The 143,699-nt window shown below is 46.8% G+C and overlaps 3 protein-coding genes, 1 long non-coding RNA gene and 2 pseudogenes across 15 annotated transcripts; 4 read left to right on the top strand and 2 right to left on the bottom strand.

Moving 5' to 3' along the window:
• The window catches only part of LOC125407491 (septin-7-like), a 4,288-nt pseudogene extending 138 nt beyond the window's left edge, over positions 1-4,150 (top strand).
• Positions 4,151-12,961: 8,811 nt separating this feature from the next.
• LOC125407187 (small nuclear ribonucleoprotein G pseudogene) lies at positions 12,962-13,189 on the top strand (annotated as a pseudogene).
• A 35,251-nt stretch (positions 13,190-48,440) lies between these two features.
• Positions 48,441-58,364, top strand: Rabl2b (RAB, member of RAS oncogene family like 2B). Of its 2 annotated transcripts, none has more exons than XM_048444814.2 (9): positions 48,441-48,581; positions 50,165-50,318; positions 52,414-52,443; positions 53,702-53,781; positions 54,568-54,647; positions 56,482-56,593; positions 56,887-56,984; positions 57,259-57,342; positions 57,510-58,364. In XM_048444814.2, exons 2-9 carry the CDS (start codon positions 50,212-50,214, stop codon positions 57,588-57,590), a joined length of 672 nt encoding a protein of 223 aa, XP_048300771.1. In that variant the 5' UTR covers positions 48,441-48,581; positions 50,165-50,211; the 3' UTR covers positions 57,591-58,364. The 2 variants fall into 2 exon arrangements, with proteins under 2 accessions (XP_048300771.1, XP_048300772.1); XM_048444815.2 differs by having other exon boundaries at positions 48,466-48,581; positions 56,890-56,984.
• A 7,837-nt stretch (positions 58,365-66,201) lies between these two features.
• Acr (acrosin) lies at positions 66,202-75,755 on the bottom strand. 5 transcript variants are annotated; one of them, XM_048444819.3, is made up of 5 exons: positions 72,072-75,755; positions 71,001-71,267; positions 70,530-70,813; positions 67,331-67,476; positions 66,202-66,834 (listed from the first exon to the last, which is right to left on the bottom strand). In XM_048444819.3, exons 2-5 carry the CDS (start codon positions 71,114-71,116, stop codon positions 66,238-66,240), a joined length of 1,143 nt encoding a protein of 380 aa, XP_048300776.1. In that variant the 5' UTR covers positions 71,117-71,267; positions 72,072-75,755; the 3' UTR covers positions 66,202-66,237. The 5 variants fall into 5 exon arrangements, with proteins under 5 accessions (XP_048300776.1, XP_048300774.1, XP_048300777.1 ...); XM_048444817.3 differs by having other exon boundaries at positions 71,001-71,207; XM_048444820.3 differs by having other exon boundaries at positions 71,001-71,207; positions 72,076-75,755.
• Positions 75,756-79,183: 3,428 nt separating this feature from the next.
• On the bottom strand, positions 79,184-138,332 carry Shank3 (SH3 and multiple ankyrin repeat domains 3). Of its 7 annotated transcripts, none has more exons than XM_087899188.1 (23): positions 138,026-138,330; positions 137,528-137,731; positions 136,432-136,503; positions 134,734-134,842; positions 134,476-134,627; positions 134,217-134,384; positions 134,023-134,139; positions 133,357-133,434; positions 131,708-131,774; positions 116,407-116,680; positions 113,475-113,668; positions 112,419-112,532; positions 106,970-107,045; positions 106,662-106,744; positions 106,141-106,265; positions 105,884-106,016; positions 104,861-104,941; positions 100,222-100,245; positions 95,979-96,109; positions 95,342-95,426; positions 89,363-91,622; positions 82,578-82,605; positions 81,478-81,640 (listed from the first exon to the last, which is right to left on the bottom strand). In XM_087899188.1, the coding sequence occupies exons 1-23, from the start codon at positions 138,311-138,313 to the stop codon at positions 81,620-81,622; spliced, it is 4,884 nt and encodes a 1,627-aa protein (XP_087755314.1). In that variant the 5' UTR covers positions 138,314-138,330; the 3' UTR covers positions 81,478-81,619. The 7 variants fall into 7 exon arrangements, with proteins under 7 accessions (XP_087755308.1, XP_087755309.1, XP_087755313.1 ...); XM_087899186.1 differs by lacking the exon at positions 82,578-82,605 and adding an exon at positions 84,185-84,301 and having other exon boundaries at positions 81,504-81,640; positions 138,026-138,331; XM_087899182.1 differs by lacking the exon at positions 82,578-82,605 and having other exon boundaries at positions 79,184-81,640; positions 138,026-138,332.
• On the top strand, positions 116,062-128,791 carry LOC146891038 (uncharacterized). The gene is made up of 3 exons (XR_015735681.1): positions 116,062-116,313; positions 124,912-125,014; positions 125,801-128,791. It is a non-coding gene; the product is annotated as an uncharacterized LOC146891038 (long non-coding RNA).
• Positions 138,333-143,699: the final 5,367 nt, after the last annotated feature.

Genomic DNA, 143,699 nt, shown 5'->3' with positions numbered 1-143,699 from the left:
AGCCTCGATGTTGGTGCTGGTAATTGAACCAGGATCTTCTGGAAGAATGGTGTTGATTGCTGAGCCATCTCTCCCATAGCTGAGTTTTAAAGGTACAGCCAGCATGTTCTCCAGAAGACTTACCAGTGAGAAGTCACTTCTCATTCTTAGCTAAGTTGAGTTCATGTTGGAATAACTTGTGAGACTACAATCAATTTATTCTCAAAATCCTTTTCATGTGAATCAGTGCTGGGCCATGACTCCTTAAACATGAACATTGAAGTTTATTTTTTGATTTGCTTTTATCCCACATAACTTTCATCTTCTTAGCTTACTTTCAATCATCCCTGTCTTATTAATTTCTAAATTAATCATTATTTGGTGTTTCTATATATGTAATAACCTAGGGCTGGTATTAGTTTAAAACAAATAGCATACTTATCTTGAGCACAGACTCTGAAGGACACAAAAAAAAAAAAACACTCAGGAATCAAAACAATGACATTTCAATGCAATAATTTAAAATTTAAAAATCAATGCAAATTAAATCCATAGTAAACAAAATTATCAAAATTGTAAATGTAACCTTTCTTTGCTTGTTTCATGGGCTGATACTATCATGCCATGGAAGAGTTGTTTCTAAGCAGCCCAAGCTAGGCCTGTCAGTCTCCTGGACATGTCTCAGAGTCTATTGGACTAACAATGACAAGGGCCTATGGACAGAGCAGTGTTTTACAACACTGCCGTGATTTCTGTTACCAGTTTTTTGTTCCTTTTTCCATTTGGTCCATAATATAGGAGGATATTTTGGTATGTGTATGAGGAGCGCATGTTTTCCCTTTTGCTTAGCACGTCAATAAGGTACCTTATGATACTAAAATAACCCATTTTCCACAATCTCGGATTCATTATTTGCAAACTAACACCCACAACAAATGCTGGCGAGGATGCAAGGAGAAAACCCTCAGTTACTCCTGGGATTGCAACCTGGTGTGGCCACTGTGCCAGTCAGTGTGAAGAATTCGCAAAAGGCTTAAATAAATCTACCACAAGACCTAACTATATTACTCCTTAGCATATGCCCAAGGGACTCAACACCCTACTCCACAGACACCGGCTCAGCATTGTTCTTTGTGGCTCTATTCACAATAGCTGGGAAATGGAAACAGCTAAATGTCCTTCAACCGACAACTGGATAATGAAAATGGGGTACACACAAACCTGGGATACTAGTCAGCTGTAAAGAAGGGTGAAATCATGAAATTTTCAGGTAAACGGGAAGAACTGGAAAGTATTATACTAAGTGAAGTCAGTCCAACACAGAGAGACAAATGCTTTCTCTGATTCATCCTCTTCCATTGGTTGTCATGTTTTCTTATTTATGGTTCCTAGCTTGAAATCTTCAGATGTGAGAATGTAACCTGGAGTAACTACAGAAGTCGGGAGATTTTTTAAAAAATGGGTGAAGAAGGAACTCAAGATAGGGGAATAGCAGGATATAGGTGATATAAAGGGGAAAGGGGGGGTAGTTTGAGAGATAGAGGAAAACATTACAGGACGAAAAGGAGGAGGGAATTACAGAAGGAAAAGCGGGTAAAGGGTAAGCAGCACTAAGGAGGCTCAAAATAGACACAGGGAAATATTTTATACAGACCTAAAATTACATATAATACATGTAAGCATATGCATACGTATATATGAAGTTGCACTATCTGCATGAGAAATCTCCTTTTGATTTGCTAGTCAGAGTAGTCCAAGAAATATAGGATATTACCATTGCCCTTGGTTGCCCCAAAGAAGATGAAGGTAAGTTTCTATTGCTAAATATACCACATACTTTAGACACAGAACTTGGAGTAATTGATTTTGATCTGGTCCATAAGCATCCTCCCAATGACTAGTTTCTATAGAACAAGAAGATGCTACCCAGCTATAACACCTACAAACCACCTCAATGGCCAGTATGATAAGCTATCACTAGAGATGCAATAGTCACATTCAAATATTGGTGGAAGCCAACAGCCCTCTAACTGGACTTAGGACTCAATAAACAGAAGGGAAACAATGTCTAGTACTGGAAACCTAGCCAATTACTGAGGACTAGTGAGGCTATGGCTCATAGAGAACATACTACTGCCACTTCACTAGACCATAAGTCCTAACTGCATGTAAAAACATATCCTTATACCCTCAAGTATACTCCCCCCTCTCATCAAAGAAGCTCTTTTTGCGGAAAACAGAGACGATTACAGAAAATCACAACTGGTCATGGGATGCCCAACTCCAAGGATCCATCTATAGTAACTCCTACACTGAAGTCCTAAGAAAAATTTCAAAAGAATGGAAAGGTTGCAAAAGAAGGAGGAAGACCAGAAAGTCTCCTGCAAACTTGTGCCCCCTAGAAATGAGCAGGAAGCTCCATCCATAAAACCTCAGCTGAAGGTATGGATGGCTCTGAAACAAAATCTGAACAATGGCAACAGCAGGAGACTTGCTGTGGTGATTTGAATGAGAATGGCCTCTGTAAGGGTGTATATTTGAATGCTTGGTCCCAAGTTGGTGGAACTGTTTGGGAAGGATTAGGAGGTGTGGTCATAATGGAGGAGTTGTGTCACTGGGAGTGAGCTTTGAAGCTTTAAAAGGCCACACCATTCTACTTAGCTCTCATTCTCTGCCTCGTGCCTGTGGATCAAATGTAAACTCTCAGCTACTGTCCCAGTACCATGTCTGTCTGCTACCATGACCCCCTCTGTGATGATCATGGACTTAACTCACCCTCGGAAACTGTAAGCAAGCTTCAATTAAATGCTTTCTTTTACAAGTGCCTTGGTCATGGTGTCTCTTCACAGCAATAGAAAAGCAACTAAGAGTAATAAAAGTAGGACAGCTAATCGTAGAGGTCATGTTGAAGAAATATACAAAACACCCTACAGCAATAGAAGTACCCAAAATCGGCCAGTGTAGACATGGAGGTTAATGACATGCAGGAAATCTGTGTCAGTGCCAATGAAGATCATGCTGCATGTAGCTCAACCAAAAAACCTGAAAGGCTAGGTAGGACATGCCAATCTTCCAAACCAAGTGTACAAAAAAAAAAATCCGTGAAAAGGGAAATTTAAATTCACATTTAAGGTAGAAGGTGAATCTGGACTGGGACAGTCTACATCAATTAGTTCATTGTTCCTTACAGGTTTGCATTCCCCAAAGTATCCAGGCCCTTCTCCTAGAGTAAAAAAGACTGTACAAGTGAAGCAATCCAAAGTTTCAATCAAAGTAGGGGGTGTTTGGTTGCTGTTGACCACAGTTGATACCCCAGGGTTTGGAGTTGCAGTGGGTAATAGTAATTGATGGAAGCCTGTTATCAATGCCTGATCGCCAGGTGCAGTGCTGGTTATACTTCATTGCTCCTTCAGGACATGGACCTAAACCATTGGATGCTGAGTTTATGAAACACACATGAAAAAGTGAATATCATCCCATTAATTGCCAAGGTGTTTAGACACACTCACACCAGAGGAATGCCAACAGTTTAAAAAATAAATAATAAAAGAAACCAAGGATATTATATTAAAATATAAAAATTTCTAGAAACACATGGTGAAAAAGAAGATAAGCTGTCTAGGAAAGTCAGGCGCCATCTACCTCCTACTCTGGTAGGCAGTGATATCATCAAAGCTAATGCCTGAAGAGTCAGGGGGTGTGTCTGAAGTAAACAAGTGGTGAAGATTGCCATTTTACAATTCTAAGAAACATGTTGATAAGAACACACATGCAGGATGTTACTAATAGTATACACTATAAGAACAACAGGAGTGAAAAACTAGCAGTGGTGACTTCAAATGGAGCAGATAACAAGAATAAAGGGCAACTTAGAAGAGCCCTCTGGCACAGATGGGAGAAGAAAGAAGGAACCATGCAGCCAAAATGAAGAAGATGGAGATGAAACAGGTGTTTGAGATGACAGCCGAAGAAAAAGTTCAAAACCTGAAGGGCTCAGAAAAAGAATTCCAGAAACAAGTGAGAAGGAATTTAGAAGTACAAAGAATTAGAGGGAGGACATCATCAGTTTAAAGACAAAAAAGCAAACTGGGGTGTTCAACAATGCATTTTAGAGCAACAGAGCTCTTCAAGAATGTTGGGAAAGGACAAGAAGAAAGGCAAGATCTTTTAAGCTCTATTGACCAGTTATGTGCTAGTTGCCAATATGCCAGCTCAATGAATTAACATTTGATGAATCCATTTGATCAGTTCACACCAGTTTAATGATGGATTTAACGGCATGACAAAAATTAATTTTTGTTGTTGTTCTTAAAGGAGATTAAAATGCCTTGAATTGTCTCAGGTGTTGTATATTTAGAGACTAACAGTTCTGAGTACCTTTCTACATTTTCTTTTTTTAATTAAAAAGGTATCTTAAGTTTAATATAAGAAAACATTTTACTGTTGTATAATCATACACCGTTAATTCAATTGTTTGTAGAATATTCTAAAATAAAAGGATTCTGGAAGGTTTTTGCTGATATATTGCATAATATGGTGCAAACTATACTTCTCCATGATAGTTATAATACACAGGTTCCATTCGATACAGGTTATATAATAATGTATTTAGTCTAACACAGTGGATCCTCTTTTTGACACTTCTATTATGTTGTAAAAGGCGCCAATCTGTTGCAAAAGGACTCTGTAGAAGGAGCAACGGCGGGCTGCGCTCCCGCCGCCCCTGCTAGCTTTACCCAAAATAATTACATGGAAACTGTATTCATTTTAAACACTGCTTGGCCCATTAGTTTCAGCCTCTTATTGGCTAATTCTCACATCTTGCTTTAACCCATATTTAGCAATCTGTGTAGCACCGCGAGGTAGTGGCTTACCGGGAAAAATCCTAACCTGTGTCTGTCTCGGAGCGGAGTGTCATGGCGACTGCCTCACTGCCTTCTTCCTCCCAGCATTCTGTTCTGTCTTTCCCACCTACCTATGCTCTGACCTATCAGGCCAGGCAGTTTTCTTTATTAATTAACCAATGAAAGCAACAGATAGATAGAAGACTCTCCTACATCATTACCTTTTGCAACACTATTGTTTAAAAGTACACATGCAAAAAACTTACACACTTACTGTGTAGTTAGGGTTCTTTATAACAGCTAGTCTTACTGTTTTTCTGCTTTGGGTTCTTTAAATATATATAAAGTTTAGTGCCCTTTTAGCCAGAATCTCATTACTGCTTCATTTTTTATTAATTAAATTTATTCATTTATTTTGCATCCTGATCAGTTTCCCCTCCTTCCTCTCCTCTCTGCTCTCATCTCCTCCCCAACCCCTAAAGCCTCCCCATACCCCCAAATCCACTCCTCCTCTGTTTCTGTTTGGAAAGGGGTTGACCTCCCATGCTGTCATCATAACATGGCATATCAAGTTGAAGTAGGACTAAGCTCCTCCCCTCGTGTAAAGAATTGGTAAGGCAACCCTGTCTGAGGAATAGGTTTCCAAAAGCCTGTGGAATAGTCAGGGACAGGCCCTCCTATCACTGTTAGGAATTCCACAAGTAGACCAAGCTACACAATTGTCACACATATGTCAAGGGCCTAGGTAGGTCCCATGTGGGCTCCTTAGCTGTTGGTTCAGTGTCTATGAGCTCCTAAGAACCCAGATTAGTTGTCCCTGTGAGTTCCCTTGTGATGATTTTTGATCCCACTGGCTTATATCATTCTTCCTTCCTCTCTTCAACAGGATTCCTGAAGCTCATCCCAGTGCTTTGCTGTGGATCTCTGCATCTGCTTCCATCAGCTATTGGATAAAGGCTCTCTGATGACAATTAGGGCTGTCACCAATCTGATTACAGGAGACAGCCCATTCAGGCTACCTGTCCACTACTGCTAGGAGTCTTAGCTGAGGTCATCCTTGTAGATTCGGGCAAGTTTCCCTTGCACCAGGTTTCTACCTAACCCTGAAATGCCCCCCATCAAGATATTTCTTTCATTACTTTCTCCCTCTGTCCCACCCCAACCTGAGACCTCATGTTCCCATCTCACCTACCCCCAACTTACCTAGGAGATCTCTTCTATTTCCCCTCTCCAGGGAAATCCATGCATACTGCCCTGGGCCCTCCTTGTTATCTAGTGTCTCTGGGGCTGTTGGTTATAGTGTGGTTATCCTTTGCTTTACAGCTAATATCCACTTATAAATTAGTACACACCATGTTTCTATTTCTAGGTCTGGATTACTTCTCCCAGAATGATCTTTTTCTAGTTCCATCCATTCATATTCAACTTTCCTGATGTCATTGTTTCTGACACCTGAGTAATGTTTCATTGTGTAAATATACCACATTTTCTTTATTCATTGGTTGAAGGATATCTAAGCTGTTTCCAGTTTCTAGCTATTACAAATAATGTGGCTATGAACACATTTGAGCAAGTGAGTATCCTTGTGGTATGACTGAGCATCCTTTGGGTGTATGTCCAAGATTGGTATAGCCGGGTCTTGAAGCAGATTGATTCCCAACTTTCTGCAAATCAAAACCAACTCTGAGAGTCCATCTTACACCTGTCAAACTGGCTAAGACTAAGAACACTAATGTCAACATACACTGGAAAGTATGTGGAGAAAGAGGAACAAATACTCTTCCACTGCTGGTTGGAATGGAAACCAATACTGCTTGATTTTTGTAATAGCATTTAATTTAGATATCTTCATAAATTAACTCTGCTAAAGTAGAATCATATTTCATTAGCAGTAAAAATGAGAAAACTTCCCTTTCACTCAGTTTTTTACACTCTGTGCTAAGTGGCAGGAGGAGAAATGCATTTGTGGATCATTTCTAGGCAAACTGTGAAGCTAACAACAAACCTGCTACTATACTCAGTCTCTTTGTTTTACTAGAAGTTGGAACCATGGCCTCTTGAAGAGAAAAGGGCCATCATTCTGCCTTTAGCTGTACCTATATATTGTATACCTGTATTTTTTGTTTGTATTGTAAAAAAATCCATATAACAATGTTGTGACATAAGAGAAGAAAAGAGAGAAAAGAAAAGCAAGTAACTAAGACACTTGCCAATGTGAAAAAGGGAAACCTGTAGTCAGAGTTCCTGTCCCACCCAGTCCCAAAGAAACACACAGAGGCTTATATTAATTATAAAGTGTCTGACCTATTAGCTCAGGCTTATTACTAGCTAGCTCTTACAACTTAAAGTAACCCATAATTCTTGTCTATGTTTAGCCATATGGCTTTGTACCTTTTCTCAGTAAGGCATTCTCATCTTGCTTTCCTCTGCATCTGGCTTGTGACAGCATCTCTCTGCCTTCCTTCTTCCCAGAATTCTCTTAGCCCCACCTATACTTCCTTCCTAGCTACTGGCCAATCAGCATTTTGTTAAACTAATACGAGTGACAAATCCTTACAGTGTATAAGAACATTATCCCATAGCACCTATCCCTAGATACAGAGCTATCAGCAATTAAAGACTGCTGAGAGAGGAAGAATTAGTCTTTCCCATAGATATGAGCCTCCTAAACTGTTATCCAACTCCAACTGGTTGGTCCTAAAAGCATATACATATAAGCAACACTAAACATACTCAAAAGGTTGCATTTATATATTTATTCATATATATGTGTATATATATGCATATATATAACAATAATTAAAGAATGAGAGACCATAAATGAATTTGAGAAGGAATAGGAGTGGGTGTCATGAGAAGAGTTGGAGATAGGAAGGAAGAGGGAAATAATGCAATTATATTACAATTAAATAAAAATATTTTAAAATTTCAAAACATATATTGGCCCAAGAAATTCAAGTATAAAACTTAGTTCTGTTATTGAAAGAGTTTGCTTCAGGCAGAAAAGTCTGCATGCTCTGGGGATGCTGAACCTCAGTCAGCAGAGTGCTTGCCTAGCACACAGAGGTCCTGGGTTTGATCCTCAGCACTTCATAAACTGTGAATGGTGCATTCTTGTATGCCCAGACCTCAGGAAGCTGAGGCAGGGGGATCAGAAATTCATATTCCCCCTTAATTACCCAGGAGATTCAAGGCTAACCTGGGACTCAAGAGATGTTGCCTCAAACAAAGAAAAATGAAATGAGAAAATTAAATCCACTTCTACATGGCCACTTATATCACTCCTTCTTTTGTATGTAGGAGACACTCAGTATTTATTAAATTAAATTATATACTTCTAACCTTATAACTTTTGTTGTGATAACTCACTTCACATACAGGATAAATACTAGAAAGAGGCAGCATTCTGTTGTTTGTATTGTCTCTATACTTTTTAACAACACAGAGAGAAGAAGTGCTAGTGGTTTTATTTATTTCCTTACAGAAATGCCTTTACAAGAAGTTTTTTCTCCAGAGTGCCACACAGAATCCTGATGCGAAAGTTAAGGGGCATCACACTTTTTAGAGAGACAAAAAAGAATTTTCTATCGACTGCAGGCGGTCAGACTCAAGGATGAGTCACTGATTTCTCTATAACAAGGAACACCTAAGGAAAAGACTGTACCACTTCAGTGGCATAGGCTAGCCGAAACTCTAAAGAATAAGAGAAGTTAAAGTCGGCTAAACTGGCAAGTCGTATGAGAAATGTGTGTTAAAACAATACAGAATTAGAAGGGGAGAGCATCCGAGGAACCTGTGTTCTGCTGCCCTGGAAGTCTTCCCAGCTCCAGAACACTATGTAAGCTGAGTCATAAATTTCCATAGAGTAAAATCAGTGGCCCTTTCAGTTTGTTTCTGTTTGTTACCTTGAGCAAATAAAGACATTTAGGGAAAAAATCTACTTGTTTTCATGATTTCTAATCCCACAGTTGGAATGGTTCCAGCTTCTTTCTAAACAAGCCCACACACATCTTATTGTCTACCCTGCAGAATTCACTCTTTCTGCCTACAACACCTTTTAAACTGTAAATTACATGAATTGACTATATACAGGTAAAGTAAAATATCATGTTATTCTATTTGTTCCAAGACTGTTTATTTCTTACCACAGAGGAAAAATTAAAATTCATTTTTGTCTCCATAATTCATTGAACAAATTGAATTTAAAGACAACAATAAAATATTGATAAACCCTACAGAAAAAGATATTTACAGAGACCCAAGGAGAGTCAACTAAAAACAGGTATTGGAGCTTTTCCCAAGTGATCTTTGGCTCTTGGAGAGAGAATTTTCAGCTCAGATGAGAAAAGTTCACTTAAATTATATTTATACACAGAATTATATATGTATTATAGGTTTTGTAGTCTGATTTTCTCACTGTTATTTTATACTCTTCCTCCTTCTTCTGCACTCACATCCTCCTCCCCTTCCTCAAGAGTCTCTCTTTCCAGTGTCCCCAGTCCGATCATTTATGCCCTGTCATTCCCTTCTCTACTGTCTCCCGATTCCCCTAATCTGATACAGTCCCTTTTTCCTTGTCCGGTTTCTGCACTTACTCCAGGATATGTATTCACATCTGAGTATCTGGAGCTAGGAGCCTCCGATGAAAGAACATGTGACATTTGTCTCCTAGATCTGAATTATCTTACTCAATACGTGCTTTCCTAGTTCCGCCTGTTTACCTGCCGATTTCATGGCTTCATTTTTCTCTTTACAGCTGAGTAACACATTTTCTTTCCTTATCCATTTGTTGGTTGAAGGACATTTAATTTGCTTACATTTCCTGGTTATTATGAGCAGCAATGAACAGGACTGAGTGTATCTCTGAAGTAGGCTGTCAGCTTTGCTATATGCCAAGAATAGGATAGCTGGGTCATATGGGAGATCTATTTTTAGCTTTTTGAGAACTCTCTACATTGATTTTCATAGTAACTGTATCAGTTTAATGTCCCAGGACACTGGATGAGGCTTTCTCTTCCCTGCATCCCCTCCCGTATTTGTTGTGAGTTGTTTTGTTGATCTTGGCCATTCTATCCGGGGTAAAATAAAATCTCTAAGTTGTTTTGACTTCAATTTTCCTGATTACTACTAAGAGTGAAAAGTTTTGTATATTTCTTAGCCATTCTTCCTTCTCCTGAGAACTCTTATTCAAGTCCCATTTTCAAATGGATTATTTGCAGTTTTTTTGATTTTTTATTCTTTGTTTTCTGAGTTCTTTATATATTCTGTATATTAATCCTCTATCACATGTATAACTGACAAAGAGTTTTTCCCACCCTCTGGGGTTTCTTTTCACCCAGTCAATTGTTTCTTTAACTGTCCACAAACTTTTTAGTTTTATAAAGTTCCACTTGTTAATTGTTGATCTTAATTCTTGAGAAAATAAAGTCCTATCCAGAAAGTTTTTTCTATCATATAGGGTACTGTATCATATAGGATACTATATTGTATAGGTCACTGTATCGTATAGGACACTGTATCGTATAGGGTACTGTATCATATAGGACACTGTATCATATAGGGTACTGTATTGATAGGGTACTTTATCATATAGGGTACTATATCATATAGGGTACTATATTGTGAAGGGTACTATCTGTAGGGTACTGTATCATATAGGGTACTGTATCTATAGAGTACTGTGTCGTATAGGGTATTATCTATGCTTTCTTTAGCAGTTTCAGTGCTTCGACTTTCATGTTTAGGTCTTTCATCCTTTTGAAGATCGTTTTAGTGTAAGGTGCTGTACATAAGTAACTGAGCAGGTTATATTTAGTCATCTGTATGTGTGTACATACATATATGCATGTCACAATGAAAAGAGAGGTCATTAATTTAAAAAGAAGAGCAAGAAGTGGAATATGGGAGTGTTTGGAGGGAGGGGGAAAGGGAAAGGAGAAATGAGGTAATTGTACTGTAATCTTAAAAACAAAGAAAAAAAGAGAGAGTACTCAAACATTTAAGTGGTTGCTGCTATTTAGTATCAGTTGCCTTGCCTACTGACTATGATTAAAGCAGGGATAGGGCTCTTCAATCCCTGGGTTGATTTCTTCTTCAAGATTATTTTCCAAGATACATTTAACATAAATTTTACCTTTTATTATAATGGAGAATCACAACAGTGTTTTTTGGAAGTGATGTAAGTTTGTAAGGGTGGGGGCTAAGTGTTTAGCAAGTTGATCTGTCTTTAGGACATGTCTATTGTTTTAGAGTTAAGAGTCTGGTGGATATAATTATGAGGAAGTTCATAGCATGGAGTCTATTTGCAGAATGGGGTATTGTAAAGATTATCTGGAAACACCAGTCCCTGGGAGCTATCGCTCCACCTTATTGACTTTCCCGAATTAAGGAGACTACTTATAACATAATCATGCCATGTCTCTCCATGAGAACCTACTTGGCACCCTGTCTACATACTCCCAGATTGCTGATCCAACCAACTTTAGAATATCATACTTAAAATTAAGCTTTTGAATTAAATTCTCAAGTGAAGTAAGGAGACAGGAACAGAACAACCCTACCCTATTTCTGTGGTGTGACTGGAGCAGTAGTTGTGAGATTGTTTTCTGCCTCAAATCCAAGACAAAGATTTCCATGCTCATCATTGATCACTCTTCATCTGACTAGGCTTTTCCAAAAGTCTCAATTCTGTCCTCTATCCTTGTCATCACTAAAGAGGCTTTGGCCATTCGCACCCAATGCCACAATTCCTTTAGCCTTGCAAAGGCTCTTTGGCCCCGGACCTATGCTGACACATATACATACTTCATATATTTCATAAACACTTCATATGTTTCTGAGATGAGTTCGCTCTGTGGCTCACTTTATTTAAAATACTTCAGAGATTCTAAAAATTGCCCCTAGCAATGGTTCCTCAAGTGAGACTGCCAGTTTGCTGGAAACATTTGCTATTTGATTTGATGGCTCCATAAGAAAGTTTTGCTTTAGGAAGTCAGGACCGTGAGGGGTGCGCCCACCCACTGAAATGGTGGGGCTGATCTAATGGGAACTCACCAAGGCCAGCTGGACTTGGGACTGAAAAAGCATAGGATCAAACCGGACTCTCTGAACGTGGCGGACAATGAGGGCTGACTGAGAAGCCAAGGACAATGGCACTGGGTTTTGATCCTACTGCATGTACTGGCTTTGTGGGAGCCTAATCTGTTTGGTTGTGCACCTTCCTGGACCTGGATGGAGGAGGGAGGACCTTGGACTTTCCACAGGGCAGGGAACCCTGACTGCTCTTTGGACTGGAGAGGGAGGGGGAGGGGAGTGGGAGGAGGGGAAAGGAAATGGGAGGTAGGGAGGAGGTGGAAATTTTTAATAATAATAAAAAAATAAAATAAAAAAGAAACTTTTACCTTAATCATTTTTGAAGAAAACTATTGGAAGATATATTGGTTTCCCTACCAAGTTAATTGGACCACAGACCTTCTTAACTTGATGAATTAAAACTATGATCTTAAGCATAACTTATTATCCTCAATCTTAAGACTATTTAAGACTACAGGGGGTAAGGAAGAGGAATTATGGGAGCCAAAGACATTGAGGATACTGGGAGACCGTGGCCTGCAGAATCAGCTAAGCAGAGCTCATGATGAGTGGGGGCAGCTAGCAGAGATTGAAGTGGCAATTGTGGAACCTGCATAGGTCAGTACTAGGTCCTCTGCATATATGTTATAGCCCTTGGCTTGGTGTTTGGGGAGGACTTCTGGCAGTGGGAGTGGGCGGGGATCTGATTCCTTGGCCTGCTCTGGGATCCTTTTTTTCCTACTGGGTTGTATTGTCTGTCCAGCCTTTATGTGAGGGTTTGTGCCGAGTCACATTGTAACTTGTGCTGTATTTGATTGATTTCCCTGGGAGGCCTGCTGTTTTATAAAGGAAAAGAGGTGGTGTGTGAGTAGAAGGGAATGGAGGGAAGGGAAACTGTAGTCAGGCTATATTGTATGAGATAAGAATAAATAAAACGAAAAAAGAAAGTTATGCTTTCTTCACAAGTAAAAGAAACAGTTGCTTTAATATTAAAGTGATATATGAAATCATCGGGTATGTGGGCACCCGCCCCTTTGCCATCACGCCGAGCCTGCTGAAGGGTTGTCATGAGCAAGGCCCACCCTCCCCAACTGAAGAAATTTATGAACCAGAAGTTATCATTGAAGTTAAAAGGTGGCAGACATGGATAAGGAATACCACAAGGCTTTGCTCCCTTTATGAATCTTGTGATTGGTGAGTGTGTGGAGATGGCCAATAGTAGGCCACAGAATAACACTGGAGTGCTGGTCATAAGAGACAGCATCATCATATTAGAAGCCTTGGAAAGAGTCTAAGCCAGGGCTGTTCAGCCGAGGAGTCCATGACCCTCCTCCAAAGGGCCTGTTTCACTATGGTGGAGAACTGGGTCATGAACATTTTCATATGAAACTTTTTGATAAACTTTTGTGGTACTCAAAAAAATAAGATGTGCAATAAATAACTCTTTGGAAATTAAAGACAAAAGTCAAGGAGACTAAGTTGTAGAGCTCCTGAACTTAGACATTTTCCTTCACTACATTTTGAAATAAAAGAGAAAAAAAAGGAGCAAAAGCAGGGCCGAAACTATCAATCAGTGGTAAAGCCCTTGCATAGCGTGTGCAAGGCTCTAGCTTCCATGAGAATGACTCCATACTAGTCCCTGGGACAGAATGGCAGAGTTGACTTCCAGAAGATTGTCTTGCTTCCTCTAAAGAAATAAAAAATGTTTTCAATGCTTCCTTTCACAATCAAGCTAGAAATAAAATATTCTGACTCAAAATACAACACTCGCAACCTTTCAGCTATAAAGCACGGTTGAGAAGAGAGTTCACTCTAGTGTAGGAAGGATCATGTCACGGTCATGCTGTCTGGCTTCAGAGTGATCACACCAAGCAATACAATCTGTTTGTTAGTCATGACAAACAATGGTTTAAAAAAATCTTTTGTATGTTTAATGGTCTTCATTTTAAGGACTCAGTTACCATTTGATTGTTGGACTTCTTAAAACCAAATGTGTATAGGGAGGAGCTGTAAAAAGGTACCTCTGTATTGATATTTTGTTTGTGTTTTATCAAATAAAGCTTGCCTGAAAGTCATAGTGCAGCGTTAAGCCACTGGAATTTGGGAGGCAGAGGCAGAAGAATCTCTGTTAGTTCAAAGCCACTCTGGTCTACACGGGATTGATCCAGCATAAAAGAGAAACAGAGCAAGTCCAGAGAATACAGGAGGTTAGTAGAGTCTGTAGTCTGAGATTTGGGGGAAACAGTTGCAGTCTGAGGAGGCCATCTGTCATCAGTAGAGGTAAAAGGTCTCTCTAGTGGCTGTCTATTCTGCTTCTCTGATCTCTCATTTTTCACCCCCTAATATCTGACTCTGTGTTTTTATTAAGAACAATTAGAATCGGTGCTACATCCCTCTAAACCCAGTGCTAAGAAGTTGAGGCAGTGGGTAGCACACTAGAGCTGACCCTGTTGACAGGGGCGAAGGTGAGCCGGCCCTGAGGGTGTGAGAGCATTTGGTGCCCATTTGGTGGCATGGGTGAGGAAAAGATGGCCCCCATCGCGACCCTTGCCACCTGTGATAGGCGGGAGAACTGGCCTCGGGGGCATAAGAGCAGGAGAGCTGATCCTGCCCCTCACCAACTGGAGCACTCGGAAATGAGGCCTCTGTACCTCAACTGGGAAAAAAATAGAGCTGGTCCTGATGGTGTGGGTGCAGGTGAGCCAGACAGGGCAGTGCTGGAGAGCTCGCTGGGTGAGGACAAAAAGGGAAAGCTGGCGGGCTGACCAACCCAGCTACGGCCCAGGCCCAGAACCAGGACTACAAGGTAACCCACCCCAACACCCACCTCATCTGTGAACTCCTGGAGCATATCAAGGGACAGAACCTGCAAATCCAAAGCCACAGGATCTCCACGACACAGGACGACAACAGGATATATAAGAGGAGCCCAGCGAAGGCCCAGTATCGGTAGTGCAGCAGAAGCCAGAGGCCTCGAAACAAAGATGCACGGACTTAAGGGTGTACTGTGTGACTCACTGGGCCACGCTACAGCTTCCACGCTGAGATTTGAGGTGGGGTGGGGTGGAGGGAGTTTTGTTTGGCTTTGGTTTTGGTTTATTTGCTTTTTGTTTGCTTTGGTTTTTCTTTTAAATTGTATTTATTTGGGGGGGAAGGTTGCAAGGGCAGAGAGAGAGTGGATACGATGGGATGGTGAAATGAATGACGTGAACTACACAAAGAATCAATAAAAAGCTCAAAAGAGCTGGACAGTGGTGGTGCAGGTCTTTAATCCTAGCACTCAGGAGGCAGAGGAAGGCAGATCTCTCTGAGTTTGAGGCTAGCCTTGTCTACAAAAGCTAGTTCCAGGACAGGCTCCAAAGCTATAGAGAAACCCTGTCTCGAAATGAAAAAAAAAAATCCAAAAGAAAAAAAGCTGAAGCAGGACAGTCATGAGTTCAAAGCCAGCCTATTCTACATAATAAGAGTCTGCCTATATGACAATCGATCTGAAAGTCCAACAATGGTAGAATGGTTAAAATAGACAATGAATGGAAATTGCAGATATACTCAAACAGTCTAATACAATTGTCCAAAAGTGTTTGGGTTTCACTATAGTATTAATGCTATAACCCCCACTGTCATTAAAACATATTTATAAACCAAATATAAGCATACATTAGCCTTTAAGTTTATATGATCTTCCACATATAGGTACACACAGGTTCATTTATGAATAGATATGAATTGTATTATACTTATACATCTACATGATTTTCCATGTGTTTGTTTTATATCTTGGAGCTGAAATTACTGGTGCTTTTTGCATTTTTGTTCCAATTTTAAATATAGTTTTTATTTTTTGTACGTTGTACGGTAAATATTATGTTAGTTGTTTAAGTACCTAAAGGATTTTATAAACTCATATAGCTTGAAGCTTTCTCCCATTTTTCTCATGTGGCACACCCGATACAGGAACCTGCCAGCACAGATTATTTTGTTATATTAATCAAAAGCGAGAGTGACAATACAGTGAGTCAAGAGTGCTTTTAGGCACAGTCTAAATTACATGCACAAGTTCTGAGTGTTCATTATCTAAAATGTCAAAGATCAGAAGGCTCTCAGACTTCAGAGTTTTATCAGAATCTGAAATATTTGCATCTATACAGGGAGGTAACTAGGGAATGGAACCCAAGTCTAAACATGACACTCTCATTTGTATATATATTTTATACCCATAGCCTCAAGGAAATTCTATGTAATATTTTCAGTAATTTTGTACATGAATCTAAGTTTCATGATGTACGATTTTTCCACTGGGATCATTACTCTGGAACCCAGAAAGTTTCAAGTTTGGGAGCATTTTGAATTTTAGGTTTGCATTTAGGGATCCTCCACTTGTATCAGGTCTACGATCAAATCCAAGATACTAATGGATCTGAGGGAAGAGAGGAGAACATTATTGAGCTCAAAGTCAAATGGACCCGCTTGAAGTCTTAGTCTACTGCTTAGTTCTTCCATGTTTGCCTGTGACCAAAGTGTATCAAACAATCCAGTGTGCTCTCCCCCTCTGAATTCTTCAGATGTTTGTGTAGCACATTTAGAACTCAATCCAGTATTTGCCTTTTGTTTTCCATATTGTTAGACCACCTTTTCTGAAGATTACATAAACAAAGCAAGGTCTAGATAACATTAGGCATGAGCTGCCAAGACAATGCTGTGCGCAGAGCTGGCCAGTTCCATTGGTACAAGCGTGAGAAGACAGTACTTTCACAATGGAGTTTATTCAGTTAATTGTTATGCTCAAATCTGCGAAGTCCCCCCCCCAAAAGCAAATAAGGAGACCGAGTCCCATATGTAAAAGCAGAGAGCCTTTATTTTATGCAAGTTTGCAAACTCAGTCTTCTTTGCATGTCCAACATATTGGAATAAATGGAGAGCCCCGAGCTCAGTTTGAGTTGGATTTTTAATAGTAGTAGAGGTGGGGGTGAGGGGTTTCTAAAGCTCAGGACCCCTGATTGGCTGACATTTGTCTAGGGGTGCCCTGGTGAGTATGTGCCAGCAGGTAATTCTATCTACAGTGGTTGGAACGCTAGGCATTTCCTTTGGGTGGTGCTCAGGTATTCTTAGTTTATGGTCCTTTCTGCAACCAGGTACTGCTTCAGGGTAAAGTACTGAGACTCAGGCCTCCATTTAAACTTATCAATGTCTGAGTCCTACTCTGGCAGGTAATCTGTTTCTATGGAGTTTATCGTGGCTGGCTCCTACATTAATCATGGGAGATTCAACTTCCTCACCTGAATCAATTTTTTCAATCATCTGTCACAGCATGTTTGACAGTGATTGTGATGTGCATAATCCATTGCTTTTTACAAAATTTATTGAAGGGCTCTAGCAAGTCGAAGTATGCCAAACATGGTGCCGGCAGATTTGGCCCTTTCTTTCTTCCTTGTAAACCACTATATTACATTCTAAAGCTAACCAAGGTCTCTTCCCTTAATTTGTCACTTTGTGCCTGATTCATTACTGAGACTGATTGTTAAGGTTTTTTGTTTGTTTGTTTTGGTTTTGGTTTTGGGTTTTGGGTTTTGGGTTTTTCTTTCCCAACAAGCCTTTCCCCAGATACAATAACCCAAATCAGACCAAATCAAACGGAATTAGAAAAGGCCCAGGTTTAATGGGTGTCAGCACCTCCAGGAAAACACGGAGATGAGGAAAGAGAACTGGAACAACCCCGTGTTCGGTCTGGGGCGGGGGGGGGGGGGGGGGGGCCAGTTTAAATAGGCTATGGGAGTGGTCTTGAACCTCCCTGGGGAGGGGTCACCATTTGGCGGGCTTTCTTGGAGGTGGAGTCTGGATTGCAGCAACTCCCAGCAGAGGGAGCTTGGAACATTCCACCAAACATTTCAGACTGTTTGTATATATGAGGGAGCTGGGGTGAGCCTTCCAAGCAAACAACACTGATCACCAAGGTTCAGCAATCAAAATTATTTTAACTAACCTAATTAAAATACCCAAGTCAGATTACCAACACATCCTAGCTCATTCTTTTTTTATATATTTACTTATTTATTTATTTATAAAAATTTCCACTTTCTCTGCTCCTCCCAATACCCTCCCATTCCCCCCACTCCCTCTCCTCCTCCCTCTCCAGTCCTAAGAGCAGTCAGGGTTTCCTCCCAATACCCTCCCATTCCCCCACTCCCTCCCCGCTCCCTCCAGGTCTAGGAAGGTGAGCATCCAAACAGACTAGAATCCCAAAAATCCAGTACATGCAGACAAAACAAGACCCAGTGCCATTGTCAATGGCTTCTCAGTCAGTCCCCATGTCAGCCACATTCAGAGAATCCGGTTTGATCACATGCTCGTTCAGTCCCAGTCCAACTGGCCTTGGTGAACTCTCATTCGATCAGTCCCCATGTATCAGTGGGTGAACGCACTCCTCGCGGTCCTGACATCCTTTTTCATGTTCTCCCTCCTTCTGCTCCTCATTTGGACCTTGGGGGCTCAGTCCAGTGCTCCAGTGTGGGTCTTCGTCTCTATCTCCATCCATCAACGGGTGAAGGCTCCCTCTGATCCTGCCTTCCTTGCTCACGTTCTCCCTCCATCTGCTTCTCATTTGGACCTAGGGAGTTAAGTCCAGTGTTCCAATGTGTGTCTCTGTCTCTATCTCCATCCATCGCCAGATGAAGGTTCTATGGTAATATGCAAAATATTCATCAGTATGGTTATGGACCAAGGCCAGTTCGGGCACCCTCTCCTCTGCTGTCCAGGGAACAATCTGGGAACCTCTCCTTGGGCCTGGGAACCCCTCCAGAATCAAGTCTCATGCAAACCCTAAAATGGCTCCCTTAGTTGAGATATATACCTCCCTGCTCCCATAACCATCCTTCCTCCCTCCCCCCCAATCCCATTCCCCCAAGCTATCCCCAATCCTCCCCCTCTCCCTTTTCTCATCATTGGGGTGAGTTTGCTCTGACCCGAGCTCATTCTTACATGGACCTTTTTTCCCCTATAAAATTAACACCTTGCAAAGCTATTTGCTGCTGTTTCTGCCCGATTCTGGTTCATTCACCTTGTCTCTTTACCTTTCTTAATAAAGAATCTCTTTGTATTTGATTTGTAGTTGGAAATTTGTAGTTGGTGTTTGAGTCTGGTCTGTACCCAATCCAGGGTCCAGAAGGGAATACCACACCATGCATGGGTCTCTCCAATTATGTTTTATCTGATTGTGTGCACATTGTTTAATTAAGCATGGGATGTTTTATTTAAAGAGTGTATATGAAAATCAAAGCTACTGACTTCCAAAATATACAAAAAACTCAAGAAATTGGTCATCAAAAGAACAAATAATCCTATTTTAAAAAATGGGATACAGACCTAAACAGAGAACTCTCAACAGAGGAATCTGAAATGGCTGAAAGACACTTAAGAAAATGCTCAACATCCTTAGCCATAACAAATCAAATCAAAACAACTTAGCAAATCAAAATAACTCTGAGATTCCATCTTACACCTGTCAGAATGGCCAAGATCAAAAACACTGATGACACCCAGACCCAAAAAGACAATTATCACATGTACTCAGTCAAAGTGGTTTCTAAACATAAAGCAAAGAAAATCAGCACACAAATCACAATCCCAGAGAACCTAGACAACAATGCGGACACTAAGAGAGACATAGATCTAATCTACATGGGAAGTAGAAAAAGACAAGATCTCCTGAGTAAATTGGGAGCATGGGGACCTTGGAAGAGGGCTGAAGGGGAGGGGGGATGCAAGGAGGGGAGCAGAAAAAAATGTAGAGCTCAATAAAAATCAATTAAAAAAAAACACTGATGACAACTTATGCTGAAGAGAATGTGGGATAAAGGGAACACATTGCTGGTGGGAGGCAAACTGGTATAGCCCCTCTGGGTATTAGTTTGGCAATTTCTCAGAAAATTATGAAACAACCTACCTCAAGACCCAGCAATACCACTTTTGGGTATATACCCAAAGGATACTCAATCATACCACAAGGACATGTGCTCAACTATGTTCATAGCAGCATTGTTTGTAATAGCCAGAACCTGGAAGCCAAAGAATGGATAAGGAAAATGTGATACATTTACACAATAAAGTACTACACAGCAGTAAAAAAAATGACATCTTGAAATTTGCAGGCAAATGGATGAATCTAGAAAACATCAAATTGAGTGAGGTAACCCAGACCCAGAAAGACAGGGTAAAAGAGGAGGGGAGGGGAGAAAAATATATATCTCAATAAAAACAAAAAATTTTAAAAAAAGAAAATCAGAATTAAAAAATAAATTTAGAACAGGTTTTCTTGAGATTTGTTTTGAATAATATGGGGTCATTAAAATATTCTGTTTTAAAAAACAAGGAGGATTGGGAGATCGAGTGCTGTGTGAAGCCCAGTTGTGATACTAGGTTCAATTACCAATATCACAAAAAGGGGTGGGGTGGAATAGTTCCATGGCTAAAAGCACCTGTCTAACAAGCCCAATGACATGAATTTGATCCCCAGAAATCACATAGTAGAAAGAAAGAATCAACTCATGAAAGTTGGCCTTTGACCACTATGTGTATATACTCATGTGCACATTCATGGTGCATGTCTTTGCATGCACACACCTATAAAATTAATTTTTAAAGAAGGTGATGATGATGATGATTTCCATGGTAAAATAAGAGTAAAAATTGTTGATCAGCAATTCTTGGGGATGCTCATTGAAACACTGAGTAAATGAGCTGAATCTTGACTAGTGCAGCATTAGCCAACAAAATTACTTTATTGTGTAACATTTACTCTCACCTATCAAATTTGCTTTAGGGAATGCAGATTACGAAACTCATAATTCCATCCCCTCTTTCTTAAAAATCATACCAAGTCTTACACTTTGTTATCAAGTTACTACCTTATGGTTTAGGGTTCATTAAAGCAAATTAACATCCTAAATTTGTTGTGTCTACAGTTCTCCTTTGAGGTTGGTTGTGCAAGTCTTCCTAACCTTCAGCATCTAGAGAACCAACTATGCAATTTATATCTCTTGAAGTTCTTAACCAAGAGTCATTTCATTTGCCAGAATTTTGGCTGGCAGCCTTGCGTTGACTCATGTGTTTCTCAGATGTATGTTGCTTTTCTCGGGCTCAACTTTAGAATGGTAATACTTAAAATAATCTACCCAAGAACTCAAAAGGATGCTGTAAATTACCTAGTGATACTGCTCACGCACAAAAAAAGAGAGAGAGCAATGGAAAAGAACATCTATTTTGATAAAGAACAAAACCTCCTGGCCAAACTTAAAACATTAAAATCTGATTTGCAGCTGCTTCTATTGCTCTGCGAAAAAAACCAGAAAGACAGTAAAAGCATAGAGCTGGAATAAGGTTCTGGATGCCATAGCAACGGCATATTCCGTGATGGCATTATGTACCACCTGGCATGCTCCTGACTAAAGTGTAATATTTTGTCTCAGGATTAACCAAAATGGGACAAAACATAGACATAAAGCAACAATCACATTAAAGCAACCTAGCAGTTGGAACATGAGGCATCAATCACTTTTATTTTCCTAATAATGTCTTTTGTGCTACCAGATGTTAGCACCATATCAAGATTGATGAGTAGAGCCAACTTTGAAGTGTTCAAAGAGTAAAAAAAAAAAAAGTGCATTATAAACCTGCTAAGATGTTACTGAAATGTATCTCAGTAAGAAATTCTAGCTAAACCTGCAGTTTATGTAATCAACAGAAGGCTGGAATAGAGGAAACATAAAGGAAGACTGGCTATGATCTTGAACAATATGTCACTGCTCTCCTACCTTCAAACACAATGCTTTTGTGACAGAGGTACATGGCATTTCACAGTTAGTACTGAACCAATCACAAATAAAGGTCTTGGAAATTTCTATCTGCATATCAACAATAGCTTTGGACAATCTACCCAAGTAGAGAAGTGTAGGCGTAAATTCAACCCCGAAAATATTGGTATGTATTCAATAAGCATCTAGTCACTGAGAATGTGTTCCATATAGAACACTACAAACGTTGTGGGGCATATACACATTGTCTGTCCCCAGCCATCTCTGGCTTTCTCCTTTAAGAATACACGGAGTTCACACTGCCTGATTATTTTGAAATTAAGCACAGACATGTGAGGGTGAGTAACAGGAAAGTGTGTCACTGTCAGGCAGACGTCACGAGAGCCAAAGTCTCATCTGCCAAGTGGCTTCTCTACCGCTTCCGTGATTGGGGAAGCACATGTGGAAATAAGCTGTATCCATGAGTGCCCATGAGTCACTCCCTGAGGACTCCAAGCGCTGCTAGTCAATGTAAGACCTGAAATCCAAAAGGAAAACTCCTGGTACGTTCCAAAGAGTTGAGCTGTTGGTTATCACAGCATAATTTAGCCTCTCTTTTCTGGTTAGAAAAAAATGATAACCCCTTTTTAAAGCACAAAGTACATACCATAGAAATTGTTATTCCACCTTTGCTTCAGCACAATCCCACCATCAAAATGTCTTTCATTTCCATTAACAAGGAAGAAAACTGTGTGTCAGAGAGGTAAAGTAACTTGCCCAAGAGGGAGCAGATGGAACATGGCTACGTCACAATGCCAAACCAGGTTCTGAATCATGCTTCCCACCGTCCAGACAGCCTGTTCTTGAGGAGGACTCTAGCCAGATTAAATTTTTAAAATATGTAACATAAAATTGTGATGAAGCAGTTGTGTAATTTCTACCAAAAAAAGAATTCAGTTTAAAAAAAATCTTCCCATAAACGCAAATAGGAAAGCAATTTCGTAGTTGTCTGTGGCCTTTTGTGGTCCCACATGAGCTCTTGGTTGGGTTTTCTAGATCTGTGTAAAATGTCATCAGAATTTTGAGGAGTATTTTATGGAATGTCTAGGTTGAATTTGGTAGTATAGTAATTTTCACAATATTAATTCTGCTAATCCGGGAGCATGGAAGGTCTTTCCATAGCCTTGTGTCTCTTTCAATGTCATCTTACAATGTCCTAAAGTTTGTGTTGTAGAAGTCTTTCACTTCTTTGGGTTGATTTATTCTTTGTTGCCTTTTATATTTGTTGGAGCTATTATTAATGATATATCTTTCCTAATTTCTTTTTCTGAGAGCTCACTGGTGATACGTAGGAAGATTGCTTTTTACATTGATTTTATATCCAGAAACTTCACTATTAGTTACTAGATGGGAGAGTTTTTTAAGAAGAAAGAACACAGCTGAAGATACAATAGTACCTGGCCTTAAGTTTTACTACAAATCTATAATCACAAAGACAATATGGTAACAACATAGAAATAGATCAGTAAAGAATAATAATAATAATAATAATAATAATAATCCAGAAATAAACTGACAAACCTGTGACCACCTAATTTTTGATAAGGATGCAAAAACATGCAGCAGAATAAGACATGCAGGGTTGGTAAAACTGAAAACTGAGCTATCTATCCACCTACAGAAGAATCAGATTAGATCCATGTCTTTCCCCCTATACAAAATCAACTCAAAGAAGATCGAAAGACCTTATTCTAAACCCTGAAACATTCAAACTTCTACATGGAATATTTCTCAAGATGTTGGGGTAGGAAAACACCCTGAAAAGAATCCAGGAGTCACCATGTTTGTGAGGTACTCCCCCCACCATTGTTCTTCTGCTCCCATCTCTACAACCACAAGCCTAGCTCCAAAGCCATGGTTTTGGAGACTTCTTTGCCTGTTCCAGTTAAATAGCTCGCTCACCAGCTTTACCTGAACTTGCTCTAGTCATGCAGCGCCTCCACTGGCCCAGTCTATGGATGGACAGACAGGTGCTCATACCAGACACACGACCAACGAATAAAGTCAACATTCCCAGGCCATGTTATAAAAGCAAAAATAGTATGAATAATGAAGCCTGGATGTCTTCTATCAAATTGTTCCCTAATGAGAACTACCAAGATGAACCCTAGGACACAGAATTTATAAGAAAAATCATTAAATTTATCAAAGAATTCAAAGAATTTAAGGGGACGTGGACAAACACTTTAATTCCAAGAGAATAACAAAGAAAACACAAATGCACGGCCAAGTTAAATGACATTTGAAAAACAAATTCAATAAATAGACAAAAAAAAAACATTTAAGACAACACAAGCTAAACGAAAGCTGAACTGAAGAAATCAGTATCCCAGTTAGAAACTAAGTTAAATGAATCAAGCAGAAGAAACAATATGAGGGCTGGAAGACAAAGACAGAAGATATAAACCAAATGAGCAGAGGGTGTAAGAGAGAGAGAGAGAGAGAGAGAGAGAGAGAGAGAGAGAGAGAGAGAGAGAGGCACACAAAAAGAGCATTTAAGAAATATGCGACACCATCAAACAATCAAATCTTGGCAATTTCAGAGCCATAAAGTCTCCCCAACATGACTGCCTAAACATGAGGTAAATAAGAATAACAAAGACGTGCCAAAGTGGACAGAGGAAAACAAGGAGACCTCGTCCCTACACACAGTGAGCTACAAGAAACTAAGGCGCACTGAGAGTGGAAGAAATGGTACGTTCCCCAGGGAAGTGCACGCCAACTGGTTATCCACTACCAAATGGTCATCGACGAAAGCACACATGCAAGTAACCTTATACAGACTGAGCGGGCTAGACTCAGGAACATAGATGTGTACAAATATTGTACAATATGTGCAATATTGCAGTTACACATGTAACATGCAATAGCATGCATAACTGTTAAAACATGTGTAACATGCATAACATGTAACAGTAACATGCGTAACTGCAATAATGAAAAAAGAGGCCAATAATCTGAAAGGAAGGAGGAGTTTATGGGAAAGTTTGGGTGGAGGAAAGGGAAGAAGGAAATGGTGTAATTATACTATTATCTTAAAAATAAAGAAAAAATCAAGTCTTTGAGTTAGAGACAGAGAAGAAGGACAAGATCTCAGGACAATGGCAGCAAGATCATAGAAAAAAACTTCCCCAATCTAAAGAAAGAATCGCCCATACAGATACAAGAGCACACAGAACCCTGACTTGACAAGATCAGAAAAAGGTCTCCCCAACCTATCATAGCTAAAACACTAAATATACAGAATATATATTGATAGCTGCAAGGGAAAAATATGTCAAACACGTCACAGTACAAGAGGCAGACCCTCCCAAGGGTTTCCTTCTGACCTACACATACATCATGATGCACACCATGCCACACACATGACCATATTCACCCCCTCACACACACACACACACACACACACACACACACACACACACATCTTGGAAGCCTGCCATCACCTCAGTACAGCGTGTGTTCAAGAGGCACCTGTATTTTGAGTCAATGGACAAGTAAGAAAATGTCCGCCATTCTCACTTTGAATCTGTGGCCTTCAACTCGGAATGCAGTCTCTGCACAACTAAGGACACCGGTTTCCAGAGTCGCCAACCTTCACCATACAGACCGTCCTTATCACAGTGCAGATGGTCACCACAGCCTCACCTGTTAGCTTCCGCACTTTTCTGTGGATACCCAGGCCTAATCCAGGAGCGCACTTTCCTGAACCAGGGCCACGAGAATGGACGACTGTCCTAAGGGTTTAAGCAGACAAAGACACAAGAGACTTGCTTGCTTGCCAGAGAGTAAAAAAGTCGCTGTTTATGAGACTCAGGTCGGGTATATATACCGGAGGCAAGAGGGTTCAACAGGGCATGGCCCCCTCCCATCAGGAGCAGTAGAATAAATTGATACATTCCCAGAGCCTCAGGCAGGATTAGCTATGGGGGAGGCAGGCGTGGGAGGCGCGTATGGCCCGCAGCTGCAACCTTGTTTACAGGTGGAATTACCATAACAAAAACAGCCTTGTTCTTTCTAAGCTACCCTCAAGCCAGTGCAGAATCTCCAGGGGCCAGAGGTCAAACAGCCCTGCGAAATGCCAAGGAAGAAAAGGGAAAAAGACCTGGGTACCTACACTCACCCTTGCTCTGCAGTGGTATCTCTCAATAGTTTTGTTTCATGATGCTTTGTTTGGGCTTTTTTTTACATTAATGATTTGATTATATACTACGGTTTCTGATTTTATATGTTTATGACATGCGTGCATATGTGTGTGTGTGTGTTTTTCTGGTGCTTTTTCTTTGATTTCTTTGATTTTTATTGTTTTTATTTTATTCTTGCCTTTTATTATTTGCCTGTTTGTGTTCTAAAGAGAGAAAAAAGTGTGATATTGGATGGGTAGTGATGGGTGGGGTGGGGGATCGGGGATTAGATGAGAAAAGGGAAACTATTCAGAATATACTGCGTGGGGAAAAAAAATATAGAACCAAGAACCATTCCTATTTAGCTTGAAACCCACACCAGGGCACAGGACAGAGTACTGCTGGTTGCTAGTGTCAAAAAAAAAAAAAAGCCCCCTTCCCGCTCCCCCCATGTCCAGTGTCATCAGGCTAAGCAGCACACTGTAGAGACCTGGAAGCGCTTCCTCCTATGAAAGTGATCCTTCTCTGCCCTCTTGTGGCAAAGAGCCACATCACACGTACTGTTAAAGCAGAGGCAAAGAAGGCTATTCTGAGATGATAGTCAAGGGGCAGAGTGATGCTCACACTGTCATTGTGGAGAAAGGCTAGGATGTACGTAGTGGAAGCTCTGCTTGGGTCTGTGACATGATGAAGGAAATCCTAGGAAGACACCAAAATAACCCATGAAGCAGGGAAGGGTACAACAGAAATGCATGGTGAGCAAGGGATTATTTCCAGAGCATATATTTTAGAATTTAGAATTATGGAGTTGGAGAGATGGATGATTGGTTTAGGAGCACTTGCTGCTCTTGCAGAGGACCTGGGCTCGGTTCCCAGCCACTACATGGTGGTGCACAGTCATCTGTAACTCTGGTTCCAGGGAAGCCAACACAAAAATAATTTTAATTCAAATCTAGAATTACACACACAATTAAAAAATTCTACTTAATGTTACGTTCACCAATGTCAACTTGAAGCAACTTCTCCATTTGGAAATAGAATGGCTCAGTGGACAGTCCATGCCTGAGCCACTGGGAACAATACCTTGTAATAACAGAGTTCTGTGCGCAGGTGGCAGTATGTTTTAAGAATAAGATTACATGGTACTTGTATTCACTTGCATCATGGGTGCAAACACACACACACACACACACACACAAATGTGCACACGGAGAAAGCGATGATAAATACAAATTTTAAAAATAAAATGCATGCTATCATACCAAATGTAGATAAAAATGATTTACCTCTTTGGCTCTTAAATTCTATATTAGGAAGTATTAGCTAAAGATGTCAATGCAACATTGTATGATAGACTAGGGTCTCCACACCAATTTCTAATTAACGCTTAGTTCCAGGCCTAAGATGTCACCTTCCTGACCACAGCTCTCTGTTGTGTATAAAAACAGTCCCCACACAACTGGTAGGGGACTGGAGGGTAGTGTTTCTGTGCCCTCTTCTGGCAAAAGGTATTCATGTGCTTGTCCTGGGGAATAAACCAAGGAAAGCCAAGCAGTGACACATTCTGAAAGTAAGAATTTAGGGTATCTGAACACACGCCAACAGTGGCAGGCCAGTGAGAATCCCCCTCAACACAAGCACATTTATTCTCTCAAAAAGAACGTCAATCCCCATCAAGAAGGAAAGGTGCGCTCACTCACCAGTGAGATCCGTGTTCACCCCTCAACCTAGAAGTCTGAAGGTCTTCCAGACCCCTGACATGGCTAGGGACTCCAAGGGCACTGATGTCACTGGAAAACTCATGCAAGTGTCTTCTGTCTAATCTAATGGGACACTGACCTCCAAATTCCTCACTAAAAGTTCTCATTCTACAAGCCATGTCATAGAATTCAGTCGTTATCCTGAATTCCATAAACAAATGGCATTTTTCATAATGAGATAATAGGAACTTAATCATGTGTGGTTGCAGGGTCCTAAGAAGAAATCATCTGGCATGGTAGTCCATGCCTTTAGTCTCAACACTCAAGGAGGGGATCAGGCATAGTCATATTTCCGGAGTTTGAGGTCAGCCAGGTCTACATAAATTGCTCCAGACAAGCCATAGTGAGACCTCTTCTCAAAAACAGAAACAGAAAGAAACTAGTTTTTTTTTTTCAGTAAGTGGAAACCCCACAAGAAATTAAAAAGTGCTGTGTCTCTTCTGTGCGCAAAGTGTAAAATCTGACTTTGGCATGCCAGAAAAACCCTAAAGACAAATTCAGAAACCTACTAACCAGTGAACGTACTGCAGACAGAAACAGAAGGGAATATAACATTAGCATAATAAAGCCCACAAAAACTAATAGTTTTATGGACAATACTTTAAAAGCCATATTAAATGAATTTAAAATAATATTAGTAGAAATGAGTAGTTAGGAAATTCTCATGCATTTTGATTAATAAATTAACCTTTTTGACCTCCACTGGAGCAGGCCCAAGCCAACAACCTCCACAGGACCAGGACCAGGCCAGCGACCTCTATGGGAGCACGCTGGAACCAGCAACCTTCATGGGACCAGGCTCAAGTCAGCAACCTCCACGGGGCCAGGTCCAAGCCATCAACCTCCACGGGGCCAGGCCCAGGCCAGTGACCTCCATGAGAGCAGGGCCAGCCAAGGACATACGCAGGAGCAGGAATGAGACAGCAATATCCGCAGAAGAAGGCAAAGGCAAGCAACTTCCATGGGAGCAGGTATGAATGACCTCCAGGATTGCGGAGCTAACTCCAGGAGCACCAAACGAACTCTAGGAATGCCAGTGACCTTCGGGGTGACTGGAACCATGACCCAAACTCTACCATAAGGAACAACCATCTGAGCCTTGGATTCACAAGCACCTAGAAGACTGATCATCAGACACAGCCCCAGCTACATCAATCAGAAGAAAAGATGGGTAGACAAGGGAAGAACACACTCAACACCACAAAGAGCAACATGATACCAACAAAAACTACTGGCTCAGAAACAGCAAGACTTGAACACTCAATACATATGAAGCAGAATATAATGACCTAAAAAATAATTTTAGGAAAATATTTGAGGGCCTTAAAGAGGAAATGAAACATTCTCTCAAAGAAACGGAGGAAAAAAACAAACAAAAAATTGAAAAAACTCAACAAATACCTTAAATAAAACCAAGAAAAAGAAATCAAACAGATAAAAGAAATGATTCAAGACTTGAAAACCGAAATAGAGACAATAAATAAAATACAAACTGAGAGATTTCTGGAAATGGAAAATATAGGGAAATGATCACAAACCACAAATGCAAGCATAAACAACAGAATACCAGAGATAGAAGAAAGACTCTCAGATGTTGAAGATACAGTAGAGGAAATAGACTCATCAGTTAAAGAAACATTAAATCTAACAAAAGCTTAACACAAAATATCCAGGAAATATGAAACACTATGAAAAGACCAAGCCTAAGAATAATAGGGATAGAAGAAGGAGAAAAACTCCAGCTCAAAGACATAGAAAATATATTCAACAAATTCAAAGAAGAAAATTTTCTCAAATTTCTCAAAAAAAATATCTAAAGAAAGATATGCAGATACAAGAAGCTTACAGAACACCAAATACTGGATCAAAAAAAGTCCCCTCACCACATAATAATCAAAACACTAAACATAGAATAAAGAAAGAATATTAAGAACTGCAAAGGAAAAAAGCCAAGTAATATATAAAGACAAACCTATCAGAATTACACCAGACTTCTCAATGTAAACAATGAAAACCAGAAGGTCCTGGTCAAGCTTTATGCAGACATTAAAAAACATAGATGCCAGCCCAGACTACTATATCTAGCAAAACTTTCAATAACCATAGAAAGACAAAATAAGATATTCCATGACAGAACCAAATTTAACCAATACCTAGTCAAAAATCCAGCCCTATACAAAGTACTAGAAGGAAAACTCCAACATAAGGAAATTAACTATATCCTCAAAAACACAGACAATAGATGATGTCAGAGCAGCACATTCCAAAGAAGGGAAAACACATACACAGTAACATCACCAACACTGAAAACTAAAATAACAGGAACTAGCAATCACTGATCATTAATATCCCTTAATATAAATGAACTCAACTCACCTATAAAAAGACACAGGCTAACAGACTGGATACAAAAACAGAATCTATCCTTCTGCTGCACACAAGAAACACACCTCAACCTCAAAGACAGACATCACCTCAGAGTAAAGGGTTGGGAAAAAAATTCCCAATCAAATGGACCTAAGAAACAAGCTGGCGTAGTTATCCTAATATCTAACAAAATAGACTTCAAACTAAAATCAACCAAAAGAGACAAAGAAAGATATTTCATATTAGTCACAGGAAAAACCTATCAGGAGGAAATCTCAATAGTGAATGTCTATGCTCCAAATACAAGGGCACCCTCAATAAAACACTTCTAAAGCTGAAACTACACATTAAACCCCACATGCTAACAATGGAATAATTCAATATGCCACTCTCACCACTGGACGAGTCTGTCAGACAGAAACTTAACAGAGAAATAAGCAAACTAATAGATATTATGACTCAAATGGACTTGACAGACATCTATAGAACATTCCATTCAAACATAAAAGAATATACCTTCTGCTCAGCACCTTATGGAACCTTCTCAAAAATTAACCACACACTAGTTAACAAAGCAACCTCAACAGAAACAAAAAAAATGGAATAACCCAATGTATCTTATCAGATCACCATGTCTTAAATTAGAATTCAACAACAACACTAATTTCAGAAAGCCCACAAACACATGGAAATTAAACAATGTTCACCTGAATCACCAATGGGTCAAGGAAGAAATAAAGGAAGAAATTAAAGACTTTCTAAAATTCAATGAAAATGACTACACAACATACCCAAATTTATGGGACACAATGAAAGCAGTGTTAAGACAAAAGTTCACAGTGTTAAATGCCTACAGATAGAAACTGGAAAAATCCCACACTAGTGAGTCAACAGAACACCTGAAAACTCTAGAACAAAAAGAAACAAACTTACCCAGGAGAACTAGAGGGCAGGAAAAAAATGGAATTGAAAGCAACAAAATAGAAACAAAGAAAACAATACAAAGAATCAATGAGGCAAAGAGTTGGTTCTTTGAGAAAATCAACAAAATAGACAAACTTTTATCAAAACTAACCAAAAAACAGAGAGAATATCCAAATTCACAAAATCAGAAAGGAAAGGGGGGACATAACAACAGACATGGAGGAAATACGGAGAATCATCAGGTCATACATAGAAAACCTGTACTCCCCAAAATTGGAAAACTTAAAGGAAATTGACAACTTTTTGGATAAATATCACTTACCAGAATTAAATCAAGACCAGATAAGCAAACTAAATAGTCCTATAACTGTTAAAGAAATAGAAACAGTCATTAAAGATCTCCCAACCAAAAAAAGCCCAGGACCAGATGGTTTCAGCTCAGAATCTTGTAGACAAGATTCTCAAAGAAGAACTAATACCAATACTCAAATTGTTTCACACAATAGGAATGGAAGGAACATTGCCAAACTCTTTTTATGAGGCTACAATTACCCTGACACACAAAACACACAAAGACATTACTTAGAAAGAGAATTAAAGGCCAATCTCACTCATAAACATCAATGCAAAAATACTCAATAAAATATTGGCAACATGAATTAAAGAACACATCAGAAAAATCATCCACCATGACCAAGTAGACTTCATTCCAGAGATGTAGGGATGGTTCAACATACAAAAATCTGTCAACATAATCCACCATACAAACAAACTGAAAAAAAACACATGATCATCTCAGGAACTGTTGAAAAAGCTTTTGACAAAATACAACATCTCATTATGATAAATCTCTTGGAGAGAGCAGGAATACAAGGAATATACCTAACCATAATAAAGGCAATATACAGCAAGCCAACAGCTAACATCAAACTAAATAGAGAGAAACTCAAAGCAATCCCACTGAAATCAGGAACAAGACAAAGTTGTCCACTCTCTCAACATCTTTTCAATATAGTACTTGAAGTCTTAGTTAGAGCAGTAAGACAACAAAAGGAGATCAAAAGGATACAAATTTGAAAAGAAGAAGTCAAATTTTCACTATTTGTGATGATATGATAGTTTACATAAATAACCCCAAAAATTCTACCGAGGAACTTCTACAACTCATAAATACCTTCAGTAACATAGCAGAATACAGGATTAAGTCAAAAAAATTCACGTGATAAGTGGGCTGAGAAAGGAATCAGAGAAGCATCATCCTTCACAATAACTACAAGTAATATAAAATATCTTGTAGTAACTCTAACCAAACAAGAGGAAGACCTGTATGACAAGAACTTTAATTCCTTGAAAAAGAAATTGAAGAAGATGCCAGAAAATGGAAAGAGCTTCTAAGCTCTTGGGTAGGTAGAATTAACATAGTAAATAAAAATAGGAATCTTACTAAAAGCAATCTACAGATTCAATGCAATGTCCATCAAAATCCCAGCAAAATTCTTCACAGACCTCAAAAGAACAATACTCAACTTCATATGGAAAAACAAAAAACCCAAGATAGACAAAACAATCCTGTACAATAAAGAACTTCTGGAGGCATCTCAGTTCCCGACTTCAAACTCTGCTACAAAGCTACAGTACTGAAAACAGCCTGGTATTGGCACAAAAACAGACAGGAGAACCAATGGAACCAAATTGGAGACCCAGATATCAATCCACACACCTACGAACACCTGATTTTTGACAAAGAAGCAAAAAATATAAAACGGAAAAATGAATGCATATTCAACAAATGGTGCTGTCATAACTGGATATCAACATGTAGAAGAATGAAAATAGAGCCAAATCTATCACCTGCACAAAGCTCAAATATAAATGGATCAAAGACCTCAACATAAATCCATCCACATTGAACCTCATAGAAAAGAAAGTGGGAAGTACACTTGAATGCATTAGCACAGGCGACTACTTCCTAAATAGAACCCCAGCAGCACAGACACTGAAAGAAATAATTAATAAATGGGACCTCCTGAAACTGAGAAACTTCTGTGAAGCAAAGGACATGGTCAACAAGACAAAGTGACAGCCTACAAAATGGGAAACGATCTTCACTAACCCCACATCAGACAGAGGGCTGATCTCCAAAATATACAAAGAACTCAAGAAATTGGTCATCAAAAGAACAAATAATCCAATTTAAAAAATGGAGTACAGGCCTAAACAGAGAACTCTCAACAGAGGAATCTAAAATGGCTGAAAGACACTTATTAAGGAAATGTTCAACATCCTTAGCCATCAGAGAAATAAAAATCAAAACAACTCTGAGATTCCATCTTACACCTGCCAGAATGGCCAAGATCAAAAACACTGATGACAATTTATGCTGGAGAGGATGTGAGGTAAAGGTGACACTCCTCCACTGCAAGTAGAAATGCAAACTGGTACAGCTGCTTTGGAAATCATTATAGCAATTTCTCAGAAAATTAGGAAACAACATTCCTCAAGACCCAGCAATACCACTTTTGGGTATATATCAAAAGGATGCTCAACCGTGCCACAAGGATATGTGCCCAACTATATTCACAGCACCATTATTTATATATCCAGAACCTGGAAACAATCTCAATGCCCCTCAACTGAAGAGTGGATAGAGATGTGGTTCATTTACACAATGGAATACACTATACAGTGGAAAATTAAAATTTGCAGGCAAATGGAAGGATCTAGAAAGCATCATATTGAGTGAGGTAACCCAGACCCAGAAAGATAAATACAATATGTACACACTCATTAGTGGCTTTTAGACATAAAGCAAAGAAAATCCAGCCTACAATTCACAATCCCAGAGAACATAGACAACAATGAGGATTCTAATCTACATGGGAAGTAGAAAAACACAAAATCTCCTGAGTAAATTGGGTTGTAGGGATCATGGGAGAGGGTTGAAGGGGAAGGAGGAGGAAGGGAGGGGAGCAAAGAAAAATATATAGCTCAATAGAAGCAATTTAAAAATTAATTAATTAATTAATTAAACTTTTATATGCACTCCAGTACTATTTCACATAAAGACATCAACTGTTTCTCCTAATTAAAAACTCTACAAAGGTCTCAAGTTCCTTTTGAGCTTTTGTTCTGCTTTGGTTTTGTTACGGTGTCAAAAATACATAGCAATGAAACAGGAGCTAACAACAAGATGTTGCAAGAGAATTTTTTTTTTTTTTTGCTTTACATCCAGGCCAAACTTGCAGTCCCCTCCAAGGTAAGAGAATGAAGCAGCCAAGACTGAAAGCCAGGGGGCCTTTTTATTCTCAAACTCAAGCCTGGGTTGCATAACAAGTGGTTACAAAAACAGAATTTTTACAGTTAGTAATTTAGTTAGCTATCAGCCGGTTCTTGTAACAAAGCATAAAACAGTGGAAACAATTTATGGTGTGTAAATCACAAGAGTATAGAGGAAGAAGAAGTCAAAAGAACATGTTGACCTTTAGCTGAGGCCATGAGAAGAGAAAAGCACCATAAGGAACAATGTAGAAATAAACCAAAGTCTAACGCTGTTTAACTAAAAAAGGAAGAAAACATGGAGTCAACTGGCCCTTAACAGTTTTGCTTTGTTTTCTTTCTTCTTGGGACAAGTATTACTGCTTTTTTGACCAGAAAGGACGCAACCCCACAGCCACTACTGCCTTTCCCTCAACTTGAAGGTTTATCATACCAGGGCACAAACATTATTGAAGAGGCTGTCTTCATGGTTAAACGTACAAGAAGGGTCTTCTTTGGTCTTGGGTGAACCACTTTGTACATCACTTCCCAGAAAGCAATTCTTGTTGTGTGAATGAGAGCATCTCTGCGGTATCAGGTTGCACATCCTTCGATTAGCTGCATACTTCTGTCATTCATTCTGTGGCTCTAAAGAAGAACTCCAGCCTTTCTGCCTAGAGCCTGTACCCCATCTGCCCATCTGTACTGTTTCTCTCTCTCTCTTTCTCTATCTATCTCTCTCAATTTTATTTTATTATTTTATGTCGCAGGGAGCACTACTTGTTTGTTCTTGGCCATCCAGCCAGCTTAGATCTGAAATAATCACACAGAAACCATATTATTTAAATTACTGCTTGGCCCATTAGCTCTAGTTTCTTATGGGCTAAGTCTTATATATTAATTTAACCCATCTCCATTCATTTGTGTATCGCCATGTGTCAGTGGCTTACCGGCAAAGTTTTGGCATACCTGACTCTAGCTGCGGCTCCATGCATCTATCTGACTCTGCCTCCTTTCTCCCAGCATGCCATTTAGCTTTCCCCACCAACCTAAGTTCTGCCCTATCAACAGGCCAAGGAAGGTGCTTTATTCATTAACCAATAAAAGCAACACATAGACAGAAGGACCTCCCATACCAATTTTATGGCTGTAACGGGAGGGAAGGGAAGGGAAGGGAATGGAGGGGAAGGGAAGGGAAGGGAAGGGAAGGGGAGGGGAGGGGAGAGGAGGGGAGGGGAGGGGAGAGAAGAAGGGAAGGGAAGGGGAGGGGAGGGGAGGGGAGGGGAGGGGAGGGGAGGGAAGGGAAGGGAAGGGAAGGGAAGGGAAGGGAAGGGAAGGGAAGGGAAGGGGAGAGACAGAGAGAGACAGAGAAAGACAGAGAAAGACAGAGAGACAGTGACCTGTCTCCTCAGAGAAATGGCAGAAAGAGAGAGTAGGAGTCAATGGGACTTTGCACCTGTGTACAGACTACATAGTGATATAACATCCATAAGACCCTGGGCTGGCCAGGATACTGCCTGAGTGCATGCAGGAGAGGCCACTCTGCCTCTGCCAGGTCCCCAAGGGGTGGGGCCAGGTTTGTGCTTGCCTGGATTATAGCAATGACCTGTTAGAATGGCTAACAGACTGTGTTTCTGCTGGTCAAACAGTGATTGTCTATCAACAGAAGGTCCAAGAATCCAGTAGTTGTTCAGTCTACAAACTAGAAGTAGGCTCTAAGGCCAGTGAAGGAATGGACTTGCTGGTGAGAGTGAGAACAGGCAGGTAAAGAGACAGCAAGATACCTTCTTCCGGGTCATGTATATAGGCTGCCTGGAGAAGACGTAGCCCACCTCAAAGGTCCAGATTAGAAGTGGATCCTCCCACTTCAAATGATTTAGTTAAGAAAAAATTCCTTACAGGTGTGCCCTGCATGAGTTTCAGTTAATTACAGATGTAGTTACATCTGACAACAAAGAAGCCACCACATCAGCTAAGCTGTCTCCCAGACCTGGTTTTGGTGTCGGGTCCCTAGAGGACAGGCCTTTGCACCCCCACTTGATCTGTTTTGCACTCTTGCAGTTGGTTGAAAACAGGAACAAAAACAGGAACAACCTGTTGTTTTCAGCAATGTTTCTAAGGATGTTTACCCCTAAGCCATTGAGTTAGGGTGATGAGCTTCCTGCTTTTGCTGTCTTGGCCTCCCCTGCTGAGGGCTATATATACTGTGTGAGAACGTGGAATAAAGGCTTGTCTGCAGAACCTGAAGTTGTGTTGCATGTTAATCCTGACGTCCCTTGCTCAGAAGAACTACAGTTGCCGTGTTGGCGCGGCATTTTGGGTTTTTGGGGATTTTGGGGGGGTTTTTGTTGGGTTTTTTTTTTTTGGTTGGTTGGTTGATTTTGTTTTATTTTGTTTTTTCTCTTTCTTTTTTTTTTTTTTGAGGCAATGTCTTGCCCTATAGCCCAGGCTTGTCTCAAATTTTCAGCAATCCTCCTGCCTCAGCCTCCCAATGACTGGTATTACCAGCTTGCACCGTCATGGCTATCTGAAAACATGACTTTTTGAAGAGAAAATAAATGCCACGGGGGCCATGGTATCTGTTTAAAAGATTTCTAGTAAAAATAAAAATAAAAATCTGCAGCCAGGCGGTGGTAGCACACGTTCTTAATCCCAGCACTCAGGAGGCAGAAACAGGCAGATCTCTGAGAGTTCGAGGCCAGCCTGGACTACAGAACGAGTTCCAAGACAGGTTCCAAAGCTACAGAGAAACCCTGCCTTGAAAAACCAAACTAAATAAATAAATATCTGCTTATTTTACTATCAAGGAAAGTCCACAAATTCTGGCACATGCACATCTGGGTGGAGCTATTAACTGCTCTCCTGTACTCACTATAGCCTGGTGTTCCATGTTAATTCTTCACTGACACATACCTACATATTCAGTGATTTGTTGGTCTCCCCCAGCATACACACACACACTACCAGGCAGCTGTGTGGAATGTTTTACCAGACCAAGGGAGGCTGAATTATGCAAGACAAGTTGACAACCCAAAAGGCAGGAAACCAGACACCCCCATCCCCATCGCTCCACTTGGGTGGCAAAGGTATGTAGGGCTTCCTTGCATTTTACTAACAAAATAAGCGACAAACATCTCTCTATAGATTTCAGGAAGTACTTGCTCTCCTTTGGGAAGCTCTGTTTATAGGCCGAAACGCCTGCTAACGGGAAGACGCAGAGTGAGGTTTTCGCTTCCTGAGTCAGGTGGGATGGCTTTCAGGATGTTCTGGGATCCCCTGCAGCCTCTGTGTGATGACCCACCACTCTTGAGCGCATCTGTGGTGGTACCACTTTCAATCTGTGTTAGGATCTGACTTCACTTTCCTAAGACGACGATTGCTGTAGGTCCACCTGTGAGGCTGGGGAGGTGCTCAGTGGGTAAAGTGCTCGCCCTGCAAGCATGAAGACCCACAGCACCATATAAAAAAAACTGGGTATGCCTTTAACCTATAACTGCACACAACTCTAGTGACATGTGGGATGGGGGCTGGACAGGAAGACCCGTGGAACTTGGCAGGCCCAACCTAGCAGGATAAACATGAACTCCAGGTTTAGAAAGAAACACTGTCTCACAGGAATAATTTGGAGAGTCATAGAAGAACCTTCCCCAGGTGCACACACCATGCACTCATATATTCACACACACACACACACACACACACACACACATACACGCACGCACACACAAACAACACACCCACACGCTTATTAAGATAGAGAGGATCAAACAAGACTCCTGACACAGGCCTCCAGCCCCCACATCCATGCACATTCACATGTGCATAAATAGTAACAATAACCTGCAACTTTTTTGGTTTTTTGAGACAGGGTTTCTCTATGTAACAGTCCTGGCTGTCCTGGAACTCACTCTATAGACGAGGCTGGCCTCCAACTCAGATATCTGCCTGCCTCTGCCTCCTGAGTGCTGGGATTAAAGGCATGTGCCACCACTGCCTGGCTAATCTGCAGCTTTTAACAGAATATTTTTGTTGCCTATGACAGAAATGAAGCTGAAGCTGCTTTCAAGGGGATGAAAGGAAATTACTGACATAATGAAAAAGTCAACAGGAGATCAGGTGTGGCTGGATCAAGAGACTTGAGAGCGTCAGGTAGCCAGCTCTTTCCATCTCGGGGCTCAGATTTCTTGGGAGTTGACTTCATTCTGAGGCTGCAGCTCCCTGAGGTGTAGCTCTGGATAGTTCAGAGGAGCTGGGAAAATAGTCTGATTCAGTGTACTAGTGAGAATTCTAGTGGTTCTGGGCTGTGGGGGCGAGGGGAGGATGGTCGTCTGCTTTTCACATCCCAGGCCAGTTGTGTGATGCATACCTGTAAAATCAGCAGTCAGGAGGTCAAGGATATCCTTGTCTACATAGCAAGTTGGAGGCCAGCCTGGGCTACACAAGATCCTGTCTCAAACCACAACTAAAGACAACAAACAGAACACAGTGTGATAGCAAATGTCGTTGATCTCAGCACTTGAGAGGGAGAGGCAGGAGGAGCTTGCAGTTCCAGAGTAGCCTGGTCTACATGGTGAGTTTCCAGCCATCCAGGGCTACACAGTGAGACCCTGTCTCAGAAACAAAAATAAAGCAGTAGGAGGTGGGGAAGAGAAGAGCAGCTTCTTGTTCCAGTGGTAAGAATGATGTTTGGCCAGGGGACCATGCTCAGTTCACTTGACGTCTGTTATGTTACTTACTGCTGCCAAAGCATCTGTTTTATACCGTGTTGGGGATCAGTCCTAGAGCCTCTTCACGTGTGCTGGATTAGCGTGGAGTCTCCAGTCCCCGCGACATTTCTTGGTTTGTTTTTCATCACAGCACTCTCCACTGAGTGCTGCAGAATCTGTTTCCACTTCGCTTACTTCTTTTAAAAAATCAATTTAGAGGCTACAGAGCTGTCTCAGTGGTTAGGAACACTTGCTGCTCTTAGAAACGACCTGGTTCAATTCCCAGAACTCACATGGCAGCTTACAATTGACTGTAACTCCAGTTCCGAGGAATCTGAGTCTTCTTCAAGCATAGCACCCCACACAGTACACTTAAATACATGAAGGTAAAATATTCATAAATGCATGCGTAAAAATAAATTGTGTATACATATATTATATGTACAAAAATTTAGATACATTAAAATTTCATTCACACACATAAAATAACATAATCATTTTATTTTATGTGTATGTGTGTGTGCATGCACATACATTTGCTTGTGTGTGTGTGTTTGCATGTGTGTATGTGTGGTAACACAGTTATAGGACTACTTTTGAGTATCAGTTCTTTCCTTCCATTGTAGATTCTGGGTGTCAAACTGAGGTCATCAGCTTTTGACACAAACACATAAAGCTTATTTTGCCAGTTGAACCATCTCATCCACCATGTTTTATACTTCTTACAGTAGTGTATTTTAAGCCTTCCAGGGTTACACAGGGAGACCCTGTCTCAAAACAAAATTTCAGCAATCACAGGCACAGCACAGACAAGGTGAAGGCAGGAGGCTCTGAAGCTCAAGATCAACCTAAACTAACCTGGACTACAAGAGATTTTCTCTCCAAAATAAGGAGAAAAAAATCCACAGTGTTTACCCTTTACCGAAGTACTAAACCAGAAATAGGGGCTGAAGAGATGACTCAGAAGTTACGAGCACTGGCTGCTCTTCCAGAGGTCCTGAGTTCAATTTCCAGCAACAACATGGTGGCTCGTAACCATCTGTAATGAGATCTGGTCTTCAAGCACACAGAACACTGTATACATAATAGGCAAATAATAAATAAAACAGAAGTAGAAGAAAAACATATTTCTTCAAAAGAAAAAAATGCCAATGGTCACTTTGTAACACTGCCCCAATATTATATTCTCTTGCAGGTTGATGAATACGACTTTCTCTAGGGTTCGGCTTCCCCACATTGACCTCAACTCTGACCTCATACCCATTGAGATTCCCAGATCTCAGAAGAACCTGGAAATGAGTTGAGCGAAGAAGAGCGGGGTTAATGCACAGCATTTGGGCAGAAACCATGCTTGGCAAGAATCAAATGCCTTGAGTTTCTTTTTCTGGGCTCCAGAGTTGAGAGCATCATTTACGACCATAGAAATCATAAAATTGGTGCCATCTGGCCAGGGCTGTAACCTCCCTGATGACACAGATTTCCCATTCTTCTGTCTGCACAGCAAAACCAAAATAGTGACACATATCTGCAATCCCACTGGGGAGACTGAAACTAGCCAGAAAGTCAAGGTCAACCTCAGCTATACATCAGGTCTGAGGCTAACTTGGAATACAGGAGACCCTGGAGAGTGGGGTAATGTCAGAGTATAAATCCCTGACGTATTCTGTACTTCTGTAAATCTGTAAAGGCAGGTGCCTGTGAACTACAGCTCCTAGGCTCTATTGCCACCTACTGGCAAATTGCTGTTATCTTGACACCGGTAGTCCTCAAGGCTATGAGGAAACACCTGCCAAAAGAAACTTGGGGAGGACAGAGTAAGTGTTGCTTACAGTTCCACACACATCAATCATCAATTAAGAAGATGCCCTACAGCCTTGTCTACTGCCCAGTCTAATGAAGGTGTTTGTTCCCTCCTCTCAGATGACTTAGCTTTGTGTCAAGTTGGCTTAAAACTAGTCATCACGGGACCTAAATGGGCAATCTTGTCCTCTTTGTGAAAACTACCACAGTGCCCCTATTTCAGGCCCCACTCCAGAGAGTGAAAGATCTCATCCACACCTTGGTTTTGTGTCTTTCCTTTCCATTGCTCAGAATATTACAGCAGTCATGCTTGTCCTGTCGAAAGGAAGATAAGACTCGAATCAGCCTCACTGTTGTGGACAAGTTATCCACACTCTCGGGCCTCAGTTAGCTCCTGTTTTGAATGAGATGAGTAACATCTGCCTCATAGAATTGTTACCATCAAATCAGTTCGTATAAGAGCCGGGGAGATGGTTCGCTGGGTAAAGTGCTTGCCTCGAAAACACAAATTGACAGCACCCACATAAAATGCTGAGCTCCAGGTTCAGCCAGAAAGTCTGTCTCAAAAAAATATATATATATATACATATATATATACACATATATATGTATATATATATTAATATTATTGGAGAAATGTCTCATGTGATAGAAGTGCTTACCTTACGAGTCCTGTGAACTACTTTGTCCCCCCAGGACCCCCAGAGAAACCATATGCAGTGGCATGCATCTGTAATCCCAGCACTCATACGGTGAAATGGGGGGCAGAAAAGGGACAATGACCTAAAAGCTTGTGAGCTGGCTAACCTGGCGTCCACAGCGCAGCAGAAACAAGGGAAACATGGCAAAGAAGGTGGACAGAGAGATCCAGTTCCTGAAAGAAGTTATTCTCAACCTGTCTTAGAGTTTCTATTGCTGTGAAGAGACGCCATGACCACAGAAACTCTTATAAAGGAAAACATTTAATTGGGCTCACTTATAGTTCAGAAGATCAGTCCATTATTAGTATGTTAGGAGACAGCAGCATGAAGGCAGACAATGCTGAAAGTTCTATATCTGCAGACGATGGGAAATGGTCTCTGACACTGGGTGTGGCTTGAGCATATATAAGACCTCAAAGCCTTCCTCCAAAGTGACATACTTCCTCCATTAAAACCACACCTCCTAATAGTGCCACTCCCTTTGGGCGCATTTCCTTTCTTTTTTATCTTTCTTTCTTTTTTTCTTTTTTTGGGGGTTTTTTGAGACATGGTTTATCTGTTCTCTGTGTAATATAGTCCTGGCTGTCCTGGAACTCACTGTGTAGACCAGGCTGGTCTTGGACTTACTGAGATCCACCTGCCTCTGCCTCCCAAGTGCTGGTATTAAAGGCGTGTGTCACCAATACCTGACAGCATTCCAGCATTCTCTCTCTCTCTCTCTCTCTCTCTCTCTCTCTCTCTCTCTCTCTCTCTCTCCTCACTCACACACATGCACATTCATAGTGGGGAATGGATAGAAAGGAAGATAGAGAGGAAGATAGAAAAGCAGTGAGAAAACAAGCAGTTAACAAACTTAACAATAACAATAGTATCCAAAACACACAAATATTAACTGATATAAAACACTATAAATTGCTATCACATGCTTTCTATCATGATAGCAAGAGCATCAGTGGTAAAGTGGGAATCCAAGGGTTCAAGTGCTTCATACTATTCTCCTTTTTCTTTCTATAATTTTTTAATAAGCTCTCCTGTATACCACACCAATAGCAACCTACTATATAGCTAAGGATGCCCTTGAACTTCAAATCCTCCTGCCTCCATTGTGCACCATCATCACCAGTTTTGCCATGCTGGGGATGAACCCCAAGAATTCAAGCGTGCCAGACAAGCACATTTCCAAGATCATCTCCCGTTCGTTTTCCCTTTTGGCTTTGAAAGGAATTCTGTAGAACACAAACTGGCCTCAAAAACTCCGCATCCTCCCAGCTCAGCTTCCTGAGGATTGCAGAAGCACAGCACCACACCCAACACTAAAGAACCAAAATTCCCTTCATAGGATCACAGAGAAGCATTGTGACGTAGTATTTGAATATTGTGACATCATAAGGAGATATGCTATGTTGGAATAATGATTTTTAATATCCGAGGTCAGCTTGGTAATATAATGGTGCACTGTGATGTCACAATTTAATATTGTGATGGCATAGCTCCGCATTGTTGTGCCATAATCACATGGTGATGGCGCAGTGGGGTATTGTAGTGACACAATGGAGCAAAAGGGTATTATGAGGGCACAATGCATATGACCGTGCACAGAGGTACATTGTGGAGCACGGTGCTGTCACAATGGCCGTTCTAGTGTCCATGGAGCATTGTGAGATCACAAGAGCCCTGTGGAATCATAATGTCACGTGATGGCACAATGGAGCCTTGGATTATCTCACGCTACCTTTGTGGCATCACAATGGGCCATGTGACGTCGCATTCGAGCTTTGTTATAGCACAGTGAACCTAATGCAATGCCTAGGTTCAAACCCCAGTATGAGGTTGGGATAGGGTGGGGGTTTGTTACATAGCTAGAAGCAGATGCAGGAGGAGGGTGAGGAGTACAAGGTCATCCTCAATTGCATAGTGAGCCTGGGCTACATGGAACTGTCTTAAATTTAAAAATAATCCAATAAAACAAATGGAGTACAAACCTAAACAGAGAACTCTCAACAGAGAAATCGAAAATGACTGAAAAATACTTAAGAAAATGCCCAACATCCTTAGCCATCAGAGAAATGCAAATCAAAACAACTCTTAGATTCCAACTTACACCTGGAAGAATGGCCAAGACCAAAAACACTGATGACAACTTATGCAGGAGAGGAGGTGGGGTAAAGAGAATACTTCTACATTGTTGGTGGAAATGCAAGCTGGTACAACCCCTTTGGATATCAGTATGGCGATTTCTCAGAAAATTAGGAAGCAACCTTCCTTAAGACCCACTTTTGGGTATATATCCAAAGGATGCTCAATTGTATCACAAGGACATGTGCTCAACTATGTTCATAGCAGCATTGTTTGTCATAGCCAGAACCTGGAAACAACCTAAATGCCCCTCGACCGAAGAATAGATAAGGAAAATGTGGTATATTGACACAATGGAGTACTACATAGAAAAAAAATGACGTTTTGAAATTTGCAGGCAAATGGATGGATCTAGGAAGCATCATATTGAGTGAGGTAACCCAGACTCAGAAAGACCATTATCATATGTACTCACTCATAAGTGGTTTTTAAACATAAAGCAAAGAAAATGAGCCTATAAATCACAATCCCAGAGAACCTAGCCAACAATGAGGGCCCTAAGAGAGACATATGTGATCTAATCTACATGGGAAGTAGAAAACGACAAGATTTCCTGAGTAAATTGGAAGCATAGGGACCATGGGAGAGGGTTGAAGGGGAGGGGAGAGGAAGGGAGGGGAGCAGACAAAAATGTATAACTCAATAAAATCAATTAAAAACAGATATAAAAAGAAAACAGTCTGGTTTACACACACATACACACACACACACCACATAAGACTTCATGGGCATTTAAGCTAGGACATTTTGATTTAATTCTAAATTGTCTTCATTTGCTTAAACAAACATTAAAAGCAAGTCTCTAACCAAAGCTGAACACTGAAGTGTCAAGTGTTCGTTGGTGATTGGGAAGGGCTCCGCACATTCAGAACCTGTTCACCCTGGTCCTGGACTCACTGCCGGGTCATCAGACTGCTCTGTGCTAAGGTCTCAAGTCAGGTTTGCTGAGAGCCACATCTCAAATGCTAAAGGTACGAAGTGATAGAGGACACTTGAGCCCCTGATCTCTCCCTCCACCTTCAGTGTGTTCACACTCAAGCATATACACTCACATCCCACACTTGACGAAAAAAAAAATGCGTAATGGTGATTGCTAGGTATATTTAACAAACCTGGATTGGCAATACAAAAGCACAGAAACATAATGACAGATGATGGAGATATTTCTTCTTGTTTCTTTCCTCCAAAGTTCCTAGGTTCTACTTTCATGCAACAAATTGTAGAAAGGTTTGTTGGTCAGCGTTTGATTCCTGAAGACGACTCAGTACTGCTCATACGAACTCACCAAGCCTACACGAGCCCACCACAGATTAGCTGGTTATAGGCAAAAAGTCATTCTCGGCTTCACATCAGCACTGAAATGTGTGTACAAATCTGTATCCACACTTGGTCTGCCTTCGTGTATTTGACTTCCAGTTTCATCTCCATGAGTTCGAAGCCTGACACTCGTTTGGGTTTAATGTGCACAATCACCACACAGTTAGTCAAACAGCACTGGCAGAGACAAGACGCATCTTTTTTTTTTTCCTTTCCCAATTAGATAATCACCTGGATACTGTGCCTGCACTCTTACTAGTTAGATGTGGCCCTAGGCACAGCCTGATTGACTGTGCCCCACCCCCCACCTCCTCACCCCCATGTTTATGATTTGCTGATTATCTGCCAGCCTTAACACAGGTGTCTTTGCTTTTCCTGATCAGCTGTAGCCCTAGCACAGGCATCTGTGCCAATTTCCCTCCCTGATTAGCGGCACTCCTGAACACACATGCTTTTGCTATTCCAGATTAGCAGCATCCAAGAGCATAGCTGCCTGCCCTTTTCCTGACTCGCTGTGACCCAGGGCACAGGTGTGCTGTTGTATGAGCGCATATGTGACCATCCCTGTAATACTGAACCCACGCACATTCCTTTATCTGTATTTTCATGGGTGCTGCTTGACTAACAGAAGGAGAGAGAATAGAGAGAAAGAGATGAGGGAGAAAAAGGACAATAGAAGGGAGACGGACCACTTTATTCACTATGTAAGAGCACAGATTGTCCCAAATAGTGGAGTAGCAAAGGAAAGGCGAGATTGTTCTCTGGTGAGGTGAATTCTCAGCCTTCACCTGGGGAGAAGTGTGGAGGCACAAAAATGTGGGCCCATTTCCACCTTGTCTGACAGTCAAAGAGTTGGAGGTTGCACGTTCCAACTCAGGATGTGATTGCTTGGTGCTCTTTTCCTTCTTTTATTTATTTATTCATTCATTCATTCATTTATTTATTAAAAATTTTCCACCTCCTTCCATTTCCCTCCCACTTCCCCTCCCTCTCCAGTCCTAAGAGAAGTCAGGGTGCCCTGACCTGTGGCAAGCTTTATTTATAAAAATACAAATGAAATATCACTACAGGAGAGTGAGTGGGAAAAATATTCAGTGTTGACCTCTAATCTCCACAATATGCATTCATACACAAACATACATATACACACACAAAAAGAATAACAAATTAAAAACAGAAATAGGACAATTGCACAGATTGTGATTTGGGTAAAAAAATCTAACATTTCTTCAGGCTATGGACACATTGTGTGGTCCAGAATGACCAATAAAGCTCAGAAAGACACTGAGGGTTTTTTGTTGCTTTGTTTGTTTTTGTAACGACCTAGTAAAGAAGTGGAATGAGCAACTGAATATGGGTTTTGCTAAAATGGAGCACTAAAAACCTTAAGAACAGACTCGTGTGTTTCACAAGCATGCTCACACTCAGCGTCAGGAGAAACAAACAACTAACCCTGCTGGCGCCTTCTGTCAGAATCCCTAATGTAACGTGAGTTGTGCCTCTACTTATTTAATCAAACTGGCGTTAACAATGAACACAGCTAGCTGCTAGACTGATAGTAAAAGCAGACCACGAGTTCAGCCCCTGTGCAACCCTAACCCGAGGAAATGGGAAAGACTGAGGGGGAAGCATTGCCAGACTGATGCCGTAGCCTGATCTTCATCAGCAGATTCTGAGCAACACATTCCCCAGGTACAAACAAACAAAGCTTCCATGGAGAAAGAAAGAGGGTCAAAGCTTTGGCACAGAGCGACAGAGGTGGCCCAGCAGCACTGTGTAGGAGGCATTTCTGTCCCAGAAGGAAGCAGAAGGCTCACTACCTCACACACACACACACACACACACACACACACACACACACATCAGTGCACCCCATTCAGTCCTTAAGAACGGGGTGGTCTACCATCATCCCTATGAAAATGTCTCTCAGGGCAAGGCTGCTTAGGCCGGTGGGTTTCCAAATAGCAACAGTGAACCTTGTCAGGAAGAAAATACAATTTCTTTTATTCATTCATTTGCTTATTCCTACATGTAGGCAGATTTTGTCTACATGTCTGCACACCACATGCACCCCTGGGACCCACAACGGACAGAAAACGGTGTTGGGTCCCCTGGAACTGTAGTTACAGATGGTTGTGAGTCACCAGGTGGGTGCTGGAAATGGAGCCCAGGTTCTCTGGGACAACAGTCAGTGCTCTTAACCACTTATCTATCTCTCTAGCCCAAAGGAAAAGTAATTCCTTAACAGCCATTAAAAGGTCAGAATTAGGTCAGGAGAAGGGTACACACTTGTAATCTTAGCTGAGGTAGAAGACTGTCATAAATTTGAGGTCATATGGGGCAATAGAGTGTCTCCAAAAAAAAGAAAAGAAATGTTTTAAATTCACAGTTGAAATGCAGCCTATAACAAAAGACAAAATGCAGGACAACAACCAGGTTACTTAAAGTGGCCTTGAGGTCATAGAAGTCACAGCCCTGAGTAGGGAGGTGGCACACACCTTTAATCCCTGCACTTGGGAGGCAGAGGCAGGTGGATCTCTATGAGTTAGAGGCCAGCCTGATATACAGTGTGAGTTCCAGGACAGGCTCCAAAAGCTACAGAGAAACCCTGTCTTGAAACACCAAAACCAACAAAACCAGAAGTCACAGCGCTGGCCCCAGCGAGGATGTCAATCCATCAACTTGAAGGACTACATTGCAACTCCTGCCTAGCTCCCTCCCTCTAATATAATAGATGTAAAGTAACCAAACAGCAAGTAGGATGTTTACAAATGTCTAGAGTCATCCTTGACATCACACTTCCCTAGCAATTTTATATTTAATATCCTTCAATCCACCAACCTCCAGAAGAAATGTCAGTCTCCCAGGATTCAAAAATACAGTTCTGGTCATAGGTTCCTTCCCTTAATTTTCAAGGAGCACCCTGTGCTCAGGAGAAAAATGGAGTCGTTGTGGTGCTCAGGTGTTCCGCTGGCTCACTTGGAACAATTCTCCCCATTTCTCGCGAGCCTTTGGTTGCAAAGGCTCGGTAGCCAAATTGTCCATGTATGCTGTCTGTCCAGCTCTATTGCGTCTGGTCCAGTCCTCCAGCCTTCTCAGAGCCTTGACTGCGACCATACAACCTCACCCCTTATTCTAGGAGGACCCAGTAGCAGCAGGTCCTAGAGAGCACACAGCATTAAGGTCTACTTTCAAACATCTGCCAGATAAACCCATAACAGAAGTGCAGCAGGGTGTGGTTCCTCCTCTTTTATCTACAATAAACTTTATCCACCATACTTAGGAGCAGTCGTATCCTTCCTTTTTATTTCTTTTTTTTTTCTTCATTCAATTGCACGTTCAGAGATTTTATACAGTTATCAAATTTTTCCCACAACCCACACATTCATACGACCGCATAAACAGAATACAGTGTTAGCCCACAGATTGAGAAAGTCGTGAAACTTGCTTAGATTTCTCCTATCAAGGTACCACAACCTGCAGCAACCTGTGGCTGCTCAGCTGCCTCTCCAACTTGCGGTTCCCACTCCCACCCCTGGCCAGTAGCCGAGGGCATCCACTCTGCCGAGCTCCTGGTCAAGGCCACAGACGTGCCATCCTGGAGTGCGCCAGGCACTGCGCTAGCCAGCCCGCGCCCCGATGGGGTCCTTCGGGCCATTGCCGGACAGCCCAGCTCGGGGTCCTGGTGCGGTCGCGTAGCAGCGGCGGAGACGCTGCCGAGCCGCTACAGGAGTGCGTTAGCCTGTTAGCAGGTAAGCCGGCTGCCTTGGTGGCCCAGGGCCTGTTGTGGGCGAGCGCATTGGCGGTGTCCCGGCTCCCTCGAGGCCGAGGCGAGGACTAAGTGCCTGGAAAACCCGCCTGAGAGGCGGGGACCGGGCGGAGGCCCGACCGCGGTTCGCGCATCCTTTACGGGAGATGGTGGTTAGGCCTGGTGGGCGCCTGAAAACGTTTGTCACACGAAAGAGAGTTTACCCCCTAGACCGTGAGGACAGTGGCAGTCACTGAGGGGTTCCGTCGCGAATCGATAGACTGGGGGGTTTGGCTTTCGAACGGATCACTCCCTCTGCAGGATGGAGGTTGAAGGGGCAGAGTCCTCGCTACGCTCTCCTGTAGTCACTGCTGGAGCCTGAGTTCTTGCGTGGGCCGAGGCCGTGTCGAAATACAGTCGTGCAAACGCGGGACCCTGTTGCTGATTTGTATTCCAGACTGGTGTCATGTCCCTCACTGCAGCCAGTTGAGCCTGCTTCATGCTTCAGTGTCTGCTCGAGTTAATGATTAGTGAGTGCGAACTGCTGCTGCTCCGGGGTGTAATTGCTGTGCGCCCAGTTAGCGGAGAATCTGGATTGTGCATCCCAAGCAGTTTGGATATGAAGCGAGTGAACCAGGCTAGAAACGATGCGACACACCGGTGTTGACACTGAATGACAGTAATGTCTTGTACTTGGAAATAGGAATATGATTTTGCACAGAGCTAAAATACTGTTTATGTTTAGGGTAGGGTTCCTATATGCCCTAGTGTCCTAGTTACAAATCTAATGAGCAGTTAAATATTTGAGTTCAGGCAGTGAAGGACAAAATCTTGATGTAGGTATGGTTTGTTATCATCTACATTTAGAAAACGCTTGAAACTACTTGAGCAGCATTTCTCAACCTGTGGGTCGCGACCCTTTGGAAGGTCAAACGACCTTTTCATAGGGGTCCCTTAAGAATAACGGAAAACACAAGTATTTGCATTATGATTCATAACAGCAAAATTACAGTTATGAAGTAGCAATGGAATAATTTTATGGTTGGGGTCGCCATAACATGAGGGGATATTAAAGGGTCACAGCAATAGGAAGGTTGAGAACGACTGCACTGGAGGTTAAAAATAGCACCTGCAAAAGATAGTCATGAGGAATACCAAGGTGAAGGGAGTGTGAGGCAGCTGCTGATGGCAACAAGGTGGAACGGGAAGGTGGGCCAAGAATATGGGTCAGGCACCACAGATTGTACGGTTAGTGTCCCCTCGTTTTTACCAAATATCCCTTACTGTGTGACTTAGGCACTATTTGTTGTTGTCGCTTGTTGCTTTGTGTTTTCCAAGTAAGGACACTTGTATGTTGATCTTGTAAATCTAGTCTGGAAGGTAAGAGAAGAGGTGTGACCCAAGCACATCTGCAGCAGGAAATGACAGAAGAATCCAGAGGCAGAGCTGCACCATCAGTAGATGGTGGCCAAGTTGTCAGGATGTGTGTCCTTGGGCACTCTGTCAGCTGTTCAGGAAAAAGAAGAAAGTGGATTTTATTGAAGGGAGCTCTCATCTCTAACAGTGGCTTCTCATTGACTTTTCCAGACAGTGATAAGACTCCAAGGCTGGCTCTTGTCTACAGCCAAGAGCTAATGGCAGGGGACAGAGCCAAACATTGTGAGCTGGACCAAGAGAAATACGATGCTCATGACAACGTGAAGATCATCTGCCTGGGGGACAGTGCGGTGGGCAAGTCCAAGTATGATGGGAGATTAGGGAAGAAGAAAGAATCCCAGAATGGCTTAATTAGAAAAGTCCCCCAGAAATGAAGAAGAGTATGGTTTCCCTTAACTGAAGAGGGGGAGCCTTGACTGGGGCCCAAGTGTGTGGGCAAACAGCAGGCTCATGTCTATAGCCGTATTTATGAGGAAATGGGAGAGAGCCAAAGGGTCAGAAATCAGGGAACCTCTGAGTCTTGACAGAAGCTGTAGAGTGGGTCGACCTGGGAATCGCTGGAATAGTCCAGAGTACGGAGGTCGCAAGTGGGATGTTACTACGCGTGTGAGAGTTGAGGGACGGCTAGGGTGGGACAGGGATGGAGAGAAGAACGTGATGGGTAGAATAGAGGCAGTTAAGATGCTTTCTGGGAGGGACTCCCTGAGTTGAAAAGCACAGATAGCAATGGTATTGACTGTGATGGTGTTAAAGACGGGATTATTCTTCTGCCTTTGGTGCCTGCCTGAGCAGGGGTAGAACCCGCCACCTGGAGAGCTGAAGAAAGGCTCTGCGGTCCTTTTTTGGCCCATCTCCATCAGCATCCCACCTCTCACCCATCTAGGGTGAGGTAGCGAGGGTGCATGCCCATTTCTGCCATCAAAGGACGAGAATAGAGTTGTTTCTACATAAATGTCTGGTTTAGTCTTCCACCCCGCCAGATCCCAGATCACCTCATGTTCTACTTCAGACCCGGGTAGCTATAAGGAGTCCCTAGAGACCTTGCTGGTTTTAGGCCAACTTCATGAATTCACATTTGTTTCTCTACCTTATGTTAAAGTTCTGCTGTCATATTTTACAATTGTTTTAACCTCAACAATATCCCCTACAATTAAGGTAAGGATTTGGAAGATTACCCAGTAAATAGCAGTCTTTCGTCCACACTTGAATTTAGAACTGACACAGAAAACCAAAGTGGCAGGCAAGGAAAGACCAGTTGTTGACTTAGCAACTGATGGACCTTTAGGGAAATGTGGGCTAGAGAGAAAGCCCAAGGGGGCCTCCTAAGTCAGTATTAGCCTAACTTAATGTAGTTTTTAAAAAAAATCTAAGTTGTTAACAGAACATCGAAAGACTAACACAGTTCTGGCCTTTAGGGCATTTGAAAGACTAGTAGTTCCCAGCCCCTTTGAGACCTCAAGCAGAGAGAGAGAGACCATGTTAGAATCTGTGTTTAGAAGAAGGTTGGTGAGTGAGAAAACCTCATTTTCATTTCACTGACTCAAGAATTCTCTGCCAGTTTTCAGTATTTCTAAGCCCCAAGGCCCCCTGCCAGGTGATTCTAGACTGCATCATGTTGACATTTGAAATCATTAAAATCTGTTTGTTTTTATTTAAAACTTACATGCACTGTTAAATAAATCATATATATGTATTACATATTATATATACATATATATGATTTTAATATCTTTCTAGAAGATGGGAAGTTTGTTGTTTTGTTCTTTCTTTAGACTTACTGTATGGTCTGATTGGGAGTTTAGTAGTTATAATACCAAGAAGAGTTTTAAAGGCTGTGCTGTGACTCCAAAATGTGCACCAAACTAAGCTTGTTAGCTGTGCTCACATCTATGTGCACTGGGAGATGCCCGTAGATTATAGATTCCCAAACTGCAGTGCCACATCCTCTGAAATCAGCTAGTGTTTCTGTTGGGGTTCTATGCAGGTCAGGGAGAAACAAAAGAGTTCAAACCGGGTGGAACTTCTTACCTCCTACAGAGTCACCTTCCTGCTCAGGTGACATCTAAGCAAAGCCTTAAGGAACGGCAGAGTCTTGAGAAAATGACTACTGATTGAAGAATAGTCTTCTTGGCCTCAGTCTCCCCTGCATAGATGGGTAATTCTGTGTGTAGCAGTATATGAGATGGAAATAAGGGGTCAGAGAGCCCCATGCAGATTGACCCAGAGAGTGGCACCAGTGGCTTGGCTGTTTGGCCTTCGTAATAGTGATTCCCACGGCACAGGCTTGACTAGAAACTGACTGAGAGTTCACAAGAGATAGGAAGCCCCGGGGGTGATAAAGTAGGGACAAGAAGTTAGAGATGCTACATGACCTGTGACCTCACACATTTCCCTTACAGACTCATGGAGAGGTTTCTCATGGATGGATTGTATCCTTAAAGACTTGAATTGTCCTTTGTCCCTGTGGCTTTTCCCACTCTTGTGTATCTTAACCTCCAGTCCACTCCTTTATACCCGCAGCCCGGGAAAGATCAATGGTTTTCCTGCACACCAGCTAGCTCCTCACTGGTTGACCCAAACTGCATCATAGAATCCAGGCTGTTGCGTCTAGAGCTAACTTATAGTGGGGTTTCTGCCAGGAAGATAGGAAGAATAGCAGACAGCACTTAGTCTGTATCAAATTCCTGGATGCAAACTTGCCTCCTCCTTAATTCTGACCTTGGGTAAATCATCTCACCCCTTTCCTCAGAGCCTAAAAATGTCTTCGGTAGGAATAAGCTTTATAAAATGTGGGGTGTCGGCTTTTCCTTCATACTGTGAACTGTTGCACTGTACAGATTTGGAGTAAGGAGCCGTAACTGAGAGCTTCTTAAAGTTCCCCAAGTGGACCCCTGAGGGTTGCATGCAATACTGCAGGACCTGTGACTTCTCTCCCCTGACCTTAGCCCCCAAAGGCTGTACCAGATTGTACTCTCAGTCTGTACCAAACCCCACCTAATTGCTTCCTCTTTGCTCAGTAAACTGTCCAGCATATTTCCACTTCAAACGATGCTGTTTTCCAGGTATTTTGTTAGTGTTTTACACACAAGTGAACTTCAGCCTGTAGATAATTTGTCAGCTGCCTGGCTTTGGTGTTTACTGTGGGGCAGTCATGATACTCTAGCCTATAAGAACTCTGTCCACAAAAGACTCCAAGTGTCCACAGTTACATTTTCTTGCATCGTGATACCACTTAAGACAGCTTTTCTATAAAACCCTGCTCCATGTTACCTCATACTGAGGTACCCAGGCCCTTCCTTAAACCTTGTGTCACTAAAGTTGGGTCTGTCTGACTGTAGAGTTCATTCAACTTGAAATCTAAAAAAGGGAGGACAGAGGCAGAAGGATAGCCACAAATTTGAGACCACCCTGAACTACATTGGAAAAACTGTCTCAATAAAAAGGCATGGTGGCCCAGGCCTTTACTCCCAGCACTTGGGAGGCAGAGAGGCAGGCAGATCTCTATGAGTTTGAGGCCAGCCTGGTCTACATAGTGAATTCCAGGTCAGCCAGAGCTACCGAGTGAGACCTGTCTCAAAAAATTAAGAAAAGCTAAGTAAGAAGGGGGCCCATTCTGTCACACAAATGTCCCCTTTCCCCATTTCCTTAGTTCTTTTTATTTACCTTTGCTCCTTAACCTGCATCCAGTCAGCCACAGCAACTGTCCACATATGCTCTGACCCTGTATAAGCACACGGCCACAGTAGACGGCAAGACCATCCTTGTGGGTGAGCAGCATGGGCCCCAGGCCACGCTGAGCAGGGGATGGGGGTGGTAGGAAAGAGGCTCATGGGAGAGTGAAGGAAGAAGAAAAATGGGAAGTCAGAGAGCATGTACGGAGGCACACAGCACATACAGTCTCGTAACACCCAGGCCAGGACGAGTGTGGAAGGCGGGATTTAGAAAAGCAGACATTGGAAGACTGTTCCTGCCAGAGGGAAGAGGAGCACAGAGGCCTTTGACAGGGATTAGCATTCAGCCAGTACCAAGAAATACATCTGTGTTGCTGAGCAGTGGTGGCACACGCCTTTAATCCCAGCACTCAGGAGGCAGAGGCAGGTGGATCTCTGTGAGTTCTAGGCCATCCTGGTCTACAGAGTGAGTGCCAGGACAGGCTCCAAAGCTACAGAGAAATCCTGTTTCAAGAAAGAGAGAAAAAGAAAAAAAGAAATACATCTGTGGCCTGAACACTTCTCAGATGTAGAACATGACCTTCCTGTGGGGTCACTAGGCCACCCCTGAATGTCCACCATCTGGGAATTTCAGTTTTGAAGGGCCCTGTGTCTTCAGTGTGGGGACAAAGGGTACCTCTTTTCTCCCTTCTGGGGCTCCTGTCTGCACTATCCTCCTCTGGTTCCATGTCTTCCTACACCACTAGTGCATACACACCTCTCCCAATGCATGCATGTTTCTGCATAGAGACCTGCATGGAAATGCCTGGGGCATGTGGGGGGAGTCTCTGCCCTCCAAACCCCCAACCCCATCGGGCAGACAGCATTGTGTTCATGTTGCAGACTTCTGGGATACAGCAGGCCAGGAGCGGTTCCAGAGCATGCATGCCTCCTACTACCACAAGGCTCACGCCTGCATCATGGTATGAAACCAGCCATGTGGTAAAAATGGCACTAGGCAATTCTGGCCCAGGGGTAAGGAGCCAAGGAGCTCATCGGTCGTTGGCCCCACTACCAGATATAGATGTGTAGAAGCGGGTTCAAGTCCACCCAAACGCTTCACCCTAGAGCTGCTAAAAAAGAATACGACAGGCGAGCTATCCTAAGATGGGGACAGATAAGAAAAGAAGTTGGGCTCCTGTAACCATTGTAGTGTCCAAGGAAAACATGGCTGAGACAAGGCCATAGCTGGCTACTGATGGAGCACACCCACAGTGAAACTTGAAGAGAACCCCCCACTATCACCACTGCCTCTGAGAACTTTCCCTCTCCCGTCAGCCCTCACCTCCCTCCCAGGCTCTCACTGTGCTACCTAGGATAGTTACCATGGGTCCCCCAATAATGGCTTCAGGTAACAGATGGCACAAAGGTACCCAAAAGTCAGTGTGCACGGGGCTCAAGTGAGATGGAAAATCTGTCTCCTGGGCGTTCCTGCCCTGCAGCTCCCAGGCTCATTTTCTAGGCCACCACTCTTACATGCTTTGAAGGAATGTGTTTTTATTTTAAGCCACAGATAAAAGATTCTCATGAATACCATACCAAGCATCTGTGGCATGAGTTGGTTTGGTTTGGATTGGGTTTAATATTAGGAAATACACAAGACTGTGCATATTTAATATGTGTTCTTCCACTGACCTGAACCCCAGCCCCATAGTCTAGTTCTCTGAATTGTGAGCCCTAGGTATTGTCACCAAGTGAGAACACTGTCAGTAAAAGCTGGTGTGGACTTGCTCACAGAATGGCAGCTACACCTCATGGCTGAGTGCCCAAAGAGAACCAGGTAGTAACCATATTGTTTGGTGACAGCTCTGTAAGTCACTCTGGCTCTGTCACAAAGGAAGGAAATAAGGTGCCACATCTCTGATAAGAACCCACGGGGTGGATAAGTTGGCAGCACGGGTGTGAGTCTACCAGAAAATGTTGTTTGCCCTGGCAGTTTATAGCATTTGACGCCACCTAACCCCTGTAGCCCAACTCCTACAATATGCCTACCACTGCTCTCATGAATGGGTACCATCTCATCCATAAGCAGAAGCACAAAGGGGATGCAGAAAGGACTGGTCCGTTCTTCTCAGCATCCCCCATCTGCTCTTCCCTCGGCCTTCTTCAGTTTATACCCATGCAATGGAAATGCTGCTCATGGTTCAGTCTCTGATTAAATGTCATGATCTCCCATCAGCCTTCTCTGCTCTTTCCCGTGTGCTTGCACAGGACTCTTGACTCCTTGTGGCATACAGATTGGTATGAAAGGCCACCTGGAGGGGCTTGCCAGCTGGTAGATGAGGACAGTGAGGGAGGGTCACCAAAGGAACCAATCACCTGTTCCTCCATAGTTCCTTGAGCACAAAAGCCCTTGCTTGGAAACTTAAAAATTCTTAATTCTAATAACCAAGGGTACTAAATAAAAGTGTGAAATAAGGCAAATGGAGCAGTGTAACCCCAGAAGTTAGAGAGAGAGAGAGAGAGAGAGAGAGAGAGAGAGAGAAGAGAGAGAAGAGAGAGAGAGGAGAGAGAGAGAGGAGAGAGAGAGAGAGAGGAGAGAGGAACCATTTTAATTTCAGTCCTGCTCTGGCATTTGGTATTTGAGCTTAGCTCTTTTCTGTCTGAGACCGACTTCACCCTATGGTACATGCCCATTGGTTTCTCTGTGGTCCTCTTCTGGAGCTGATCTGAGTTTATATCTACCTATTTGGGGGTGTGTTGTCTGGAACTGATAAAGTACTTTGGCATATCTAAACTGTCTTCTACCCTCTGTAGGTATTTGATGTCCAGAGGAAAATCACTTATAAGAACCTGGGTACCTGGTATGCAGAACTTCGGGAGTTCAGGCCGGAGATCCCATGCATCCTGGTGGCCAATAAAATTGATGGTGGGGCCATCCCTGCACCTGGGTGACAGTAATTTCTGGGGACCCAGCACCACACATTTCCTTCTTTCAAAGAATGGGTAGCTGTCAGTCATTTTTCCTTCCCAAGATATTCCCTTCCCAATGGGGATGCCAGCAGCAAAACCTGCCCTCTCAAGATGCAGATCCCTGTTAACTATTTTGAGGGCAGTCCCTGATTGTCCATTCCCTACTTCCTAGTGCAGAGCCTCCACTGACCCTCCCTCCAAACTCTTCCCTTCCCCTGGGTGGACAGGCCAATGCTCTTCTCTCTGCAGCAGACATACAGATGACTCAAAAGAACTTCAGCTTTGCCAAGAAGTTTTCCTTGCCCCTGTACTTTGTCTCCGCTGCTGATGGAACCAATGTTGTGAAGGTACTGGCAAACCAGAGGCAATCTGCTGAAGTGGCTTACGGGTCCTGGAGTTCCAGGGAGAAGGGAAGGGAAAGGGGGGAAACCAGGACAGTGAGTGGCTAGGTGCAGCGGAGAGGAACGAGGCTGGGAGGACCACATTTGGTGAGACAAAGTCCACTGACTGTGGGATCAGGGTGATGAGAAGGGACAGTGGAGGGGGAGACTGTGGATTATAAAGGTAGGGTTCAGGACCCTGCCCACTGCTGTACTTCTGCCATTTCTGCCTCGCCTTCAGCTCTTCAATGATGCAATTCGATTAGCTGTGGCTTACAAGGAAAGTTCCCAGGACTTCATGGACGAGGTTTTACAGGAGCTTGAGGTAAGTCAGGCCCAGTTTCTGGTACGATAGAAAAAGTAGATGATGTCTTCAGAGATATAAACTATAACCCAGCATACGGGGTTTTGCCTGCTTTGCCACCCCTAAATGCTTTAGAACCACAATTGCACAAATGCAGGGACAGGCATCACCTATGACCTTGTCCACAGAACTTTAAACTGGAACAGAAAGAGGAGGACGCGCCAGACAGAGAGCAGAGTGACGTGATCAAGAGCCCATCTCCTCCTTAGTCAAGAGGACACCCACACATGGCTGAGCTGGGGTGCTGGAAGCCATTTGGAATATCCAATATCTCTGGAGAACCTCTCCAGGCTGCCCCTGCTCAGCTTCCTGCAAATCCACTGCTCTGTGGTCCATGACGAGGTCAACACAAACACACTAGACAGGCATGATATCCCCCACCACCTTCCTGCAGCAGGGTGAGGGATCCATGTCTTTGACATCTCTCCACCCTACCAGCAGCCTGGCAGTGTAGAATCAGTGAACACACTCATGTCTTCTTACTAGACACTTAAGTTTGTCGTCCTTCATCCCAAACTGACCTCAGGGACTCTCTTTGCACTCCTGCGGACAGAATGTGTCCTACAGAATCTGTGACACCTCTGTGTGTTTTCCCTCTGAGTTTCCCAACCAACTTTTTCAACATTATTCTGGACAGACAACTGTTAATTCCAGGTTTTTAGTGCTGTTTCAGGAGCTCTTGGTCGGGTGGGGAGCACAGGAGCAGGGCTACTGCAGTCACGTGACCGCATGGCAAGTCTGGCCATGTCTAGTCACACACACATTACTGTTCCCCGCCACATGGACATCTCAGGGTAGAGAGCACTCCTCCACTTGTCCAGAGCAGGTTAAACACTCATCTTCTGTGGATGGCAGAGGAAGAGCTGCCCTGCATCTGCAGCTTGTTAGTTTGCTCTTATGACTGTCTTGAGCATCGTTTGCATTGTCTTTATTATTTTGTTTGTATTGTTTCCTTTTTTACAATAAAGATTACATTTCATAAACATTAAGTGTATTAGTTACTTTCTGTTGCCATGACACAACACCATGACCATGACTTACAGAAAAAAGCATTTAAGGGGGTCCCACAGTTTCAGAAGGTGAGCCCAGGCCCATTGTGCTGGGGAGCATAGCAGCCGGCAGGAATAGCATGGAGTTGAAGCAGTAGCTGAGGTTTGCATTTGATCCACAAGCACAGGGCAGAGAGAATCAATGGGAATGGGGAATGGCATGGTTGGTTGAAACCCATCCCCAGTGAGACACCTTCAACAAGGCCACACCTCCTAACCCCTCCTAGCAGTTCCACCAACTGGGAACCAAGCATTCAAACATGGACTAATGGGAGCCATTCTCATTCAGACCACCACACTAAGTATCTGTACTTTATGATCTGGAATATGCAAAGAAAACATCTTCCTCCAACCTGGTAGAGGAAGACTGCCTTGATCTGCTACCATGCTGGAGTCCAAATTAACTCTTTTAGGGTTTTTTTTCTTCTGTTTTTTGTTTGTTTGTTTGTTTGTTTGTTTTTCGAGACAGGGTTTCTCTGTGTAGCTTTGATGCCTGTCCTGGAACTAGCTCTTGTAGACCAGGCTGGCCTCAAGCTCACAGAGATCCAAGTGCTAGGATTAAAGATGTGTACCACCACCACTTTGCTCCATATTAACTCTTAATTGACTACAGGAGACCATTTCAGTGGAATTTATTGTTTGTGGGGTTTTTTAATTAAATATTGATTTGAGAGCTCAGCCAACAAGTGTGTTTTCCCCTTAAAGCGATAATCCCATGTTCAACTTGGACTTCTGATCAGGAATTTTCAGGAATTCATGGCTCAGACAAGGTAAGATTTCTAGAACAAAAATAAAAGCTTGTTGCTGGGCTGGGCGTGGTGGAACATACCTCTAATTCCAGCACTCAGGAGGCAGAAACAGGTAGATCTCTGAGTTCAAATCCAGCCTGGTCTACATAGTTAATTCCAGTCTTTCCAGAGCTGTAGAGTGAAACTCTATCTAAAAAGAAAAAAAAAATGGTTATTGTAAATGGTTAATAGACTGTGTGTGTGTGTGTGTGTGTGTATTGCATACATGTGTGTTCCAATTTTGGGCATTGAACCCAGGACCTCATAAAAGTGCTCTGCCACAAAGTACATTCTATACCAGTAAGTATTTCTTTTATGTAAATAGCTTTATTGAGATATACTTTATGTACTAAAAAATGTACCAGTATTTACTCCACATAGCTGTCTGTCTTGTAGGAGGTTTCCTCAAAGCAGGGCCTGAGGAAACAATTTTTAGATGGCTACTGGGGCTGCTTTCTCAGATGACAGGGGGACAGAGAGTGAGGTGACAGACTAAGCAAGGTTTCATCTCAGCTGGAGGCCAGCTTTACTACTACCTCCAATCCCAGTGAAACTCTGAAGGACAAACTGTCCCAGATTGGTCCTGCGTGCAGACCAGAGGACTGTCAGAAAATGCATGAGGCAGAGGAGACAGCTTGTACCCTCCAGGGCAAGCTGAAGCTCTGCTTCATCTCAGATACTTCTCCGGGGAAAGGGGAACTGCATTTCTCCATTAGCACTAGTGTTGGGGTAAGGGGACTCATAAGATAGCAACCACTACACAATAGCTGTCAGTAGACCACGACTTAGTAAGTTTTAGGGGGTCCATTGTCATGCTTTATGATTTAGCTGGTTTTGGAGGAACCAAATTAAATAGACTAAATAGGATGTTATGTCTGAGATAAAATTCACATGGCTGATCATTCCATGCGTTTCATGCCAATTCTGTGTGGTTCCATCACAATAAGAAATCCTTATTAATGATAAATCTGTTCTGTCTCTGTGGATTTACTAATTCTGAATATTTCATATAAGTGAAAACATACAATGTGTGACTTTTTGTATCTAATTTCTTCCACTTTCAAAGACTGATGCGGAGGGGGGCATAGTGTTGTGCCTTTAATCCCAGCACTTGGGAGGCAGAAACCAGCCTACATAGTGAGTCCCAGGACAGCCAGGGCTACATAGAGAGACCCTGGAGAGAGAGAGACAGAGACAGAGACCATGGAGGCAGGGCGGGGGCTCATCCATACATCATGTACTTTGTTTCTTTTATGGCTGGGTCATGTTCATTGAGGTAAATATCTGAGCTGTTTGCAACTTTTATCTATTGAAAATACAAGGAGCCAGGTGTGGTGGGACACATCTTTAATCCTAGCATTCAAGAGTCAGAAGCAAGCAGATGACTGAATGATCAAGGCCAGGCTGGTTCACATAGAGAGTTCCAGGATAGCCATGGCTATACAGTGAGCCCTTGTCTCAAAACTTAAAAATTGCAAATTTTACCACAAGTAGATTAGTATAATCTTAGGAATTTTAGTAAACTATTATTATCAAATATATATCACCCTTAAGTCCCATCCTCCACAGCCCTTGTATAATTTATTCAGATCTCCTATGACTTGGCTTTAAACTTTAATAGGTTTAGTCCTTTATGTGGTTTGAATGAAAATGGCCCCCATAGGCTCATGTATGAAAGCTTCGTTCCTACTTGGTAGAACTATTTGGAAAAGGTTAGGTGGTGTGGTCTCGTTAGAGGAGATGTGTCATTGGAGGTGGGTCTTGAGATTTCAAAAACTCAGTCACCTCTCTCTTTGGCTGAGAAGGATATAAGCTCTCAGTTATTGGTCCAACACCATGTCTGCCTGCCTGCTGTCATGCTCCCCACCACGATGGTCATGACCTCACTGTTACTGTTGCTATGATGAAACACCATGACCAAAGGAACTTGGGGAGGAAAGGTTTATTTGGATTATGCTTCCACATCACCGTTCATCAATGAAGGAAGTCAAGAAGGGCAGGAACCTGGAGGCAGGAGCTGATGCAGAAATGATGGAGGGGTGCTGATTGATGACTTGCTCCTCATGACTTGCTTATAGAACCCAGAACCATCCACCCGGGGACGGCCCCACCCACAATGGGCTAGACTCTCCTCCTTGGATCACTAAGAAAGTACCTGATTACAGGATCTTATGGAGGCATTTTCTCAATTGAGGTTTCCTCCTTTCAGACTCTAGCTTGTGTCAAGTTGACATAAGACTAGTCATCACACTCACCTCTGAAACTGTAGACAATAAAGTCTTTTTCTAGACACCATGCCTTAGTCATGGTGTCTCTTCATAGCAGTAAAAGAGTAAGTCTTCACCTTTTATTTTTCATTCCAAGGACAAAAATCTTGTTTTATAACATAAAATCTATCCTACTCTAAAATATCTCTTTTTAACACTTTTTACCAAAAATATTAACTCATACTTACATCCTTCTCAATAATTCCCTCATACACATTTACTATTTCTTCTTCTAAATAAGAATCAAATTCAAATAACACACATGGCCCATTATAGCGAATTAAGATTACCTATACCCATACTTTTAGTTACCAAGATTTTTTTTCCTGTTGCAAGTCTCAAGCAAACTTTTTCTCCCCTTGGACTTTCATGTCTTTTTTTGTCTCCCTGTGGTTAGAAAACAAACAAACAAACAAACAATTTAACAAGAGCCTTGGGCACATGATCAAAATGACCTGGAGGTGAGGGAAAAGTCCCTGCAAACAAGGCAGAAAGGAAAGCATAGACAGAGCCAAAACTCTCCATGTTAGTCCTGGAATTGCAGTTTGAGAGGACAAACAGCATTGATGTCTTTTAATCCTCTGCAAAAGTCAGGCAGGACATTACTTCTTGTTTTTTTAAGCTGGGGCATTCCCTCCTGAAATGACCTATCTCCTTACATTTCCTACGTTTGTAGCATTGTTTCTGCTCCTAGAATCTTCTGTCTTTTCAAACCCCAATCTTTTATAACTTTTTACTGTGTTTGGCCAGCTGTTCATTACAAACTGTAACTTTACCATCCCATGTCCCAATTGTTCTTTTCTATTTAATCCCAAATACTTTACCCCCCCCTCTCTCTCCCTCCCTCCCTCCCTCCCTCCCTTTTGTTTCTCAAGGCAGGGTCTCTCTGTAACTTTGGAGCCTCTCCTGGAACTAGCTCTTGTAGACCAGGCTGGCCTCGAACTCACAGAGATCCACCTGCCTCTGCCTCCCAAGTGCTGGGATTAAAGGCATGCACCACCACCGCCTGGCTTCTCAAATACTTCTTTATCTGATCCTTTAGCTTTCCTATAAATACTATAGACCATTCTTCTTTTCCTTACTGCATATTAAAGGCTTTATCCATAGTCTAAGACTGGAAAACAGGAATACTGATTTTCCAATCCCTCGTATAGTCAAGTTTCAAAGATCCCTGTGTGACCTCAATGAATCTCACTGGTATTATTCCAGGTGTGTTGATGAATGTCACTGGTGTTATTCCACATGTGTTGTTGGTTATTGTTTTTGTTTTTTTTAATCTCTTGTCATCACACCATACCCAGCCATAGGACTCCTTTTTTATTGTTAATTTTGGTAGGGTTTTTTGTTTGGGGTTTCCTTTTCTTTAAACTTATGTGTATGAGTTTTTGTCAGCATGTATATCTGTGTGCCACGTGGGTTTGGTACCCTTAGAGTCAGAAGAGGAGGCCAGAGCCCCTGGAACTGAAATTCACAAGTGGTTTTGAGCCCCCATGTGAGTGCTGGGGACCAGCAGGCCATCTGCAAGAGCAACAGGGCCTTTTACTACTGAGCCATTTCCCCAACCCCAAAAAAGCTTGTGACCTCCACATGAGCAGGAACCGTGTCTTTTTAATTTTTATGTGTGTTTTGCCTGCACGTTTGTATGTGTAAACAGTCCTTATCATCCCTTCTGTTCAACAAAGAAGACAATACTCAATATTGACATTAACTCAGTCCAGATATAAAGTTGGGGCCCACGGTATTGGTCCAATTGACCAGACATCACATATGGGTGTTCTAGCAAAGACATTAGCTCCCTTTATGAATTTAAGGCCTCTGAACTGGGAAGGGGGATGCTGACAATACTGTCCTTTCCCCACCCAAAATGTTGCTAGATGGAGGGGATTCCTTTGCTGAAAAGGGAAGATTTGGGGTATCCTTGTGTCGTTGCTCAAGATTCATTCTTAATCTAGAGATGGAGGAATAAAGAGAACCTGATACTAGAGCTGGCAGTTCAGAACTGGGACTCCAAGCACAGATGAAAACAGAGGTGATCAAGAGGACCCCTTAGAAGGTGGGCTCTCTCTTCTCTTGTTTACTTTATTGCTATTGCTTCAGAGAAAAGAGGGCCCCAGGTCCCTTTCTCCAGCAAAGAGCATAATCACCTCCCCCACACTCTTGGCCTTCTATTAACATATTCTGTAAGCTCACCTACCTAGTGTCCTGGCTAAGTTTTGTCCACTTGATACAAAGCTATGTATACTGAGAAGCGGGAATCTTATGGAAATGCTTTCATAAGATTGCTCTATAGGCAAGTGTATATGGTACTGTCTTAATGATTGATGTGGAAGGACCCAGATCACTGTGGGTGGGTCAATCCCTGGACTGGTGGTCCTGGGAGGTATAAGAAAGCAGGCCAAGTAAGCCATGATGAGCAAGCCAGTAAGCAGCACTCCTCCATGGCCTCTGTCTCAGCTCCTCCCTCCAGGTTCCTGCCCTGCTTTAGTTCTGCTCCGACTTCCCTCAATGATGACGTATAAACCTGAGAACTATCAGCTAAAATAAACCCTTTCCTCCCCAGGTTGCTTTTGGTCGTGTTTTATCACAGCAATGGAAACCCTAAGACACCCAGTCTTAAGCTGTTGTTTATGTCCCCCTTTTGTTCTCACGGATACTGAAGCAAGCGCTTTAGAAGACATTTGATTCTTATCGGTCTCAGATCTTTTGTCCTTCTGCTTACCCAAAGAGGGAGTCGGGTTTCCCATCCTTATCTTGTACCATAATGTCTTGATCAGAGGCTCAGCTGCCTCTCTTCTCCTGTCATGAAGACCGCTGAAAAACATCAGAGTTTGTGTGGACACCTCATTTCACCTGAGCTCCACGCAAACTGCTTTTCCCTCACAGGAAGCTGGAGCTGCAGATTGGGAGTCCACACCTGCCTCCCACTGGAGTGAACATTTCTGTCACACTCAGACAACCCCCAGGGTGTCCACCCACCAAAGCAGTATTGACACATCCAGGTTTTGTTGTTTTTCTTCTTCTTCTCAAAGTTCACCCTAATGGACTAAATGGGGAACGCCAGACAAGGCCAGACAAGCAATATTCATCTCCACTGTTCCCAACGCCTCCCTGGAGCTCCTCAAACCCCTGCACTGGAGCGTTCCTGTGCTCCCCTGAACCTTTAGTTTTCTACTTTGAAGGAGTCTGTGACTGACATTTCAGCCACTTTCACCCTCAAAAAAAAAAAAATGCCCAACCACATGACACATGACAGTACTCTATAGTCCAATTTTCTTACCTTGGTTTGTGCGTGGAAAGTTGCCTGGTTGTCATGCTCATCTGAGGCCCTTATCTCGACAATGCCGATTTATTTTCCAATTTTGGTTTCCATTAGTTCAGGATCTTGGTAATATGTCCATATCCAGGGCCACTGCAATAAGGTAGCAGGATGCACCTCCCAGAATGGGAATCAGTTCCCAGGACCTTTGGTCACAGAGAAAGAGCCTCTCACATTGGGTGCCAGGCTTTTAGAAATAGGACTGGGGGTCCCAAGAAAGTGACCATACAGCCAGAAGTGTGTCAGCGGGGTGAAAAGCTTCACTTATGCACACAGGCTCATGGCCATGTCAAATCAAGCGGGCAAGCGCACCCAGCAGAAGTCCTATCGGGTTTTTATTAATATAAAGGGGTCGGAGTATGGCCTCACACTCCTACTAATTCCAAACGGCACAGCTGAAAAGCAAAGTACAATATTAAGCATATTGTGATTTCAAGAGGTGTTGCCTCTCTCTGCCCTGCCATCTTTAGTAACACAAGCAGTTAGTCCAAACACCGGATTTGATTCTTGACCAGAGTGAACCGCAGAAGAGAGCCCACCAGGACTTACTTCCCAGGACTTTGCAAACAAATGTGATCTGGCTGAAGGCCGATCCCAGTTTCAAGTTGCATGGGACAAGTTTGACGCCTAGTCTGAGCATCCAATAGTCACTCTGAGGAAACGTCAGCCCTTGTCCAAGCCTTGCTGGGCTCTCTGATCCTTAAGCAGGCTTCTGGCCCTTGTTTTTTGGTTCTGCATATCTTCACTAAAAAGATCCAAACTGGTTTCTGTCCCTTACCATGGATATTCTTAAGCATCAAATGATGGTAAGAAAGACATTCCATAAGATACCCCTGCTCCCACTGTCATTCCCAGAGAGCGTTAGTGGGTAAGTTCTTATATGTCTGAATTCAGGAACTAACAGATTTAGTTACAGGCCAGTAATAACCCCAGACAGGTGCTATTCGGCCAGTACAAGGAAGACTGTTTGGTGGTAGACACTGGTTTCGGCTGCCAAGCAACCTTGCCATCCCTTGTGCCTCTGAGGAGCCTGGCCTTTCACACAGAGGCATCTCTGTGGGCCAGTCTCGTGGTAGCATTAAAAGAACATGGCCTCCTAGTGGGAGCCTGTCTTTTCTTTTTGGTTGCTGCAGCTGGTAGAGCTTCTCCATCACCCCCCCCCCCCAGTTATATAAACAGTCATATAATGCCTGCCAGCATCAAGGAGTATGGAATAAGGACCATGCTTTGGCCTATGGCCTAAATTTGTCTTATTCAAGCGTTAAAAATCAACGTTAAAAAAACCAATATGAATGTGTGAGCAATTGCATTTTATTGGAGGATGGGGGAGGGAGGGGATAAATTTGATGGAGGGGGATTTGGGTGGAGTTCGGGAAAGCAGAAGTTCAGAAAGCATGTCCTCATGTATATAAATATTTTTAATATAAATATATGTTTTATTTCGTTTCTCTTTTCTCAGGGCTCATTGATTTGTTGACAAAAGGCTCAGCTGCGGAGCCTTGGTGGTGGTAGTTCATTAGTCCGTGGTACCGTGAGGAATCAGGCACAGGGTAAGTCCTCATCTTCAGGGCCTCTATGAGATTCTGTACACGCTGGGCGAAAGAAAGTGTTGTGCGGCGTCTCGTGCGATGTGAACCAAGCGTAAAGGGTACGGGTTGGAGTGGGGTTGGGGGTGGCGGTAGGGGTGCGAATGGGGACTGGGCCTGGCCTGGAGACGGTCGGTGTGGCAGAGGCCGCGGTGGTCGTGGGCGAGGTGGTCGAGGTGGGATGTTTTGGAAATACCAAGAAGGAGAGGGGTGGAAAGGGACCGCCGGTGGTGGTCGAGTAGTAGGCGGCGGAGGGGTGGCTGGCTGAATCAAGTGCAAGGCATTAGGGCCGATCTTGGAGGCAATCCAATCCAGGTATTCCCAGGTGGCTGTGTAGACTCCAGGACGCTTAGCACGGGCACAGCCTACCCCCCAGCTCGTGATCCCCACGACCACAAAGGGGCTGTCGACGTTGTCTCTGCACATGAGAGGCCCACCACTGTCCCCCTGTCCAGAAGGACAGAGGGGTCACTTTCAGCCTGAGCCACTCTCCCTTCCCAGAAGGGTCATGGGGCTGTGGGAGAACAATGTCTGTAACCACATTATTTCCTGCTGCCTTCAATACAGTTGGTAAAGTCGGAGCTACCAATATCCATTGGGATATGAAGGGCAGGGGGGATGGTCCTGAGATGCCCTGCAATAAGATGAGCTCACATGTACATGCATGTGGCTTTACCTGCATCCATAAACACTGTGGCTCTGGGTTTTGTGTGCTCTGGGGAAGAGGAAAACACTATCTTCCAGTGTATTCTGTGTACTAATGTTGGGATTAAAAGTGTGATAATTGGTTCTCAGTAGGGACAGATCGTCCCCATACTAGTTGTGATGGTGGATGTCACTAAAGTGGGCTCTTGGGTGGAGAACAGGGACCTAAAATGAGGCTTTCTCGGAGGCTAGGCTCCCTAGAGGGACCCGGGGGGTCTGGGCACCAGAAGGAAGTTACCTGGCAGGTGTCAATCTTGCCTTCAGGATACCCTGCACACACATTAGTTGATGTGACACGCCCATTGTACCACTGGGTTGAGTTACACAGGTCGAGGTCAATGAGATCCACGCGTGCCTCCATCAGGACAGGCGATGGCCTGGGGGCTGCAGCCAGGCCACACAGCGGGTCAGTGCTCAAGGAGGAGACGAAGAAAGCCCCGCCTCCTCCCCCCACACTGAACTTCCATCTGTCCTGTGTCCTGCTGTGGCTCAACAAAGATCCCTCAGGCTCACCTCGCACTCAAAGGGAGGAAATGCACAGTGAAAGGGCAGGTGGGGGCCCAAGTAAAAGGAGTTTGCCTGAACGAAGAAAGGAAGGGTAGATGAGGCCTAGATCAATGATGAATGAGGGACCGTGGAAGTCAGTTGTAGCCGTAATGGGCACAACTAGTATATGCAAACCACTGTCCATGGTCCTATTACTCCCACTTTGGGTGAGGGAATGGAGCACCACCCACACACGTCAAGCGTTTGGCCAGGATTGCCCCTCTCCACACCCATGCCTGAGACACACCTTTCATTCTCCACTGTATGGCTAGAAGTCACCCTCCCTGTTTTTTATCCTCCATTAGGGCTCCTCCACCCAGCTTCAGACGGGATCCTCCCATGTGTCTCAGATCTGCTTTGAGGAGATTTTTGGAAGAGGAGAGCTGAGTCAGCGCCTCATTCACTACCACAGACCCTATCATGGGGGTTAGGAAAGACAGTTACACTTCAACTCATGCAACCAGCATGCATCTGACTTAGACACATCCTCGGCAGCAGCACAGCTCTGCCCCTTCATCACAAGCAGCCAGGGTCCTTAACAGCGGCACCTCGGATAGCACCCTCCCAAGGCAGTGTGGGTTTGAATGTCATGGGCAGCACAGATATGGAACACCCTGACGCAAGACAGGCACGAAAGACAACATGTGAGTGCAGGTGGTAAGACAGGAAATGCATGGCATCCTTATATGCAGGGCTAAACACTCAGTAGGCAGGCAGTAGGTATCTGCTCAATACATGTTTCCTGGGCTTTGGGTATTTAAGGATTTGGGAGGGGGGTATTTCATTTTCTGTTTTCAATAAAACTTCCACCTTTCCTCACATCCAAGCATCAGTGAGAAGTTTGTACAAAGTACTGCTCCTGAGGTAGGAATGACTGAAAAACAACAACAACCTTAACCTGCTAGCCATTAAGGTAACTTTTTAGATCTATGGCTGAGGCCAGAGTCTTGAAAGTCATGGACCTCACTGTGAAAAGCCAGGTGTTCTGAAACAGAATGTTCTCAGTACCAGACAATATAAATAAAAGGCCTATAAGAACTCAAAATCCCAGGGAAAAGAACAATACCTAGGTAGCTCGTCCAGCCCCAGAACAGAGGCAGAGCCAAGCATATACACATACAGGTCATGGGAGTTTGAAGCCTGGGGATTTTTTAAAGACCGAGGCCTTTATAGGAGATACTTGCTTGCAAGACAAAAACGAGAGACACCCCCACTGACTGAGGGGATTCTAGGACCGGAGACCAGCTACCCAAGGACCACAAGAACACAAAGCACACATATGACCAAAGGGCAGCTACAACAGGGCTGAACAACGTGTGTCCTCATGCTTAGGCAGAGCCACAGGCACCAGCAGATCAGAGAGCTACAGTCACGTGCCAACAAAGGCCCTGAACTAAAGTAGCTAGGGGGAAGGTCCCCTTCCCTGAAGGACAGGACAGGGAGTAACCCTCTAAAACAGTGGTTCTCAACCATCCTAACACTGCAACCGTTTAATACAGTCTCTGCATGTTTGGGATGACCCCCCAGCCATAAAATTATTTCATTGCTACTTCATAATTTTGGCTACTCTTGTGAATCATAATGTAAATATTCTCAGAGACAGAGGTCTGTCTGTCAGAGGGGTCGTGACCCACGGGTTGAGAACCACTGCTTTAGAAAATGAGAACGCCTTAGGAAAAGAGAGTAAAAGCAAGGACAACGGGAACTCCAAACTTTAAAAAAAAAAAAGGCTGAGTTGTACATCCCAAATGACTCAGCTGCCTCAGATTAGAAAACCTAATCTTTCCAAGATCAAAGAAGAAATGATGGCTCAGCACATTTCAGTCACATTTCCACAACCCTAATGTGACAATAAAAATCTATACAACCACTTATGAGAAGCTGAAAGCACTGCCCATGAGCAAGAGAAATGTTCTGATTGGTCTTGTCCCATTGACAATGCCCTGCTGCCTGTGTTGTGACTTTAGGGTGTGCCATTGTACTCCTGGTACCAACAGTGGCCCTAGACTTTAAGGATGTGGGAGGTTGTCTGGGACTCAGGCTATAACTCTGGAGTCATTAATGACTCTAGAACATTTCCTGTACCCCTGTCAGCTTGTCTACTACAGAAGGCATTCCTCTACTCACCTGGTGTCATGTGGGCCAGGTAACATTGGTGCATGAAAAGGTCTGAGCCAGGGAAAAGGCAAACACTTTGAATAAGGACAGAGGGCTAGAAAGGCAGCTATACACATCTTGAATGACAAGCGATGTGCTGGACGAAGCCAAGAGCCTTGAACTAACAACCCAAAGAAACCGCCTACATCCTTCCCAGTCTACATAGACAGCATTAAGTAACTTGGAAGAAAATGGTGAGTCATGGTGCTATGACTATCCAAGGAAAAATGCCTAGGTACTTGCTGATGGTGGCGAACTGATGCATCCTGGACCACAGAAGTTGGAGATGCCCAACTCCAGATGCCAGCCCTTCCAGGCAAAAGTGAGGAAAACACCATAGCAGCAAAGCCATCTCCAGAGCAAATATTGCTTCAGTTTAAGTTTCCAATGCTCAGAGTCTAGCGGTTAGGCCTCCGGCTGATATATGCACACAGCTTTGCTACACTAAAAAGTATGCCAAGGGTCTAATTGTACCTGCCATTCAGCCTTCCCATAGGTAGGCTATTGCCAGTCATGCCCTCTGACAATTGGGACACCATGACCTTTGACACTGGACTCAGCTTCTCTCATGCTGAATTCTCCAGTTATGAAAGGGCCTGTGGTAGGTTCTAGTCATGCTTCCACGAGGAGAACTGAAACAGCTCAGCCACACATCAATACATGACCCCTGCCACGAAAAGGCTGCACGGAGAATGGGCACCAGCGCCCACCAAAGAGCCCCCACCTATACTCACCCTTCTCTTTCATGTATCCCCACCCAGTCACGTAGCAGGTCTGGGGAATTTTGGGAGGACCAGCCTTAAAATGAGGTAGGCAGCTGGGCCCGATGAAGCTCCCACACACAACCGGAGGAGTGATCTTCAAGAGAGCAATGTCGTTGCCCTCAGTCACGACGTTGTACTTTTCATGGATGATAATCTTCTGCACATATCTCTCCTGCAGAGGCTCTTTCACTGGCTTGTTTCTTCCATATTCAATTTCCTGGGCTCCAAAAACCAGTCTCCAGTCATAGACTTTTCTGTGGGCACAAAGGTAAGCCCGTCGTTCTCATTTACAGATTGGCTGGACAAAAGCCTGTGGCGAGAGTGGCCCTCAGAGCCCTGTCAGGATCTGGTTACCACAGAGACCCTGGGCACAGCCCCTGGGGCGAGTCCCTTTCCACTAGAAGCACTCTGGAGACCTCCCTCTTTGAGTCCCACACGTACTTTTTGTTATCGAAGCAGTGAGCCGCTGTAAGCACCCAGTAGGAGTTCAGCAGGCTGCCTCCACAGGCGTGGTACCTGCGGCTGTTATGGGACATGAAGATCTGTAGGCTGACCATCCAGGGCCAGGCCCCACGCTGCGCAGTCTGCCCTCCGACAATCCGGATACCTGCTTGTGAGTTCTGCCTGAATCGTAACCCACAGGGGCCACTGAGGAGAGACCAGGACACTGCTCAAACCAAGAAGAGGCATCCAGTCTTTGTACCTCACCTGGGGGGAGGCAGGGACATAGGGTTGGGAAACATGGGGAGGAACTTTGGGGAAAGACTGGCAATCAAGTGTGGGTATGCAGGAGGCCTCAGTCTCCAGGAAATATCTATACGGTTCCTGGAGGTATTGAGGGATCCCTGGATATAACAGAAGTCAAAAGTGCTACAGAGGCAGAGGGGTGTGGTGGTCTTCAGGACCAGTCTTGGATGGGAGACTCAAGCAAGCGTCACATGATTAAGGAGGTCTCGGGGCTGTACCACCTGGACAAAGGAGCTGCAAGCTGATGCAACTGGCTCACAAGCATTGGGGTCACACTAGAAACAGTGAGACTCCTGAGTGGGAAATGATATGAGCTGTCACAGTGGAAAGGCTACCAACAGTTTTGGAGCTGCTTGCTTTGTGGGTCCATTAGGAGTGTCTCCAGGCCGATAGCAGCGTAAAGGCAACGATGCCTCTGAATTCATGCCCGGGGGTTTACCTCAGCTGTCCATCCTAAAGTTTAGGACCCGATGCTTGAGAGGCAATGAAGCCAGTCACGGGAGAAGCAGTGGGGAGAGAGCTAGCGATGAGGGATCTCCTTCTCTGGGAAACCATGGGCAGCTAGAAACCTAATGCTTCTGGGATCATGGTTCCGGAAACAGGAAGGGTCTGAGTTGGGACTGCGGGTCACAGGAACTGTGAGACTATCCAGAGCCTGCTACAGCTCAGCTTACTATTCATCCCAGCCCTGGACAAAGGGAGCCTAGGTAGGACCTGATATTCATAAAATGTCCTTAACCCCACCAAGGTGCCCCTGACACTTACTCACACGTGGAGTTATCTCTGGCAACCACGGACACTGCCAAGACCAGGGCAACGACAGTTGGCAGCATCTCCACCATACTCCTGCCCTAACCCGGTCTTCGAGCCGTGACCTCACAAAGCTCCACAGCCTTCTGGCCAATCAGCAAGACGATATCCCACCCCCACCTCAGCAGTTAGGCCAGGCAGGCCTCCTTGATTAACTGATTCACGCTGGAGTGGCATCGCAACTTCCTGCGTAAACTCTCTTAGGGTGGTGAGGGCCTCACGTGCAACCCATTTGCTCTGGCCTAAGACCTTCCTTCGTTCATCCTTGGTGAGTCTCCTGAAGTTTCACCGTGTGAATGTTCAGGATGGGCCCTCTGGGGGCTGGAATCACTAGAGTCATGGACTGCGGACAGGTTGGCCCTCCTATAATGACGTGGTACAGTATGTTCACAGCTAAAAGAAGTCAAGTTTCACTGACTGACAGATCCTCGATACATGGTGGGGGTGGGAGTACATGCCATCAGGACACTTGCAATCGCCATCTTGAATTTGCTTGACATGTGACTTCGAAGCCCAACTTCCTGTCTGTTGATGAGTGTCACAGTGTTTCCTGGAGTTCTCCAGTCTCTTCTCCTGACCCTCGTGCAGCCACATGTGATCGTCACCGAGACCTGAGCGGCAGGAATTTTCATCGCAGTTATCTGCGTATCTAGTGTCTTTTTTTTATATATCGTCAGAAGACAGCATGGCATGAGCATCATGCTCTGATGTTCCATCTTCCCTGCAACGATGTCCGAAGGCCTCGTCTCCCCTGAGTTTAAGTCCCTACCAGCCCACCATAAGATGGACCGGTTACATCTCCTCTAAGATGCCACCTCTCCTACCCACCAAGACATTTTTATCTCCCCACCCCCGTATGTTGAGTTCTTGAACTATGGGATGATCTTGATTTCTCCACGTGTCTTCTCTAACTAAATGTCATACTTTCTTATGTGACTTTCAGGAAGTCACATCTCCGTAAGGTGGCCAGTAAGGTCTTGAATATCTTACCTGAGCATCAGAAAGCTCTGACTTCTCCCACTGTGGAAGCAGCTCTTTTCCACATCAGGGCCCGAGGTCTCATTTCTTCCATCTGAGCGGTACCTTGTCGCAAGCTCTCTACAGAATCAGGAAATCTTACACCCTCTACCTGAATATTGAAAGACTGTACCTTAAGTATTCTCAACCTCCATAATGAAGTTTTGGAAGTATTCACGTCCCCTACCGAGAAGTCTCCTCTCCCTACTTGAGTCCAGTCGCATCTCCTACCCAAATGTCATATTGCTTTTCCCTCCTCTCCAAGAATATCACAGTCTTCTCTCCTCTGTCCAAAGTCCTCATCTCAGCTTCATGTCTGTCTTTCTCAAGATCTCATCCTCACTGCCTAAGGGTCACAAAATTCCCTGTCTTCTACTCGACTACCAGGAGGCCTTACTTATCCTATCTGAGTATCATAGGGCATCGGGACATCCAGTCTTTATCTGACAATTAGGATTCATCTGTTTGGGCATGCATCTGGATCAGTGGTTCTCAACTTGTGGGTTGCGACCCCTTAGGATCTCAGATATCCTGCATACCAGATATTTGCATTATGATTCATAACAGTAGCAAAATCACAGTTATGAAGTAGCCATGAAATAATTTTGTGGTTGAGGGCCACCACGACATGAGGAACTGTATTAAAGGATTGCACACAGCCTGAAGCTGGAGGTTTCGTCTGTTCTCTGTGACCAGAAGGTCTCATTAGGCCTCGGATAAGAAACACATCTCCTCTACCGGAGTGTTGCTACAGCTTTCTCTTTCCTACCTCAGCATCAAGCATTCTCCTCTCCTTTGCTAATCGTCCTTTGATTTCTATGCCCCTCCCTTTCTAGAGCTGTTCTGGAGTCTCAACTTGTAGCATTAATGCTTCTTAAAAAATTATTATTGTTTAAATTTTTTATTTTATTTTTACTTATGTGTATCTGTCTATGTGACTATATGCTGGGGGGGGGGGGGTACCCTGAGGTCAAAGAGGGCACTGAATCCACTAGAGCTAGAGTTACAGGCAGTTATGAACTGTTATGAACTGCCCAATACTGGAACTGGCAATCGAACTCTGGTCCTCTGGAAGAGCAGCAAGAATACTTCATCACCAAGTCATCTCTCCATCCTAGCTCTGATGCTCAAGAGCCACGAGTGAGTATCCCAGTGCCTTTTCTCCCTCTGGGTCAGATGTGCCAGGCCAGGCCAGCTCACCTTTCTTTACCAGAAATTGATAAGACCTCATTTCCACTATCTGAGTGGCAGGAAAATTTAACACTCTTATGTCTGTATTGAAAACGTATTCTTCCTTTATATTCTAACAACTGGTTTTGTTTCCCCTAAATAAATATGAGGTCTCCGCTTCCAAAGCCAGTCAGTGGGACATGACCTCGGGGCCTGAGAACCTGGTCCCTAATGCAAACAGGGGCTCTCCCCTTGAAGCTTTGCCCCGAGTTCTAGCCTCTAAACTGCAATAAGAACAATGTGACCTAAGGGAAAGGACCTCAGCTCTAACATCCACCCTAGACGCACCAGATCCCACACAGCAGCTAAGGGGACAGGGAAGGAAGGCATCAGAAATGCGTAACTGAATGGAGCAAGATAGCAGCCGTGAAGAAAGAACATAACCTCTGGCTGTGATTAACATTCCTCCTAAGATTCCTCATTAATCTGTAGGAATGCTGAATGTTAATTTTCAAATTTACATCATTAATGAAAAATTTAAACCATTACCTGCTCTTCAAATAGTAAATATCTCAAATTCTTTTATATGACTACAATTCTGTAATTCTCACGTAATTTACATGACTGTCAAATTCTTTTTACATGACTTCTACTTGTTAAGAACTAAATCTAGCCATGTGGTGGTGGAGCACACCTTTTAATTCCAGCACTCGGGAGGCAGGAACGGGTGGATCTCTGAGTTCTTTGCCAGTCTGGTCTACAGAGCAAGTTCCAGGACAGGGTCTAAAGCTACAGAGAAATCCTGTCTCAAAACAAACACACACACACACCTAAATTCTGTTGTAAAAACAAAAGTTGTGACTTAAATATCCATATGCTAGCAGAACCTCATGATGAAGGCTCATAGTCACAGTTACTCAGGAGGCTGTAGCAAAGGGAGGATCATAGGTTCCAATCCTGCTTGGGCTACAGAAAGAGTTCAAGGTCAAAAAGGGAGTGGGGTACAACTACCAGAGGACCATGTGATTTTTACCTCTGTATGTCATAAATTGGCCCCTCCTCTACCTGAATGTAAAGGAATACTTAAGTCAACTTCAGGGTTCTCAGGAGCTTCTGACCATCACTGGGAGCTTTAATCTAAATCACAAAAAAAAAAAAAGGGGCTCTCCTCTGTGTCGGGTTGTTCCTCTCCTGCATTAGAGTGTAAGGGCCCTTGTTGTCAACCTTGATGTTAGATAGTAGTCTCACCCTCCCCACAGGAAGGTTAGATTGTCCTTTTCTTAACCACTGAGTATTAGACCTCCCTTACTGTAAATGGGGTCTTTGGGGGTACCAGCCCCTCAGATCCCTTTAAAGTGCAGCTAAGGCACGACAGTCAGCAAGGGAAAAATAACGAAGGGGATCTGAGAGGAAAACGAGTCAACTCACACGCGATTTCTCCTCAGCATGTCTCTTTATTGTCCTCTCTTCTTTGTCCTCTCTTCTAATTTTTCTGTCCTGTCTATACTATCTTAGCTCTAATTTTCTCTCCCAATTCTAATTCCAATTCTCTGCTACCTTCTCCTCCTCCTCCTCCTCCTCCTCCTCCTCATTTTCCTCTTTCTGCTCATTTCTGGGATGCTTCTGCTCCAGCTTCTGTGTACTCTCTGTTCTCATACAGCATACAGACCCACAAAATCTCGCAAGCATTCACCTGAAGGTCACATACCATTACTTAAGCAAATGATAAGAAACAGAGTCATTCCAACAACTCACAGTGCAATAGACCCAGACAGGGAGAAAAGATCACTTTTTTCCAGTTGGCCCCGAACTCATGGGCTGCAAAGTGCAGCTGGGAAAGAAGTCTTCTGTCACCTCATCTAGAGAGGTGGCCTTGTAGAACTAAACCAGTAAGAGAAACAAGAACAGTGTGAAGAGAAACAAGAACAGTGTGTTATAGCCTATACTTTTCAGAGTAGATAACATCTTCAACATTTTGCGGCTAGCAGTCAAAAAGGCCAGGCTTTCTCGGACTGGAGACTTGTTTGTTTACATATGTGTCCTCAGAGAGAGTGCAGCAGCAGCTGGAGATGCAGGGGTGTGGGGCAGAGGAGCCCACTCAGCACTTGGTAAGACACAGTGACATTAAAAGCATCGTAAATCTTAAGATATTTTTCTGTCCAGTATGTAACCCTACCATACAAAGAGAAGCTTATAACGCTATTTTGGGGTTATGAAGTTGGTTTATATTTTGTTGCTAGCCCTGGCCAGTCATGGAATCTTAATCCCGTGGTGTCTGAGCAAAGGCCATGAAACTGAGGTTAGGAATCCATGCAAAGAGTTCATTATTGTCCCTGGTACTGCAATTAGGTTACTTTGCATTATTTACCTTGGTTCAACAAATCATACAGTTGGCTACATGTCCTAGTAAATAAGATTGTATTCCTTTGGTAATAGCTCATCTTAAAATACAATAGCAAGGCATCTGGTTGTGGGAAGCAGGTATTTTTGACCCTGTGACTGTTTTCACATATAGCTAGAGGATGTCATCAATACATCTCAAATGCATAGGGGTAACTGTGCCCAATAAATGATCAAATAGTGCTGAACTGTGAAAGACAATTCCAATCTGTAACAGATCGGAATAAGCCATAGGAGAAATCTACAGCGTTCATTCATAAGGCAATAACTCCGATATGCCTCACATCTTGGTTTAATCCTCCAAGAGAAGCCTTGATGCTGATGGGCTGACCTCATGAAAAGATAGCTGTATAATTCTTGCGTAATCCTGTGGCTCAGAGCAGATAAGCATCCCCCAAAGGCTTGGGAAATGGCCAAGAAATGGGGAGCAGCGAGATGGATCAGCACGGAACGGTACCTACCACCAAGGTTGATGATCTGAGTTGTCCCAGGACTGGCCAGCATGATGGCAGGAGAGACCCGACTCTCACACGCTGTCTTCTGACCGGCACATGTGCCACAGGCACACAGGCTCACACAAATACACACCAAATAAATTAAAATGCAATCATATGTTTGAAAAACAAAAATGGTGTTGAGCAGTGGTTTAATTCTAGCTCTCGGGAGACCAACGCAAGCAGATTTCTGAGCTTGAGACCTGATCTACAGAGTGAGTTCCAGGACAGACAAGGCTACACAGAGAAACTCTGTCTCAAAAACCAAGCGTGTATGTGTCTGTGTGTCTATGTGCCTAACACAGACACACACACGAGAAGTACGTAAGGTCTGAGTCTAGAGATCATTCTACATCGTGTCTACATTCTAGATGATTACAAGTCACTGCAGAATGAGCCCACTCCAATTCTAGAACAGGCTAGAAGCCTGGTACCTGTCCTGGGTTACAAAGACAAGTGAGGTGCTCTGCCCACCCAGGTTTGAGTTTGTCATAAAGTTTCAAGGAAGCACAGGCATTTGAAGGGAGTATGATTTTAGGACACCAGACCTTCATCTGCTCCTTGAAGCCACCTGGGACACTTTTTTCCCTAGGTAAAGAGGCCTCCCCTGCCATCCAGGATTACTGCTACTCCCCAATTTTCCTTACCAGCTCCTTCCTAGCCCCACCCTTGACTCAGAACAACTTCAGATAACTTCAGAATCTGTCATCTGTGTTCATGATGCTGAAGCCACTAACCCACTTGCCTGTCTGAAGCTCCTTCCTTCAGGCATGTTCCCTGTCTTGATTTCTTAGCTCTCTCTCCAATGTCTTGCTGAGTCGGAATCTGTCTGCCTGTTCACTTGACTATGCTTGTGGCTAGGCACCTGTCCCAATGCCCCGAAGTGTGGGTTCCCCGCTATGTGACTGGCTAGCGACAGCTGGCTGCTCACACCGCCTGTAAACATGCTCTCGGAGGTCAAGTCTGTGTCCAGCACATGGCCCAGAGAAACAGGAAAAGGCAAACATCAAGCCCTTGAGAAGCTAACTCTGGCCTTTGAGGGAGGAGAAGTGACAGGTGAGAGGCACCAATTTCCTCCAACGTGAGACAACACTGGAAACCGGGAGGTTCCACCTGGGACTCCGGAAACGGCAGAACCAGGAGAGTTCCCAGGAAGAAGGGATGTAGAGCAGAGCCAAGAAAGGTGGTAAAGGGTGGGCAACCTAGGCAGGACGTGGGTCAGTGACAGACAGGAGAAAGTGTAGGAAAGGCTAGAAGGGCAGAAGGGGGCCCTTCACCAGCTTCATTTGCCATCTGGGGTGACAGGGACAGAAGGCAGGAATGGAGATGGAAAAACCACTGCATCAACTCAGGCAAGCAAGGCCGAAACACAGCAGCCGAGGATCAGCACAACGGGGAGGGACGTGGGGGTTGAAATTTAAAGCAGATTTTATCAACAACTGGACACTGGAGGCAGGTTTCAAATCTCAGGTTAAAGAGTGGGGCTGGCATTGTTCGGTGGTCAAGTACTGACCTGGGTTCCATCCCCAACACCAGAAGAAAAACAAGTGGCAGGGATCTCAGAGGACCATCGGTCTAGAGGTGGTCATCCAGGGCTGGAGACACGGCTCAGTCGCTAACAGCACTTGCTGCTCTTGCAGAGGACTGGGGTTTGGTTCTCAGCACCCACACTGGCGAGCTCACACCTGCCTAAATGCCAGCTAGCTTTCAAGGGCACCTCACACACGTGTCATACACTTTTACAGACATGGACAGACATAAAAATATATACTTTTTAACGTGCTACCTAGTGAGGTGTGTTAAACAGTCTGTAGAAAGCCTCAGCCAGTCTAGCAACCTAGAATAGGTTGGTCAAACAGGAAGTCTACGAAAGATTGCTCCAAAGACATCACTTAGTCGAGAGTTCACTGGGTCACTGTGGGCTTGTGTGACTCGTCTGAAGAGCAGGCGCTACTCCCTAACTCTAAGCAAGCAACCGAGACAGGGTTTCATTTCTTATAAATTTATTACATAATATTATAATAATTATTATTAATAATAATAATATAAGAAACATAGATCTCTGTGGGGTGTATCACAACGTCAGGGTCAGGAGGCCTCAGGACTGGAGCAGGGGGTGAAAGCCCCCAGATGGAACTCCATACAAAAGGAGGGGTGAAGCAGAACTGACCCTGTAAAGTTAAAAACCCAAATTGAACAGAACCAAAAACCCACAGGTAAATGTGAGACTGTGTATGTGGCAGTCTGTTACAGTGACCGCTGCTGTGTGTGACCTGGTCTGTTGGTGAGGGGGTTAGTGGGTGTGACTCTGTCTAGGGAATGGGGCCGGTGGGCCAGCACAGACCGGCGTGCCAAGCCCCTGGGCCATGAAAACATCTGTTTTCTGTCTTTTTTATTTTTATTAAAAAAAGCTAGAAATAGAAACAGAAACTTGTGAGTGACGTGGATGGAGCTTAGTCCAGACTCCAAACCCTATGTTTAAAAACGCCCCAGGGCCCCCACCCCACAGGTCATTACTGAGTGTGGGGAGTCACAGTAAGGGGGCCAGGGCACCCTCAGGAGTCTTTGCCTCTCTCCAAGGGCTGTTGTGGCCTGATTTTTTTTTTAGTGGTCCCCACAATCCCTTTAGAAGCCCAAAGGGGATACTGCCTGCAGGGGGCCCTTGAGGCCTCCCGAAGTTCCAAGAAATCCTGCTTAAGCTGGGTGAGGCTCAAGAACAGGTTGAGACACCAGCACGACCCGCCCGCCCTAGAGCAGCCTTTCTTTGGAGAAGACAGGGCACTTTCACAGGCACACACCCATGCATGCACCCTGTGCAAGCTTCCGCAACCTCCCACCCATCCAGAACAGCCCCTGGGGACCACTCCACAATCAGGCACATACAGGGCACCCATGCGCTCAGCCACACCCACTTTTCACAAGCACACAGGCGTGCACACACATATGTGGCACACACACAGGGCAGGGATAGGGAGTCTTTGGGGTGCGAGGCAGGGAGGCTTCTCTGCTGTAGTTGCCCAAGAAGTGGGAAGGTTAGACCCCTCCTTTGGGAGAGACCCTGTGAAGATGATGGCTGGGGTTGGGTTACCGGGGCCCAGCCCCAGGGCAATAATCTCCCAGGCCACCTGGCCCTGCTAGTGCCCAGCAGGCAATGCCTGCCACCCGTCCCTCTGAGCAGCACCTAAAGGGTGGGTGGGGCATACTATAGCTCAGCGAGGGAAGGGGGCTGAGCCGGGGTCCCCAGGGTGGGCTGCCAGGACCCTGGCTAACCCCAGGCCAGCTGGAGTGTCCCCTGCCCTGTATGGGGTGGCAGTGAGGGGCCGGAGATGGAAGACTGGGCAGCTGTGGCGGGACCAGCGAGAGGACTAGAGGGGAAGAGGGTGGGAACTGTTACGGACAGAGATATTTGTTCCTTTTCTCGTTCCAAATATAGAGTGGATTAAAATATGTAAAACAGGGGGCTCCTTGGCCCCCATCGAGAACCCCAATGTCTCCCCCCTCCCCCCGAGTCACCAAGGCGTGTCCTGACCTCGCATGCTGGACTAGGTTCCCCCTCTGGGAGAATGGCCACCAGGAGCTGTGAAGGAGGTGGTCAGGCCAGAGCACCCTGCCCTAACCCCCTTCCACCCAGCCCCCCTGGTCCGCGCCCTTACTGTGTGCTGGGTGGGGTTCAGCGGCAGGGGAGGGCACTAAGCAATGTACAGGGCAAGTCTCCAAGCAACAGCAAACAGGACGATTCATGCAACATTCCTGGCCCGGGCGCCGTGGTAGGGGGCGAGCCGAGCCTGCGGCCTGGAGTAGGGGTAGGGGCCCTGCCGGCAGGGCGCAGCAGGAACGGGAGAGGGAGTGGGGCGTCAGCTGCCATCCAGCTGCCTGAGCGCACGCTCGATGTTCATGCGGTGGCCAACGCGTGTGACGCCCAGCTCCACGAAGTCGTCCTTGGTGAGCGCAGGCAGGTGTGCGCCTTCGATCTCATGGTCCTCGAAGCGGTCTCGGTGCTCGCCCAAGTGGATGCTCTCCAACCAGTCGCCCACATCGAACTTGCTCCAGAGCTGCAGGGGCTTCTGCTGGAATGGCCTACGGGGGCCAGCACTGGGGCCAGAGCCGGGAGAAGGCGAGGGCAGCGGAGATGGCGAGGGGGAGCGGCTGCGCGCACTCACACTTCGCACCACGAAGCGCACTTCCTTGGGTTCGTGCGGGATGGAGAGGCTGGACGACTTGAGGATGGTGGGAGGCGTGAGGCCGAAGGGCCGCCCCGCGCCTCCCACACCCGCCCCCAGCCCCTCCACCCGCTCCAGCGATGCGGGCTTCACTGGGCTCGGGGCTCGTCTCGCCACGGGGTACCGGCCGCTGGGCCGCACCGAGTAGGAGGCCCCTCCGCCCGGGCCCCCGGGGCTGCGCTGCGCTGAGATGGTGCTCAGCTCACCGAGGCTGCTGAAGAGCCTGCGGAGGGAGAGTGGGTGAGGGCCAGGTGAGGGGCGGAAAGTAAAGTCGGGGTGGACAGAGGGGAGCAGAGCCAGGAGGACTAGGGCTGGAGGAATATCCTGTGGTCACTCTTTTTTAAAAACCAAAAACATCTTGGCCTGTGCCTTGCCTTACTCTGGGGGATTCTCAGACTGACTGGAATCTTAAGAAGTAAGACTAAGTCCCCCACAGAGCTCTCCACGGAGAGCATTCCACCAAAGAAGAGTTCTCATTGAGAAGAGCCGCTTGCCCCTCCCTGCCAGCCTCTAACACAGTCTGCGGGCATGGGCTCCGCCCACAGATGCACTGGACTGTTAGGATTAGAGCAGTATCTTGACCGCTCCCCACATACAACTCTGTTCTCAAGCTCGACCGGACCCAGAAAACCTAGGCCAGTTTCAGGGACAGCCGAGTCATGGTAAAGGCTGGCAGGGGCGCAAGACCAAACAGGTCCACGAACACTGGAGACAAACACCAGGCAGGGCTCACACCCACAAGAGGTTGAGGCAATAGCACACCATAACTGGAAGACAGTCTCCCTGCACAGAAGAGCACACCACAGCAGCAATGGTGACTACATGTGCTGCAGACATGCAGCAGTAATGGTAGAAATGCAGTAGCACACGGGCAGACACACAAGGCAAATGGTACCTCAGTTCCCAGCCTCACCTGGCAGGATCCTGGACTTCCAGCCCTGCCCCAGCCTGCCTGGCTGGAGGCCAGCCCGAGGTGGGCTGCCCTAAAGGAAGCCTACTCCCACGGCCCCTCATTCCCATCTCGACCCCTTACTATGGCCAAGGACAGTCTCGGTCGCTGTCAGTAGCACCAAAGCCCCACACAGCCATGCAGAGCAGCCAGGGGCAGCCAGGCACAGCATGTGAACTGCGAGAGGCATGGGATGGGCATGCTCACTTACACAGCCGGCACTCGGGACCACCGCGCAGCTAGACAGAGCAGCCACATGCAGATGGGCAGGAAAGAGCAATGAGAGAGAGTGTTAGCAGGCCAGGCCCACAACGCCTTCAGTCACAACCACACAATGGGCAGCCAGGTTCAGGGACCCCTGTGGGACACTCTATGGAGGCTGGAACTCAGAAGGTAAGGCCCATCGACTTCAGAGGTACTGGGGAAGAGAAAGTACTTAGGAGAGTTGGGCTAGAAGGTGTCTGATTTGCCTGCTGCCTCTCTCTGGCTCTCTCCGCTGTGCAGTGCGCGCTTAGCGGTGTCTTGCAGTCTGATAAGTCTCTCCACTGTCTGACCAACCTCTCTCCAGCTGCCATCTTACCCCCCACCCCCACGATGCCTTCTCTCTTAAGCTGGCCTAAGTTCCTGCCCACTCGGCACAGCATCCACAGTGCTTATTCCACACCAGCCGGAGTCCCCTCAACACTTCTCTCTCCTTGCTAGAGTTCAGCTATGTAATAGTCCCCTAAAAGGCTTGCATTCTGAAGGTGCAGCGGTGTATCCAATCAGTGAGAGGTGGCTGGATCATGAGAGCTTTGTCCTAATCAATGAATTAATATACTGATGGGGGGCTGGCGAAGGCGGCACACGCCTTTAATCCCAGCACTCAGGAGGCAAAGGCAGGCGGATCTCTGTGAGTCTGAGGCAAGCCTGATCTACATAGCAAGCCCTGGGCCAGCCAAGGCTACATGTTAAGACTCTGCTCCCCTTCTCCCCCAAAATAAAAAATCAATAATGATCACAACAATACATTGATGAATTTATAATTTGATGGTCTTATTCCTTCCCCTTCCAGGTTCTTCTCTCTTCCTGGCTGCCCCAAACCCCTCCCCCATTATAATGCTCTCCCTAGCAATGGGGCCAAGAAACCACGGACTGAAATCTCTGAAACCATAAACCAAAATATATCTTCCCTCTTCAAGTTGTTCCTGTAAGGCAAAACCTGTCACGGAGAAGGGAAAGCTAACACGTTCCGTTAAAGCAACTTTCAAGTTAACCCTCGCATGGATTACTCCTTCCCTGGAGACCTCATTTCCATCCCTTTTAATGGCTCTCTCCTCAGCCTGTCCATATGGCTTCCTCCCAACTGCTCAGACCCCTGGTAGAGCTTCTTGAAGAAGCCAGACAGTGGCCCAAATGCAAATATTCCAAGAACATCCACGGTATACATACGGGAACAGGCAAAGCCCCCAGAAGAAACTTTCACTCCTATGGAACCTGGCCTCATGGAGCCATCTTGGCTTTGGGGGCAAAGTGGGGTGGCAACTGAGGTGAGGTGAGCTAGAAGCATAGTTGTGAGGTCAGATTGCAGTCACATACAGAGTAAAACAAAGCCAGGAATGTCACCTTGCCTGTTTCTCCCCCTGAATTCATGCTGACCCTCGCCCGGGCATCTGTGTCACAGAACAGACATCTACACAAGACCTACTCCAAGGGTTAGGTTCCAGCAGCTACACTGGAGGCTACAAAACAGCCAAAAGGCAGTGCAGTGGGAGCTTTAAGCAGAGCTCAGAAGAGAGTCTGGGCCCAAAAGGTCTAAGCTGGGCCAAGCAGCTATACCTGTCTGGATAGCGTCAAAGCCTTCCTTCCTGGCAGGGGTGACTGGAGGCCTGGGCTGAGGGCAAACTGGCTTCAGAGGCACCCAGGGTCCGGAAACAAGAGTCTGTAGCCAGGGGACTGGGAGTAGAGAGAGGGCTGGTCATAAACCTCAACAACCTCCACCAGTGTTGGAGATGTTGGGAGGCCTAGAAGAGAAGCCCAAGGAAGGGTATGTCTGCAAGGAGTAGCCAAAGTATGTGTCTGTTTCCCTGTCCACCTCTCGGGGAAGAGCTCTACCTACATTGTCCCCAGGGCAGAAACCCCAGTTTGTGCAAATCTGATTTCAACATGTTTACACACACCTCTGCACACCTACCTCTGGCGAAGGTCACTAATAGGGGACTGACTGACCACTCAATCATCAGACTGTGTCCACCACAAGGTCACCTCACAGCATCTGCTGCCCTCCAGGGTGTTCCTGGCTGATGCAGTCTCTAAGACCTTGCCCCCCAGGAACTCCCAGTCAGTGAGATCTGACCTCTGCCCCTGGCCATCACCAAAGCTGTAGGCAGGGTCCCCTGGCTGACCGGCCGGCTCATCTGCTTCCTTGGAGGAACCCTTTCTAGCGGCTTCCTTCCCGGATGAATTTTCTAGCCCACACTCTTTCATAAGCTGTACTTTCTGAGGCCGTATCATCTACCCCCATTCTCTGCTATGACTAATAAGCCCAGGAATGCCATATGTGAGAACCCATCAGTTTCTTCTGAGCTCAGGGTTTCTACTGGGATCTCTTAACCTCTCTTAACATACAGGCTATCCAGCCCAGACTCAGTGAACAACACCCATAAGAGGCCTGGGGCTCCTCTGCCTTTTTATCCTTAGCAAACGTCACCAATTCCTCACATTAATCCAGGTCCTTTCTCACCACAGGAGCCCCTCATAGTTTCAGATCCTTATACCATCCACTCTCCCTCCTTTCACCTTTTCTTTCCCTTCTCTTTCTCTGCCCCCTCTTCTCTCCGCTAGGGATAAAAGACAGGCCTCATGCATGCCAGGTAAGCCTTCCACTGCTCAGCGACATCCCAGCCCTTCAATTCCTTCTTCGCCGTTTCCTTGACTCCTGGATCCAGGCACAAACTCAGGAATAGAATACACTCTGACAAAAAGATGTCACCCTACAAACACACCACATCTTCCTCCGGAGACCGCCTTACCTCTGTCAGCCCACTGATACCAACAGGCAAGGAAAGATTCCTACTCAGGCCTGGCCAGTACCTCAGACCTACTTGCCTTTGCACTCAGGTGGGTCAGGTCTGGATCTGTGGCTTTTGGCAATTTGGAGGCCCCGTCTCATTACAGGACAATTCTTAGTAGGAACACAGATCAAGTAGGATCTAAGATTCTGCTTAAGTCCTCTCTGCCGCCTTGGCCTTATTCCTCACCGCCTGGCCCGTCTAATACAGACATGCCCAGGGTACCTCTGTCTTCTCTTATGATCTCTTTCTGTTCCCTAGCAGAGTTTGGACTTTTGAGAATGCATGTGCATTTGATCTGCAGAGACATAATGCATTCCATCCCCAGGATCCAACTGGTCTCAAGAACCTTCATGTATGATTGTCGCAGCACACGGACTCTGTCCATACCCTTAACACGCAAGCAGGACCTTTATCAGACAGACAGGGTAGGGCTTTGCAGAGCCACCTGACTGGAAAATGGGTCTCCTGTGAGATCTCACCAGTGGTCCAGTGAACGGCACACTTGGACCACCCACATGCAAGCATGTTTGGGGGGGGGGAGCACTCAGAAGTACTGCGGCAAATATTTCCAAAGCTATTTCACCATGGTTTCTGTAAACACAAGTGAGGATCTGCCAGGTATAAAACTGAGTCAGCTGGCGTGACTGCACACACCTGTGATTCCAGCACTTGGGAGGCAAAAAGTGGGAGGATCTTAGGCTTAAGACCAAGTTGGGCTACACAGTGAGTTCAGTACCACCCTAAGTTATATAGAAAGGCTCTATCTCAAGTGGGTGAGATGACTCGGTAGGTGATGGCTCTTGCAGCCAAGTCTGCTGACCTGAGTTCAATCCCTGGTACCCACAAAATGCAAAAGCAATACTGACTCCCATAAGTTATTCTGTGACTTCCACATGTATACCATAAAATGTGTACACATGCACATGCGCGCGCACACACACACACACATATACACACACATATAATAAATAAAGGTAGAAAAGAAAAGAGAAAAGAAAAAAAGAAAGGTCCCATATCTCAATAAGACAGAGCAGGGGAGTGTAGCCCAACAGCTGACCATTTGTCTAGCATTCATAAAGCCCTGCCAATCCTCAGCACCAATCCCTCCCCAGAAAGCCAAGGCAAAACAGCACCGCTGTAGGGTTCAAAGCACATGGAAGAGTCAAGACCAAACACGAGACCCAGAAGATAAGTGGAATCTGGAGGCAGGCACAGGTCTCAAGACAGACAGGTGGGGCTCCACAACCAGTTGCAGGGCCCAAAGTTGAGTTTTAAACGATGAACAAGTAACATGCGGACTAAGTCAGGCCTTTTCAGACATGAGAATCTGTCCAGCGGGGGCTAGAACCTCAACCCGAAGAGAAAGTCCAGGTGGGAACACGGACCTCAGAGTAGCACCAAGAACAACCTCAACCTCAACACCAACAATGGGCCCAGTGTAAATGAGCTGATTTACAAGGTGCTGCGCTTTCTTCAGAAAGTTCAGATTGTTGAGTTCCTGAGGCTAGACTTTATCACTGCCTGGACTAAGACATCTGCAGAGAAGGTAGACAAAAAAGGGTCATTCCCTTCTTAGTGGAATCCATCAAGAGAGAGATGAGTCTGGTAGGTAAAACCAGGGGACCATACACAGACCAAAGATGTGGCACAAGGATGTGACCTCTGCCAGGACGGATCCTGAGAAGGACACAGTCACACCAAGACATCAGAACGTCACACGTTTTATTAGACACTTCTCTAAAAGAAAGGCTCATTGATGATTTTTGATCCCAAAATCAGACATACTGGGTTCCAGCCCCCACTGGCTATCAGGCCAGTGCTGAGCTACAGCCCCAACAGACATCAAAGTCAGAGTGTCCACAAAGACAGACAAAAGACCTGGTCTGAAATAAGCTGGATGTACACAAAGTCACAAGTGCCCCATGCCTGTAGCCAGAAACAAAAGCACTGCGGCAGACAGCAGGACACACTCCAGGTGACTGTTGTTTCACCCAGGTATGACAATGTGATTGCCCACACGGAAGAGACAGAGGTAGGAGGATCAAAACCAGCTCAGACAGCATAGCAAGACCCTGTTTCCAAAACCAAAACCAAAAATAAAGAGCCCAAAAAGGTAGGAGAAAAGTGAGTGGGAACAGAACGAAATACAGAGGCAAATGGAGGAACACAGGGTACGAGGTAGTTTAGTGACGCTAAGCTGAGTGAGCGCTCAGTATAATTTATTACTTATATAGCTAAGAAATGCCATGAGTAACTGCAATACAGCAAAAGTCTGTGGCTGCAATGTAAAATTACAGAGTACAAACTCAATGTGTTACGGAAGGTGCTACTAGGAACCTAAGAGATCTTTGTCCATCTGTGTGCCCATGAAATTTGCCTTGGGACACCCTTTCGGATTTCAAATAATAATATAGCACTTGCATTAAGCTTCCTTTTATTGGCTTAAGACATGTTTATTGAGGCCCTGCAATGGGTTAAGCAATAAGCTATGCACAACTTTCACCAAGAAAAGCAGCAGGAAGAAACAGAAGGGCTAGTGATGGGAGGAAAGACAATGAAGAAAAGGGTCCGGTGAAGGTTGTATCAGGACACCTCTATCTTTGAGGATCCCGTTTTGTAGGCAAACCTGAGAGCCCAGCCACTCATCCTGACTGGTCCATATCTACCGCACCTACTCAAGGGTGCCTTCATCACTGAACTACTGAGAAGGGCTTTCAATTCTGGCTGAGAAAAGAGGCCAGAAAGGGAGAAGGCCTGAGAACAAGCCACTTGAGTGTCTGCAGTGTCCCTGAACCTCTTAAGAGAGGCAATGTGAACTTCTCAAGCTCCCATTCATCTTTTGGATCCTAACCTGGAAGACTGTAAAATGAGCAGGGCCCTTGGAACAAGACCTGCGGTTCTTAAGCTGTGCCCTGCTCACCACTTTGTGAACTCTGTCTTCCACAACTGACAGTGAAGGGCACCTAAGAAACAAGGGGTGGGGAATCAGGAGGTGGCCTTCCACCCAAACCCAGCACAGGGGGACCTTGGGGCAAAGGCAGAAGCAGCTTGAGAAACAGAGACAAGAAGCTGGCCAGAACTGGTCAGCTGTCACAAGAACCCACGCAGTGCACACGGGAGGCCCGGGGAAGGTTTCTGAGAAAGGACCTGAAGGATCAATCCAAGGTGCTAGCAACTCCTGCCTACAAAACGTTAGCAACAACCTTAGCAACATCCAGACCCCAGATCAGAAACTCCTCCTATCCCCATCATCACTGGGGAGAGGGGCACACAGGACAAGGAAGGAAAAGAGATGAAAGAGGAGATGGTGTGATTTCCAACTCTTCCTAATGGAGCGTTATATATCACATCCAGGATTCTGTGTATAAGGGTCCCACAAGGTGCCACAAGACAAATATTTCTAGGGAAGAACATAAGAAATTTGTATCAAGTCCCTAAAGAAAAGGAAGCAAGGCAGAAGGTTGCCCTAGGAGAGGCAACACCTGTCATACGGAGCAGCCATACTATCAGAAAGAGAAACGAAATGGAGCCATGGGACAGTGGACACAGGGCCAAAGAGCTACTGAGAAGGAAGGGCAGCTCCAGAGCACCACATGAAAAGACCCTGAACAGCAGAGGCATCCTGAGTTAGAAACAAGAGTCAAGAGTTGCGAACCTGCAGCAGGGCCTCCAATGGGTCCTGGGAGGTAGGATTCCTGGACCTAAGTCTCGTGGGTACCCAGTCCCACTGCCTGCACCAAAAGGGATGCAGAAAGTGACTGGACTAAGAGCCTTCTACCTCAGACAGCAAAGCAAGACCAAAGATAAAGAGGTGGATGGGGGACACCCGTGCCATGGACAGATGAGAGATGGGACAGAATGAGGAAGAACAGAAGGAAGCCTGTAGGTGAACGGAAGGAACAAAGACAGGGGGACGGGCCCCTCCCCACATCACCCTGCTCACCGAGCTGCTGCAATGGGCGACGACTTCTTAGCAGGGTCCAGCAGGCTGCCCAGGCCACCAACGGGTTCCTCCCCCAAGGAGCGTGTGTCTTTGTTCAGCTGCTGCAGACGGGAGCTGAGCTCACTGATCACAGTTGGTTTGTCATCTTCAGGCCCAGGGAGCCCCCGACTCTCCACGGGGTCCCCCCACAGCTTGGACCTTCTCTGGAAGAGGTAGCGAGGGCGGGCAGGCCCAGCAGCAGAAGCCAACCCAGTAGAGGCAGCATGGTGCTGCTGGGCCATGAGCTCACTGTCCGAGGATTGCTTCAGCAGCGGGTCCCTGAAGGTCACCGGCCCCTTCCCCAGCGGGGACTTGAGCTTGGGCTTGGGAGGCACTGGTGGCTTCTCGAGTAGAAAAGTGTGTCCATCGGCAAAGGAGGTGTGGGTGTCAGTGAGCTCCCCACTCTCCGAGCTCAGGGTGGACATGCTGGACACTGTGGAAATGGTGCTTGTGGTCTCCAGATGGGGGTCACTGGAGCTTCGGGTGTCAGCCTCCTCTACTCCAGAGTCAGCTGCAGACTCAGGGGCAGGGGGCAGCTCGCTGCTGGGCTTCCCTGAGGCCGGGCTGGGTACCGTGGTGGGCAAGGGGCCCGGTCCAGGGGGTGGGGTGGCCAGCAGGATCCCATTGGCAAACTCTTCAGGGGGTGGCACTAGCCCAATGCGGGCCAGTTCCTCCCTAGTTTCTTCATCGCTGGAGGACAGCTGAGCAGGTGGCAGGTTCACAGCAAATACCAGCTCTGGCTCTTCCTCGGAGCTACCTTGGCCTGGCCCAGGATCTGATGGGATGCTGCCAGGGGGCTGCGCCCGGGGGCTTGGCATAGGCTCTGCCACAGTCGCAGCCTGCATGGGGGCTGGGGCCAGCTCCGGAGTACCCGGGCGCTCCTCTTCAGCCCCCAGCCTGTTGGGCTCCTGTCCATTGCTGGTGGCATGCACAACAATGAGACCAGCTGGCCGCTGCAAGGACGTGTCCAAGACGCTGAGGATCATGGATTTCTTGTCCTCTGGTGACTTCCGCTCTTCCCGAGGGGATTTCTCTGCCTCTCTGCGAGCAGGCACTGGAATCCAGGCTGGGCTCCGAGGGGAGAAGGCTGGTGAAGCCAACGGCCCTCGCTCGGAGTCTCGGGTCTGCACATCCACAAAGAGGGGTCCGGGGCGGTCAGCATCAGGACTGTGCACAGGTGTGGGGGACCGGGAAGGCGTTTGCGAGGCCAGAGCCCGCTCTCGGGCAGCCAGAGCAAGGGCTAGGGGTGAGCTAGGATCCAAGGGTTTGCCAGTGAGAGGGTGGATGAAAGTGGAGCCTGAGGGCCCAAGGCTAGGGCCACTGACCAATGGCTTCAGAGCTGAGACAGGGGAGGGGAGCAGCAAATCACGGCCAGTGGGGGCGCCTGTCCCTAGGAGGCGCTCATCAATGGAGCGGGAGGGCTGTAGGGATGGCAGCTCTGCGCTGGGAGGGCTACCTTCGATGGCACCCACAGATAGGAACACAGTGGAACGGCGTCGCTCCTCCAGGCGCCGCTCCTTGCCGGGGCCAGGGCCAGGGCCGCCAAATGTGAGCCCCAGACCTTCTCCAGAGCCGTAGTCAAGGCCACCCGGCCGGGGCCCACGGTGCGTTGGGGAGGGATCTCGTGCAAAGCTTCCACCCACTGGACCCGGGCTACCCACGGCCAGGGCCGCGCGCTCCTGAGCGTCCTCCACCTGAAGCTGCTTCACCAGCGGGCTCTTGCGGCGCTGTGGTTTCGACGGAGCAAAGAGACTGGCACTGAAGGCGCCCAGGTTGGCATAAGGGCTATCAGGGCCGGACGGTCGAGGCCGGCGCTTGGGGCGCTCAGGTGGTGTAGCTGCAGGCACCGGCCGGGGGACATCGCCCATTTCTGGCGCAGAGTCCTGCAAGATGATCATGGAGCGCGCACGCTTCTGACGCTCAGGGTAGGGCAGCGGGCCCAGAGGAGCGCCAGAATCATACAGACCAGCGGCCCCTGCTCCAAGGCGAGCCTCCAGGCCTGGCTTGAAGCTGGAGCGCACAGTGTCATAGGCCCGGCCTGGCGGTGGCGGCGGTGAGAATGTGGGAGGTGGCCCGGAGTCGAAGTAGTAGGGCGCGGGTGGGGGTGGTGGAGCGGTCTGCGGAGGGGGTGGAATGCCACGACCTTCACGCACTGTGTCCTGCATTGATGTGCTGCGTGGGAAGCGCCCTTCCAGTAGGGATGCCAGCTTCTCGTCCTCCCCTGGGGACGGAGGGGCCAGGTAAGTCTGGCAAGGATGCTGGCCACTGAAAGACCTCTCTGGACCCAGTGCCACTGGCTAGTCCTATCCTGCCTGCAACCCTGAGTGGCCACAGCCCCACCAAGGAAGATGGGATCAGGGCCCAAAGAAGAGCACAAAAGCTCTGAGCAGGCCATCCACACTCTGTGCCAAATCCTGTACAGGTAGGGAGAGCTCAGCTGAAAGGTCCAGAAGCGACCCCACCCACAGTGTGGAGGGCTGCTCCTGCAGAGGAACTGGGGACAGGACCCAAACTCTGACTGCCTGGACTGAGGCCACAATCTCTCCAAGCCCTGTGCGCACATGGAGCAGGCCATGAGAAGACACCAGGAGTGTACAGCACCCCCCACACAAAAACTGTTGGGAGAATGGGGTGGGGGTTAGGGGCTTCCCACACAAGGATGAGCAAAGCTAACTCAGAAACATTCATAGTGTTGAACAAGAAGGAGCCAACAGAGACCCTGATAGCAACCAGAGATGGGAAGAAGAAAGGTGGTCAGAAAGGACACTCCCTCCCCCCCTTGCATGCACCCAAAGTAATACATCAGTGAGGGGATGCAGGATAGTAGCAATGGATCCATGCATCTGAAAGAAGTGGCGCTGACACCCAGGGTAGGAGGCTGGGAAATACGTTACACTGGTTCCTTGGAGAGACTCTCAAGCACTGGTCTGCAGGATACTAGGAAGTTGGTACCCTAGCCAGAGGCTAAAATTTAGAGAAGCTGGATAGACAGCTGGAAGGAAGAATGAATGGGTAATCTAAACTGAAATTGAAGGCATGGTTCGGTTTTACCCCTACTGTCTCGTGTTACTACCCCCAAGCCAGGGTGCAAGCCCCACTTGGGCCTGTTCTCTCGTAGGCTACACTTGACTAAAAACGAGCCCCACCCTCTTGTCCAGAGATGTCATTAGGCTAGACCCTTGCGGAACCTCCTGTGTCATTTCAGACATAAGGTTGACGCCTGTGCAGGGTTCCATACAGTGAGACTTGTAAGCACTGAGTGGCTCGATCTAAGAAGTAGGAGGCAGGCTTGGCAGTGACCCACTGTCTCTGGCTCTGTCAGGAGCCCACTCAGGACGAGCAAGGGTAGGCCTGTTGCAAACCTAGGCTTGAATTCCAGTTTCACACGAGCCACTTTATCCCAGGACCTTTCCTAACCCTATCACAGGGCTCTTCACAGCTTACAGTTCAAGGCTACAGGGAGCAACACCAAAAAAGACGACTGAGGCCATCGCCAGTTTTTCAGCGTCTGCCTAGCCGGTCTCGGGCCTCCTCTTGATGCCATTCCTACAGAGCACAGAACAGGTACGGAACATTCGCAAGCCTGTGTGCTCAGTGGAACTCTGTAGGAAGAACTCACATAGATCTGAAGGTTACAGAAGGTAGGAATGATGTGTGACAAAGGAAGAGGGGGTGGAATTTAATACGGATGGCACGGTAGGCTGTGCCTGAGGGCAAAGCAAAATCACCTGCCTCAAACGGAATAAGGGTCTGCTGGAGACCCTAGAATAAAGAAAGACCTTCTCTGTCTTCCGGTCTGCAGCAGGACTGTTTCCTGGGTATTGGCTGTGTGCTCAAGACACAGAGCCCAGATAAAAGAACTGTTGCAACTACCACAACTCAGGAAGATCCCAAGCAGTCCTTACTGGCGGTATCCGTGTTTGCAGAGTGTTGTTCTAGAGTTCCAAGAGTTGTATTATAGGCCCGGGGACAAGCATTCAGATCTGAAGCGGGAGTCCAAGGAGCCTGAGAACTCGGCCAATGGTCATGCTGGCAACTGGCAGTGTGCTAGCCATGGGGAACTAAAGTTGAGTACCTGCTAACTAACTGGTCAGCTAGATCCGGCTGGGAGGAGCTGGCTGGCTTGCCAAGGACCTTGAGGCCTATATGAGGAGTACATAGATCTGGGTCTACAGTAGCCAGCTCTGGGCAAAACCATCCAGGAAGAGCGAGGGCAGACAAGCAGCAGTGGGTATAGGAAGACTAGGGTCACAGAAAGTGCAGCAGATACCCCAGATGAAGCAGGGCAGGACCGCTGCTCCGGGGGCCCTGAGACAACGGGAGCTCACTCAGGACCAGCTAGAGGGCTATCAGGTGATAAGAGTGCTACAAAAGCTTCCTTTGCCAGAGAGATGGGCTAGAGAACAGAACCACTGCAAGAGGCCACGAGAAAGACAAGCCTGTGTTGGATAAGGCAGGTGAGGCAGGAAATAAAGAAACCTCGGAGGGTGCTCAGACGCTTGGGAGAGCAGAAAGTAGCATGTCTGGGGTCCAGAGTACCTGCAGTCTCTCACCAGCTGCCCTTGCCCTCCATCCTCATACCAACTCATGGACTCTCCCGTGTAGACACGCATGTTTTTACGCACTGGCCTCCATCAGACATTCACCCCATCATCCCTGGACAACTTCTGCTTGCCCTGTTCTAAGTGTAAATGCAGATGTCCGTGTATGTCTGGACCTCCCCAGTCCGTCTCCGTTTATAGTGTACCTTTGACACCCATATTATAACTGGCCTAACCGTAGACGGGCCACCTTCCAACTGAGACCCAGATCTAGCCGAGGGCCAGCTTAGAGTAAGCAGAAATGCCAGGATGGGTAACGGGCACGGTTAGTTTGGCTTAAGGATGGACAGGAGGTATAAGCAAGGCAGCTATGTGATTCGGGGCAAGCCATTCTCACTCTCCTTAAGTAAAATGAATAATTGTTTCCCTCCCCCTCCCCCACATAGTTACTGTAGATATTAAGTGAACCCGTGTGCATATCAGCACCTCATGTCTGGCCTGTCCTTGGGCTGAGCAGGAGTTTACTCTGATATGCAACAGACGGTGGGTGTGGTGGATGGATGGGTCAGCATGTCAAGGAGACCAGATGCCTGAGAAACACGCAGTGAGTGGACTTTGTTAGAGATTCTGGCCTGGGATTAGAAGCAGCAGGCAAGTGTGGAGGTGGTGGTGGCCAGGGATGACAGACAGAAGAAAAGGAGGCTGAGGCACAGCCTTGAGTTGGCCTGCTGTCTGGACACGCTGCCCAAACGCATCCAAGAAAGGAAGGGAGGGCAAGAAACTCGCTCCCACCAGGAGTTTCGCAGAGGAGGGTGCAAAGAAATGAATGCCAACCAAAGTCAGCGAAAGGACGGCTAATAGCATCTGCCTGGGAGGATGCCCTGAGGCTGCTGGTGACCTTAGTGAGAGTCAACCCTAGTGGAAGCAGCTTCAATTTGGCTGCGCAGAGACCCTGCTGCTTCCAATTTATGAGCATATGGGGCCAAGAGAGCAGTAACAGGTGACCTTTTGGGTCTGACCATGAAGGGACAGGGAGAGGATGCTACCTGAAGAGATGAAGTAGGTTCGAGGAAAGATTAATTTTAGAATGAAAACCTGGACCTGCAATCTGGCTCACAGGACAGGAAATAGCTGTCCGGGTGGCAGCTGTGTAAGGCAGGAGTGAAGGACAGGAGGAAAAGGACTAAGGGGTGCCCAGGAATGGAGAGAAGCAGACTGGAAAAAGAACCTCAAGGCTGTCTTCCCACGGCACATCTCTGAGTGGAAGAACAAACTCAGATCCATAAACAAAATGGCATCCTTGAACTCCGCAGAGAGAGATGGGGTCCTCCAAACCCTGAAGCCGCCCACCCCAGCCCAGCCATCCCAACCCCAAAGCGGTCCCTCAGCCCAGCCATACCTACAGATTTGGTCCGTGGAATCCCCTTCCGCAGAGAGCCCGGCAGCTTCTCTGGGCCTGGGAGGCCCTGGCGCTCAAACAATGACTGTGGGGTCAGGGAGGAACATGGAAGTTCCGGGGCTCTGGAGCACCCAGTTCTCCATCCAGCCCCACCCATCCTAAGCTAGACTGGACACCCACACACCAGATACCCCAAAGGCACTGGTGCCCATGCTCACTTGAGGCCTTCATTGTATGGGTGGTGAAATGAACACAGAAGTACAGGCCCTGGGCATCTGAATAGAAAGGGAGGAACAGTCCACAGTGCCAGGTGGGCTATGGATGCCTTCTAAACAGGCATATGCTGTGCCATAGGCTCAGTAGAGTTGTGGACCTTAGTAGTCCCAGGGTGACACCGAATCTGACTGAGGTCAGAGGCACTAAAAGCTGCAATCATATAAGCGAGCTGAACTAAATACAACCATTCTACAGACTGAGACGATCCCACGTGTCTCCCAGAGAGGCCCTGGAGAGCTCTGCCTCCTCTGGAGAAGGGATCCAAATAAAGAACTCTTACCTCAAAAGAGAGGCGCATGACCCTCTGATCCCCAGGCCCTGGACCTGACCATCCCAGAGCCCTGGCCCAAGGCTGGCTTACGCTGATCTCGGCAGGGGTAATCCTCCGACTGGTGGGCCGCTGCTTGACAGTGGCTGCCCTGGAGTCAGCATCTGCAATGTCTGGCCTCAGGGTCGGCTCCGCAGCAACTGCCAGGATCTCATCCAACTTTTCTGCACAACCAAAGAGATGCAACCTCAGCCCCAGAGGCGCCTTGGCCTCACCGCCACACCCACCAATGCCAGCCCCAGGGCACTAACGAGCCAACGAACCCTGCCCACCCCTAGGTCTCTCACTGCCTGAGGCCCTAAGATCTTGGATCCCATCAGTGCCCCCTCAGACCTCAGGACCCAGTTCCTGAACCAGCCAAAGTCTGTCCTTAAGGAGACCCTGGGTATCTCTGTGGCCACTTGGAGTGACCACAATGACCGGCCATAAGGAGCAGACTTGGAGAGAGACCACTTAGATGTATTCCCTCGGTCTTTCACCTCTCCTTTTTGCCCACTGCCTTTAAAATCTTGGTGCATGGCCTATCCACTCCCCACGAGAAGCTACTTCTAGTGGAACTACTTCCCCAGGGACAGATACTAATGTTCAAGCAAGAGATACCGAATGAGTGATTAATCTGATAACCAAGGAATGAACAGACCTATGGGAAGTTCCTCCTAAGAACTAAACCTGTGCTGGGGATCTAAGAGTGGCCTGATACAAAACAGGAGGCCACAGCTCCTTCCTCCTTGCCCACACAGAAGGATGGCTCCAGTAGGATGAGCTGAGGAAAGAGGAGAAGTAGGTGTGGCGTCGAAAGGACTCTCCTCGCAGAGAGCCTACCCACCCAAACTCCTCAGACTTCAGCTCCATTTAAGGCTGATGCCTAAGAAGGGCTTGGTTGAGAGACACCAGGCAGCCTCAGGCATAGTCTTGTCATATCCGTTATGAAATGAAAAGCTTTGTGTAGTCAAATTTTATTAAGGCAACCTTTTTCTTAAAAAAAAAAAAAACTTTGGAGGCTGTGGAGACAGCTCAGCAAGGAACGAGCTTGCTACCTAAGCACTAAGGCCTGAGCTCAGATGCCCAGCACCCACGTCAAAGCTGAGTCTGGGAGTGCACGCCTGTAACCTCAGAGCCAGGAGGGAGACACATAGGTCTTCTGCTCCCGCTGTCAACTCGACACAGAATTCAGAATCACCCAGGAGACGTGCCTCCAGACACACCTGTGAGGGATCCTTGACAACGTGAACTGATGTGGGAAGGCCCATCCTAAAACGGGTGGCACCATTTCCTGAGCTTGGGTCCCAAACTGCTTAAAAATTGGGGGGGAAAGCTGGGCGGTAGTGCAGCTTTTAATCCCAGCACTCAGGAGGCAGAGGCAGGCGGATCTCTGTGAGTTCAAGACCAGCCTGGTCTACAGAGCAAGTTCCAGGACAGCCTCCAAAGCTACAGAGAAACTCCATTCAAAAAAAGGGGGGGGGGGGCGGCGGGGACCAGCTTAGCAAGAATATTCATCATTCTTCTCTCAACTAGGGATGGAAAAGATCTCAAGCTGGAAGCCAAATAAATCCTTCCTTCCTCAAGCATTTTATTTCACAGTACTTTATCCTCCCAGCAGGGAACGTGGTTGAACAATCCTGTAATCCCATTCTTTGAGAGACTGAAGCAAGATTACAAGTCTGAGATCAGACTGAACCACAAGAGAAAATCATTTCCGCGGGAGGAAGGGGTCTCTGACGGCTGTGTGAGATGTGGCTATGCAATGCCTACCCAGAGTCCACTCAGGGCCAGTGTTCGGGTGCACACTGGAGGCCAGGGGCACTGCTTTGTGTGCCTATCCTCACTCAGCGCCCTCAGGCTCCACCTGTCTCCAGACCATATTCCAGACCTGAAGGCTGAGTCTGGTAGTGCATGCCTATAACCCCGGCACTAGGAAACAGAGGTATATAGGTCCTAGGGACTCATTGGCCACCCAGTCTAGTCCCATCTTCAGGGGACACGTGTCCTAGACACCCTTCTACGCTCAAAGAACCACTGCTGAAGAACTCCTATGCCAGTCTGAACCTCCTATTCTTTCCAAACCTAAGCCCCAGCACCTACTGTTGCTATCTAACAACAATTGCTGGGTAGGAGCAAATTAACTCCTAAGATGGTCTTATTAAGTAGCATATTGAGACCCCCACCTTGCAGATGGACTCTGTTCAGATGTATGCCCTCTGAGCCCCAGTGCTTTCACCTAATAAAACAATCAGAAACGGCACCTATGTGGCATAGGCATAGGTCTAGGGGAGATCAGCACCAAGGAGAGCCTAGGCCACTCTAGCCGATGCAGACCACACGGACCAACGCAGATGCTGAAGACACAGTCAGGACATTTACCTTATCTTCATCGAAAATTTGTGGGTTCCTCATAAAGAAAACACTTTGCCCCTTTGGAGCCCTGAGCAACACAGCACTTTGCCAACAAAACATGCTCCCACTGTAGAGAAGTGTGTAGGGGCCCAAGCAAGGCTTCTGGTACCACCAGGTAACAGTATAGAGACCACAGAGGCAAAAGTTCTCATTGGTCTTTGCAATGAAATGAGCTCTGATAGGCAGAATCACTACCCCGGCCAAGTCCTCGATGATATACAATATTGCTGAGTTTTACATGACTGCCATAGTAACCACCTCAAGATGCTGCCTTCGTCCTCCTGTTTCCCAGGAGCAAAAGGATGCACAAAGAGCACTCCCCTTATCACAGACCCTTGCTGCCACACCATCCAGAAACGGCAGAAGCCAAGACATAAGGGGAATCAGAAGTCCATGACACCGTGGTGACGTGTCCTACCAAGGTACACTGTCATCTGAGCCATGGATTAGAGAATATGTGTCTCTTAACTAAAAAATTCAACAGAGCCTGGCCCAAGAGATCCAAGCAGTCAGTGCACACACAGTTTAACAAAGCAGCAGTTTAGGGTTATGCTGCAACAGTGCTGAGGCCCGGCAAGAACTGTTTCCAAGAGAAAGAATTTAGGAATTCTGCATATGAAAAGTTGGACACTTTTTTCCCAACATAAACCCACAACAAAATTAGAAAACCTAATCCTAAATTATTTTAGTTTTTTTTTTTTGGTTTTTCAAGGCAGGGTTTCTCTGTAGTTGATATTTTAAAAATGAAATAAAATCCCTTAAGAACCAAGTATAATTATTTCCACCAGCCTTCCAAGCGGCCAGCCATGTGGGAAAGTATGTTGGGAACCCAAGCAGGGATGAAAAGAAGGGCCTACGGAAGTGACAATCAGCCATTTCCCCCAGAGCTGGAAGAAGTGCATGGCCACAGTCTAGCATCCCAGGAGCTAGAACGCAGATCTTAGCAAGAGGAGACTGGCGGTCGGGTGGGGGGAATATACGGATCATATGCTGAGAGCTATAGCGTTCCCTTGCCCGGGCAAAGCCCAGTGCATCAGAAGTAGAGGAGAAGGGATGCTGGATGCCCAAATCCACACACCGTGGGTTATAAGCATATCTGAGGCTGATTCCCATCCACTCAAGAGGCAGAGGAAGCAACAGAAGCTGGCGTAGATGTCCCCAGATGCTGGACCTCAGAACCCACTTAGGCCCTAGTGTCTCTGGCCCCACATGGACCCTGTGTTCCATGCATATGAGAAGGAGCCTCAAAGGACACAGGGGTGGAACCTGAAGAGGGGATAGTGAAGTCAATAGACTGGGGAGTGGGGGTGAGGGTTCTAAGCAAGGGAGTCCAGCTCCCTTCTCAATGCCAACAGATTCAAACCCCTATTCTAAAGCAGTTCTGCTCTGGGCTCAATCCTATAACTCATCAGCATGAAGCCGGCCTAGGCAAAGAAAAGGACAAAAGATACAGCACAAGGCATAGCCTAAAACCCCAATAGCACCGTTCTAACATAGCCTAGGCTCCTGGCTGCCCTGAGTTCCATGCCCTGACCCTCACAAACCATCCCCTCCTCACTCCGGGTCATGTTATTTGCAGGGGCCCCCACCGGGGATTCTCCCACCTTCCCCCCACCAGACTATCTCCATAGGTCACATCCCCAAGCTCACCTGAACCCACAAGGACTATGGTGGTACCCGCTACTAATCCCAGTGATACCCCTGGGAACTCCCCATCCATCCTTCCAAGGTCCTTCACCTCATCCCTACCAAATCCCCAGGCAGGAACAAGAGAGTGTGCCAGATTCCAGACCACTCTGACTTGGACTGGAGCCTCATCACATGCCAGCACCCTTTGGCAGGGACAGGCAAGCCAGGCCTAAGAACATAGTAGGAGACTTACCCCCTTTCCTTCTCCGAATGGAAGCTTGGAATTGAGAAACAGGGCAAAGGAAGTAAGAGGAAGGCCGTATTCCGTGGCACCTAGACCATTTGCACAATGGTTTCCCCACCCCATTCTCCCTACCCCCACCTCCCAACAACCAGGCCTTCATGGGTCTGTCCCCATCTATACCTCCTTCTTAGGCCAGGAGCACAAGCCTACCAATGCTCTAACACTCTAGAAGAGAACAAGCAAAAGCAGGAATACACACTGTGTGTCCATGCACACTCATACACATGCACACGCCCATGTGCCCATGCACACACAAAGATGTGCACAATTAAGCTGTACTTGGAGCAGCCAAATGTTTGTTCAGAATGAAGATACATAACTATAAAAAACGAAGCTCAGAGTCTGCGATTAACTGAAGGGGTCACCTATGAGCACTCTGTACTGAGACTTCGGTTGTATTTTGTTTTTTGCGGTACTGCAGGGGGAACTCAGGGCCTTGAGCATGCTGGGCAAGCACTCGCTACTGACACCTTCATACTCCAGAGCAGGCTGCTAGCAACAAGCAGATATGAACAGCAAAGCACACAGTAAAGACATCTTTTCTAGTCTAAGGCAGCAGCAGGGACCTACCCAGACTTCATCACAAAAGAAAGACCCAGAAATTAAGGGAAGTCTTAATTTCCCCTAAATAAATGAACAGGAACAGTCTGATTACACTAGGGCCCAGACACGGGTCCCCATTAACCCGTGTCCGAGTCACGCTGAGCATGTATGTACAAGGCAGAGTCCCAGACTAGAATGAGAGTGGAGGGATTATCTATGCCTCGATCCTTCCCCACCCCCGACTATTATAAACAACTCTCTCTTTCTGAGACAGGATTCTGCTACACAGGCTAGGTTGACCTTAAACTCACTCTGTAGCCCACACAGGCCTGGAACTCGCAGAAATCCTCCCGCCTCAACCTCCTGAGTGATAGGGATGTGCCACACCACAGAGTTCTCCCACTGACTTCTACCAGCCACCACCAGTTTCGTTTTATTTAATTAATTTATTTAATTTTGGATCAGCCTCTGCTCGCTCCATTAGTTCCCGGGGAACTCACCCCTCTTCTTCCTCCTGCCTTGCCTCGCCTCACCCTCTACACGGCATGAGCCTCCACCTCTGCACCCACATCCCCCTCACCTCACACTGCTTTTTCTTTTCAGTTCAGGCCATTGGTCTGATAAACACGACTCCTAAAGGGATCCATCAGGGAGTGGCAGGACAGACAGGCTTATAACAGTGCTGACTCAGCACGTCTTATTTCCACCTTTTAAAAACACAAACAACGCCAGGTCTGGTAGTGTATGCCTGTAATCCCAGAACTCAGGAGGCACAGGCAATCCAACAGCAGCCTAGGTTACAGAATAACTCTGTCTCAAACAAACAGAAAGAGCAAACACCGGATTGTGGGATGTTCTGTTGGGTACTTGGAGAACTCTATGTTGGTTGGTCTGGTTTCTTCAAATCAGGCATGTCCAGAAGGACCAGATTACCTCCTAAGATAGGTGTCATGGTGTCAGGGCAGCTCACTGGGTCCCTGACTGTTGGGTCTTTCTCTCAACACAGCCCAATTCTGAACCTGGTTCCAGGTTCAATAACTATGATCTTGGGCCCAGAAGTGCAGGCAGAGGCTCCTGCTGAATGGTCCCCACACCTCTTCCAGACCCTACTCAGAAATATGATACCCTGCTCCCTGGTCCACCAAGGTCTATAATAACTGGAATGACCTTCTCCCGAGGCTTCAGGACAGAGGGGAAGACTCGACTCTTCCGCTCCCATTTCTACAGGCAAAAGCCATAGCCAGACGGAGTGCTTCCACTCTCTCGGGGATGCCTCTCGGTTCCTGCAGTGCAGAGTTCAGGATGAATAACACCTCTTTGTGCAAAGCAGGAAGGGCCTCTCTGGCCTGGTTATGGAACAGCTTCTAGCGAGAGACTGCAGGACCATGCATTAATGTCCAGGCAGACCCAACTGTCTGCTCATACTAGGGTACAGACCCATGTCATGGATCTGCTCTCTTAATATCCGCACCCCACTTCTCACCACCTTCTACCTTCCATCATAACTGATGAAAGTCAGAAAGCAAGCCACCACTCACGTCGAAGCCAACGGGCGCCCTCTACTGGCTCGGGTAACATCTTTCTGCTTTTCTATGGTAGTCTAAAGTTTGACTCTGACAGATCGTATTTATTTGTGACATATTTCTCCAGAATGGAGTCTCACATTTCCGTTAACTTTGGGGAAATCCTTAGCCCTTCTATTTTTCTCCTTTGGAATTCCTATCATGTAGATGTTGAGGTCTTCTCACCTGTCCTCACGGCCCCTGACTGGTTCTTGATGCTCTACCTCATCTGCTTCCTAAGCCGATGCTGGGTAGGCTCTGCCTGATCTTCTTACTCACTGCTATGCCTTTTAGGGAGTCCTGGGTCCTGTGTAACCAAGCTGCAGACCCTTCTCATCTGTGGCTGTTTGTTTGCTTGTTTCAATAAGTTAAGGATTCCCAAACATGCTATTATTGTTGTTCCTCTTACCCTGTTAATTTCATTAACTCTGTTGGTTTCCTTGCCTTTATAGTAACTTAAACCTCTCATACTCTCTATGAGAACATAGAACATATCTCTAGTTCTTTTTAAATTTTGTTTTAGATTTTTCTATTTTGAATTATAGTAACTTAAACCTCTCATACTCTTATCTCTAGTTCTTTTTAATTTTTTTTTAGATTTTTCTATTTTGAATGTATGTGTGCATAAATGTGCATGCAACACATTCATGCCTGGTGCCCCCTCCCTGCCCAGAGGTCAGATGGGCTGGATCCACGAGAACTGGAGTACGACAGAAGGCCATGAGCCACCATGTGAGTCCTGGGAACCAAACCAGGGTCCTCTGCAAGAGCCACAAGTGCTCTAAGTGCTGAGCCATCACTGCAGCCCCTCCAGTTCATTTTCTGCTAACCCCAGTGCCTGTGGCTGTCTCTGGCTTTCCCAAGTCCACAGCACACCTTCCAGCCTTGGTGAGAATCTCTATCAGGAGTTGGAAGCACCAGTTTCCCACTCCTCTGGCTCTGATTTCTTGCTTTACTCCTGAAGCAAGAGCATCCCTCCTCCTTAACACTGTCTGTAGTTTGTATTTATTTCATCCAGAGTTTTAGCATGGGAAATCTTGATCATGTCAGCCCATTCTATCTCTTGGTAACTGTTTTCCAAACTTCAGTCAAGGCACCTTCTTAGAATGTGGCAGCTCGGCCTACAGCTGGGACATGGTCGGCAAAGACAGGGGTCGTTCTGGGAGCCAGGATTAAGGTTTCCTTTTATGACTGAAGTCAGAGGAAAGTCTAGGATTGAGACTAGGCTCAAACCACAGAAGCAAAGAGTGCTTCAACCTACCACATGTGTTGGAATACACCTACCATGAAACTATTAACCAATAACCACCCACAATAAGGCTCTCAATAGTCAAAGATATTAGCACATGCCCACAATGACAATAAAAAAATCACATACATCAGCACATGCCGAGGATGAGACTGACAACAGTCCTATGTGTCAAGATGTGATCATGCATATAGGACATACCTATGACGAGGCTGGTAAATGTCACATGTCAGGACATGGCTGTGAATATGAGACATGTCCATGACAAGGTTAACTGGCATATGTGTCAAGATACAGTCACGCATATGAAACATGCCCATGACAAGGCTGGTAACTGCTATACTTGTCAAGATGTGGTGGTCATGTACATGGGACATGTCCATGATGAGTCTGGTTACACTGCAGTCATGTACATGACACTGGAAACTGCCATACATGTGCACATGCATATAGGATGTGTTATGCATATGGAACATGGCCAGGAGAAAGCTGGTAACTGTCATAGGCCAGGATGGGGTCATGTATACCAGGACATGCCCACGATGAGGCTGTTTGTAGTCAACCTGGGACTGTATCCCTCAAAGTCTCACATACTTTGGTCCGCCCCCCACAGTCCACCAGGCCCCATCTCCTCACTGTGTTAGAGGTGCTTACAATGCCTCTGTTTAGTCAGTAGACTCAATTGGCAGATAAGTGAACAGGTACCAACCGAGTAAAAGAAACACAAATAGGACCCAGCTCATGCCAGTCCGATCCAGGAGCAGACTCTAGGTTGCCCTACCACCGCTCTTTGCCAGCTAGGTTGAAATGCAAGAGCAAAGTCTTAGTGTAAAAAGCACAGAGCCAGGGAAAGCACTCACACACATGCATGTGCATGCATGCGGGCATGCTACAGGGCCAGACCTTGTTCCCCAGCCATCTGTCCTGGTTGTCCCTGCCCAACTCCAGCTCCTCTTGCTGCCCCGAGTTCTCATCTCCTCACTTGCTGCCCCGAGTTCTCATCTCCTCACTTGCTGCCGCGTTCCACGTCACACAAGTACCCAGTTTCCCCATATCCCTCCAGTCCATACCCTAACTACTGATCTGTCTCGGCAACCATCTGTCTGTTCTTCCTTCTGTCTCCACCTGGCCTGAGCTCCAGTTTGGCACCACGACCCTCCCGAACTGCCTGTGCCCATTCCACTTTGGCCAGCCCACTGCAGACCATCCACCCATGGTCCACCCGCAAGCTCACCGAGTTCTTCAAGTTCAGCCGTCATGGACTTGGAGCGCAGGGTCAGCGTGGTGCTGGGGGCCCTCTTGGGGGGTGGTGGGGCTGCAAAGAAGAGGGAGGCCTTGGCCCTCCTGTCCAGCAGCAGGCGGCGCGGCGTGGCCAGGTGCAAGTGCCACTTGCGCTCCACCGCCTGGATTTCCTCGTACTCCCTTGAAGACGAGTCACACTGTGCCAAGATCTTGTTCAGGCTGCGGCTAGATGCAAACTTCTTCATGGCGTGAGGCGCTCAGGGAGCAGTGGAGCCAGGGCAGTTGGGCCCCCAGGGCCCTTAAGATTCCCAGGGCCAAGGCCTCAAATGGTGGTAGTAAGAGTACCAGCAGACGTTAGGAGGCTGGCTGGTTCTGATCTGAGCATCCACCCTGCGGGCTCCAAGGCCCCAGTGAGTGGGCACCACCCATGGGGGGCTGGGTGGATCTCCTGCCAGACTACCTCCTGCTGCCTAAAGCACCCCAGGCCCAGGTACCACTGCTCTTTATGAGACCAGTGTGGCCTGGCGAGCCACACACCTGGGCCGGGCCAGCGGTAAAGCCTCTTAGGCCCAGGCTGTGCCGCGTCTTTGGCGTCGGCGCGGGGAGAAGACGCTTTTCCTCTTCCCTCAGGTGCCGCCTCCCCCTTCCCTGCACAATAAGCAGCAGCAGCAGCAGCGTCAACCTCACAGTTGCCATGACAACCCGGCCTCCAGGCAGCTGCTGGCGTTGGGAAGGAGGGCTCTGCCACACCAGGGCTGGGGGATTCACAGAAGAAGAGGACAGGGATCTGAGGTGGGGGAATCAAGGATAAGGGTCAGAGGCCTGGTCAGGAGGGTCAGGCATCATCTGACATCAAGGACCTGCGCAGCAAATGAGGGCATCTCAGCTCAGCTCAGGCAGAAATGGGATGTCAGCAATGGGGGATCAGAGAAGGGGAGAGGAATGTGGGCCTGAAGTTAAAGGGCTAGGGCCAAGTGCCAGGGGCAAGACCTGACGGACAGCAGTCTGAACTCACCTCTGCGCCGAGCACCATCCTCTTCGGGTTTCCTGGTCACAGACACGACTTTCATGACCAGGCGGTTGCCGCCCTGACGGATGAGACCCACTACTTGCTTGTGCCCGACCTTCACGACGTTCACTCCATTCACCTGGGACAGACAAACAGCTAGGAAGTGTATCCGAGTGTCACCCACCTCAGAGCTCAGGAGATAGGAACGCCCTCCCCTCCTGCTGGGCAAGGACAGCTGCGGGGGGGGGGGGGGGGGGCCTCACCTCGATGAGGAAGTCCCCAGTTCGAAGCCCGGCCCTCCAGGCCACACCTTCCACATCTACAGACTCCAGGTACTGGAGTGCAGGGAAGGCGGGTGTGGGTGTAAATTCCTCAATGGGGGTCTCTGCTGCAGGGAGAGGAAGAGAAAGGGCACTCATAGGCATAGCTCGTGACAGCTCCACAAGGCAACCTCGGCCAGCTCGAGGCACCTGACTACTCGGGCACAGAAACCTGGGGTGGGGTGGGGTGGGGTGGGCAGCAGATGGGGATACCCAAACCAGTGTACATCCCTCTGTGAAGTCCCCCATTTGCCCTCATCAAATAGATCTCTACTCTCTTAGACTCCCCACAACTGAATGGGAAGCAACAGAGAGGGACCTGCGGCCTTGTCCTGGGACATTCCAAATCAAGACATACAACCATGAGACAGGGGCGGGGGGCTTAAAAAAGGGGAGAAAGGGGCAGGGCATACTAGACATCACCAGCAATGCAGTACCCTCCTCATGGCTTTGGCTCCCATTACCTTTGGCTCCCCGGAGAACGAAGCCAAAACCCTCATGGTCCCGTTTTTGCAGGATAGCCACCTTGTCATCAATGACATAATCACTGACAGAGGAAAGCAAGGTTGAGTGAGGGGAGCCCGGAGGGAGCCTAGCCGAGAGGCTGACCCTACAGGGTCCCACACGCACGGTCAACTTAGAACAAGAAAGACAGAGGTAGCTAACCACCACTCCTCGCCCACCTCCCACCTCCATACACCCTGACGTCCCCTCTCATAGGATAATACTAGGTCCAGCCAGTGTCCCCGTGTGTCCACACCCCTGCCGATACCTGTGTGACGTGAGGCTGTCATAGGAACCCACAGTGTAGTGACGGAAGAGACGTTTTGTCCGGTCTTCTCGGGTTTCTAGAGGGAGCAGCAAGGGCCAAGAAATGATCATGGCTTCCACCTAGCTGAATCTCCCCAAACTGCACTGATCAGTCTGTGCCCCCATACACTCCGATGCGGAGATGCAATGGGGAGCGGATGAGGAAAAATTCTGGGGCTCAAGGACCAAAAGTCCTAAGGTAGGAAGGCTCAGATAATCATACAGGGAATTCTGGCCTCTGGGAGTTAGGGTCTAAGAAGAAAGCAGACCCCCCCCCAACCCCTTAATTAATGTGCAGCTAGACACAGAAAACCATACAAGGCCAGATTGGTCCAGTTAACAGGTCGTATACTGAGAGGACATGGATGTGAACCTCACAGTAAAGTATAAATGCTGTGCTGCTGCTTGTGTGTCTGTCACCCACTCATGTTGTCCAAGTGAGAGCCATATCTGTTGTCTGGACACGACTCCAGTCACTAGTAACAAACACAGGTATGTACAACCCACAGTGTATCCAAGTGTTGGCTCAGGCATATGTACCTGTCTGGGTTGTGAGCGTATGTGCACCCGTGGGGAAGCACCCCAGCGTGTCCACTAGTCCCCTCACAACAGCAAGGTAGACAAATTCAAGGAATGAGGGAAGGGATGACAAAAAGCTCTGCCCCTACCCTGACTTCACTGTATTCCAATGAGCTATATTAATAGAATAATTAATAACTACAACAGTAACTATGTTAACATCACCATCTCCCATAGGACTGTATTAATAAATTCCGCAGAATATGTTAATATGCCCTTTGATCTCAAAGCTCTTCATAGACACCATGGAGTTGGTCAGCACATACCTCCTGCTGGCCCTCACTTAGCCTTGCAATCTACAACAGATTCAAGGTTCAGAATGGCTCCTCTGGCTCCACCTGCAGTGCCTCAGAAGGCCACGAGATGGCACCACCACTGTTTTCAATTTCATCCTTCAGCACCTCCCTCCTTCAGTCCCCTCTTGCTATAGCACCTCTCAAGACTCAATTTTTCACTTCAACATCCATTCACTAAGACTCTACTACATACCAGGCACTGTTTACTCTAGAACAGAGCAAAGTCCCTGCCTTTGAGGAGTTAATAAGCTACCCCGAGAAATGGAATAAACACGCAATAAATATAACGTGCTAGCTAACGGGAAAAACGCAAGCAGGAAAGGGGTGTGAAAATACAGTTCTAGGGACAGCGAAGGCCTCAGCAGAAAGAAGAGCTGAGCAGAGGTCCAGACAGTCGAGGGAGCAGCCTGCAGGTAGGAGGGTGAGGCAGCCAAGGAAAAGTTCATGCACATGGCATTAATCTGGAGCAGGCAGGAACAGTGTGGAGCTGATGCAGGAGGAGCAGAGGGAGGCACACTGACAGAAAACGAGATCAGAGGGAACCTGTGTGTTTCTCAGTTAGGTTCTCTATCGTCTTGGGTTTTAAAAAGATTTTTGTTTGTTTTTACTTTATGTATTTCCCTGCATGTATATGTGTGTACCACATAGATGCCTGGGGCACTCAGAGGCCAGAAGAGGGAGCCAGATCCTCTGGATATAATGTGGGTAACTGGGTACCAGAGTCTTACAGCACCCTGTTTTGAAAAACTTTTTTTTTTTCTGAGACAAGATCTCACCACATACAGCCTGAGCCTTGAACTCAGGAATATCTGTCTTAGCCTTCTGTGGGCCAGAGTTTCAGGCATGAGCCTCCATACCCAGCAAAAACACAGAGATTTTTTTATGACCTGGTTTCTCAATAATTGTGAGCTCATCCTTAAAGCAAAACATGAGACGTAATTACTCCCGGGGTCCCAAGAGTTCAACACAGCACCTGGCATAGAACAGGTGGAACACAACTGGCCAGGTGAGTGGGTGACTGTGTTGATGCATGGACGAACGGATGGACAACACATAAGATAATGCAAAATGCATATGACTGGATGAGTTGATGAAGGCTTGAGGGAATATATGGATGGGTCAAAAGATGGATGGATGGATGGACGGACGGACGGACGGACGGACAAATGGACGGACGGACAGACGGACGGACGGATGGACGAACGGACGGACGAACGGACGGACGGACGGGAGGGATATGTGGGTGGAGAAAAGGGGGAGCTGAGGGCTGGGTAGTTTGCTGGATAAGTGGGTGGATAAACAGATGAGTCAATGAGCTAAAAGACAAACGGACACAGACAGGAATGGAGCAATGATTGGGTGATCTTCACATCAGACGACACGGCTATCAGGAAAAGTACTGGTCCAGATTTCAGGTCCCTGGCACTATGTGTGAAACTCTCAATACATGAGCTGTTCTACCTGAACCTCTCTTGACACGGCAGGAAGGGCCGGCTTGGAAGCCCGCGGGTTCAAATAGCCTGTTACATTCTAGCCGCGTGAGCTTGCTTCCTTCCTGCATCTGTCCTACTCTAAGTGACAAACACACCCTGCCACCCATCCCCAAGGCTAGTGCAGATGAAGCCTCACCCTCAAACAATCAGGGCCTTAAGTTCCGATCACCAGCATGTCCTTCTTCAAGCTGACCCAGGCACACAGATGCTATGCTAGCTGAACCGTATCTGGGAGCCCTGCGGTGGCCAGGAAGCCCCAGGTCCCACCAGTCTCTCACCAGCTCCTCTGCAGCCTGCATCCTTCTTTGTGACTTTGGCTAACCCTCCCCCATCCCTCTGCTCTGCCCTACCCAGATCCTACCCCTGACCCTAAGAGATAAGCACAGTGGAGCAGCCCTATCCTGGTCAGCTGCTATTGCACAGCCTCCTGTTTTGCACATCTTCATCAACCAAACAAACTATTTATTATATAACACAAATTCATGTTCTGCTTTTATTAATCACACACGGGAAAGCTGGCTGAAAGGAATATGCCCAGCACCAGCTCCCAAGTGGAACATTCTGGAAGGGAAAAGGCAGACAGCATGGGAAAGTATGTTAGGCCTCGAGATCCTTGCGCTCACTGGCCTCAGCATTTCCGGTTATAGAGTTACAGGAGGCTATCTCCTCGGCTCATGCCGACCTAACCTATGCACCTCAGCACCTGTCCTTGGTCCTTGGTCTTTAAAAGTCCCTCACTCCACTCTGGTTCCTGAATTAGAGTTGGGGCGGGGGTGTTAGAAACAGGTTCCTGTTGGTAGGGTGCCCTCTGCTCTCTGGTGCAACTCAGCCTAAATCCCAGACAAGTTCTTCCTAGATCAGCAAGACGGGCGTTGTAGCTGGGGTCAGAGGAAGGCTACAACTGCTCCTACCCCCTCCCTGAAGCAGCCATAGCAAAGCCTGCAAATGTGGCTCCCATCCCCTTAGGTACTTTTGAATCCCACTCCCTCAGGTCATCTGTGACAGCTGCGGCCCTGCTAAGGCATCCTGTGCTGGCTAGAAAACTCCCCTACTCTCCTCGTGATCCTCTCCTTTCTCCGTGACCTTGACACTCCCTACTCTCCCATCTGCCTTGTCCAGATCTTGATCTTCACCCTAAAATATCTGCTCAGTTAGCTCCTACTACAAGATTACTCTTTATCTTGACCCCAAGAACAGGTCACGAGGCTCATGCCCCCCACTCCAGCTGTGCCGTGCCTCACAAAGCTAACTGCTGGCACAGCAAAATAAAAACAATTAAACATCCCTGCCCCTTGCAGTTAATGATGTCCTGGAAACATACTGACCGCTGGCCCCACCTCCCAAGATCGCTAGGATACGTATGCAACTTCATTCATATAAAAAAACACTAAAATCATGTCTGGCACTGCTCAAATACAGACGTTGACAATGGGCACAGTTCTAAAACACTGTGTTGGATCCCTATAAACATGGAGGACCCACCTGCAAACTACCCAGAGAATTCAGCCTAAACAACACCTCTGTTTTGAAGTCCTCTTTGACTTCCTCGGGCTAACATTCTGGATCACCCACTCTCAACGGCCTATGCCCGGAGCGGGGTGGGGGGTGAGGGGGAGTGGACGGGACACTTGCCATAGCCACAAAGAGCCAGCATAAGGTCCAGCTTGGAGAGAAACGGACAAATATCCACCCCTCTTGAAGCCTGACTCCAACTCTCCCTCCTGAGCTACAAACCAAATGTTCCTGGAGCCACGGTTCTCCGAACCGTATCCTCATCCTTACGGGAAGGCACAAGACTAGCTCCGATTCAACAGGTGTGTGCAGCCCCTCTCCTATCCCTCGTCCCTTTCTCTGTCCTGTTGGAACGAGGATCCAAACCTCTGAAATCATTTTCACCTGGATCCCACTCCGTCTGCTCTGCACAGACTGTGACGAAGTGAAGCTACCCCCTTCCATACTCCCAGTCACTAGCACAGAGAAATCCAGCAGCAGGCCAGTAACTGAGCTCCCGTGTAACCGAGGCATCCGTCAAGTGTGACACTGAGTCAAGGCTCCTGGCCACATGGTGGTGGGCTCCCCTGGGAAACTGCCAACTTAAGGTAGAGGCTCTACAACCCAGGGCCCAAACCCTCTATGTACAGAGAAAGGGACATATGTACACCGCCGATCCAGACATACCACTGATAACCATCCCGGACCACCACTTAGGAGGAGTGTCATATTCCCCCTAATATGTCAACTGTCATACTCACTGTCTGGACCGGAAATAATATCATTGATCGTGAGGCCTCCCAGCATACCTGAGGACTCAATTAAGGGGTATACCCTGGACGTGTAACCAGCCCACACGGGTGTTCCAGAGGACCAGCCACTGCTTCACTAACGCCTAAAAGGATCCTTCCTAGAAGTCCAAGTGTTCAGCAGATTGGGCCATAGCTGCTCAGCAGCCCCAGAAGTCGCAGTCCTCACCTTCCCAGTTCTTTAAGAACAGGGGCTATCCTTCATCAGTTAGCTTCCCTGAGACCTTATCAACCTCAGGGGACCCCAAATGACTCCTTGGAGCCCAACTGGCCTCATTTCCTCTTAGCTGGCCCAGGCCTCCTGCTCTGCCCACTTGGACAATCTGTCCACTTTGGAAAAGCGCCTCTTTTCTCGCATTGACCTCCTTACGTATCTACCAGCCGCTCGTGATCGGGAGCTGTAAGAACCTGGGATTTCTGTGAAGGCTGTACCAGGGCCAGAGGGGTGGTCACCATCCCTGGACACTCAAGGGCCCCCACGTGGACAGAAGATACCCATGAGTGCCTCCCTCCTGTTGGCATAGCACAGGTTCTCCACTGTGGTCGGGTTCACACACATTCATGTTCCTGAGGACACGCAGGCTTACCCACAGTGTGTATGTGCAAATCTGTATGTACCATGAATGTAACTGAGTTAACTCCGCGGTCTTAGCGAACATCCATATTTGTTACCAAGAAGACCAAAGGGAGACTAGAAGCGTATGCCCTCTGGGGGCTACCTGGGCAACCCTGGGGTCACTTACCATGCCGAGTGTCATATTGTCGCATCTGCACTTCCTCCACACAGTCAGCTGGGAACCAGCCAGTGCGGCCCTTCACGGTTCCCTCCCAGAAACCGCCCTCCCCAATGCTGAGCACTGGGGAAAGAAGCCAGACAGGTTGTCAGGGCAAAGCAGAGCTGGGGGGCACCCACGTCCCTGCCACCTGAGGCTCAGGTGTGCCCACAGCCCTAACCCTGGCTCCGCTCTCTTCCCAAGCCCACGTCCCCCTAGCCTTGTCCCTGGGAAGATTTTGGGATCCACACGGAAGAGAGAATTGAACAGATGGCCTCAGAAAGGATGGACATGTGGGAGACAGACAGACACAGATGGACACACTTGAGGAGGACAGAGGCAGATGCAGGGGCCACGCTACTGCTCCTGCCCACCGTGACCATGTCCCCCAACCACGGTAACTGACGTCCACCCAAGAGGCACTGCCAAGAGCTCAGGGTCATCGGCAGGCAGGCAGTGGAGTAAGCCACATGATGTACCAGGAGGGCTGATCTTCACAACTACTTCCACCTCAGAGCCACAGTGCCCAAGGTAGGAACCCAATAACGACAGGGGGGCCCCATGATGAGAGGGACTTGTCTCCCCCAAAACAGGCATCATCCATGGGCACTGTACATGGACAACCACAACTGTTACAGATCCCCGGAAGATGGCAAGCCCCCCTCACCTGTATCCCAAGGATTTCCAATGAAGAAGCCCCAGAGTGACACAGGAACCCCACAAGGCGTGGGAGCTCTATAATGGGTTAGGGTCCTTCCAACACAAGGACCCAGTTGGCATTGGCCCCCATCATAACAAGAACCGCCCCACAAGAGCCAAGGCTCTACCATGACAGAGCTAGAGCTTCATGCCAGGAGCCCAGAAGATCAGGACCAGAGGCAGAGACCCCGGCACAGCAGCTTGCTGTCACGACCCAGGGACACCCCAACCACAGAGACCCCAAAATGGCATGAACTAGGCCGTGTGCCCCGGGGCCCGCCCCCCACCCCGCTCGCGCCCCTCACCCCGCCCGCCCGCGCCCCTCACCCTTCACGGCCTCGCCGCGGTGCAGCGGGATCTCGCCCTCGCCCTGCGGGCTGTGCGCCTTCACAGCGATGAACTTGCGGCCGGGGACGGCACTGTAAAGTTTCCGCTTCGGGCCCCGGGGCGGCGGCGCGGGGGGCGCGGGAGACGCCGGGCCGGGGCCGGGCGCGGGGCCGGATCCGCCGGGCCCGCTGGGGCTGTAGACGAACACGTAGGTGACGGACGCGATGCCGGGGGGCAGCGGGCACGCGAAGCCGGCGCCCGGGGCCTCCATGGCGCACGGCCCGGCCCCGCCGCCGGCCTCACCGCAGCCGCCGCCGCAGCGCCCACCGCCCGCCCGCCGCCCGCCCGCCCGCCGGGGGCCCGGCCCGGGGCCGCTCCATGGGCCGCGCCGCCGCGCCCGGCCCGCTCCCGCCAGCGCACGAACCGCGCCCGCTCAGGGCTCGGGGGCCGCGGGGCTGCGCTCCCGGGCGCGCCGGGCTCGCTCCATGCCACGGCCGCTCCGCGCCCCGCCTCCTCCGCCAGCTCCTCCCTCTGCGGGCGGCGGCGGCCGGCTCGCCCCGGGTCCGCGGTGCCCCCAGCAGACCGACCCCAGCGCGGGCGGCTGGAGAGAAACAACGAGAGCCAGAAGGTGGGCGCACGGGGGACGCCGGGCAGAAGTGCCAGGTAGGAGCTGGAGAAGGGCTGGCACCGAGGCTTCGGGCATCAGGGAAGGAAGGACAGGCGGGGCGCAGTGGTCCGGCCTCCTCACACCCTGACCACCAGCATGCACTGGGCGCCCCAATTCTCCTGCCTCTGGGCCTGTCTCCTCTCGCCTTAGACACCTGTCTAATGTCCATGTTCATTCTATGTTGGCCACCTTTCCCATACCACTTCTCTGGGCTTGGGATAGACTCTGAGGTCTTGATTTTCCTATTTGCCCAAAAGCCTGCTTGGGCTCCCTAGTTCCCAGACTGGACAAATTCACCTGCACTGCCAATGACCAGCTCTCTGAGACTTAAGAAATAGGCTACACTGTTAACACCACCTAGACAACTATGAACCTGCCCTTTTGACCAGAGATTAAGTTACAGAATCCACTTCAAATTTGCCCTTGTGGGCTCCACTATGGTGCTGGAGCAAAAACCTACAGACCATATTTCTGGGCTCCATGCCAGGCTCAGCCAACAGCAAGCAACAATGAGCCACTGCAGCCCCACCAGGGTCCATGAATGCCATCGTTTTTGGTTTTGTTTGCAAAACAGGCAACCTGTGCCTGAGGGGGTCTCTTCCTCCTCAGTGTGCCCAACTTGCTCTCCACATCATGACTGACAGGCCACTGTCACACCAGGTAAGCCTCCTTAACCTGCATCACAACTCTTCTAAGTGCTTCTCAGCCCCAAGCCCAGCTTTCTACTTCCTCAGAACCAGTCAGGACCACTACTGTGAGATGGGGGGAGTGGGGGGGGCGGGGAGGGGGTAGCCAGAGGCAAGCTGAGCAAGCATAGGTGCATGCACGTGCACACACACGCACACACACACACACACACACACACACACACACATACACACACACAGAGATTGGGCACTCCAGCCACCTAATAAATGTGGAGAAGGAATTCGGCCCTCCCAAAGAGCAAGTGAGCTAGAGACCCTAGAATAGAGGCATTTATTCTGTGCCTGCTGCAAGCGTCAGCAAGCACAAATGAAAGGGACCAGTGACAGCCACACAGTTCCACTCGAAAGCAACCCTCCTGGCAAACTGCGACATCCTAGAATGCGCTCTTTCAGCCACCAACCCATTCGATTCTTAGAAAACCCAAGGGGCAATGCAAAAGCTTCAGGGGGAAACTGTGATGTGGAACCAAACAGACAACCTTGGGGCGGGGTGGGTGGGGGGGGTTCAAAATGCCTGTAGCCCGGAAAGCAGGCTGCATGCACAGGGGAATAACACAGAAGGGAAAGCTTCATGTAATATGCATCAAATACCTTCTCCCAAACACCTGTACCCAGGTCAGCTGAGCCCTACTCCCTGTGACTTTAAACAAGTTTCCAGCCCAACCTGGGCCTCAGGACCCCAGCCTGTACAATGATGTGAACACAGACAGCCTAAGTGATCGAGGTTAGCTGAGTGACAGGCTCTGCTGCTCGGCCCAGTGGTACATCAACCCATAGGGCTATAAGAGCTGGCCGACACTGTGAAAACAACATGCTGCTTATGTAACACTTGCATCCAACAGGCTTCCAAACACCTTCTCTAGACCTGGCTCTGGAGAAACGGCAGGAGGCCAGAAGGATAGCTCCTGACCGCCAGGCAAATTTAAGACTGCAACCAGTGGTTAATACAGACAGCGTACTGGGGTCCAAGAAGACAAACCCTCACAGGCACCCCCAGAGAGCTTCTCAAAGGAAACACCTTGCGCTGGACTGGTGAGGAGCCAGCAAAGTGGTTACTCTTAAGTCTATAAAGGCTAAGAGCTCCAGGCTACGCTTCCTACTGTTAAGTGACAGGGAAACCAGTGCTGCAAATATCCAAGTTCCAGGACTCAGGAGGGAGGTTAAAAGTAGGAATGTCTATAGGGCTGGGCCTGGGTTGTGGAGGGGGGGTAGGGGGGGTGCTAACCCTCACTTGCAGGCTTTGAGCCTACATAGAAAGGCATTCCCAATCCACTTCCTACCAGTCCCGCCAGTTTCCATGCTGCAAATGAGCTTTCTAACCACAAGCTGGACCATACCCTCCCCACCCACAACTCCCTCGGCTGCCTGCTATCCCCAGAGCAAGCCCCAGTTTCTACCGGAGATCAGCCTGAGTAAAGCCACCCAGGAGTTTGGCCGCAAGCCTCAGTCATCACCGCCAAGACAGGTACCACGAACCACCTTTCCCTGCCTTTCAGCTCTGCCTCGTCATAGCTCTCGGCCCACCCTGACCCCTCCAGGACCTTCCGTGCCCTCCTACCTGATCTTGTTGTGGCTACCCCTGCCTGCTGCAGGGCCACCGATGTCCTTTTCCGGCTCACCATCCCTGTCCCGATCTTTCTCCTCCTGAAGCCGCTGAAGCAGCAGTTGATGAGGGAGGCTTCGGAGAGTGGGCCCAGGAGAAGCTGCAGGCTGGGCATCACCTTTCAGGTTGATATCACTGGCTGAGCGCTGTAAGGGTCGAGGGGATGCCAAGCCGCTTGGGCCAGCCAGACGTCGTCGCTTTGCATAGCTGGGGGTTTCCCTGAATGGTACTAGAGCAGAGGGGTACAAGTTAGACTGATTTGCAGGGGTGGGAGGGGACAGGACGGAAGACGACTTTATAACTACATTTCTCCTTTCCTTTTCCTCCCTCCAAACCATCCCATATACCCTTTCAAATTCATGGCCTCTTTTTCCATTGGTATTACATGCATATATGTAATATTTGCATATAACATAATATATAATGTTTATATTCCTAAATATAAGCTGCTCAGTACATAAAATGTTACTTATAAGGATGATTTCAGGGCTGATCATTTGGTACGAGATAACCAATTAGTTTGCTCTTCGCTGGGGAAGACTGTTTCTCCTACTCCCAGTATGCCCCAGTTGCCTGTAGCTCTTTCTGTAGGGCAACTGGCCTTTTAAAACTGAAATCCTGGGCTAGAAGACAGTTCAGGTAATTAAAGTGTTTTCTGTGCAAAACTGAGGACTTGACTTCAGTCCTCAGCACCCACAGAAAAAGCCAGGTATGTTGGCCTGCACTTGTAATCCCAGCACTGGGGACATGAAGCCAGGCAGGTAGATGCCTGGGGCTCCCTGGCCAGCCTGCCTTAAATAATCACTGAGCCCCAACCCTGGGGAGAGAGCCTGTCTCCAAAATCAAGGTGGGTAGCTTCTGAAGAAAAATACCCAAGGTTGGCTCCTGGCTTCAACACACATATACACACTCACCTACCTGTATAAATCTCCACAGAAAGAGACAAATGAAATCTAAGATGTGTTCCAGAAGTGCCCCGATCCCAGGAAATCAGAGCAGTCAGCCACATGAATGAAGTCACCACCGGGTGACCACATCCCAGTCATGCTGCTTCCAACCCTAACTTGAAGGTTTTAAACTTGCTCCTCTTCTCAGCCTACTAAGGCCTTGGAATGCCCAGATACATTGTTAGAACTTCCCGCTTTACAAGGTTCGGGATAAATCAGGCTGCACATGACAGATCTCACCAGGCTACTGCTATGTGAGACTGTGTACTATTGACTATCGCCAAGGAAACTAAAAAAAGGCGTTCTAGACCAGAGTCAGCAAACACCCTAAAGAGAATCCAGCAGTAACTGTTTCAGGCTCCGCAAAGCGGAGTCTCCACTGCCATGTCTCAAACTCTACCGTGGTCCTATGAAAACTGCTACAAACAGCATGTCAACAAATGGGCTTGTCTGTGTTCCAGAAAAACTTTACTTTAAAGACAGATGAGATGTTGACTATACATTATGTATAAGAGAATCACTTTAGATCCAAAGACATATATATATTGAAAGTTAGAATAGTTTCATTTGTTTGTTGTGTTTTATTTCGAGGCAGGGTCTCACTTTGCAGCCCTGGCTGTCTTGGAACTCACTATGTATACCAGGCTGGCCTCCAACCCACAGAGAACTGCCTGGCTTTGATTCCCAAGTGCTGGGATTAAAGGTATATGATACTATGCCTGGCAAAAATTAGAATAAATTTTTTTAAAAAAACTAACTTATGTAAATAGTAACCAAAAGAGCTGAGAAACCATAATATCAGGCAATAAACTTTAAATGAAAAACAATGTAAACCTGGAAAGATAACTCATATAGTAGAATGCTTGACAGACAAGCATGAGGACCTGAGTTCAATTCCCTATACCCACATAAAGTCGGTGTTGTTGAATACACTTATTCCAGAGCTGAGGAGGCAGAGACGGGAGATTCTTGGGGCTCACTGGCCACCTAGCCAAATCTAATCATCAATCCAGTCCAGTGAGAAATCATGTCTCAACAAGCAAGATTCAGGATGGTTGCCAAGGAACACCATTGGGGGTTGACTTCAGGTCTATACAGTCATACAAACACATACATCTGCACACAGACATGCACACACACACACACACACACACACATTTTTTCTTGTGTAACAAGAGTCAGAAAGATACATTATACAACAGTAAGAATGTCAGTTCATCAAGAATATTAGCAACTATTAACATATATACACCAAAGAACACAAAAACAAAATATATGAAACAAATACCACTGCCTGAAAAACAGAAACAGAAGTGAGGCAGTGGTGGTGCACACCTTTAATCCCTAGCACTTGGAAGGCAGAGGCAGGCCGATCTCAGTGAGTTCAAAGGCAGCCTCATCTACAGAGTGAGTTCCAGGACAGCCAGGACTTCACAGAGAAATCCTGTCTTGGATACCAAAATATCAAGCCAAAAAAAGAGAAATAGGCAGTTCTACAATTTATATCCAAAAACTTCAATACTCATTTCCAATAATGACTAGATCTAAAAAGTAAATGAGGCCATAGGAGACAAGCCACTTAGACCTGACTAACCATCTAGGACCTCTCATTCAACCGCAGTACTTTTTAGATAGCTAACACCTCCATGTAAAAGGCGTATGGTTTGTCTAGCATACCCAAGTGTCAGGTTCCATCCCCAGTACTGGAAAAAAAGGAGTTGGAAGACCTAAGCATGGTAGCATATGTCTATAATCCCAACATTGAAAGGCAGGAAAGTCAGTGCAAGTTCAAGACCAGCCAGGGGTTCATAACAAGACTTTGTCTCAGCAACAACAAAAGCACCAGCATACTGGACGTGGTGGCACACACTTTTAATCTAGCACTGGAGGCAAAGGCTGTGGTGTCTCTGTGAGTTAGGGGTCAGCCTGGTCTTCATAGTGAGCCCCGGGACAGTCAGGGTGACATAGACCTTGTATTGGGGGAGACAGCTCAGCCATTAAGGGCAGCTGTTGCTCTTGCAGAGGACATGGGTTCGATTCCCAGAACCCACATGATAGCCTACAACCATCCATTAACTCCAGTTCCAGGAATCCACAAAGTCCTCTTCTGACCTTTGCTGGCACGAGGGCACTCACATGGTGCACAGACAAACATGCTGACAAAACCTTCATGCACATAAATAATGCAAGGAGTCAGCACACTTTTAGCTAGACTGACTGTAGTAATGTTTCATTTGCATTTTAATAAGTAAAGCTTGCCTGAAGATCAGAGAGTAAAACAGCTCCACCGGTCAGCCTTACACATCAAGCAGTGGGGGCACACACCTTTAATCCCTGTAGCCACATTAGTGTGCCACAGAAACCTGGCAGTAGTGGTGCACACCTTTAATCCCAGCCCTAGAGAGGAATATAAGAAGTGAGGAGACAGCTCTCACACAGTCTCATTCTGAGATTCCTGGAGGCAGCATCACCATTTCAGACTGAGGTAGAGTAAGAGCCAGTGGCTGGCTGTTTTGCTTTTCTGACCTTCAGAATGAACCCCAATTATCTGTCTCTGGGTTATTAATTGTGCTACAACTGACTTATTTATTTATTTACTTACTTACTTACTTACTTATTTGTTTTTTTCAAGACAGGGTTTCTCTGTAGTTTTAGAGCCTGTCCTGAAACCAGCTCATGTAGACCAGGCTGGCCTTGAACCCACAGAGATCCGCCTGCTTCTGCCTCCTGGGTGCTGAGATTAAATGCGTGCGCCACCATCGCCCAGCTACCACTGACTTTAAAAAAAAAAAACAATATATTGAAAAAATACAATAAAATCAGAAATGACTTAGGGTGCTGCCACCAGTCTTTCAGAAAAAATAAAATACAAAATGATACTATGAACCATCATTTGCCACCAAACTAGATAAGCTAAATAGGCAGACAGTTATTTTTTAAATCCACAAATTACAAAAACTGACTCAAGAAGAAATAGAAAAATCTCAACAGACTCGAAACAAGGAAACTGACTGAGAAATCACAACCTTCCTACCAGCAACAGAAAGGTGGTAGCAGATGGCATGACCAGAAACACTTCAAGAACCATCATCAGTCCTTCTCAAACTCGCCCAAAGAAACAGGAAGAAGAAAACAATTCCTAACTGACTTGTATTCTAGATCCCCGAGCTGGATAAAACATTCCAAGGATAAAGACTTCAGGAACCAGTGTGATACATCAATAGAACAAAACAGAAAACCAACATCGCTATTTGAGTTGATTCGGAAAAAAATCATCACTAAAAATCCAACATCCTTTAATGATAAAATATCAGAAAACTATGAACAGAAAGAAACTCCCTCAATATGTTAAGGCATCTTTATAACCCACGGCTAACATCACACTCGGTGGTGAAAGACGAAAAAGCTTTCCTCGAACACGAGGAACAAGGCCAGGATGCCTGCTTTCATGACTGCTGTTCAATATGGCAGAGACGTTCAAGCCAGAGCACGAAGGGAACAGGGAACGCAAGCAAAGGAGGCTGGGCACGGAGGCACACGCCTTTAATCTCAGCCCTCAGGAGTTCGAGGCCAGCCAAGGCTACCTAGTGAGACTACCTCCAAAAAGGAAGGAAAAGGCTGGAGAGAGGGTTCCATGGCTAAGAGAACCTGCTGCTTTTAAAAAGAGAGACAGAAAAAAAGGAAAGGAAAAACAAATGAAATGTATCCAAATTAGAAGTAAATCCATTTGCAGACAGGATGATCCTATATACAGAAAATTCTGCCAGGCAGTGGTGGCACACACCTTTAATCCCAGCACTAGGGAAGCAAAGGCAGGCGGATCTCTATGAGTTTGAGGACAGCCTGGTCTACAAGAGCTAGTTCCAGGACAGGCTCCAAAGCTACAGAGAAACCTTGTCTCAAAAAAAAAGAAAAAAGAAATAAAAAGAAGGAAGGAAAAGGAGAGGAGAGGAGAGGAGAGGAGAGGAGAGGAGAGGAGAGGAAAGGAAAGGAAAGGAAAGGAAAGGAAAGGAAAGGAAAGGAAAGGAAAAAGGAAAACCCCAGTAATGCACCAAGAAAGCCACTAAAGCAAATACAAAAAAAATCTGGTAGCAGCCAGCTCCCGTTTCTATACACCAGCAGTGAGTACCAGTGGAAGAAGAAAATGTCCTTCACCAATACTGCCAACAACTAAAGAGCCAGACAAAAACCGATTCTGAACTCACAGTTCATACAAAAATTAAGCTACAATTGATCAGTGTCCTAAATATAAAAGCTGAGCCGGTGAAAGTCAGAGGAAAACTCAGTGGTTGGTGGGCAGGGGAATGCCATTTGGACGCCATTCGGTGGTGACTCTCACACTTTGAATTCCACCTGAGCAAACCAACATCTAATGTAAACTGTGAACCGAAACTAGACATTGTACCAGTTAGGAAGCACTAATTAACTTCTAACTGGTCAAAACCGTCTTTCTTGTCTTGCCTACAAATACCTTAAAGTTTCTCCTTTCTCACAGTAGTGTTGTTTGCCCCTCTATTAATGAGTTACGGAATAAAATTTAAACATGCTTAGGTTTTTCTTGTATCAGACCAAATATAAGAAGAAACAAAGACCTTACCGGAGCCACACACAAACAGGAGCGGTCAGCTGCTGAGCCCTGTTGGCCACCACTTAGAACCAACCCTCTAGTGCTCCACATTCTGTGTGAAATTCTCTGGGTTTGTTTGAGAGTATTTTGACTGAATGGTGGCTCCTGAAGTCACAATGACTTCTGAAGTTGAAATAAAAACTGTCCTGGGTCCTGTAGGGAGTCTTCGGGTGTCTTAACGGGGTCTAATGGAAAGATCACAGTAGGAAACTCCCAGGAAGACAGGAAATAATAGGTTGTTTAAATCCAGCAACTGGGACTCTAGCTCAGAATTTGCTCTTTTCTAGACAAAGGGTAAATCTTACTAAGAAAAATTACCAGCTTGGAAACCACAAAGAGTCTCTGTGTGTGTGTGTGTGTGTGTGTGTGTGTCTGTGTGTGTGTCTGTGTGTGTGTGTGTGTGTGAGAGAGAGAGAGAGAGACAGAGAGAGAGAGACAGAGAGAGAGAGAGAGAGAAAGAGAGAGAGAGAAAGTGGGGAGGGGGCAGAGACAGAGTATGTCTGTCTGTCTGTGTGTGTATGTTTGTCTGTCTGTGTCTGTGTGCCTTGCTTCATAGCTCAGGTTGCCCTCAATCTCTGATCTTTCTGCCTCCAGAAGTACAACATAAACCACAATCAAGTTCTTCGGTCTGCTTTTTAACCACTGTTAGACTTCAGTCAAAATTTTGAGCTGAGAAATAAATAAAGGTATTCTAAAGGTATTCCTGTCTAAATAAAAAACATTTTGCTTCCAAGCAGTGGTGGCATACACCTTTAATCCCACCACTTGGGAAGCAGAGACAGGAGAATCTCTGAGCGTTCAAGACTAGCCTGGCCTACAGATCGAGTTCCAGGGTGGCCAGAGCTGTTACACAGAGAAACCCTATCTTGAAAAACAAGCAAAGTAACACTTTGTCTTTCTCATAGGTCCCAACCTGAGCTCATGTATAATCTAAATACACTGATAGGTCTTGGTGTCACCCTGAAGATCACCCCCCCCTCCATGGCTACAAGCCCCATGGAGTCCACATACAGGTTACATGTGAATTAGAAAAAACTAGAAACCTATTGAAAATCATTCCTAATGTGTTTCTTACCCATGCTACTAGTCAACCAGACCTAAGGACAAAAGAAAAATATGTTACTGATTTCAGAGCACACTAGGTAATTTGGGGTTTTTGTTTGGTTTGGGCTTTTTGTTTGTTGAGAGAAGGTCTCACTGGGTAGCCCTAGATAGATAGGAACTCACTGAGATCTGCCTGCCTCTGCCTCTCAAGTGCTGGAATTAAAGGCCTTTGGCGCTATGCCTGGCTCCTTGATTTGTTTTTAATCCTAAACTAACTTTAACAATCCAGAAAGGCCCCTGCAATGTTAAAGAGATGCTGAATTAATTAATCTTGTTTGATGTGTTAAATTGTATGGAAAGCATTGTAATACTAAACCTTTTGGGGTCGAGGGTAGAGATATAGCCCAGGCTGGCCCCAAACTTGTCATTATCTCATATCTCAGCCTCCAGTGCACTAGGACTATAGGCATACACCACCCAGGAACCAAATTTTAAACCATATTTTCATATAATTTCAAGATACAAATATTCTAAACATGTGTAAAATTCCTGGAAATTGGACTTGTTTTGGTACAATCCTATCAGTCGTGTAAGTCTGGCTGCGTTAAAATCTTGTAAGCCACAAAAAGAAACCCAATCCTTGCTGACTTCATCATCAGCTTTCAGCCATAGCTGTTTGGAGTCTTGCCAAGTATCCAGTTATTACTGTCATTCCTCTCTAGAAGTATGTGCAGTTAGCTGCAGCCCAAAATTAGTTATCCTTCAAAAACACTGCTGGACTCAGACAAGTACTATGGAATCTAGGTTCCCAGTACCTTCAAGATCACACCACTAGCTTGGAGAATTTTCAGAACTGTAATGAAGAAATGAGACCAGCAATGGTGGCCTGAGCCTGGAGTCCTGGTAGTTCAGAGGGAGAACTGCTTGAATCCAGGAGTTCAGGGCCAGCCTGGGCAAGAACACTGAGAAGAGGTGGGGGCAGGAGGAGGAGAGAAAGAACAAGAAAAGGCAAATGAGAGAGAAGGGAGGGAAGGAGAGAGAGCGGAGAGAGAAAAGAGGAGAGAAAACGAGACTAAAGAAGAAGAGGAGGAAGAAAAAAAAAATACCTGGTGGTTTGTTCCAACCACTAACCAAGTCCAAGCAAAACAAGAATTGGGGGCATGGGCCTGGGTGTTCACACCTGAAATTCTAGCACTCTGAAGCTGAGGCAAGAGGATCACCATAAGTGCAAAATGAGCCTGGACTACACAGTGAGTTCCAGACCTTCTGCGATGTAGAATAAGACCCTGTCTCAAAATAACAAACAAACAGAAAAAGAAATCATGACTCAAAAGGAAAACACTGATGAGGTATCTGAGTCTGGTTAACTTCAGTGGCTGATTTTTGGGCAACTTTTTTAATAAAGTTTTTTTTTTTAAAAAAAATGAGGTGAATAATTTTATATTTATTTGAATTTTTCATTTTAATGTTCTAGATTTAAGGACTATGCTTTCCTTTTGCACTGTCTGTGGCCTATTGCTGATTTTTTTTAAAATTAAAACTGAAATATTTGCTGGGCGGTGGTGGTGCATGCCTTTAATCCCAGCACTCCAGAGGGAGAGGCAGGCGAATCTTTGTGAGTTCAAGGCCAGCCTGGTCTACAGAGTGAGTGTCAGGACATCCTGGGCTACACTGAGAAACCCTGTATCAAATAAATAAATAAATAAAACAAAAAAACTGAAATATTCACTTCCTCTCTCCACCTGATCCCTCGGCACTGTTAGCGCTAAGCATGGACATGTTTATTACATGGTAATATATTTTTTGCACAAGTTCACTAATAAACTGTTCTGTTTTTGATAGAGTACAATTGGAGAAACTGATCCTATTACCAAAGCTTTAATTACAATGTGATTTGAGAATCTGCATAGGATGCCAACCTGCCAGAGCTATTCCAAGCCTTATTGTGAGTAAAATGTCACTTTCTGCCTGTTTCCTCCAGAAATCTGAGGGGATTTGAAAAACCTAAAAGAAACAATGAATTACTATAAGGGTAGTCTGAAGTTCATCTTGATTTTAATTTCTGAGCCATAAAAGATTTTTAAAAGTTCAGGCGGTGGTAGCACATGCCTTTAATACCAGTACAGAGGCAAGCAGATCTCTGGGAGTTCGAGGACAGCCTGGTCTAAGAGCGAGTTCCAGGACAGACTCGAAAGCTACACAGAGAAACCTTGTCTCAAGAAAAAAAAAAAAGTCCAAACTGAGGTTCCTTGCCAAAAGTTTCAGCAAAACAAACTAAAGAGCCTGTGTGGTTAACTACTCTCCTTACTAAATGTGTTGTTGTGTTATTGTTGTTGCTGGGAGACAGTCTGGTGTAGCCCAGGCTGGCCTCAAACTCCCTTGCGCTGAGGATGACTTTGAACCTCTGATCCTGTCTCCTCGGAGTGCTGGGATCAGTGATACAACCCAGGGCTTTGCACCGCTGGACAGGCACCCTACCAATTTTAGCTACATTCCAAGCCTCTCCTACTAAATGTGTCTAAATAGGCTAAGGTTCAAAGACGGACAGAGATACAGAGAGTTCTACTTCAGAGAAAACCGCAGAACCTGTTCTCAGACTGTGGGCCTGCTCACTGGTTTGAAACTGTTATTAGTATTATTTATTGCCTATAAACTGAACTGGATACTGATCTTCTATATCCCTCCATTCGAATGTTTTCCCACTTCTCCAACTTGGAATCACTAAGAACAGGAGCTGTTTGTTCCTGAAACTCCAGAGCTGGAGAGAGACACCTTGATGCAATTCCAGAGGCTAACCCTGCCCGAGTGCTGGCCACCAAGGGAGGTCAGCCTTCTCTCCAGTGCCAGAAATACGGGCATTTGCGATGCAAGCCAAGAAACATGCTTCGAGCTCAATTCCAGAAATCTTGGCTAACTTCTTTCTGGACTCTGACGGATTCTGTTTGTTCTAATGATTCACCTTTGCTATACTTTTGTTCAATAGAAATATTATTGTTTTGAGCAACGCATGGTGGCATACACTTTTAATCCCAGAGGCTGGTGGATCTCTGAGTTGGAGGCCAGCCTAGTCTATATAGTGAGTTTCAGGATGTAGAGAGACCGTATCTCAAAAAAAACCCAAAAAGATGTATACATACTTTGGTAGGTAGAAACCTCAGCTAAAGGACATATTGTAGTCTTGGGCATCTGCCTGATAGTTATCATAATTATCCAGTGTGCTACATTTTCTTCTAGGGTCTCAAATGTGTCTTCACAGCCACCCACAGTACACCAACAACAAAAATGAGATCAACAACAGCAAAAATCTTCAACATCTTAACAGTATGATTTGAGTCAAAGACATCCGGCCATGACACATTATGATGATACTTATGCCCAAGTTCTGGTCAAAGTGAATAACTATTTTTGTTAAAAAAAAAAAAAAAAAAGGCATGGTGGTACATGTCTTTAATCCCAGCACTTAGAAACTCTCCGTGAGTTTGAGGTCAGCCTGATCTACTTGGTGAGTTCCTGGCCATCCAGGGCTACACAGTGAGACCTGTCATCTCATTGGGATGCCGTTACTGGGAGTGGCTCTGGCACTCTAATGCCGAACAAAGTAGAGCCCATCATCTGAGGCCAGCAACTACAGTAATCAGAGCAGCCAGCTAACTTCTAAACAAAGGCTTTCCTGTCTTGTCTCTACAAATTCTTGGCCTTCTGCTCCTTCCAGCGGAGCACAGCCTCCCTTTAGGAGTTGCGGGATACTAAAATCTCCATAAAATGTAAGCATGCTTAACGATTTCTTCTAGCAGTGATAAATGGTGCGACCGCATGTTTGGCAACGGAGTCTTAGGTACAACATCAAAAGCATGAGAATTTTTTCTTTCTTTTTTGTTTTTTCAAGACAGTTCTCTGTAGCTTTGGAGCCTGTCCTGGAACTAGCTCTTGTAGACCAGGCTGGCCTCAAACTCACAGAGGTCGGCCTGCCTCTGCCTCCTGAGTGCTGGGATTAAAGGCGTGCGCCACCACCGCCCAACGAGAATTTGTTTTAATTTTAATTAAAAAAACAAAACGAAGTATGATAACAAGTGCCTATAGACCCTGCTACTGAAGAGGCTGAGGCAGGAAGATCACCCGAGCCCAGAATTCAAAACCAATCTGGGCAAGAAACAAAGCAGGACATGGTAGTTTTGTTTTGTTTTGTTTTGTTTTTTCATGTAATCCAGATACTCAGAGGCTAAGGCAGAAGACCTCTCAAGAGTTTGAGGCCAGTCTGGGATACATACAGAGTTCAACACCAACCTGGGCCACAGTGAAACCTTATCTCAAACAAAACCAAAACCATATCCAATGTATTTTTAGTTTGTTGCATCTATTTATTTGTGTATGTACATACATGAACGTAACGCCATGGCCCTGTGAAACACATCAAGGTCCTGAAGCAGTCAGCTCTCTCCTTCCACCATGTGCATTTCCCAGGCTTAGCAGCAAGCACATTCACCCACTAAGCCATCTTGCTGGCCCTATATTCTTTAACATATTCAACGTAAATAAGGAATTCTTATAGTTCAACAATAAGAAAAAAATCTTAAGTGAGTAAAGGCCTTCATTTTTCTCCAAAGACACACAGATGAAAAACAAACTCATGAGACTATGCTTAATAGCATCGGGCATTAGGAAACCACAAACCACAATGAAATACCACACCATATCCAACAGGGTAACTACAATTTAAAAAAAAAAAAAAGCAGGCAAGCATTGGGAAGAAGGTAAAGAAGCTAGAAACCCATGCATAGATGAAAGAAGTTTAGTGGAAACAGTTTAGAAACTCTTCAAAAATGTAAGAACTATCATATCACCTAGCAATTCCACTCCTCGGGATAAGCCCAAAAGAAGTGTAAACTATTATTCATATAAATGCATGTACAAACATGTTTGTGATAACAGTATTCATAAATCAAAAGGTAGAGACTAGCTGGAGGGATGGCTTCAGCTCTTTTTTTTTTTTTTTTTTTTTTTTTTTTTTTGGTTTTTCGAGACAGGGTTTCTCTGTAGCTTTGGAGCCTGTCCTGGAACTAGCTTTTGTAGACCAGGTTGCCCTCGAACTCACAGAGATCCGCCTGCATGGTTTCAGCTCTTAAGAGTGGATACTGACTTGAAGAGGGACACAGGTTTGGGTCCCAGTACCCACACTGGGTGGCTCACAACCATCTGTATCTCCAGTTTCAGGGGATCCATATCCTCTTCTGGCCTCCATGTTGTACACATACAGACAAGCAGGCAGGCACACATGCACACAACATACACAATTTTATACACACACACACTTGTGTGTGTGTGTGTGTGTGTTTTAAAGTAGAAACAACTTATATATCCACCAGTAGGCGAATGAATAAGCCAAATACTGTGCACACAGACAACAGAATACATTTTAGCCATAAGAAGGAATGAAATGATCTTGCAAGGCAGATGAAGTTCAAAGCCACAATGAGTAAAAGAAGCCAAGCACAAAGAAAGGGTAATAGTGTAATTCCATTGATACGAAACAGCAATAACATGTAAATGCCAAGAGAAATTATGTTCTCAGCTGACAGGCTGGGGAAGAGGGCAACACAGAACTTAACATATCTGAGGTATCCTTTGGAGCAATGAAAACATTTTGGGATTCAACAAAACTGGCATTCAATACTGTAAATGTAAGGAATGCTGCCGGATTGTCAATAAAAGTAATCAATTTTAAGTAAGGAACATTTCGCCTTGATTTAAAAACAAAAACTATACCGTGGGCAGGCTTTGGCCTGCAGCCCTGCCTGACAAGATTGTCTACACCTATTATAAAAAGCGTGGAGCCAGGATCGGCCAAGCAGGCTTCACCTTGAGCTGGTGACCAGTATAGACGCTCAGGCCACACCAGGGCCCAGACTCAGAACCTACACTGAACAAGCTCTCCTTCTGACGTCACCATATGAGAAGCATTGCCTGAGGCGCTTACCAAAAGCATGAGCTGGGCAGTCCACGTGAGCATATATAGGTAGAATGCTTTGTGTACACAGGAGGGTGCCTGAAAGCCATAGCCCGCTAACAGAAACAGGAAGTAGAGAAAGCCACTGACCAGAGTCCCACCCAAGGGTCTGTTGGTCCATAAGGAGAAGCAAGGATGCCAAGAGAAGGAGGTGTCTCTTGAAACACGACGTGAGTGCATGTAAGACACTACCCTGAGGAAGGAAGTGGAGGACAGCTAGGCAGAGAGCTCCAGGTAGCTCCTATGTGGGGCCCCACAGACCCAGAGGGAGACAGAGTAACTTAGAGCTATCACTTAAGAAATGTCCTTAGAGTGGGTGGATATGTGCAGAGGGAGGTGGGCAACCCAGACCCTGAGTCCCCAGGTTTCTGATAGGTTTTCTCATTAACCCTCTAAGATTTGGGTTTCTTCTCTGTAAGAAAGAAAGAAGGAAGGAAGGAAGGAAGGAAGGAAGGAAGGAAGGAAGGAAGGAAAAAAGAAAGAGAAAGAAAGACCCAATAATCAGCTTCACAAGAGAACATTAGGAAGGTGAACTGAGATCCATAGTAAATCTCATGAGCACACCATACTGCACAGGCTCAGTGCTTAGTGTTTTGTCAGCTCGACACAAGTCAGGGTCACCTAGGAAGAAGAAACTTCAGATGAAAAAACGCCTCCATCTAATTGGCCTAGAGGTAAGTTTGCAGGGCACTTCTTTTGTTATTATTAAATAATTGATGTGGAAGGGCCCAGCCCACTGTGGGCAGTGCCACACCTGGGCAGGTGATTCTAAAACCTATAAGAAAGCAAGCTGAGCAAACCGTGAGGAGCAAGCCAGTAAGCAGCATGACTCCGTGGCCTCTGCTTCAGTTCCTGCCTTCTATCCTGACTTCCCTTCCTGATGGGGTGTGACTGGAATGTGTATGCTGTAATAAACCCTTTCCTCCCTAAGTTGCTTGTGGTCATGGTGTTTTATCACAGCAGAAACCTAACTAGGACAGGCTGTAACACACTAGAATGTGTGCTGCATACAGTTATGAGAACAGATGACACAGATGCCCACTCCACTCAGCAACGATGTGCCTAGTCCCAGCTGAGCAAGGCCACTTGGATAAAATAGATTCTGGTGACCCCCCAGAATCCTACGACAAAGGGCAGAGGGATATTCCTACGTCTCATCCTAGATATTATACAAGTCCCTCATCTCTTGCGAAATCAGTTACAAACAAGTCACTTCCTAGAATTCAGCCCCTTCCCGGACCAAATGCTATAGGAGACCAAGGTGAAAAGAAGATGCGGTACCTAAGACACTGTATTTCACTTATGACAAAGGGAGGTACCACAGATGTCAGCAATTCTCTCAAGGTTAGACAATCAGGCAATGAGGCATCCACACACAGGGTGATCCCAGAAAATTCCATCTCTGATGCTGTCAGCCCCAAGCAAACTGGAGCAATCGCTTTCGCTCATATAACCCAAAAACTATACCTTTCTGCCTGAACTAGGGCCCAGCTTTGTACCATGAATCATGAAGTCACTTAGCACTGCTGCAGGATCTCTCTTGGGGAAGCCACCCACCCTCGGTTCATCCACCATTATGGCCCCACCTTGCAAGGTTCAAGGGGCGCACGACCAAGCCTTATTAGCAAGGAGCAGCTCAAGGAGGTGCCTGAAACATGAAACTGACCTTAATTTTAACCCCATCCAAAGATGAACCCCCAGGCCAGACTGTCATAAGCCAAGGAATAGTCTAACCTTAATGCCAGCTCCATCCCTTTGCTACCCAGTGTCACTGCAAACTGAAACAAGAAATGGGGACATTTCAAATAACGCTCACAGAAGAAAGGGGAGCCTGGGGCTCCATGTTCCAGAAAGAGTCACAGGCAGAAAAGCCTACCCAGAACATTAAGGGATCCCTATGGCTAGAAAGCATGGCTGTAGCCAGACAGCAACCCTGTGCTGAAGGAGAGGCCCACAGTACCCTGCAGACTTACTCGCCTGTACCCAGGATGAGACAGCCTGCTCCAGAAACAAACACACATGCACACGCACACACCACACCTCTCTCACACACTTTTTCTGTCCGTCTGTCTGTCTGTCTGTCTCTCTCTCTCTCTTTCACACACATGCACCGAAATATAGGCTGATGCCTATGCTTCTCCCTGCCAGTCTTGAAGCAAAAACTACACATGCAGCTTCTGGTCCTCCTCCAAGCGCGTACACATATGCCAAGTTTCTTTTATGCGCTACCTGCTGGGAGCTCAAACCCTCTGTGGAAGGAGATAGCCGCAAGCCTATTCCCGCTTCAGTCTTCATCCTCCTGTTCTCTCCGCAGGTTATACTCATGGAATCATGTCACATGGAAAGCCACAGGAAGCTACACACTGCTCTAGCACACAATGGGAAGCACAGGCCCCATTCTAGATGTCGACTACCAGGGTCCTTGCCGTCACAGCCTAGAGCCCAGACCTGCTCACGGCCCTGACCAAAAATTCTGTCCATTCCACACAGGCCATTTTTCATTGCATTCCCATGTCTGCAAGGGCCACTGGCAGACAACTGTCTTGGAGTATGGAGGCCCTGTTACACCACCAGGGTGTTGCTTATGACAACCACAGCACATTCAGAAAGGATCTATGGGTGGGCAGAACTCACCGACATCCGAGTCTTTGTGGGTCTTGATTACCTCAGCAAGCTCAAAGTTCCCTGCAATAATGGCCACCTGGGAGAGAGAAATCAACACATGGAGGGCAAGGAGGGAGGCACCCCAAGCCCCAGGTGCTCCTTTGGGATCCTCCCAAAGCCACCCTTCTCTCAAATCACAGCAGTGCATGTCTGTTGACACATCACTTCTATTGGACAGGAGACAGGATACCAGGAGCTAGGGTTGGCCCATTGCCCTCATCTGCCTAAGTCCAAGAGTGCTTCTGGGACACAAGGCTTCGAGTTAAAACATGAACAAGCCTGAACACAATAGTAGAACTTGTAATCTATCCCTATATGCAGCCACGATTCCCATATCAATCCTGGCCCCACAGCTTCTCAGCCCTCATTCTTCCTACCTATGTCCCCAAACCTGGCCCATCTAATACACCCTGGTGTATCTACTTCCAGATGTGCCCAAATCTTCAACCTCTACCTTACGCTCACAGACACGGCCTTAACAGCTTGCCTTTCTGACATTCTCAGGGGCCTGTGCTCCCATTAAGAATAATATATACAGGCCGGGTGGTGGTGGCGCATGCCTTTAATCCCAGCACTCGGGAGGCAGAGGATCACAGGCGGATCTCTGTGAGTTCAAGACCAACCTGGTCTACAGAACTAGATCCAGGACAGGCTCCAAAGCTACAGAGAAGCCAATAATAATAATAATAATAATAATAATAAATAATAAGTAATAATAATAAATAGATACCCCTTTCCCCGCTGCTTTCAAGGTCCGTAAATTCCCATGATACCCTCAACTCCTCCAAAACTCCAGGCCACAGAGATGATAGCTACCTGAACTACCTGGCTATCCAGTGCCAATCAGCCTGGCGACTAACAGTTCAGAAATATAATCTGGGTCAAGTCAGGTGTAGTAGCGGTCACACACCCTCTCAAGCCGGTCCCCTGCACTCTTGCCTGCCTCTGGGGAATCGGGCCCACCACACCTGTCCATTTGGTTCTTCCCCAGAGTCCTGGAGTCATATGGCATTTGTCCATAGAAGGAGGGCAGAGGCAACCACCACACTACAGAGATGCTTTATTTATATTTTAATAATTAAAGCTTGCCTAAAGATCAGAAGGGCAAAGCTAAGTCACTATAGAGGTCAGGCAGTGATGGCACACACCTTTAGTCCCAGGATTTGGGAAACAGAGGCAGCTAGATCTCTGTGAGTTCAAGGCCACCCTGGGCTACAAAAGAGTAATGCAGAAACAGATCAGGTGGTGGTGCCTCACACCTTTAATCCCAGCACTAGAGGGAATATAAAATGGGAGGAGAGAGACTTAGTCAGCTTTGCCTGCTTAGTCTACGATCACCCAGCCTCGATAGAGGAAAGACTTCTCTACTGGGTTGGCTGCTTTGCTTTTCTGATCTTCAGGTTGAACTCCAATATCTGTCTCTGGGTTTTTATTACCCGTGCTACACCACACCAAACATCCCCTCAAATCCTGAGCACCACACTAGCCCACTCATAGTTCCACCTTCGGTGGCAGTCCTTAGAGCGAGCACTCCCTTCTTGCCCTCTGAAGAAGAATCCAAGTTCAAAGTCAGCAGGACACGCGAGCAACCCCTTGGGCCAGCCTTTCACATCCTGTACCTGGAAGGCTGTCTGGCTGTTGTAATTGCGGACGTCCTTATTGGCACCACGGAAAAGGAGGACACGAGCACAGCTCTCCTGTTGGGAGGCAGCAACAATCACACTGGGCCGCGGAGAGGCAGGGCCAACCATGGCAGGTACACACGTGGATAGGCATGCACAGGTGTGCAGGGCACAGGAATCGCACACACAGAGACGCGTACCTAGGCTAGGTAGGGCGATGTAAGCAGCTCTCATCGGAGAGCGAGCTGTTAAGAACATCCACGTGGACATATTGACACACGTGTGTTAAGAAAACAGATATGTTGAAGTAGGCCACCCAGTAACCAGACCGGGCACAGAACATACACACAAAGTGTCACACAGGCTGGGATGTTTGGTCACCTGTGTGCAGGCATACAGTCCCACTTTACTACACACAGAAAATGTAAATGAGGGCTGGAGAGAGGGCTCAGAGGTTAAGAGCATTGTCTGTTCTTCCAAAGGTCCTGAGTTCACTTCCCAGCAACCACATGGTGGCTCACAACCATCTGTAATGAGGTCTGGTGCCTTCTTCTGGCCTGCAGGCTTACATGCAGACAGAATGTTGGATACATAATAAATAAATAAAATATTTTTTAAAAAAATGTAAATGAACCTGACGAGGGGGTGACTCTCCAGGCATACCTGGTTGTAGAGGGCGCAGATGTGCAAGGCTGTGTTTCCCGAGGCATTCTGGGCACCCATGTTGGCCCCATAGAACAGCAAGTGCTCCAAGTGCTGCACGTGCCCAAAGCGGCAGGCCTGAGGAGAAGAGAGGTATTGAAGCATCCCGGACAGAGGCCTACAGCCTGGACACCCAGCCCAGGACCCCTGCTCACCTGATGGATTTCCTGCCAGCCATTCTCATCCGTGGTCCCCAGCTGTGCATGGTCATGGAGCAGCAGCTCACAGCAGAGGGCATCCCCGCCCCCCAGGGCGCTATGGTACAGGGGCGTCAGGCCGCGGCTGTCCTTGTAGTCAGGTGAAGCCCCCAGGTCCAGCAGGGTCTGAGGATAAGGCACCTCAGGATCCATGCCAGGCCCGGCCTTCGGCATGAGCCCATGAGTCCCTCCAGACCGGGGTCCTGCCCTCACTCACCGTCAATGCCCCTGCATTCCTCTGGCGGGTGGCAGAGTGGACAGCTGTGAGCCCATCTCGGGTTCGGAAGTCCAGGTGAGCACCACCGTTGCGAAGAACCTTCAGGAGGTCGGTAGCATTGTCCAACTGTGCCGCCAGGCTCAGAGGGCACTCTGGGTCATTAGAGATAAATAAAAGTTAAGAGTCCCAGCCGCTCAAAAAACAAAAAAACAAAAAACAAAAAAAAACAAAATAGCCCCCTCCCTGTTCTTCTCCTACCTCCTGAGTCAGGGTCATGAAAATTGGGGTCCAGCCCCTTGTCCAGCAGGCGGGCCACCTTGTCTGTGCTGTGTAGCTGGACATAGTCCATGAACTTCTTCAGGTTTGCCTAGAACACCAACCATCCCAGTCAGCGGGGTGTCGCGGTCATGGTCATCTTCCCATCACCCCCTTCCTCCAGCAAGCTCCCGACCACCTGTAAGGCATACACTGTCCCTAGCCCCATTCTGTCTAACCTGTCTGTCGTCTTATTCATCTTCGACCCCACACTTTTACCCCGACGCCCGTTCCATCTTGGCTAGACCCTTGTGCTTTCAAAGCCCTTCTTACAAACCCAGGCTGAGCCTGGCCGCTTTCAACACAGCCAGGTCACCTGAGTCACAGACCCCAACTGAGTCTAAAAGAACACTGAGGCCATGCTGACAGGAGCCAAAGGCTAACAACTCTAGCCTCATTCCTCTGACCAGCTCCTCCTACATTCCATGATAGACCCCTGGAGCACCCACGACGTGACTTTGTCTTTTCGTCCCTCACCCAGCAAAGTCTCACTAGCCTTGTCTGGTAGCATGGTGTCCCCGCCCAGGCATCTAAAAACAGCGGGTATCATAGACAGGAGAGGGTGGGTGCCTGGTGGACCAGTATCAAGGGGTCAGAGTGACAAAACCAGAGGAAGAACCTAGGCAAATCATCTAGGAAGAACGTTAAGGCAGCCTCGAGGTCACAGGGGGAGAGGGTAGGGACAGCTGGACCCCAGGCAAGCAAGAGGACAGGGCTGCAGGGAGGAGTTCAGATTCGTCCAAAACACAGACAAGACTCATTGCAAAGCTAGTTCCTCACGTCTGTGGGCCCATGAGAAAAGATCTAGAGAACCCAGGATGATAGGGTCACACAAGGGCCAGTGGAGGGAGACAGATACCTCTCTTTCTGACGTGCTCTCTGCCCAATACAGAGCCAGAGCCACTGACTGTCACCTGCCCTGGAACAGCAAAAAAGTCTGACAGAAGCCCAACGATCTAGGACCTGAGGTAGGGTCACAAAGTTCTTTTCCAAAGCTCCAGAGACCATCAATGAAGTTCCCACAAGCTAATTCCCATTTGCCCACGGAGCTGGGGGACTTGGAAAAGGCCTAGGACACCCTCCTTGCCCTCTGGACACCCATAAGAGTGTAGTGCTCCCTCAAAACCCAAAAGAAAAAGAAAAAGAAGCAAATGGAATCAGGTACACCTGGGTTCAGGTCCAAGAAGCAAAGACACTGTACAGGTGTACCCAGGCCACACAGGGCCTACTAGGCATATTTGGGCCAGCTTCACTGGGCAGTGGGCAGTCACAGCAGGTAACTCAACCCCTCTGCCTCACCTGTGAAATGAGGTAGCAAATCCCTCCCGGGAGGGAATTAATGACATATCTAACTCTGTGTTCCTCCTACTAAGGAGCACTAACCACTGGACCTCTTGTCCTCACAGACGACACACTGGACACTGACTCGCTTCCCTCTCTCCCAGCTTCAAACAAGGCACTCACCCCTCTACCAGCAAAACTCTGATTTAGCCGGAACCCATCACTGGACCAGTCATGGGCATGGAGCCTGAGCCCAGCCCCGGACCAGGTCCTGAAACCCACTTCCGGGAGAGCAGACTGGGCCAAACCTGAATAGGGGCAGTGGTCATGGGGAGTCCCCTCCAGCGACTGCCTCTTTACCTTTGTGTGCAGCTTTGCAAACTGTTTGTCATCTATGAGGTTCTGGGCATAAACTCTCCGCTTGTATCGAAACTGCTCGGATAAAGAAAAGGGGGAGAGAAGGTGCGCACACAGGTCCAGTGAGCAAGGGGTGGTGGCCACCGCCGCAGGCTAATTACTGCTTACCACCCTCCTGCCCACACTCTCACTGCAACACAGCCAGACAAGTCCCAGACACACACTTACAGAGGGGACAGACAACAACTGGAAGCTACTGACTGTCCACAGCACAGAAACAATCTGTGGTCCGGAGAAGACAGTACTCACTCGGCCAGTTCATGGCCTGGCAGGCCTGCAGCCTGTCTGTCTCATTCCCACCTCCAGGACTTGGAAAACTTGACTGCTCTCCCAAGATCTGAAACTAAGCTTCTATGCCTAGACACTTTCTCTCCAAGTAGAAATAACCCAATTCCTGGCGCTACCACGAGGATCAGACCAACTCTGACCTTGGTACACACACACACACACACACACACACACACACACACACACACACACGCAAAGACCTTCCAATGAGGACTGAATCTCCATCCTGGAGTGGCACTCAAATCACCTTTAAGCGTCATAAACGGTGCTCATATTTTTCGCCAACCTCAGAAGACTTGGGGGTGAGAGGCAAGAGACTCAAAATGTGCACACAGAGAACACTGTTCACACCGCACGACCTTTAAGGCACTCAGCCCTTCTCACACTTCTCCCTCCGGTGTTCAAACTGCTCACACCACGCATGCTGAGTGCATGTGCTGCAGGTGCTCATTGTGGGTTGCACACATTGCTTGCTGCAAGTACTCTACACACTGCTCACACCGCTCTCCACGCCTAAGCTGCAACACACCACTTACCACACCATGCAGCTCACACTTCACCCTACCCGCTGCACTCAATGTACCCACCTCTGGCTCTCAGCACACTGCTCAGGCTGCACATAGCCCCCCACCGCTCCTGTTGCCAACTCCTCCCGGCCTGCCCTTCACAGCTCCAGCCACGGAGCTCAAAGATCACACCCAGTGCGCTCCATTCCACCACCACCCCCCCCACACCCTGGTCTGCCCAGCACCTCCAGATAGGGCAGGGGCGTGTCCAGGTTAGGCGGGTAGTCCTGCAAGAGCCGCTCTTCATCCAGGAACTTGCCGGCGCGACCCCGGGAGGGCGGCTGGAATAGCCCGTAGTTGAGCGCGTCCTGAAGGCTGTGGTTGAGGGCGCAGAGCACACGCTGCTTGGCGGCCCACACGGGCGCGGTTGGGTCCAGACGCAGGCACTTCTGCAGCGGAGCGAGTCGTGAGTCCGGACCTGCGAGCGCAGGGCACCGCGCCCCGGGCCCCGCTTGGAGGGCTACTTGGGGAGCAAGAGCAGAGACCCCGCGCCACGGCGCCGAGGCCGAGGCCCCGCCCCGGGGCTGGGCTTCCAGGGCCCCGCCCCGGCTATGGGGAGGGTCCCGCGGAGGCGGCGGGGGAGGGGCGAGTGGCCGCGGCCGGGGGTCCTGGCGCAGGGCGCGCCCGGCGGGGGTCACCGCTAGTGGGCTACACAGGGGTACGGCGAGATCGCGAGGGCTCACCGTTTGTTGCAGGTCCGGGATGCCGACGCGCACGACCACGGCGCTGGCCCCGGGGCCGTCCATCCCGGTGCTAGCGCCGGGGCCCGGACTGTTGCCGGCGGAGAGAGGAGCGCACGGGGATTCCGCGCGGCGCCCTGGCCCCCCCTGACCCCCCGCCGGAGCCCCGCCGACCGCGCTACGCGGGAGGGGGCCGGGGGGGGCCGGGGCCGGGGCCAGCGCGGGGGACAGCGGCTCCGGGGGCTCCGCAGGCGCAGCGGCGGCGGCGACGGCGGCACGGTTTAGCTGCATCGGCCCCGGCTTCGAGCGGCGCCTGCCTTCCCCGGGGGCGGGGGCGGCGGGGGGAGGGGGCCCGAGCCCGGAGCGGAGCGGAGGCGGGGAGGGGGCCGCGCCGGAGGCGGGGACGGGAAGCCCAGGGCCTGGAAACTGGGGTCCCCCGCGGGGTCGGGCGGCGTGGGCGTGTGGTGCAGAGGGCGGGGGCCGGGGGCCCGCGCGAGAGGGGGGGTGGCTGTCGAGGGGGAGTGGCTGACACAGCGGGGGGATGGCACGCCGAGCTTCCGCTGCAGGCGAGCGTCGCAGACCACCGTACTAGGGTGTCAGAGGGTTCTGGAGCTGGGTGAGGGACCTCTACGCGTCGGGGCAAGAGGACCACAGGCTGACGGAGAGGGAGAGATAAGCAGGAAAATTGGTGTCCCTGGGTGGAAATCTCCCCAGTTTGCCGACCCCACACTCCAGACCCCGAGGAGGTGGTGGGATCAGCTGGGGTATCGTACTGGATGGAGGGCCGCAGACCCCAGGCTCGATCAGGGCGGAGCTGCTGTGCCACGGAAGGGCCCCCCAAATCAGCCCTTCTAACCGCACCCAGGGTGTTCCTCTCGGCCCCCGCCGCAACCGAGTTTGGGGGGTCTGTCCGGACTCTGAGGCCTCCCCCACCCTGGCTGGCCCAACCCTGCAGCTAGTCGCCCTCTCCCCGTCACCTTAGCGACAGCAGGATGGGGGCGCGACCTACGAGGAAGGGCTTAGGGGAGGGGGCGCCACTAGTCTCCACCTGCGACGGGGAACTGAATTTTAGTTTCACACGTTGTCGTGGCAACGCGGGAGGGGGTGACGAGTGGGCGGGGAGGGGAGCGCTGCGAGTGAACCAACTCAGGCGCCGCCCGCGTGGCGTGCCAGCCTTAGCCCGGCGCTACCTCGGAAGTGCCCAACGCGCGGGGACCCCGCTCCGAATGCCCAGAAAGGTGCAGCCCCTGAATGGATGAATTGCCCTACTAATAACAGGGTCTAGTCCTGCCTTCCACAGCACTCTCCCACCTACCTTGACTTACACCCCACCCCCTAACGGCCTCAGAGAGCCACTCATCGCTGGCGGCCGACACTGGACAGCTTTTGCGGAGCAGCCTGGCCGGGAACTCTGCCAGTGACAGGAAGCATCCCCTCAGCCCCAGCCTCCCCAGCCCTCTCCGTGAGCAGCCCTGGATCGCCCACAAAACTGGTTATTCCTGAACATCCCAGGAATAACCTTGGACTGCCCTGGTCCTATACACCTATAGAGCCTAACCAAGTCCCACCCCCTGACCACCCGGTTCATCTTAGACATGCCCTTACCCCACACAGAACAGTGATTGGTTAGGTTTGCTCCCCAAAACAGCCTGAACTCCACCGATCCACCACCTTCCAAAAGTGTTTCATGACTCCATACAGGACCTTCTGACCAATCCAAACCCCACAGCTTTGTCCTCCGTGGACCACCTGGTTCATTCCCACTTCGCTACCCTTGAGGAACAATCTCTCCCCTCACAAGAACTCTTACCCGGCAGAACTAAGTCTCCAGCGCTTCTGTGCCTCTGTTCCCTGCTGCTCTCCAGCCTGGGTGGACCCCTCAGTGCTGGAGGAAGTGAAGCCCCAGTAGGCCCTGACCTCCAAGCCCCTCCCAAGGTCTGACTGAGTGGTGCAACTGAGGGTACCCTAGGGGCTAGGGCAGGATGTAAGAGGGGTTGGCACAGGATAGGGTCTCTCTTATCTCCAGGAAGCACCTTGGGAAGCTCAGGGCTGGGTTTCCTGCGTCCCAGCCCAGAGAGGAAATGCTGCTTCCTGGCCAGTCGGCCATCTTCTTCCCTCCCCTCTTTCCTCTCCACCTTGACCCAGGCCCCCAACTCCCTCCTGGCTAAACTCAATCCCTCCCATTCAAATCTCCACCTCCCTTTATTTCCAGCCTTCCTTTCCCCTAAACTAGCTGCTTGCTGGCAGGAAATGATGACCAGAATCCTCCAGTGATGAGACTGAAATGGAGGAATCCGTGCCCTCAATTAGACAGCAGGCCCTCTTTGGACACTCGATAAACTTGTCTTGACCTGAATGAACCCAGATTCCTGAGCTCCCTTCTGACTTTCTGTCCAAAACTGGACCTCATGGGAGCCTCTGAGCCTCCTCTAACAACTCCCTTGCTAGGTGGATCTAACTATCCTTATAGGCCTAGCGTCTTTGTTGCCCACCTTCCCGGGAGAACACCTCACATTTTGCTAACCAGCTACCTGCAAACTGTTAGTCTCTTGAGCTGGCCCACCAGACCCCATCTTCCAGGCAAGGTGACACTTGGCTTGGCCCTGCCTTCAAATACCAGTGCCCTTTGCTTACATCTTCCTTTACCAGGGCCAAAATTCTAGAAAGATCTTATTTTGACCATCCACACTTCTTCCCCACCTCCCAGTGCACTTTAAGCTACACAGCTCCAAGAGAGTTGGGGGTGGAGGAAGATTTGTGACTAGTGCATCCAGAATAGTGCATGGCATGTGGATTGGGAGCAAACGTGTAACTATAGTCCTCAGCCCACTGCCGCGCAGCCCCAAGTGTCCACTGCTTAGCATTCGCTGGAGAGTCTCCACGCTCTGACCCTTCCACATCCTAAGTATAATCTGCCCTGCCATTCCTATTCCCATCCCACCTTCGGGTCCTCTGGTTGACCTCACTTGACCCGCAGGCTCCTCTGTACGCTAGTTGGTTTGCCTCTCTTCCACCTTCCACCCATCACCCCTGCACACATTTCAGTCTTGCCACTCAGCTGACCCTGGCCCGTCCCCTAGGTTACCAAGTACGTGGACCTCTTGCTGAACGTCTCACAGGCATGCTTCTGCCCAGTCTAACCTGTCTCCTACTGAAACTCTTCCTCAGATTTCCACAGTGTCAAGAGGTTCGGCACTCATCTAGAGAAGGTTCTCTTCCCCTAGATGCCCTCCTCCCAACCTGCGTCTCTCCCTTTGTGAACCCACCTCACCCCCATGCCTCTTTACTGAGTACACTAACTAATCTGGTTTCTCTTCTGTAAAGCTGCCGTTGTCTTTCAACACGCTGTAATTCCTTAATTTGTGGCTCAGCATCCCTCTTTCCCTGCCAGAAGGTAGACTCCCTGTAGAGAGGTCTTAGCCTTTCTGTTTCTGCTGTGTCCAGCCGTGTTACACAGTGCAGCTCAGTTTGTTTACTGTAAGTAAGCCAGAGGTTAAACTATCATCTACAAGATAACACCCAACTCCTCTCGACCTCCTTGCTGTGGAGCAACAAAGTTGTCTGGATCCTCTCTCTCTCTCTCTCTCTCTCTCTCTCTCTCTCTCTCTGTGTGTGTGTGTGTGTGTGTGTGTGTGTGTAGTTTTATTGCTCCTGGTTATATAATATCTAAAGGTAGATTCATATTCTATCTCATCTTGAGTCTGATTTTTTTTCCAGGACTCGGAATCTCTTTAGATTCAGCTTTTTCGGTTTGTGTTTTATGTGGTTGAGAAAGTCCTGCCCTGTATCCCAGGTTGTCTCAGACTTACCATCAGCGCATCAGCCTCCAAGTTCTGGGGTTTGTTCGTCTCTTTTCTTTCGTTGTACACTGTTATATTTCTCCCTCCATTTCTTTTCATTCCTGCTAGACCCACTGGATATTTGTCCGATTCGCTTCAGTGTCCGCCTTTTCTCTAAGTTCTTCACAAACCTTTAGCACTGTTACTTTCCAATATCATTTGAGTTAGAATGTTGATATGTATTGCTTTTATTTAGTTTTGTACTGATTTTCTGCTGCGTATAGTTTGACTCAGGAAATTACAGGAGTGTGCTTATTTAGGTTTTCAAATGTTTTCTATATTTCTGTGGACTGTTAATGATTTCTTCCTGCATTATGGTCAGAAAAGATGGTCTGAATAACACTGATATTTGTGCTGTTTGCAAATGTTTTCCTTGTATCCTGAAGCTGAAGGAAGAAAAATAACAAGTTCTAGGCCAAATTGGACCACATTATAAGATTGCATCTCAAAAACCTAAGCAAGCCTGGCATGGTGGTGCACAGGTGGTTCTCTGTAGTTCCAGGACAGCCAAGGCTATACAGACAAACTCTGTGTTGGACGGTGGGGAGGAGAAGCGGGGTGAGGGTGGGGTGGAGGGGTGGGGGGGTGGGACTAGAGAGATGGCTGAGCGATTAAGAGCTCCTACAACCCTTGGAGAGGACCCAGTTCAGTTCCCAACATCAACTCAATGATCTGTAACTCCAGTTCCAGTGGTTCGGATGCCCTCTTCTGGCCCCTGTAAGAACTGCATGTATTCAGTGCACATACATCAAATGCAAGCAACACACTCCAATACATAGAATTGTTTAAAATCTTTTTTTTAAGGTTTAATACATGTGATATATGTTTAATACATGCAATACATATTTTTCGGCATTAAAAAGCAAAATAAAGCCAGTCTAACCATTTGCATATATGTATTTATTGGGATCAATGATCATCTTAACTAATTTCTCTCATACATTTTGTGCTGTCCTTTCTGTGTGGCTTTCTTCTATGTTTACACCTCCCGATTAATCAAGTTTTCTTCATTTCTCTTTTCTTCCTCTCCCGTTGGGTGGGAAGTGATGCCGTCTCTTTTTATTTTCACAAGTATATTTAAATTGCATAGTTAATAAAAATTAAAGCTAATTAGTATCCCCTTTCTCATACAATAAAAGGAATTTATAGCAAGTTCCAATTGATCTTCTCATCCAATAGGTCTTTGTCTTTGCCGTTTTTGTTACTGTTCCCGAGGTGAGACAGTGAGATCTTCTTCAGTCTTCATCGTATGTTGACAAGTTTCTTTACTTACCCTACTTCCTTGACACTCTCTTTTAAATTACCTGACTGGGGCTTAAATCACCCTCTTGAAAATACATCCTTTAGAGATTCCCCAGGACTGGCTTGTAACATGTGGTGAAAGCTTTGTCTTTCATTCAAATGTCTCATTTTGCCCCTACTCTTGTTTTGTTTTGCTTTCGTTTGAGATTTTAAGATGTATTTTGTTAATTATGTGTATATTTGTGTCTGGGTGTGGATTTGTATGTGTGAGCATAGGTGCCCCAGAGACCACAAGAGGATTGCAACGTCAAGTACCCTGCAAGAGCAAAACACACAAATAATCACTGAGCCATCTCTCCAGCCTGGTTAAATTTTTTTGAGACAGGATATGATGGTTTGAATGAGAACGACCCCCCTAGGCTCGTAGATCTGCATGCTTGATCACCAGGGAGTGGTACCATTTGAAAGGATTAGGAGGCATGACCTTGTTGGAGGAAGGAAGTGTGTCACAGGGTTGGGCTTTGAGGTATCAAAAAGTCCATTTCATAGGCTGCAGGACAGGCAGATCACCCTGAGCTCAAAGCCATCCCGGTCTA

This window comes from Myodes glareolus, chromosome 19 (genome assembly GCF_982192425.1).
Source record: "Myodes glareolus chromosome 19, mMyoGla1.1, whole genome shotgun sequence".
NCBI lineage: Eukaryota > Metazoa > Chordata > Mammalia > Rodentia > Cricetidae > Myodes > Myodes glareolus.
The sequence above is the reverse complement of the archived record's forward strand: the minus strand, read 5'-3'. Positions and strand labels throughout refer to the sequence as shown.

Coding starts and splice junctions, on each gene's coding strand:
- Shank3 (XM_087899182.1), bottom strand. CDS start 138,313: ATGCAGCTAAACCGTGCCGCCGTCGCCGCCGCCGCTGCGCCTGCGGAG. Junction 134,843..136,431: donor TTGCAAAGCTGCACACAAAG/GTAAAGAGGCAG, acceptor TTGGTGTTCTAG/GCAAACCTGAAGAAGTTCAT. Junction 112,533..113,474: donor CCGCGGCGAGGCCGTGAAGG/GTGAGGGGCGCG, acceptor TTCTTTCCCCAG/TGCTCAGCATTGGGGAGGGC.
- Rabl2b (XM_048444814.2), top strand. CDS start 50,212: ATGGCAGGGGACAGAGCCAAACATTGTGAGCTGGACCAAGAGAAATAC. Junction 54,648..56,481: donor AGGCTCACGCCTGCATCATG/GTATGAAACCAG, acceptor TACCCTCTGTAG/GTATTTGATGTCCAGAGGAA. Junction 56,594..56,886: donor GGTGGCCAATAAAATTGATG/GTGGGGCCATCC, acceptor TTCTCTCTGCAG/CAGACATACAGATGACTCAA.
- Acr (XM_048444817.3), bottom strand. CDS start 72,148: ATGGTGGAGATGCTGCCAACTGTCGTTGCCCTGGTCTTGGCAGTGTCC. Junction 67,477..70,529: donor GGGATACATGAAAGAGAAGG/GTGAGTATAGGT, acceptor GCCTGGCTGCAG/CCCCCAGGCCATCGCCTGTC. Junction 66,835..67,330: donor GCAAGATTGACACCTGCCAG/GTAACTTCCTTC, acceptor CCTTCTGGACAG/GGGGACAGTGGTGGGCCTCT.